This window comes from Centruroides sculpturatus, unplaced genomic scaffold (genome assembly GCF_000671375.1).
Source record: "Centruroides sculpturatus isolate CEXI.00-Female unplaced genomic scaffold, Cexi_2.0 scaffold740, whole genome shotgun sequence".
Lineage (NCBI taxonomy): Eukaryota > Metazoa > Arthropoda > Arachnida > Scorpiones > Buthidae > Centruroides > Centruroides sculpturatus.
In genome coordinates, this window is record NW_019385071.1 from 24,789 (window position 1) to 135,022 (window position 110,234).

General features: G+C 31.5%; 6 protein-coding genes and 2 long non-coding RNA genes across 15 annotated transcripts in view; 3 read left to right on the forward strand and 5 right to left on the reverse strand.

The window, feature by feature from the left end:
• Positions 1-7,007: 7,007 nt before the first annotated feature.
• On the reverse strand, positions 7,008-22,924 carry LOC111634213. Its single transcript, XM_023378933.1, has 15 exons — positions 22,794-22,924; positions 21,910-22,000; positions 21,195-21,353; positions 20,973-21,120; positions 20,667-20,896; positions 20,190-20,443; positions 14,344-14,462; positions 12,267-12,386; positions 11,954-12,176; positions 11,624-11,877; positions 9,727-9,926; positions 9,447-9,642; positions 9,205-9,382; positions 7,290-7,420; positions 7,008-7,165 (listed from the first exon to the last, which is right to left on the reverse strand). The coding sequence occupies exons 1-15, from the start codon at positions 22,922-22,924 to the stop codon at positions 7,098-7,100; spliced, it is 2,502 nt and encodes an 833-aa protein (XP_023234701.1). The 3' UTR covers positions 7,008-7,097.
• Positions 22,925-35,061: 12,137 nt separating this feature from the next.
• Positions 35,062-37,638, forward strand: LOC111634227. Of its 2 annotated transcripts, none has more exons than XM_023378952.1 (6): positions 35,062-35,161; positions 35,769-35,880; positions 35,954-36,003; positions 36,071-36,163; positions 36,816-36,896; positions 37,234-37,638. In XM_023378952.1, exons 2-6 carry the CDS (start codon positions 35,784-35,786, stop codon positions 37,270-37,272), a joined length of 360 nt encoding a protein of 119 aa, XP_023234720.1. In that variant the 5' UTR covers positions 35,062-35,161; positions 35,769-35,783; the 3' UTR covers positions 37,273-37,638. The 2 variants fall into 2 exon arrangements, with proteins under 2 accessions (XP_023234720.1, XP_023234721.1); XM_023378953.1 differs by having other exon boundaries at positions 35,999-36,003.
• An 18,137-nt stretch (positions 37,639-55,775) lies between these two features.
• On the reverse strand, positions 55,776-62,027 carry LOC111634220 (disintegrin and metalloproteinase domain-containing protein 10-like). Of its 4 annotated transcripts, XM_023378945.1 has the most exons (7): positions 61,365-62,027; positions 60,893-61,245; positions 59,763-59,848; positions 57,176-57,407; positions 56,132-56,581; positions 56,026-56,062; positions 55,776-55,955 (listed from the first exon to the last, which is right to left on the reverse strand). In XM_023378945.1, the coding sequence occupies exons 1-7, from the start codon at positions 61,994-61,996 to the stop codon at positions 55,787-55,789; spliced, it is 1,959 nt and encodes a 652-aa protein (XP_023234713.1). In that variant the 5' UTR covers positions 61,997-62,027; the 3' UTR covers positions 55,776-55,786. The 4 variants fall into 4 exon arrangements, with proteins under 4 accessions (XP_023234713.1, XP_023234711.1, XP_023234712.1 ...); XM_023378943.1 differs by having other exon boundaries at positions 56,026-56,581; XM_023378944.1 differs by lacking the exons at positions 55,776-55,955; positions 56,026-56,062; positions 56,132-56,581; positions 57,176-57,407 and adding exons at positions 58,131-58,310; positions 58,381-58,417; positions 58,487-58,936 and having other exon boundaries at positions 59,531-59,848.
• A 2,504-nt stretch (positions 62,028-64,531) lies between these two features.
• Positions 64,532-69,999, forward strand: LOC111634216 (disintegrin and metalloproteinase domain-containing protein 10-like). Its single transcript, XM_023378938.1, has 5 exons — positions 64,532-64,963; positions 66,939-67,304; positions 67,422-67,551; positions 67,660-68,012; positions 69,683-69,999. The coding sequence occupies exons 1-5, from the start codon at positions 64,948-64,950 to the stop codon at positions 69,997-69,999; spliced, it is 1,182 nt and encodes a 393-aa protein (XP_023234706.1). The 5' UTR covers positions 64,532-64,947.
• Positions 70,000-70,187: 188 nt separating this feature from the next.
• On the forward strand, positions 70,188-78,992 carry LOC111634224 (disintegrin and metalloproteinase domain-containing protein 10-like). 4 transcript variants are annotated; one of them, XM_023378950.1, is made up of 6 exons: positions 70,188-70,554; positions 70,672-70,801; positions 70,910-71,262; positions 74,251-74,559; positions 77,144-77,699; positions 77,770-78,992. In XM_023378950.1, exons 1-6 carry the CDS (start codon positions 70,287-70,289, stop codon positions 77,918-77,920), a joined length of 1,767 nt encoding a protein of 588 aa, XP_023234718.1. In that variant the 5' UTR covers positions 70,188-70,286; the 3' UTR covers positions 77,921-78,992. The 4 variants fall into 4 exon arrangements, with proteins under 4 accessions (XP_023234718.1, XP_023234717.1, XP_023234716.1 ...); XM_023378949.1 differs by lacking the exon at positions 74,251-74,559 and adding an exon at positions 72,933-73,241 and having other exon boundaries at positions 70,188-70,801; XM_023378948.1 differs by having other exon boundaries at positions 70,188-70,801.
• LOC111634226 lies at positions 73,166-74,146 on the reverse strand. The gene is made up of 5 exons (XR_002758170.1): positions 74,096-74,146; positions 73,947-74,002; positions 73,596-73,819; positions 73,306-73,357; positions 73,166-73,222 (listed from the first exon to the last, which is right to left on the reverse strand). It is a non-coding gene; the product is annotated as an uncharacterized LOC111634226 (long non-coding RNA).
• Positions 74,421-75,464, reverse strand: LOC111634225. The gene is made up of 5 exons (XR_002758169.1): positions 75,414-75,464; positions 75,265-75,320; positions 74,914-75,137; positions 74,624-74,675; positions 74,421-74,540 (listed from the first exon to the last, which is right to left on the reverse strand). It is a non-coding gene; the product is annotated as an uncharacterized LOC111634225 (long non-coding RNA).
• Positions 78,993-94,975: 15,983 nt separating the features above from the next.
• The window catches only part of LOC111634217 (glutamate receptor ionotropic, kainate 4-like), a 25,383-nt gene continuing 10,124 nt past the window's right edge, over positions 94,976-110,234 (reverse strand). Inside the window, exons 8-16 of the mRNA XM_023378939.1 lie at positions 109,439-109,485; positions 109,274-109,371; positions 108,658-108,748; positions 107,819-107,843; positions 107,685-107,743; positions 107,471-107,618; positions 104,128-104,357; positions 95,272-95,525; positions 94,976-95,199 (exon numbers count right to left, since the gene is read on the reverse strand). Coding sequence (XP_023234707.1) covers positions 95,013-95,199; positions 95,272-95,525; positions 104,128-104,357; positions 107,471-107,618; positions 107,685-107,743; positions 107,819-107,843; positions 108,658-108,748; positions 109,274-109,371; positions 109,439-109,485 — 1,139 coding nt within the window. The 3' untranslated portion in view covers positions 94,976-95,012. The remainder of the gene's footprint in view (positions 95,200-95,271; positions 95,526-104,127; positions 104,358-107,470; positions 107,619-107,684; positions 107,744-107,818; positions 107,844-108,657; positions 108,749-109,273; positions 109,372-109,438; positions 109,486-110,234) is intronic.

Sequence of the window (110,234 nt, forward strand, 5' to 3'; positions counted from 1 at the left end):
CAATGAGTGATGGATGTATTTTGTACATGGAGTAATTGTTTTACTACATTGTAGGAATACAGACGAATTTCATTTAATTCGTTCGTTAAGTTTGAAAGTCTTTTAACAATTATAAACCAAGAAATAACGAAAATTAGAAGTAGTGAAAAAATATGTCCAATAAAATACAGAGTGATTAACTAAAAAAATTAGAGCTATTTAATTCTTTTAAACATTATTTTTTACCTGAACTTTGACTTTTTCTTTGCCACAAAAACACTTTTTCATTAATATCGAAGAATTTTTATTAAGAACTTTGTGTTTTCGTATTTTTCAAGTTTTGCATGAAAAACTCGCTTTGTTATGAAGGAGTGTATAGAGAATAAACAAATACACACATATTCCCAGCCGAAAATAATATCCCTGATATATTCCAAAAAGTTCAGTCAAAAATTCAAAAAGCTATTAATGATGCAAAATATATATTTTTTCCGCTGATATTTAGACAGGAACTACAAACAATTATCATATTTTAAGTGTAACAGCCCACTGGTTGAAGAATGATTTTGGGCACAAAAATGCTGTTTTGCAAATTGTTTTCTTTGAAGGTTTCCACACCACTACACAAATCACTGAACAGATAAACACTATTCTTGAACAGTATAAGTTGACAAGTGATAATATATTCTTAGTACTGAAAGATTCTAGAGCAAGTATGATAGCTGAAATCAAAAATTGTAATTTGGAGGCATTATCATGCCTTATACATAGATTGCAGCTGATACTAAACGAATGCATATTTTCTCAACAAAACTATAATTACAGTTAATAAAAACATTGTCACACATATTAATCATTGTGTTAACTGAAACATACATTTGTTTTATTTAGCAAATAAGATGTTAAATTCATAAAACAATTCAATAGAATATACGTTATATATAATTGTATATTGTAAATCATACACGTGCTCTGTCTTACAAAAGAATGCATCTTACAGGAAATTAAACAAATCTGCTATATATATTTTATGTTATAAACAAATTTAGCTTACGACATAAACGTCATTTATTTCGAATTAATGCAGAATTGCAGGTTCTATTAATTTATTAAATATATACGCAATTAAATATAAATTCACTTTGAAAATTATCGAATTATTTGTATGAAAATTTTAAAAAATAACTTAGGTTACAAATTGAAAATATGTAAATTAACACATTAGTATTTCATAACGCGTAGATATTTTATAAACTGAATGAAGAAATTCTGTTTTTAAGTAAGAATATAACAGAATCACGTATTTAAGTTTGAAACACTTCTTGTTTCAGTGTCACAAATAATGTGTATGATATATAATTAAGTCCAAATATTGAATACAGTATGTGACGATTTAATATAGGCATTAATTCCTAAACGGATTCGTGTAAAAACATCGAGAATAATATAGCATAATATATAGAAAAAAAAACAGAAAAATACAGCCACTTAAATAACTTAATTTCTTAAGTGCTTTTAAAAAATGTGTTGTCTGTTCCACTTAATGAAAGCTCATCTTCATTGACAGTTGAATGACACGTTTTCTGTTTTTTCATTACATCAGTTACTACCACTGCTGAAGAGAAAATCGAATATATTCCACTTGTCCACTTATCATCTAAAAATACAAATATATGTAGATATATTTATTAACATTTTCACAAGGAGATAATTCGGTAAAAATATTTATTAATTAGTATGAATAAAATTATAAATATTACTTGAATAATGAAATCTGTTTTAATGTAGAAAAATCCTGCCATAGAGAAAATCCATGCTTGCTCTGAATTTCTTCATAAAACATACTAACTGAAATTATAAGTAGAATAAAACTTAGTAAACAAAATAAATACTACTAAGTTTTATTAAAATTATCATCTATTCTGTATAATTAACATACAAATACTTTAATTTTATTTCTTTTTAGTATTGAATATTGTAGTGCTATGTAAAAACTCATAATAAACAGTACAAAAACTCCGTGCATCGAATATTTTTCCATTGAATTAAGTCCTCCTTGGCGTGTGATGTTTTTGTAAAATACGAATAAAAGTAAACGAAATACTTAAAACCACATAAATCCTTCTACAAAAGTTTTGTAAAGTTTGTGTAATCTATGTAACAGAAGTTGATGTTTTGTTCATTTTTTCTGTATTACAACGAGCTCACAATTTTTAACAAGATCGATTCCAAATGGTTTGGTGACGCAAGTAATTGGATAAAAAGTTTTTTTTGTTTATGCCGGATGAAACGTGTATTTGTTAGTGATATGCCTGTATGATGGCTTTGTGTATTATTAACAATACGGCGCTTTTTTTGTACATTTTAGAAAAATTTTAAGGATATTGTAATTTGTTCTATTTTTCGGAAAGAATAAAAATGATGTACAGGGAACGCATTTGCTCAAGTACGATGTACAGGGGACTCCGACTCCGACTCCACAGCCCTATTTATAACTTAACCCAACCGATAAGAATTTACTATGTTTTTACGATAGTTCTGTATAGTTGACGGGAGTTAAAAAAACCCATTAAAATATTTGATATATGACATAAACGTCATTTATTTCGAATTAATGCAGAATTGCAGGTTCTATTAATTTATTAAATATATACGCAATTAAATATAAATTCACTTTGAAAATTATCGAATTATTGTGTAAGAAATATTAAAAAAAACATTTCGGTCTCAAATTGAAAATATGTAAATTAACAGATTATTATTTCATAACGCGTGGAAATTTTATAAACTGAATGAAGAAATTTTGTTTGTAAGTAAGAATATAAAACAGAATCACGTATTTAAGTTTGAAACACTTCTTGTTTCAGTGTCACAAATAATGTGTATGATATATAATTAAGTCCAAATATTGAATACAGTATGTGACGATTTAATATAGGCATTAATTCCTAAACGGATTCGTGTAAAAACATCGAGAATAATATAGCATAATATATAGAAAAAAAAACAGAAAAATACAGCCACTTAAATAACTTAATCTCATGCTTTTTAAAAATATGTTCTCTGTTCCATTAATTAATGAAAGCTCATCTGCATTGACAGTTGAATGACACGTTTTCTGTTTTTTCATTACATCAGTTACTACCACTGCTGAAGAGAAAATCGAATATATTCCACTTGTCCACTTATCAATATATTTTAATTTGAAATTGTGTTTTTCTTCCTTCATTATAACAAACCCTAGTACACAAAGAAGAACCAAAATAGACAAAAGCATAATACAGTGTTATAATATAGTACGGAATAAGCCGCAAAAAGACGCCGACGTAATCTTAGAATATAGTTCATTTACGTAGTTCATTGAAGTATAATATAGTAAGAAATGGTCATACCAAAATTTCCTAACTACACCATAAGTGATTTCAGATGTATCCGAAATCACTTACATACAATGAACACACGTCTGAATTTTCTCTTCTTTCTCACATCAAATATATGAATATGATTTCTTAATATTAGTTGTAATTTAATGTGACAAATTTATAGTCAGTACATTATTTTTACTTTTTCGGCTCTGTTGTATATAATACAGGAAAAGTANCTATGTAAGTAAGAACCGGAGCACGGACTCGGCAATTTCGTCCGTCCTGTGCGACTTGATCCGTAGCCATTTTACATGTTGACAGGTAGCTGTACTATAAAATTCATTGAAACAATAATATGTATAGTTAAATTTCTGATTTTTAGTTTCAATTTTTCCATTTACCCCCAATCGACCCCTTAGCCGCATCGACCCCCTAATCGACCCCCTAGCCGCATCGACCCCCCAATAATGTTATATCGACCCCTGGGGGTCGATATAGACCACTTTGGCGATCCCTGAATTAAGTTTATATTCTTGTTTAATTAACACGTTTACGCGAAGCAATACAAAGAAATGAAATCGTCACAATGCCCAACTGCAATATTTAATCATCTTTTAATTTTCGTGATTTTCTAATACACCAGCACTTCGTGTACAATTAATTGGAATTTCAGAGTCATAAAGTATTTAATATCCAATATCGATTTTAATCAATCGAGATTAACAATAGACAACTAACAGTGAGACAAAAGACAGTAGTGGAAATATTCTTGTCAATAGTGGGGATATTCTTGCCAAATTAAAATTTATTAAAGTATTTTATTACATTTAAAATAGCATGAGGTAGGACTAATATCCTTTGAAAACATTTTAAAACTTTAATTAATTAACTAACATAAAAAGAACTAAATTGCATTATTCTTCGTTGTGTATAGAAATAAACGCAAATAAAAATATATAGATTCGATTTTAATGTTTCCAAATTACGAAAATTTAGGAAAAACATTTTTAGAACCTCTTACGGAAAGTGAATGACATCATATTTTCTGAAACACTCCTGAAAATAATACAAACAATTAATAAAGTAAAAAAATATAAAAATGAATCAAAAAGTAAAATTATTTTGTGTGTATGAATAAAAGAAAAAAAATCTGGAAATTTTAGAATTAATATGATCCTGTTATTTTTTAAAGATTTCTGAGGATTCTCACTGGTAGCCGAGTGCATAAATCCACTGAACATTAATCTCTTTAGTCATGAGTAACATTATTCAAGCCCCCACCAGTGGGCGAGTGGTCTCCGTTGCCGCTCATTGCGGTGACCAGACCCTAAACACTGGGAAGTTCGGTCGTGGGTTCGCGCCACGATCGGACAGGCTGGCTGCAAGGAGTTTTCCGGGTTTTCTCCTTGCCAATAACGACTGAATAGGAGGCCAGTTCCCCATAAAAGTCCTCCCGGAAGGCNGCGCCACGATCGGACAGGCTGGCTGCAAGGAGTTTTCCGGGTTTTCTCCTTGCCAATAACGACTGAATAGGAGGCCAGTTCCCCATAAAAGTCCTCTCGGAAGCCACTCTTTCCCGTGCGCGCGTATAAGCCGTTAGATACGGCTGGCTCTTCGATCGCATAGCGATCAATAAATTCGTCTCTCGGAGAAAAAGCATTTCAGGCTATAATCTCTATATGAACCAAAGGTGTTGAATAAGAACATTATTCAAATCTAAGGCGTGCTCTACGGTTCATTAGAACTATTGATATTAACTTTTCTCTAGAATAAAGACAGAATGCAAAACTGGACAAATAAAAGGGCTCGTATCTCGAATAATTTAATGTATGAACGTTAGTTTGTTACAAGTGGGTTAAAATATTATATAAAACTGAAGTTAGTGCAACATAATAAATTCATGTTATTGATTAATAAAAAATATTACAAAATAAAATACACAATAATAGTCATTTTATGGAAATCGCGATAATTTGATTATATCTTTTCATAATCGATATTCTATCAAATACTTTTTCTGGTAGCCTAAGATTTCCTACGAAAAAAGATAAGATGTTTCCAAGATTCATACACTTGCATACTACAATTACTACAAAATCTCTCAGAATATATCAGTAGAGTACTATTGTATGTCAAAATATAATTTTCACCACATCGAATTTGTAGTATTAAGCGTTTTACATAATAATTTATGTTCATAAACAAATAACCTGTACACATATAAGTTGTATCCTTCAGCAAAACCTATCTTCTTGTATGGTTTGTTCACAGCATACATTTATAACTAACATTTGATAGCTTTCGATCAAATGAAAATCTTGAGACAACCATAGAAAGGAAAAACCGTGTCGATCTATAAAATTTTCAATTTTTAATCCGAGTAATTGCTCATACAGGAGCAGCATAATGTAATACAGACGAAATCATCATACCAAATAACCTTACATAGATATAAGCAGAAGTAATTGTAGCTCTTGAAAGAATAGGCCATATTGAATTCATTGTTATTTTAGTCTTATATATATATATATATTATAATTTCTAGCCTCTATAAATTATACAGAAAATGAAAATAATACTCCCAAGTAGATTCGAAACGACCTGTAGAAGCTGATTATCATAAACCACATTTCTCTGGGTGATGGAATACCATTACTTTTGTTTTAGAAACATCTGTAGTTAATCCATAGACACAGAAAATTTCTTCAGAATTGCAATTTTATTTTGTAACATTTGTGGTGTAACAGCAAGAATTACAGCGTCCTCAGCATACATTAATATATGTAACTCAATATGATCAGAGAGAGAGAGAACTCTCAGGTAAGACAAATTTAACATGTCGAATTATCAGATCATTAACGTACGAATTAAAAAGTAATAAACTCAAAATTTTATCCTGTAAACTCCAATATCAATAACAAATGAATCAGTCATTTCGGCTAATATCTTTAATCTTGCAGTAACTTTGGTATATATATCAATTATAGGGCCAAGAAACTGTTTATTCATGCTCATGAAATCAGACCCAAAGTCTTACAATCAGCATATTGTTTTCATCGCTTTTTCTGCAATTATTAATTGTATCAATGCGTTTAATACAAAAATAGTTAATTCTGACACGAAAACATGCTTGGTCCTGACACAAAATATCGTATTTAATAATTTAATCTTTAAATCTTTTATATAATAAAGACGTAAATACTTTAACAATTACAGGAACAGATATGAGTCGGTAATTTTTGGGGTCATACACATTGCATTTTTACTATTTTCAATGTACATTTTAAATTTTACCTTTGTAAAATTTAAGCTTCAATGTTAAGACTTTACACATGTCTGAGTGTTTAATTAATAATAAATGTCGTAGAAAAATTAGTGGAGCGAGATTTAAATGTAAAACTCAGAAAAAACATGTAAGTATAGGAAAATCTGGGAGTGCCATGTTTTGACTGAACGCCATACTCTTTCTCTTTGTTATATGTAATAGAAGAAATACTAAAAAACAAAAATTCACGATTTCATAAAATTAAATCCTCGGTTACAGTTTAGGTGTTCAAAAATACTTAAACAAATGAACTTGGTTCAGGTGTGTCTGAATTGTGGTTCAACTATCAATCAAAAAATACAGTAGTATTGAGTATATGTAAATTAGATAATATAGTCAATAATATACCATTTTTCACGGTAAAATCACAATTTTATTGCTATTGGGTTTAGTATTTATAAAACGAGAAAACTTACAGTAAAAAATTTTCAGTCGTTCAATGGCTTATACCAGTAAACGTATACATCGTTCTCTTCAGGAATCACTTTATCGGGTGCTGCAAAATATATAAAAATATAATTTCGCATATTTGTAAGAATCGAATTAAGAAGAACATTAAACAATTATGTAAATAATAAAACGAATTAGGAAGTGAGCATAAAAATGACTGAAAAACTTACATTGTTCAAAATAGATTGTCGAATTGTCGACTTTTTTATAAAGTTGCCAGTAAATTCTTTTTTCGGGATCATTGACTAGGCCGAATATCATATATATATATTTTCCCCAAGTATAATCAATATATTTAAATCTGAAACGATTTAAATGTCATCTTATATAAAGGTAATCGAATTAGTAGCATATAATATAATTTTAATAATCTTAATACAGTACATTCCTGGTATAATAAACTCTGTAAAATTACTTACTATATACATTATGGTCGCGCCAATCCGAACTAATTGAGACAAATGGTGATTCGGAATAACGGGGTTAAGGATATTGTGTGTATATTTTGATGCCATTTTTTACTATTGTAAGATACTTTTCAGTGGATAATAGAAATTAGAATTGTTATTAATTAAGTCAAAGACGGTGACAGAAAGAATGAGCGAGAGGTCTCCCTCTCGTCTCTTAATTTAACTTAGAGAATAGAGATTAGATGTTCCATATAAAAGACGAATCATTATCGCAACGTAGAATAAAATTTTTGTAGCTCTTCACCTTCACGTTTGATATGTAGTATTTTATAGTTGTTTATCAAATGTGTTATTCTTGTTCAACCTGTGTATTTATTTGGGTACCTGTCAACTTACCCATTAACCTCCCCACTCATTTTATTTTGCCCTCCTATAAAGCAATCCTCTGACAGAGCCGCCGGTAAGTGGAAACAACTAACCACCTCGGTTCTCACAATAAATTTAATCATGAAACGATAAGAAATAAACAAGAATAGAATTTCAATCATTTAAATTCTAAATTCTATAATACTATGAAAGTGTTTACAAAATTAGCAATTGTAATCATGTTTGGACAATATAAATGTAGATGAATGTATAATACATTCTCTATTATACTAAATAAATGAACCAGCGACGAGTTGCTCAACTTTCTCTTCAACATTCAAAATTTCGGTTGCCTCATCTGTTATCATATTTTATTAAAACAATTTTTAAATATTAAAAAATAAAAAAAAAGCTTAATTTTGACAGTAGAAATGAGTTTTATAAAAAATGGCAATAACAAGTAAAAAGGTCGTTAGTCTTACCCTACTGAAAATACACACGATCCCTTTTATTTTTCTACCCACTCAATATTTAACCACCAAAATTTAACAGTATTGATCTTTCTGATAAGCAAAACGGCCTGCAAAATTTTAGATACATTTCACGAAAAGCACAGGAATTATTAAACTTCAAAGAAGATGAACAAAATGCCACACACTAACATCGAAATATACAGAAATTACCATTAAATATTTTTACATTTTTTGACATATCAAGGTATCTCTTACGTTTAGAAATGTAAAAATTCTAGGGAATAATTTTTTCACCGATCGTCATAATTTTCCTCCGTTATATACATCAACCAATAATGTAAAAATAAAATGATAAGCAGTTTTATCAAAGATATTTTAATAATTCATGCGCTATATGTGTTACGTTCTGTAATACATAAAATACATAGAGTGGAAAGCAAAGCCATTAGAAATAGATATATAAAAATTTTTACTGTAATTAGTATTAATGTAGAAGATAATTTATCTCTCTCATTCCATGAATATTCATCTAACACCTTTAATAAATAAATAAAGCTATTGATTTGTTAATACTGTAAAACTTGCAATTAGCTGACACCCAGGCCGAAAAGTGACAAAATTACTTGCTTCGTCTAAAAAATTGACAAAGGAATGGTAATCATTAAAAGGAGTAATCTCATGTCCTCGTGTTCTACACACTAAGGTATTGTATTAATAAAGAAAACCGGTCTTAATTAATAACTTTAAGCAAAAGCCACGAAACTACCTTTTCAATATAAGAATTGATGTGTGCGTAAGAATTTCATGGAGAAAAGAAACAGATGATAAAAACTTACCGAAATTTATTATCTAATTCTGAAGCTAATCGCATGACATCGTAAAACGTCGAATTAACGGGAACGTTTAATAAAATATTAAAAATGATATCTTTGTCTTGTCCAAAGAAAATAAAGTAGCTAACACGGTGCTTCGGGAGTTTTTTAGAATCGATTTCTTCCTGCATTGTAACTTTGCCTGAAAAGATTTAATAATAATCAATGTGGAAACTGCAAACACCAAAAGAAATTCAGATACCAACGTGGTTCGACCATGGAGCATTTTAATTTTCCCAAATCGACAAATGTTTTTCTATTCAGTATTGGAAGTATTAAGTAAGTTGCCAAACTATCCCCGAAGGATCCGTCTTGGTTTTGTTGCGAAATGATATAATTAATGGCTTTCGTTACAATTTGTTCTTCCGCGATGCTGAAGTTTAAATCCACGGAAAATAGCGCCTATTAATATAAATCGACGTAATAAAATGAATAAATTACAATACATACAGTGTATTTACGTAGTAATGAATTATTGAAACTTACGTGCATTAAAATGGCAGTTGTGTGCAAATTTCCGAAGCTACCGTCTTCATTCTGTAACGTAGTTAATTGCTCTGTTATTGCGCTAAAGGATGGAATTTTTCTATTATACTTAAAAGTTTCATCCGTGGAAGAGTTTATTTGATATGATTTAATTCGGTTTTCCATACACCACAAAGCCATAATAGCATACGTTTGAGTATCTGTAGAAAATTTCAAAAATAAATATATCGAACTTTTAAAATTTTATAAGAAATACGATTAGAAAAATTTCAATATTATAAATTTGCCTTTTTTCAATAATTTGATATTTGCCCTTTATCTGTGCACGTGTCCGAATCGAAGAATAAATGTTATTATTAAATCCTCGGACACTTTATTCATTTTACTTATTTATGTTATATACATTATTCTTTATATACTATCGAGACACAAGGGAATAAATATTATCAGAAATTCTCTTAACTTTAAACTTCGAAAAACTTATTTGTAAAATCTGAAATTTAAATTGCTCTCTTTAATTAAATAAACGACATTAATACAATGCTTTGTAATATGTTTGAATTCAGGTAACAAAATTCTTAATTTTCACTCAAATACATAAACAACTTTTTGACAAAATGTACACCTTACAATTAACCTAATGCTGTTGATAACGTTGCATTACAATACTTATATCTATCTTATCTGTAGCTTTAGCACGCTTCTACGTAGATGCTGTATATGCTACAGACGTGTACCTTATATTGTAGCTATAGGTAAATAGTATATCAGTAGCGTATTGTGTATTTGCACGATATCTAATACCATACACGCAGAGGCAAAAATATAATTCTATTAATTAGAAAAATTAATAGAGTGGAAAGCAAAGCCATTAGAAATAGATATATAAAAATTTTTACTGTAATTAGTATTAATGTAGAAGATAATTTATCTCTCTCATTCCATGAATATTCATCTAACACCTTTAATAAATAAATAAAGCTATTGATTTGTTAATACTGTAAAACTTGCAATTAGCTGACACCCAGGCCGAAAAGTGACAAAATTACTTGCTTCGTCTGGAAAATTGACAAAGGAATGGTAATCATTAAAAGGAGTAATCTCATGTCCTCGTGTTCTACACACTAAGGTATTGTATTAATAAAGAAAACCGGTCTTAATTAATAACTTTAAGCAAAAGCCACGAAACTACCTTTTCAATATAAGAATTGATGTGTGCGTAAGAATTTCATGGAGAAAAGAAACAGATGATAAAAACTTACCGAAATTTATTATCTAATTCTGAAGCTAATCGCATGACATCGTAAAACGTCGAATTAACGGGAACGTTTAATAAAATATTAAAAATGATATCTTTGTCTTGTCCAACGAAAATAAAGTAGCTAACACGGTGCTTCGGGNTCTTCTTGCGCCACCAGAGGGTCTTTTAAACAATAGGTAGTCTGTTAGCGTTGGTCAGTAGTAGTCTTAATGCAATACGAACGTTTGTTTCTTAAAAATTTGATCACGATTTAAATACAGTATTTACCAGGGCTGTGGAGTCGGAGTCGTGGAGTTTTGGTGTTTTAGCCGGAGTCGGAGTCGGATTGGTAAGGAAAAGTCGGAGTCGGAGTCGGTAGATTTTTACGCGACTTCACAGTCCTGGTATTTACTTTTAATATTACCGATATGTCATCGAAAAGAAAACGTGTTGTATTATCATTAAAAGACAAATTAAAGTATTTGTTTCGATTATCCGGATTTTTCCTTACCGGGACTACCTTCATCCCCAATTAGTCCGGATAATCGAGGTTCTACTGTATATGAAACATACATAAGATTGATTAGATATTAGAATCTAAAACATATTTTTTCTGTTTATAAACCTTTACTAATCAAATGAGATATTTATCATTACCTGTCAAGTATGGTGAATTCTTTTTCGTTAATGTAATTTCTTCTAATTTTCTTACTTGACGTGACGAAAGAGTTTGATTTAAATTGCAAATTGCCAATGCAACCATAGCATTAATTGATTTTGTCTTTTCCATTTTCTCTTTCAGTAATTCTACTAAATCGTACCCTTGAAAGTTTCTCGGATCAGAACAAATTGCCAGTAACGAATGTACGTACGATGCTATTTCGTATGCTTCGATATTTTCTACGCCCTTTCTGAAAAACGTATAGGCCTATGTATTTTTACCTAAAAGAAGTAAACAATAGTCAAGTACAAAATATTTTGCATTACGTGAGTAAAGCTCCAGAAAGTTGAAGTTTTAATTGCTTTAACATTAATTGACTTTCATGTAGTTCGAAATTCAGACTATCGGAGAGACGAAGTGTGACAATTGCTCGACTGGTGTCCTTTCCCCAACCCCAATCCGATCTTCGTTGCCTAAGCAACCAAGAAAGCCCTTTTCCTGTACTTTCTATTACTCCAGGTATATCTTCGATTCGATAACCTTCTATTTCTAAAATAAAATAAAATAAAGTAAATAAGAAAAAAATAATTACTGTTTATAGCTATATTTGATAATTATGTAAATATAATTACAACTTACGGCAATCGCGTTCGTCAGACTTATCTGTACAGTCTCCCTCACCGTCGCATACCCATGCAATTGGAATGCACTTTTGATTATTTTCACAATAAGTTTGATCTTTTTCACAATAGGGGTAATCTTCAAATGGATCAATATTTTATTATGAGATAGTTACTTTCATAAAATATTTTTAATGTTTTTAACAACATATTCCGTATTAAGGATTATATTCATATGAGTAAAATGAATGTTCTGTCTGAAGCGTTTAGGTTTAAAAAAACACTTATGGAGTTTTATATTTGCGTGATATGTTCTAGAATTTATATACCACGGGTGGGCAGAAAAGAATTCAGTGTGAGCCGAAATGTAGGTTGTGCAAAATGCATGGAAGCCACAGTTCTGCACCGCACTTCTGTGTCGCAACTTTATTATATAATATAAATATAATATAAAACAAATATTGAATATTTCTAATAAACATATTTTTACAAAATTGTGGAAATAAAATTGTAAAAATAATAATAAAAAGCAGAAATTAACACTTTCAGCAAGATCCGCATTTGCCCATGTCTGTTATATGCCAATAACATAAAGTTTATTTTATTCTACTTAATAATTAATCGATTATCACATTGAAGTAAAGGTTATGAAATGAAGTAAAGGAAATAAAGATTGACTGCATATTCAATATTCTTTGTTGCTGTCGAAACCGTGTTGTTATTTATATATTGTATGCTGGCACAATGAAGTGACCTCTTAACCAACACTTGGCAAGTTTTCCACCTTTATTTAGTTAGTACGCCGTGCTATACATTTGCGTTTCGTGTGTTCACCCCTCCTCAGCCAACTCACTCCAAATTTCAGACACCTGACCAATACATGGCGTATCTGTAGGCAAACAACCCCGACATCATCATCCAGTTTTCCAATTTGCATATATCTGGATGATGATGTCGGGATGATAGCCTATAAAATGTGTTAACGAATGAAAATGAATTTCTATGTAATGGTTTACTTAGATTTATGTCACAGAATAGTTAGTGTTTATTAATCACTCTGCCTGTACGTTGTAAATTGAGATTTTAAAAAACCCGATTGTGTCATTGAAAAAAGTGTACGGGAATGGCATTTATGATAGTCATTACGTGACCTTTATGGTTGTCTACAGATACGCCATGTATTGGTCAGGTGTCTGAAATTTCGAGTGAGTTGGCTGAAGAGAGGTGAACACCCGAAACGCAAATGTATAGCACGGCGTACTAACTAAATAAAGATGGAAAACTTCCCAAGTGTTGGTTAAGAGGTCACTTCATTGTGCCAGCATACAATGCATATTCAATAGTTTAGTCATTAATATAGAAGCATTGTTTTAATTAATCAATAAAAGGTGGAGTCAGTGGCTTAACCGAACATTGAAAAATAATCAGAGACATTAGCTCTCTGGAAAGAATTTTTCCTGACATAGAGAACGTTCTGTAATATAATTGTATAAAACCAAGTATCAATAGGATCGATGAGGATTGAAAACATGAGAACTAATGAGTTCTGTATACGATTGTTTGAACTTGGATATCTTACGTCACTAAGCTAGTATTATACCGCATGAAAGTAGCGGATATAGTTAGTTCATCTACTAGATCATGGCATACAGTATACAATTTACCAGACCCGTGACACTCGTGCTTAATTAAAGCTGTGTGGCTATCTGAGCGCTTAATGGTATTCTGGTATACTAATTTAATATTATTAATATCTGAAATGCTAAATAAGTACGAAAAAATAACTTTAAAATGCCAGAAGATGCTCTCCACAGCATAAGTTACGTAAATTTTACAACTATCAAGCCGAAAATTTGTAATTTTATATAGTTAATAGTATATACTACATAATTATAGAGTATATTAATTTACACAATTAATTTTATATAATATACTATATATATACTGGAGTTACCATTACATATGTAATGTAATAGCATGTCTAGTATACGGTTGAATTTTTTAAAACGTACAATACAATTATTTTAAATACGTCCGGAATTTTAAAAATAATAGTTTGTAATAGTTAATAAAAATTTACTTATAATTTTACTTACATCGGTGTAGATCGACATTTGTGATATAAAAGAGAGAAATGAAAACGTACAACAAGAATCTCTTCATTTCTTGAACTTCTAATGAACTGTTAAGTATAGGAGAAAAATAAAATCTATTTCTTAAAATTTATATAAACATGTCTTAAAACATAACAGGAATTTGATGAAATATAAACCTCAAGGGTACTCTGATAAGATAATTCGTAAGAAAATGCTGTTGTTAATAAACAAATCACTTATAACGAACAAATATGTAACCTATTTTTAAATAATTTTCGTATCGTATAATCGTGTATTTATATAAATAAGGATGTTTGTTTGTTCTCTAGGCACTCCAGGGTTGTTTTGAAATTCGCAAGTTACGTTAAAATACTTGTAAATTAGAAAATGTCTTGCATACCATGCAAAATATTGATTTAATTAATTTCAACATACTTCAATATAAGAACTGTAACAATTACACGAAATTACCCGTTTCTTCGTATCTATTTAATATTTAATGGCTTTTAACTATTAACTTATAATGTAAGTTTCAAGTTTGAACATATACACACTTGAAGTAGCAAAAATTAAAAAAGAGAAAACACGAATTGTCTATACAAACACGCAATACAGTCATAAATATCAGATTTTATATATAATCGTTTAAGAGTCCAAAGATTTTTGTCGTTGGCACCCCTCAAAGTCGACGTCGTTTCGGTCACGACCATATGACAAACGGAGAAAAAAGGAGTGCAGAGTCACTTCGCGAAATTGGATAAAGGAAATTCGCGCTTTGTCCCTGAAATTTGAAATTTTTAAAGGATTTTATATCCGAATCCCATGCCTTGATTGGTCCCCATTCTCTCTCGTCGTTTCTCGATTGATCTCGTTTTCATGTGGAAATAAGATCGATCGAGTGACGAGAAAGGTCGACTCTGACCGGGAGATGTCGACGGAACTTCGAAATCTGTAATCGTATTTTAAATGGTTATGGTTCCCTTTTGNCGATCGAGTGACGAGAAAGGTCGACTCTGACCGGGAGATGTCGACGGAACTTCGAAATCTGTAATCGTATTTTAAATGGTTATGGTTCCCTTTTGGACTTTTTGGAATTTTAACTATAAGGGTGAGACTATGCTGTTGTGAGTGAGTGAAAATAGGTAGGAAAAAGAGGTGATGACGTTTCTCCCTCTCGTTAAGTATAGTACGATCCGAGCGAACGGAGTAAATATTATAAGTAATTAATGTTTGATTAGTAGAATTAATTAAATATTACAGTCGCAATAAAATTTTGTAAGCGTGTATTTTAGATTTGTATAAATTCAAAATTTGCTGTTACAATTGCAAAATAAATTCGTAAAGATAGAAATATGTAAGTTTATTTAATACTTATTACCATTCGTGTTCATAATTAAAGTTAGACTAAAGTTTAAAGATCATCTGTAAGATATAAATTGTTTAGTCTCGAAATACAGCAAATGTAATCAGTTCAAGTCGAACAGAAGTACAAGGTCAATTGTCTCAACAACGAAAATATTTACTCTAATTTTTCGAATCAAAAGGTCCAGTGTTCAGTTGAGCTATACTTTTTTAAATGAATAAAGTATTGTTAGTACTCCTAAATTAATTATTCTGAAACTTTAATCTCTGCTCTCATCTTTTGAAGTTGCGAAGCCAGAGCGATACTCGAGCTCAAGTGTTAAAAATATCATAAACGTGTCAAATCAGGGGATCGTGCTTTGATTCTAACGATCGTAAAATTGGAAGAAAAACCTAAATGAAGTCGGAAATCAATAAAATTATTAATCGAGAGAAAAGAAAATGTTTTTAAATAACCTTAAAAGGAGATGCAGCGCTGAGATTATGTAAGAATTCGAAACAATTAAATACGAGTAGGAGTTTAGGTACTGTACGATTAATATCTCTTGATCGGATTAAAACACATTGTCGAATTAAACCTTTGGTAGCTCGAAATAGTCTAGATACAGGAAACCGACCAATCAAAAGCTAGAGATCCGAGGAAGAGAATCCTTTAAAACCTGGATTTCAAAAACATTGAGATATCTGTTAAAGACTTTTGGAAACGATTGAATGTTTAAGATGCCGTAAAAATCATTGGAAAATCATGGAATAAACTTTTCAAAAACAACATTGAATGATGCCTGAAGGAAACTTTGTCCATTTTTTTTAAAAACGAGTAGGAAACAACGCGAGAGACTGATAATGTCGCTCATATGATCATCTTCAAACAGTTGTTAATCTTGTTAGATTTGGAAGTCAATATTGACGACGTGAACGAGCATGATTCACTTACCGTGTTTCTCCGAAAATAAGACAGTGCCTCTTATTAATGTTTGCTCTGAAAGTTGCGCTAGGTCTAATTTTCCATGAAGAATAATTTACATTTATTTTTGAACAAAAAAATTCCTAAGCCGAACTTAGACGAGAGTGACGTATATCTGGTCGTGTCGAAATGAACTTAAATAAAATCTAAGTCACGAACCGATGTCGATAAAGTTTATTGAACACCTCAACCGATAAAACCGATCTGGCATGCGGTACGACTACTCCTATACAGCACCCCTAATGGATGGGAGACAAGTCCCACAGCCCAAATGCCAAGCAAGTAGCGACCATTCACAAAAATAGCCATTATCGCCCGATCCAAAGACCGGGCTAGGCCATTGATTGCCTTACACTCAATGGCCTCAGCAGCGAACTTACGAAGTTCCCGTGCTGGTGTGGACTTCCCACTGGTGTTTCAACTTAAACTTTTTATAGCGTCGACATCGCGCTCGATGACCAGTTAGTGCTTACTTAACCGTAGCACTATGCAAATATGACGTGGCGTGTTCCCGTCCGACCAATTACCGATCACCAGCCGTAACGTTATGCAAATCTGTGATTCCCAAGCTATAGTCTTATGCAAATCATGCGGTGTGGCGTAATTGTCTGCTGACCAATCAGTGGTTGTACTTTCAAAAAGCCAACGGGCCACTTTCAACCATCTGTCGATGACCGTTACCGGTAAAAAAACTTTGCTAAGTCTTATTTTCAGAGGATGTCTTATTTTCGGGGAAACACGGTAGTCAGGAGCTGACAATTGATGATTTTATAGATATGCATGAGCAAAATGTCACTGAAGTATCCGACACTTCAAATCCAGTTCCACCAGATGAGCACATGACGATTGCTAGCATGACAAAAGGTCTCAGCTCAATTGAAAAGGGCTTAGAGTTTTTACAAAACTGATTCCAACGAAGAACGCTACAAAGTAAGGAATAATAAAATTATTAACTTGCTACGAAGAAATTCTGCGTGAAAAAAAAGAAGGCATTGTGTCGTCAGACGAATTTCTTAGCATTTATGAAGCCACTGACATCGAAATAACTTTTTACGTAACTCATTTAATTTTTAAATATTTTGTATTAAATTAATATATATAAAGAGCTGCAATTTTATTAAATGTTTTTCTTTTAAACTAAAGTTTTTGTTAGTCTTTAGTCTAAATTAAAGAAAATTTATGTGATTGTATGCAACGTTGTACCCTGACTTCGCGATTTTCGTCAGACAAACCTATCGCGTGAATTTGTATTACTGTATTATAATATAACANCGCGTAAATTTGTATTACTGTATTATAATATAACATAACAGAAGGGTGAGAAGTTTCTAATAATCTTAATATTTGTTGTTGTTATTTTTTGCCCGAACAAAGCCGAGCTCATCTCACCTACTGATTTTTGGTGTATAAAAAGAAAAATCACATTAAGAATGTTACAAGACATTGAAATTATTCGACAAAAAACTAGGATTCATACAAACACCAATAAACCTTATAATGTCACTAAAATAACAATAAACTAATAAGCCTGTGATTTAAACGCGTGTATTTTTAATCCATTAAATGCTGACAAATGATGTTTTCGGTAACTTCCTTCAAGATTAAAACAAATGGACACGAGAAGACCTCAAATACAGTTGACGAAGAAACCATCATTTATGTTGCTGAATAATCAATTCAAACAAATTAACAATAACGACAATTGTAACAGTAAGAAAGCAGTTATTATTTATTTTTGCGAAAAATTTTCAATAAAAAATGTACGATACTGATACTTCTTTATATTAAAACACCGTGTGAACACTGAATTTGATGTTATTACATTTTTCACTTGCCAAATCGTAATAATAGTAACGATTATAGCACATCTACGTTATCTTATACATTTTATATGCCGTTGAATAAAAGCTATATATACAACACTGCATTCTACAATGTTTATTCGAATTTATATTTTCAAAGTAATTTTTAAAACAATGTATATTATTCTGTCACTTTTCTTCAGTTTTTGTTTTATAGAGTTAGTCGATCTGGCAAGTGAGCAGCACATATTAGAAGCACAGAACATCAAAAAAATAAATTCTTGAAAGAAACTTCAAGACAGCACCAGTTTATTGTACAGGCCTTGCAAAATGCAGTCAGTTCTTCAAATAATCAACTTTTTCTTGATACTGCTGAAACATTTATCAGGGCAGAAATTCCGTTATTGAAACAAATTAAAGAATTATGTTGAAAAATATATTGGAAAGTAATTGCCAAATGAAAGTATTATTTAGAAGAATTACTTGCATTTTGTCTACCAAGAAACTTTTCAAAAAGAGTTAAGTACTGTGGATGAGAATCCAATCGGCATTATCTTGGATGAGACTACTAATGCCTTCAGCAGCTGTGTATTAAATATCTTGATAGTTTTTCTAATTAGTGAATACATGAAAGGTATGTTGCTGAAATCATATTTTTGAAAAAAAATCTAACAGCACAGTCGTCATGCAAGCTTCTAACGATGCCTGCTCGAAGCTTTGGCCACATAGAATTCCATACGACGATGTAATTCTTATTCTTTCAGATGGTTCTCGCTTTCAACAATTTGAAAAAATGTACCCAAATATGAAACAAATGACTTGTTTAGCACATGCTATCCACAGAGTGTGTGAATATATTCGCGAAGATTACTGTGTAGTAAATTCGTATATGCCAGAAACGAAAAAATCTTCGCTAAAGTGCCCAGTAAAAATTAGTAATACAAAGACATTACTTGTCTGCCTGTTCCACCTCTTCTAATAGTAATTCGCTGGTAAACTTCAATAACTGCTGCAGTGCTTCATTGTGAAAATTTTCAGATGACTTCAGATATTCTTAAACAGTTGCAACCAAAAACTGCCGCAATATATAAATTTCAACAGGTCATAAAAGAACAACAATTGGAAGAAGAACAGTACACAAATTTAAGTTTTTATTATGAGCAATAAAAAGTTCGGATGAAACCGAAAATATATGGAATGTCAAACAAACTAGACCGTTAGAGGGAATTGCATAAAAAAAGCTTGAGCAGTCAACTTGGAACAACCCAGATATTCGTGAATTTGTTCAATGCAAAGACATGCACCAGACAATTAAAACACGTTCGATCCACTTGTTTCTGTGCAAAAATCCGGTCTTAATAAAAATAAATTCTATATATATGTTTTTATACTTGTAAACAAAAACACATAACGAAGAATATAATCACAGTCAATGTATGTTTGAAGCAGGCCATATTTTGGCAAATGATAGTTCAATAAAGAAACATACGACAGAAATCATGTATCCAAGTAATAGCATTACAATCGGGGTTAGTAAATCTTCCACCATTAATGGTCGATATGATTCCGAATCGAATTTCATTTCGGACAAACCTAAATATTCATAATAGGTTATTCCTGCATCGAATAATCTGGATATTCTGAAATGGGTAAAAAAACCAACATTACGTTTAAATGATGATTTTTCTGTAAATACGATATAAAAACCGTAGACTTACATTTTATCAATAATTGGCTCATAAATTGATCCCTTCGTCAAACCATATCCCATTGTAAAAGTTTGAACAGAATCACTAGAAATGAGAACTTCTTTATCATCATATTGCTTCAATTCCTGTTTCATGGCAAATTCTTCAGTAATGAAAGCAAATCGTCCTTCTAATACTTTTTGAAATTCATCTTCTTCCGAAAACAAATTCTTTCTCTCTTGAATATGATTATTTATTATTTTAATATGTAATTCTGTCGAATGCTACAAAACAGAAATAAATAAGTTAATAAAATAATTTTTAAAAATTTCATACTCGTACTTAAACACAAAACGATCCACTGTTGATGAAAATACCTTTCATTTCAATTATTGTAGATGGAATTTTATTAAATGCTTAAAAATATATTTATTAGAAAGACGTAAGTTTCTAAATACTTTGAAAACATATTAGCTCTGTTATGAAAGTGATAACTTCTATGCATACCATCAGATACGATGTGATTGCATTGCCAGTCACAGTGCCACATGAAAAATCTCCTCTTTGAACAGTAGTTGCTAGTTCTTCGACAGTACGTGGGACAAATTCTAGTTTCGGAGTTGTCATGAAAGACAGTAAAATGCCAGTATAACTCCATACTAGCACCACCGTTGCTATCAACCATACTGCAATAATTATTCTCGAAGGAAATCTAACTACGAAATTTAGGCGTGCTCCTAGTGAGAGAAAAAATCTAATCTTAAATGAAGTTTCTGACATTACAAGATATATATTTTAATTTTTAATTTCAACCATGATTGAGAAAGGTTCCAAAAAGAAACCAATAAGCTCTCGAGACAGTCCAAACTGAAGTGTTCTCATCCTGACGTGCTTCTTCTTTCAACACTTTGTAAATCACTAATCCACATATTAATGTAGAAGTAAATATTAATATCCATACCTGTAAAATTTTAGTAAATCATGCGTTTAAAACTTTTTAACTTTTGCAAACAAATAAAATATAAATCAACTTACTTCCAGAGAAAATTGTCGAATCAGAGATGTCCAATTAAACATTTTCTTTGGTACTTTTATCATAAATGGATATCTTACGAACGCGACATTTGAAGAATAATCAATCACTTTCAATCGTTCTTCCGTCATCACAAGGGAATTGAAGGTAATATCTGCTTTCTAATATATTTTTATTAATAGGTAATATTTCAATACAGAAATTTTATATTTTTCTACCATAATAAAAAGTCAATATTTAAAACACATTTTAAATATAAAATTAGATATGAATGATAAATTAATGGAATATGGCTGTCCATAATTGTGTGGGAGGAACTCAGTACTTTGACTTAGAAGTCACATGATTCCAGGGTTTACCACAGACTGAGACAGAGACCGACCTCTCAGTACCACACTGGGAATCTATGCAGACGTTTGCATACTTTTTGACTACTTCTAGTACTTACATTAGATTTGGATTCAATATACCGGCATTCGTTGTCCAACTTGTTTCCAAATCCTTCACAGCGGTAAGCCGAATCTAGGCCTCAATGATTTCCTAGCCTACTTGCCCATTATTAGGTCAACAATGTAAATAATTATGGCCAGCCTCACCCCGGTGATGTCAATGAACACCAATAAGATATGATGAATGGTTTCTCCGGCAGAAGTACGTACCAAAGCTAAATCATGGCGAGTCTGACAACCCCGATAAATTAACACCTCATTACTTTACCTTATTTACAATTTGTCCAATCATTCCTTTCCAGCTTCCGTTTGTTGTCTTCATACCAAATAATGTTGGGATAGGTTTCACCAATTTATATCTTAAAAAAGCCAAGTTTTATATTTAGAAATTCAAATGACTTGTAATCAAAATTATGTAATATTCTAAAATCAAATTATTTTCGTGTCTAGAAGAAAAAATTTATGTTCAAAGCAAATATTGAATGAGAACATCTTTATAATAAACCAGCAACGAGTTGCTGAACTTTCCCGGCAACAATTACAATTTTAGTGGCGCCATCTGTTATCGTATTTTATTAAAAATTTGTAAATATTTTTTACAGTTTAAAAGGGCAAAAATTTTAATTTTGAGGGTAGGGACGACTTTTATAAAAACTTGAAAAAATTTAAACAATAAGCGAAATCGTCATTAAGTCTGACTTTACTAGAGATACACATGTGAAATTCTGGAGGAACAATTAAGTAATTAGATTAATTAGTTAAACGAATACGCAGTTAATGCAGAAGTGGATTTTTCCACTTGCTTTTCCCACCACCTGAAAATTTCCGTTTACCTCTGTTTCGATAGATAAAGACAATAAAATAACTATACACATCGACAATTCTTAACGATAAAGGAAATGTAAACAAATGGTTATTAATAACGAGAAACGTCAAAATCAGTTAAATTATCAAGTAACAATAGTCACAAGATCGCGAGGGTAACATCTAAAAGATTCGAATTTGTTGCCTTACATGGTAAAAGGAGTCCGACACCTCGGTAGTACGAGGAACAAATCGCGAAGTTAGAACCACAACAAAGCGAATCACCTGAGCAAAAGTCGCACACTCTAGAGAACAAAAAAAGGTTCGAACTCAAGCTTCCGGACAAACATATTTCGAGGAACAATACACAACGCTCCACCTTTCGACATTGCCAATTTCGTCTTCCTTTTATTAAACCCACCTTCGCTGAAGATCCACGATCTTTTTCCGACCATCACATAACCTGAATCCGGAGACATCGGTCTAATAGAGATATTTTATTTGTTGAATTGTGTACACTCTTTCTCTCGGTCTATTATCTTATAAATACTTAGCTGTATATTGTAATCTGGTTTGGTTTTTTGTTAAATTGTTGCTTATTTGTTAACCTCGTAACCTGTATTTATTGTAGAGAAACGGACATCTTGCCGACTTATCTGCGATTTCCCCATTTTACTTATACCCCTCCTAGCCATCCAGTGACAACGTGAGCGGGTTTTATCAACCTGACGCCGATCAAAGGGATTTAGAGCTTTACTCTCTAACACACAATATTCCCGTTGTCTCCCTATTCGTTGACATTTAACCACCGAAATTCAAACAGCATCAATCCTTTCATAACCAACGTCCTACAAAATTTCATTAATTTTTGTCAAATAGCACAGGAGTTATTAACGTTCAAACAGGATAAACGAAATCCTACCCCCCTACACACTAGCATTCATACAAACGTATTACACCGAATTATTTTATTTTATTTAATTTTTGCATTTTTTGACGTTCGTAAGTGTCTTAAGTCCAAAAATGTAAAAATCTTGTTTTTTGACTAATCGCTACACTTTGTTATATTTAACAGACAGGAAAGTAAAAACAAATTATTCAAAAGTTACTTTTNTTTTTATAATACAACCAAAATTTCAAAATGATAACAACAGGAAAAATGAAAACGATTATATGATTACTTAGAACAATAACAAATATACAAATATTTTCTATACTTGGTTTTGTTTGGTTAATGACATGTAAATTTCTTGGGTCAAACAATCCCAAGTTAAAGATCTCTTGTAGCTGGCTGCAATATAAGTGGTGTAATTTGCAATAGTTGTTACTGTGGTTTATATGTTTTAAAATTTTCTCTTAAGACACATAAACCAAAAAACAACGATGCAAATTACACCACTTATATTGCAGCCAGCTACAAGAGATCTTTAGATTTAAGATGAAATAGTACAAATCACGTTTAGAAGTACAAGAGGTAAGCAAATACATCAATGAATGAATCAAAAGTTGAAGAACGTGATATTGAGTAAATCAAATCTAAAGTATTTCCAAGATAACTTATACTATAATTCGATAATTTTCTCCAATTGAAAAACATCACTTTTTTCTCAAATAAACAATGCATTTATTTCAAAGATTGCAAACGATTTTGTTTCAATTTGTCTTCTCCGAGTGCTGTTAGTCTCATATTGACACCAATTTAAAAAAATCAAATTACTTTTCGGGGCAGTTAATATCCACTATAACCATGTTGGTCCATCTGTTAACAGTCAAACAAATGGAAGTGAAGAAAGATACCAATGTAAAACTTCAAGTAGTTTTTTTTTTACTCTTTCCGCCCTGTGGTCACTAAGAAAGCCTCTTATAGCAGGCCCATTATGGGTTCGGCCAGGCCCACAATGGGGAAACCGGGTGGTGAGAAACGGGGCCCGACATATCCGAACGGACCACCCCCCGAAAAATTCCTGGGGATTCCTTGACCTGTCGGGATTCGATCCCGGGTTCCCCAGAGCGGTAGGCTGTCATCTTGACTGCTCGGCCATCCGGCCGCAAACTTCAAGTGGATATTGAAAGTTGTTTTGGACAATTAAAATCAAGCTTTCACTGTTTGAAAAGATTCTATTATATTGTAAATAGTCGTCATATAAACAGACTTAATATGAGTTCAACGAATCGTGAAGTGTTATTTTCATAGAACGGAAATCGGACGGCACCATTTGAACTTTACCCCAGTACATAAATAGTCCATATCACACAACATGAAACCCTACTAAGATTTTAAAGAAGTCTTATATCTATAAAAGGATATTATATGTACATAATCTGCCACAGTAATTCCAGTAAAATAAAGAACCTGAGTTCTACTGCATATACATGCTCCACATTTAGAAATCAAAATTCACTTAGTAGAGCGAAGAATTAGAAATACTGGCCAGGAATGAATCGTGACATACAGGAAGTAGTAAAATCCTGTAAGCAATGCGAAATGTTTCAACGAACTTAAACAAAACAACTTCTGATACTCGATAGTAATTTATACGTATCCATAGCAGAAGGTAACAGCAGATATTTTCTATTTGCCCAACAGTCCGTATTTGTTAATTGTGGATAGATACAGTGCCTATCCAGTAGTTTACAAAATGCCATCGACTGATGCTTTCAAAATTATTTCCAAATTCAAAAAAATTGTTTCTCAATTTCGAAATCCAGAAATGTTGCTAACTTATAATAGTCCCCAATTCATGTCAACAACTTTTAATGTATTCTGAGAAGGTAACAAGCTTTCCGGATAACGACGATGTTCAGCTGAATAAACGAAGTTTCGTAAAACTGTTATGTGCAAATCCGTTAAATATGAATTACTTATTTATAGTTACTATTTATATCTCTATTTAAATTTTGATTGAAAAACTATTGACTGTTTGGCAGTTACTTTCCGGTTAGTGACATTAGCGTGGTAACGTTTTGCACTGGCATTTTTATAAAAACTTATTCTTTGTTAACACTGTGTGTAACGATAACTTATTTGATCCTTGTGGTACGTTAAAGATGTAAAAAATTACACTACATGTATTTTGTTTTTGCGGGAATTCTACAGAACCACAGGAAAAAAACTCATTCATTAATCAACTCTGAAAAAGTGTTTCTATCATCTCCTCTGATGAAAAGTAATCTTTATTGATTGACTGAAAGGAACGTTGAAAGATCGATGGACAACAGTACCGCAAATCAAGCTCCAGAGTTCAATCAGGTAAAAGCAAATCGGAATCTTTCCAAAGACGCCATCGCGCATCGTGACAACTCGAGGCAACATTTCACAAATGTTTGCCACAATTCGAGTAGAAAATTTCTGCAAATACTTCTTACAAGCCTCACGTCTTGCCTTACAAATTCGCCATTTTTTGCCTGTAAAATGACACTAGTTCATTTCAAACATAGAAGTTTACAACGGTTTACCACTTAAACTGTTTTTTTTTCTAAGCAGAGGAATTCCATAAACTTATCAACCTGACTCAATATTACCGGTGCCAATTTCTAACCCTATCGACATGTTGTGATGGCACTATTAGATATAATCTGGTACCACTTACAACGTGCTAGTGTTAATTTACAAAATTTGAAGTCTAAATAAATTAGATACGCAAATAAGTGTGATATGTCAAATTTCTGAAGTCACATTAACAAATAGTCCCGCATATATTACCGGTGCCATTTCAGAAAGCACAATTCATTATAGATTAGCCTGTCAAAATTAATTTTTTATTATAGCAATAAAAAGGAGAAGTGCTGTACATTCAAAGATATAACAGTAAAGTGAAAACACCGTAGGCTTATTAAAATAAAGCTTGTGTATTTAATGAAATAAGTAAATACGATTTAGGAATCGATTTACTATTACAAACAGTACGGTTTTACTGAAATCATATTGTTTGTAGTAGTGTATAGAATTTCACAAAAATAAACTGCAATTTTATAAATTTATGGTTTTAGTAGTAGAAGATAGCAAAAGGTTGAAAAATCGACATGGGATGCCGTGAAAATCAAAATATTTTGATGGAGTAAAATTACAGCAACTCTCTCCTATATTAGTTTTAAGTTGAAATAAATGTTAAATTTTCTGAAAAATATCCGGATACAATTTTTAAATAGCGTTTTACTATTATTTCCTCAATTATTGTATTAATTTAATACATTTATTATTTACCTGAATTTTGCTTTGTTCAAAACAGTCATGAACGTGTTGAATAATTCTCCACCAGTGATCCTGTAATTTTCGTCGTACTGCATATATATTTCATTCTATACAAAAAATACAATAAATGTCATTAGTTTCGCTTATAAAAACAAAAATACTATTTTTCGAAGAGTTTAGTTTTTTTTTATTACCTGAAGTCCTGCAACTCTTAACAATCTGCTCTTGTTGTTGAATTCTGTATAAAGTTTGTACCAAAATATTGTATAAGACCACAAATACAGCTCTTAGAATTTCATTGTATGAATAATGCGACGATCATTTATCAAAAGAATTTGTAATTAAATTTAGTTTCAATGGCACGCCACATCTTTTTCGGGTTTTTTTCACAGGTCTAGCACCAATACGGGAGTCAAATTAACGTGGAAAATTTCCGGGGGGCACTTTGTCTTTAGCAGATCGCCCTCGAGTTTTATTGTCATATTCCAACATTAAACCCTAAGAGCGTGATCTTATAATCATCCATAGAAAACCAATACAGTCAATACCAGGAAAGTGTCGAACGGGCGAACCAGGATGTAGAAAATATGTCAACAACCAACCTGGGTGCATCATAAGAACTCTCCTAAATAAAGCAACCTTAGAAAGTTATACCCCAGTGCAGAAAGTTTTCGCAAATATGCAATACATCGAAGCTGTTCGAAGTTGATAAAGAGAGAAAATATATAATGAAAACTTAATCTGTTTATTATTTAACAACAATAGGCCCACTAGTGGCCAAATGGGTCCGTTCCCCGAACACTGGAAGTTCGGTCTTGGGATTACGCCTTGCCAAGACGGGCTGGCCACGTGGAGTTTTCTGGGTTTTCCCCACGTCTGTAACGCCTGAATAAGGGCCAGTCCCTCTGAAAAAGACCCCCTAGAAGGCATTGCACAAGTGTTCCGTTGCCGTAACTTAATAAAGAAACAAACTTAACGACAAGAACATGATAAATATAGTTAAAAAACACTGTAGTAAAATTTTTTGGTTTGTTAGTATATTTATTTTTACTGACGTTAAGGGATTTATGGCCATACTGCACCAAACACTGACAAAATTTAAACAAAGCGTGAAACAACAATACAATAACTGCTGTCGTAAAGTGCCATAACTAGAAAGAATAAAGCAAACTATGACACACGTACATAAATTTTGTTCAATAAGAAAAGTTTTGTTAAATTTTACCACAAAAAGATTTACTTACCATTTTCTGAATAAGCAATCGTAAAAGTAACTAGAATAATATGAAAAAGACAACAATACGAACGCATTGTTATAAACTGCACGGTCAGCGCCGATATGAAAAAATAACTGTTGTATGGAAAATAGCATATCGCGTGTTTTCAAGTATTGATATATTTCAATGCAACTGCTACGTTGCGTATAAAAAAAAAACAAAAAATGTAAATATTATTATTATTCCCAAAAGAAATATTCAATTAATTTTGTCGTGATTACAAGATAATTAATAGTACCATTATTAAAATTTGTTATTTACATATATTATACAGTATTAACATTTAAATTTTATTTCTATGGATAAAATTTAACACCCTGTCACGTCTTAACTGGTACATTGGGTTTAATTGTTTATAGCAACGCGACAAGTGGCGACATGTCGAGGAAAATTTCCTCCTGAGATGATTTTCTAAGGAGAACTGGCCCCTATTTAGGTGTTTCTAGTTTAAAGAACACTTACGAAGTTTTTCTTATTTTATTAAAAGTGCAGAAAAAGTCAATGATTCATGGATCATGTCGAAAAAAAAACTTTTATATTTAATTTCATTTTTAAATTGGGCTGCAATTTGAATTGAAATAACATAATCAGCTCTGAATTGAAAGTTCTTATATAGTTCCATATCTGTTCTCGGATTTTATTCAACTCAGTTCTGGAGATTAAGAAAAGACAGACGAACCAAAGTTGAGATTTATAAGTCGACAATCTTTTCGAACCCCTTCATTTGAAAGCTGATGAAAAATGATGAGCCACTTATAAATTATCAATTCATTATTGATGGCATTTATTTGTTTGTTTGTATTTGTTAAGTGATAGCAACGCAACACTTGGGCGATCTGCCAAGAGGATGCCTTCCGTGAGGTCTTTCTAATGATAAGTGGCTCCTATTCAGGTGATACAGACGTGAAGAACACTCGGAAAACTCCACGTGGTCAGCTCATCCTGTCCAGGCGCTAACCCACGACCGAACTCCCAGTGTTCGGAAAACTGAACCGCTTGGCCACTTGGCCCGTTATTTAAAGTAAACACGGTAGAGTATTTTTAATTTCCTCTATACTCTAGCTTTTACGTCTCAGTCGCGATTTAAAATGCTACTTAAAATCGATTCATAATTTAATGTAAAGAAATTTTTAAAATAATTTTAATTAAATTTAACGCCAATTGAATGAACGTCACCCTTTTATTTAGTAAATGTATTTTATTCATTTGTATAATATGAAAGTTTCTAATTGATTTTCTATATAATCCATCGGTTACATTTAATATCCTTTACCAAATTAAGCGTGTACACATATAATGTTGCGTGTTACTTACGTGACACTTGCATATTGTATTTTCTTTATCTTCAAATATAAACTTCTAACACGCAACTTCATATAAAATCAATGGAACTTGAAATAATTGTAAGTATACATATGAAGTTTCTAATATATTAATACGTGTTAATAAAAACTGCTACAGTTCCATTTTAATAAAGATTTAGACAAGACATTTTTTCTTGATTAAAATTATTTATTCTATTAATGGGAGAATAATTTAATTAATTTTTTATTCAATAATCATTTAAATAATAAATGTGAACATATAACAACTGTATTATAAAATTATTATTCTTACCGTTAGAAATGGCAACAACAGATAAATGGAACAAGATTATCGAAGAAAGAATCAAAAAATTATTCATGTCTTTTAACGAAAAGATAACACAATGGGGAAGATATTACAAAGGATTTTTGTGTGTTTTAATACTAGAAAACCTCAGAGAAAATTGATCCATTGAGAACTACTGTATTTTTAATTTTAATTAATCGCATAGTAAACAATAATATATACTGTAAATTAAGAAATGAATACTTGGTTACTTTTATTTAGTATAATATAAAGAATAATATAAAAACGAATATAATTGTATTAAAAATTACAAAATAATTCGCCAGTATAATTGAATGTAATGGATATATAATTTCAGACTAAATACTTCAGTTTAATTGTGCTTCCTGCCTAGAAATCTATACAATTGGATATTTTAAAAGTTTTTAATTTATAGATCTATAATGTTTACTCTTATTCGAACTTCCGTGCAAACACGCAAAAATCTCCGTAATACCTAAACAATAGGTTATGAAAACATTTAAATGGAAATCTCTTGTAATAACGTATAATTTACTATCTTTTATAGAACTAAATGTAATAAAAATATTATTTCAGAATCCTTTTTGTTTAGACTTAAATGACTGAAATTATATCAATTTAAAAATAATGTAAAGAAAACGATAGCCATTAGTTTACTTCTGCCTGTAATTGTATTCAATTTGAGTTAGATTTTTGGCAGAGTATATCTAATATAATTTAATTTAATTAATTAAAAACTGTGCTTTTCAGTGGCCGTTTTTCGACAGCCATGAATTACAAAAATATGAATTTTTATAAATTTAAACATACAAAACACTACTATAATAAACATCTTTAAAAAGTTTATAAATTATTTATTAATTTTATTATCTAATTTTCAAATTATTTTTAAATATACGAACGTGTTATTTATTTTGTTTTAAAATTTACTTCAGTATATATTAATAACTATAATTTGTAGAAGGTGAAAGCTATTGTACAGCACCTTGTTTCGTATGCAAGAGAATAAGTTACGTTTTCGAATGTCCTTATCGATCGTTAAATTCGCATCTTTATGTTTATAAAGTTCTGAATAAGTCAGTTGATTAGAAATTTTTTTTTACGTACCGTTAAAGTGACTCTATGTTTTCGTAGAAAACCAGTTATTTATTATTTTGTAACATTTCTCAGTAATTATAAAACGATGTATTGGTAAGCACATAAGTTTTCATTATAAAAAATTCACTATAAAATATTACTCACAATTACTCTTTATTGTCAAATATATATTACTTGTATTAAAATTACTAAAGTCTGGATTAAATAAAATTGTACTGTACGTGACATTTGTTTTAACCTTCATCTTAAATCATAAAAGTTATCTTCCAAATTATTAAAGGAGAAGAGATACTGATAATGTTTATATACCATAATTGACTAGTCAGTAAACATTTAAAGAATTGACACTTCAGTGAATTCTTGTCTCATCTTAACGGGATTAGCATAGAAATACATAGAATCACGCGGGCTATTTTCAGAAGTGTCAAAATTAATTCCAATAATGTTTATTAAATAGAGGTTTATTACAATTTATGTCATACAGGTGGCTGCTTTTGAAACAGTTACTACAACAGGTCAGCGTTATGCTAACCTGGAGGAAAGGCAAACGTTATATGTTGTGACATTCACAGAGGAGAAAGCACCATCACGTGTAGCTTTACCTGTGAAGCAACTGTTACTATCTTTGTTTGAAGAGAATGGAATGATAAGCCGTCACTTACAGAATGAATAGGCATCTAGGTGTCCAGACGCGATGCCCTGCGATTTTTGGCTCTGGACTACCTGATTTTTTGTAAAGTCAATGATGTTGGGCGATCCCGAAGATCGTCCAACATCATTGACGATGGTGAAATCTATATACAATGACAGCGTTAATTATACCATCAGAAATGTTATTTCATGTTGTCTATAACGTCACTGGTCTTCAGGCTGTGCTGACAACGAAGACCGCAACATTGGCATTTGCTATGGTGCGGTTCATTATCACGATATGAATCAACGGTTTACTGGTGGTCATAATGAGAACTAATTTCGACACTTTGGAATAAACCCCGCTTGAAACTATCATTTCTAAGCAAACCGCTTACCACATGTCAAACATTCACTGAAATATTTAATGACTGAAAATTATTCAAATGGTTAATGACTTTCGAATTTCAGTATTTTCCACTAACTTATTATCATAAACCGATAAGTAACATAGTTTAATATTAGATATAAAACAAATCATATGAAATAAAATGTAACTCAGGAATTACGGCGATTTAAGGATTACGGCGAAAATTTAAATTTGCCGACTAGAATTCTTAACCGTTGAAATTTTTAAACCGTTGGAATTATTTTTATAAAACTAAGAGCAATTAAAAAACACTGTATAATTTGGTTTGTTTAATTCTTTTGTTTTTTTTACGCTCTATATTCTTGGTTTTACCTTTTATAAGATTTTTTCTTGTGCTTATGTGTATTTCTCGTTTACTCTCAAAGGGATATAGTGAATTAATTTTCTGGTTAATCAATTTAAATCATATATCTCTGCCACAGAGTGCCACATATTTTATAGTAAAAATACACGTAATAAAACAGTAAATAATGGAGACCACCCATAGAGTGGCATTTCATTACAGCTGCACTGCTTCGAATATATGACCATGTTTATAAATTTAACATAAACAAACTTATAAATAGTACAATTAAAATTGTGAAATACATTCTTAATTTATTGCAGAGTTCGTCTTCTGGAAATACGAATCTTCTGGCAGATCATATAAAAGAAAAAAAAGTTTTCTACACTCGATCAAGGATTTAAACATACTTTAAAAGGAAATTTCGCTTTAATCGGTTACGACACAACTCTTATGATGCTGGTAAATGAACACGGTTTCGAGAAATTCACAATTTCTAAGGATTCTTTTTCTTCTTTCCCTTCTGCCTATATGTCAATCGTGACGTTTCCACACAACAAAGCCGTGTCTAATATGTAAGAGGTTTGATATTTAGTCTATTGATATATATTAATAATTTCTTCAGTTGATCTGTGACAGTAGACTTTCTCTTTATCTAGAGTTTCCAGGAAGTATGAAGTATCATCGATTATCATAATACTAAACCGAATATGAAAATGGCTGAGATTTCAAAGGTTCATCCGTTGGACATTGAACATTTTTTTGGAGCTATATTTTTGATTTCCATTGGCTATATTGTCTCTACCATCTGTTTTATTTTTGAATTGTTATATTAGAAACAGTAAATATCAAACAAAATGAAAGAAATTTTGTTTTTATAATTATTTTTTATTATTATACAGGGCACGACTTTTGCGCCATGAAGACAAATAAAACAATTGAAACCGACCTAAGTTATTGTTTTAAAGTTGTAAACATGTTTATTCGTTTAAAAAGTGTAAAATACTAAAGTTTAACCCTTGCTATACGTATATATTATCCATGTTCTAATTCTGTAGCTTGCTTTCGTTATTTATAACTTGTTTGTAAGCGATTTTTACAGCTTTAAAAAAGTTTAATTATTGTTTTACTTAATAATGTTACTGCATTTGTGAAATTTATACAGTTTATATGTTTATAGAGTAAAACCTGTATAAAGTGAAAACTTGCCTAAACGGAAAGATGATTTGGATTTAAAAAATTTCCAGTTAAAATACAAGACAGAAAGATTTCCAATGCACGAACTGAGGAGGTTAATTGATGCGGAAAATTTAATTTAACTTGGATACAGCGGAAAATAAAAATTCCGCTCGTAGTCAAATAAATAAAATCGTCTTAAATCTAGAATAGTGACCTCAGTGCATGACAAACTATATTTCGAAAATGGCTTGAACTTTTTTCAGAGAAACCAAGGCACACCACTTTCCAACTGGTTCTATTCCCTGAACACTGGGAGTTCGGGTCATGAATTCGCGCCATGCCAGACAGGCTGGCCACTGAGATTTCCAAGTTTTCTCCACCGGAATACAAGCCAGACCCTTAAAAAGATTTCGAGAAAAGAATTCCCTTTACGCAGATCGCATAACTGTAGCATTGCCGTAACTGTAAATCTTACCATAAATTAAATAAAACTTCACTGATATATATTACTTCAATAAAGAATGTGTACAAGTTCACAAGCGGCTGGAGATAATATCACTGAGGGTTGGTACAGTACAGTACCTGGCCAACGGGATGGCGATGTGAAATTATCCGGGTTTCTTCACATTAGTAACATTTTAATAGGGGACAATTCCCATAAAATATTTCACGGGAAGCATCAGTCCCTCGAACGCATACACAATCTTCGGCAAATCGTCCAAGTGTCGTTATAGAAATAAAACAAATTATTAACATTGAAATGTCTACTTAGTCTATGGGACTTTTAATTGCTTAGCATTACGTTACGTGTACTTTTCATATTCCCGTAACGTAATAACGGGGTTTGACTATTATAATTTACGTATCTTACAACTCAATACTTACAACGACTTGTGTTTTCTTTGATACTGTATTAGATCTTTTAATTTTGTTTAGTTTTAATCATTCTATGAAAAAGATTTGAAAGTGACAATACAATATTTAAACAGAAAATGGCTTCTCAAACGGGAATCTAAAATGTTTTCTGAAAGATCTTAATATTTAAAAATTGGTGATTTTTACAGAAATTTATAAGTAATAAAATTAAATATTTGTCTACACCCCTACACAGTCTAGTTAAGCGCGCTGTCGTAGGCGTTGTTTTCGCTCTATTCCAGAGTTAACATTTACAAATATGACAGCTGTCGCATATTGCAAAATATATAACAGAGAAAGTAGGGCGATATGTCAAAAATTAAACCCTCAAAAATGTTTACATTTTTGGACTAGGGGACCTTTAAACGTCGAGTTAATGCGATAAAAAAAATCGGGGGTAATTTCTGTATGTATGGATCTTAGTGTGTGTTCGTATGGGGGCACTATTTTAAGAAAAGGAGGGCACAATTAACTGTTTATGAACTTCCTATGAAAATCGAAGGTTACGTTATTCAAATATTACGTATTCAAATATTTTTCCCTGTAAGGAAAAAATATTTGAATTGATATAACGTCCCTTATAGGAACGCATAACGATATAACGTCCCTTATAGAAACGCAACATTTGGGGGATGTTCCTATGAAAGATGCTTTCCGGGAGAACTTTTTAAGGTAACTGGCTCCTATTGAAACTTTACAGATGTAGAGAAAACCCGGAAAACCCTACGTGGCCAGCCTGTTTGGCGAGGCGCAAACCCACAGTGCCAGTGTTCAGGGAGCAGAGCCGATTAGTCATTGGTGGACACACATATCTTTTCAAAAAATTTTCAAAAATATGAATTTAAAATGGAAAATATTAGCCATTTTAATTTATTTACAAAAATGATTAAAAATAATGTAAAAGTAAATTTTCACGTACGTTGAACGAAGGCGCAGGTGATGTTTTCGTGTGAAATGTTATATAAAACGAGTGACACATAGCAGTACAGTACATATGTTTTAAACGGCTTTGCATAAACGACGTATAAGTAGTTTATAAAGTCCATTATATTTTAACACGTAGCCGTAGTTTGCAGTGAGGTAAGATTTTTTTCCTCTTTTCGTATGTTACAGAAAGCTTTAGAGTGATTAGAATTAAATTGATGGTTTTCAAACACGCGTGGAGCCTGCTCTACAAAACCGAATAGAACGAAACTAGGTACATGTAGTGTACAAAGCAGATCGTGTGTAAATTTATGAGAAAAAATTAATTGAAACTGTAACCATCGGGCAAATCTGGCGTTGTTCAGTCGAAAACGTGTTTGTGGCTGTTTTTTGAAAGATCGTGTATATTACATGCGGCCGGATGAATAAAATCACTACACACAGATTTTAGTGCATGTTCGAACAGCATTAGGAATAATATAGCATAGTTAATTATGTGCCAGAGTTAATTCTACACTATTTTATTTGTCACTTTTACCAATTTTTTCTAATGCTTTAAAATTATTACAACCGAGAAACATAATGTGATCAAATGCAACTACTTAATTTCATCTCATAACAAGTTATATTTTTTAAAATAAAAATGTGTGAAGATTTTTATTATGCCTAATTACTGACAAATAATAAACTTTAAATAAAGTGAATAACTGATATAAGTAATTTACTTAATATTTAATAAGCGAATATTCTTAATATATTGCAGCAACGTGAAGACATTATGATTAACGGAAAATTATTCGTTATTGTTTGTTGTGTTATCTTCATCATTGTTACCGAAGAGGATGAAAAAGAATCCTTTTGTATGGAAATTTGCGGTGAGATTTATAACTTTACGTTCAGATTTAATTTGTTAATTGTGCTTAAAAATTCGAAAATGTTTCTTTTTAGAAAATAAAATGGATTCTGTCTTTTGTCTTTTTTCCGGATTTACAGATGACGTAAGCATGTTTTGATTACTTTTAAATTATAATTGATGTAAATTAAACGAAAGTTCTTAAAATACAGATTCTTGACATCTTGTACGATTGTGCTCTACCGTTCATTCCTAATAATTCCAATTATTTTGCCATCTATTATATTTTCTTTTCGGGCGATGTGGTAAGTAGAAAATATATTCTTTATAAAGGATCATTAATAATAACTATTTTCTATATAAAGTACAATTTGTATTTACTACTAACACTAGTATTTTTGCTCGGTATTTTCTTTTCGTTTGAGAAGAAAACAGTGTTTAAGTTAGTTTTTATCAAAAAATTATTTTTACACTCAGCTTTTAAAAATTTCATTCACCATTTTCACCCTTGTTTACGCCATTTTATATTAGTGAACATTTAACTAATTTGTAAATATTTGATGCAAAATTTGAGATTTGTATAAGTTTTTATAAAATAATTTTTCTGTATTTAAATTAAATAGTAAATTATTAATACAATTTGTCTTAAAGACAATCGTTAAAATATTCATTAAATGATACGGTTTAATTAAAAAACTAAGTTTTACGTTCGAGTAGAGCTTTCCTGCAGAAATTTCTTTTATATTTTAGAATATAGCATACTACTTTAATTATGTCCATGCATTCGTAATGCATCATTATGCACTATGTAACAAATATTTTCTACATTTTCACTCAATACTTTTGTCCAATTTTAGTGCATTTTATGTTTAATGATTTATATTTTTTTGTTTTATTTTTAACATATAATTATAATGAAATACTAACCGTACTTATTTTTTCTTTATTTTTATTTAGGACATATACCCTATCTATGTAGACTGCGTGCTAAGCAACTTTACAGACGAACAGATCGATCACGTTTTAAACGTTGGACAAGTAAGTTCTTATACCTAACTTCCTAATAACACTGATCTATCGCTAGTCATCACCTTATCAAGGCGAGAAACGTAAGTACTGTAGTTCCAATGAACCGTACAGCATCGCTGTATAAAGCTTTCAGTAATGTTACTCATTACTAAGGGACTTTATGTTCAGTGGTTTTATGCACTGGACCACCGTTGAGCTTCCTAAAAATTGTTTAGAGAAGTAACAGGATCGAATTAATCCAAAAATTTTCTGATTTTTGTTTGTATTAATATACACATACTAATTTTACTTTTTGATTTATTTTCACACATTTTTTAAAGTTAATAATCGTTTGTATTATTTTCAGGACTGCTTAGTAAAATATAATGTCACTCACTTCCCGTAGAAGTTCTAAAATATTTTTTGTAATTTGGAAACATTCGAATGAAATCTTTATATTTTTATTCGCACTTATTGCTATATACAATGAAGAATAACGTAATTCACTTCTTTTCAATTAATTAATTAAAGTTTTAAAATGTTCTGACAGGTTATTAGTCCTACGTAATGTTGTTTTAAATGTATTAAAATAGTTTAATAAATTTTAATTATGCAAGAATATTCCCAATTGTTGACAATCTGTCTTTTGTCTGACTGTTGTCTGTCTATCGTTAAACTCGAAAACGTTAGATAGATTAAAATCGAGAGCAGATATGGAATATACAACGATTCTGAGATCCCAATTACTTGTATACGAACTGCCGGAGCTAATCACGAGATTTTTTTAAATTAAAAGATGAGTAAAAACTTCGGCTGGGCATTGTGACGGTGTTTATTTCTTTGTATTGCTTCACGTAAACGTATTACTTAAACACGAATATAATTTTAACAATATAATGTTTCTATTTTACATGAAAGAAAAAAAAAGTAGACATGCGTGTGAAAATGCAGTCAATACATATAGCACTTCTACAGCTACAAAAGATGTCAATAATTTCTTAAAATATTTAGAAAATTGATGAATATTTAGTTCTTCATTTTATTTTTCACAGTTCTATCTTTCAAGAACATTAAATATTCATTCTCATTTTGATGTTTATGAACTATGTCATATTTCGGGAGGGCGATTAATTAGTTAAATTAATATGTAGTTAGTTTGGAAGTGGTAAAACCCAACTTTCTTTTCTCACTACATGGCATTTATGATGTCCTCAGATCTGATAGATCAGTGTTTTTAAACCTGTGGGTCGCGGGTAAAAGAAAAACACAAGTGTTTATAGGTCCTACACTACAATCAAAAAAACTACAATTTCAGTGAGAAGGCTGTGCCTGTTTATTTTAGAGTACAATTGGTTTTTTGATCGATATTTAGGTCTCAACAGAAAGACACTTAAATACGTAGTTTTTAAAATCACTGACATCACTGACTGAATATGGCTGTGGGGAGTCGCCAGAATTTTTTAACTTGTAAAGAGGTTCGCTTATTCAAAAAGGTTGAAAAACACTGTGATAGATAACCGACGATTGAATTACTAAAAAGACAACGAAATTGAGAGGGCAGAAAACAACGGCGACATGGATAAACACCCGGGCTCAAAATATCAATTTCAAAACAAACATAGACAACAAGGATGTTCAAAGAGTAGGATTACGAAGAGTATTTACGGACGGTTGGAGGAGAGCAGAAGGAGTTTGTTGTGAGATCGCAATCTTTGACCCAAAAAAACATTAAGAATTATCAGGCTTGCTTTATAATAGCGAATTATTGCACAGTCACCCAAGTAGAGCTTTGAGGTATTTTCAAAGCCTTACAACATAGTGACAAAAAACTCCAATGATACAAGGGACGTACAATAATATACACCGACATCAGGGTAGTTATTCACCCCTGAAAACGAAAATAGAAGAACTTTACTTGCACACGAAATAATAGAATTGGCTCATAAAATTTACGGCAACAAAATACTCAAATTCCATTGGATCCCCAGTCATAAAGAGTACGATGGAAACGAGACTGCCGACATGTTGGCTAACAAAGCAGCAAAATGTAACCTTCCAATAACATATACTAGAATACAAATCAAAGCAGTTAAGCAAAAATTAAAGAAATAATAGATCAAAGATCGCAATAAGAATGGGAACACTCAAACACAGGTAGAACATTGTATCGCTTCATACTGACGATCGCCGCCAGAAAAATGTGTAGACATCTTAAACCTACTTACGAAGTAACTTAATGTTTACTAGGACACGGTAACTTTAATGAATATCTCTGTAGATTTGAAAAGAGAAATACCAATAAGTGCGATTCAGACAGTGACAGTATTGACGACGTGACATTTACACTAATTCCAGTGCAGCAAATACGAACATTCTGGTGAAAACTTTATGAGACAATGTGTTTTGGCTGGCTCAAATTGGCCACCAAAGCAGAAAATAAAATGTTATAAACTCTGTAAATTTTTAAAAGCAACGAAAAAACTGTCTGCAAAAGAAAACAGTCAGAATATCCACAAAAGTGGAAAAACTACTACAAGTGAAGAAATTGATTAAATTGATCAACAAACAACGGATCATTTTGTAGTCTACTTATTGTATATAATTGTATATATGTTACATATATTCACATTATAACTTTCGATGTAAACAAAGTAAATTGGTTTTTTTTTTTCTTGATTAATAAATTCTGTTTGAAGACCACTCTTCAGACCACTTTCCCTTCACCTCTTAATCTTTTATCTAATATATCACTATTACTCCTTCCTTCCTTTCATTTCTTTCAGGGCTAAGTCAGTCAAACACACAGACAGCCCTCTTAATCTTTACTCTAATGCAGTGGTTCCCAACCTTTTTTCATTAAGGTACTCCGTGACATGACATATCTCTAGATTGTACCCCTCATTTAAGAAATTTAGTGAGTACACGTATTGTTAATTTAACTTATTGTAACTTTAAAAAAAAAAGTAAATAAAAAAATGTATGATAAAGTTGTGATTGTTGCAAGGAACATATTTTACCTAATAATTTTTTAATACTATTAGTTTGTCATACATAATATATTATTTTTACTGCCATAATAACTAACTTTTTTCTGTACCCCTAAACAACCTATCGTGTACCCCTAGGGGTACGCGTACCACAGGTTGGGAATCGCTGCTCTAATGTAATGTTATTATTTATTGTATCATCTTCAAATACTTTCAAAATTTCAATATGTTTTCGTATTTTTCAGTTTATTTCATGATTTTCTGTCATTATGAACTTAATACATTTATATACAACTTCACAACCTTCCTTGTCTTAATAGTGTGGCAACGATAAAACTATTAAATTGTTTACGTAGCATATACGGAAACATTTTAGACTAGAATTGCTACTTATGTCATAGTGCTCTTGGTGAATTTTTGTGATTCATCCTTTGTAAAATATTTATTCTAATTTTGTTTCAGTCTTTCCCTGATACGATAAGCTCTCCAATTATTACAGCCGATTTTATTAAGCTAATAAATTTATACTGAATTTATGTTGTGAGCTAAAAGCTTTACGTAATAGTAAGAATAGTATGAGCTTTCTTCATAATTACTATTAATACCATCTTTATTAAGAAACTTCCATAATGTTTTGAAAATGTGATTCATGTCTGAATCGATGTCGTTTGAATGCACGAATATAATGACAATTTTAATCAATATCTATAAATTCTTTGACACGGTAAACAAGTAAATGCATTGCAATGTAAACTTAATAAATTAGGATGAGTTTCTATGCGTGACAAACATCACTTAAAAGACTAAAGAAGTTCAGTTTGGATAGCGAACGAATCGAATATCACGTCACTAAAACTACTGTCCTGAAATTCTATGAAATTTTGAGAAAATTTCCTGTTATATTTTGCTTTATCGGCTAGAACACTGCATCAGTCTGAACTCGAATATCGGAAAAAAAATCGCCTGAACTACTTCATGACATTCCGATGAATTACTATAGTGTAGATCCAATCGAAATTTGTTCTTGAAAACTACGAATTTGGGGTTTCAACAATCAGAGTTTTAAAAAGACGACATTCTATTTCTTCTGTAGTGCAAAAAATTACTATATTTTAATATGGCACTGATTACTAAGTTATGGAATTTTATTGATTAACGGAACAGGTATTGTTTTCTAAATTAATTTGCTATATACATGGTTGTTTTCTATGTTTCATGACATTTACAATATGTATACGTTTGAACTAGCTCTGAAAAATTCGTAATATTACAGCATACTTTTTAAAAGTATTCATCATTTTACTTTGTGTGGATCAATGTCGTTGTATCTTGAGATAGTCGTGAACAATTACTCAATATTTATTATTTCAAAATCAGAAAATTACCGTAAATATTGAAGAGTATTTAAAATATATTTTCAATAGTTTATTCGCTTTTCCATGGCAAATTCAACAAAACATGAAATTATTAACTCGTTTCGCACTCATTTTACTTTCTGTATACATAGAGTGGCTTTTTAAAAAGATATATATATGTACATTGCACGAGATTTTAGACGATAAATTTTCTCTCAGACAAATCAATATTTTCCATTAGTGTCATTAATAAAATTCTAGTAGATTTAGATTATGCATTTTTCTGATAAAAGGTATATGTTTGCTAGAAAAATATGTGGCATTTCAAAATGTCCAGTACATCGAAAATCATTTCCGGAAGCTCGTTCTGATTAAAACTAAACAGTGCTTCACTTTCTTATGCACACAACATGCACTGACCACATGCATTTACTTACACATAATTACTGTTTGGAATGTAGTTTCGATCTAGATCATTAACGTTCAAGGTCTTCGAATCGTAGATGTAACATCCACCTCTATTCGTCGATAAATTAACAGTAAATTTATTCGTTTATCTTACCTTTAACTTTAGTAAATGAAGGTCTTTCATGAAATACTTTACAAACGAAAAACTGTTTAAAAGACGTAAATTCGAGGATTTAGGTTGGATCGATTAATTGGATGACAAAAACATTTCATAATTTAAAATAGAATTTAATCACACTTCTAAAATGTGCGTAAAAATATTTATTTTAATTCGATTTTATTCGTTAAATACTTATTGCTTTTTCGCTATTGATAACGTTTCGGTATTTTGATTTTTCTTATTGTTACTGATGCTGTGATTAGTAACGATGTTGGATTTATAAAACAGAATTTTGTAATTATTTAATAATTTTAAATTTTGCAGATAGATCTTCATGTCCTCGCATGTATATCGATCGACGTGTGAATATTGTTGGTGATAAAGATGAATAATTTAAGGAAAACTCAATGTAAGTATGGAAAATACATCATGTGGTAAATTCAAAAATTGTAGTTTTATTAAATACAGCAATTATTTGATACACTGTGCATATTTATACACCAAAATTGAGATAAATTTATTTCGAATCGACAGAAATCAGTCGACTTATCACATGCAAAGTTTATACAAATTTTCATTGTTTGTTTTCGAACTTTGGGAAGAAATACAGTAAAATCTCTGGTGTCAAAGTCTTCATCACACGATAAGCTCATTTCAGCGAACTTTAAAGCTGTACTCCCTTCAGAATGTGAATTATTTAAATGTATATTGTAACACAAATATATATGGTGTTCTATATTATTGTGAGAACCGAGGGGATTAGTTGACCCCACTTACCGGCGGCTCTGTCAGAGGATGGCCTTATAGGAGGGCGAAATGAAACGTGTGGGGAGGTCAATGAGTAAGTCGACATGTTTCCAAATAAATACACATGTTGAATGAGTATAACACATTTAATAAGGAACTATAAAATTATACATATCAAAGGCAAAAGTGAATAGCTACAAAAATTCTATTCTACGTCGCTACAATGACTCGTCTTTCTTATGGAACATCTAAGTTCTATTCTCTAAGGTAAGCTAAGAGATGAGAGAGAGACCTCACAGAGAGAAAGTATACAAATAGATTTCTTAAAAATACTTCTAAGTTCTGATCCGTAATAAGGATAGTTGGTCAAAACGTTCTGGATCAGCACAGCAGTTATGGCGTCCAAGCCTTCTTTATACTATTTTTGAGGGGTGAGAACTGTCAAATAATTGATGATTTATAACGACACCTGTCAGTTGTGTCCGATCTAGATCCAGCTGGTACGGAACGTTGACGATGTATTCTTTTGTCGGATCGTTGATATTGGTCTACTAAAGGTGAAATTTTATGATATAAATTCCTACGAATTTGACAGTTCTCTCCCATTATTCTAAATATATAAAATTACTTGTCCTGACTGACTGACTGACTGAATGATTGATTCATCATCGCCCAAAGCAAACCGCTGAACCTGAAGAGGTGAAATTTGGTACACAATTAGGGTACGTCATGAAAACGCGCACTAAGAAGAAATTTTTCGAAATTCCTAGGTTGAGGGAAGAGGGAGAGAATTAACGATTAACCGGAAGAATGGCTTCTACTGTACTATTTTGGATTCGTTTTTTTTTTTGTTTTCAACTACGTTTAGTCTTCACTGAGTACTTAGGTGTATTGAATTAATAACATTTCAGACATTGTTATAAATATTTTTATCTATTCCAATTCAAAAATGTTCGAACCGTTTTATTTAAATATAAATAATACTGAATATAAATAGGGTTTGCTTGCAAAATCCTCGCGGACAAAGACGCTGGTAACAGCTAGTTATTATATATTTTGACAATATCTTCTCAGATTTGACAGTAATTTCTAGATTGTTTATATTAAGGCAATTATTATCATGTTGTTATAGTTGTCTTACAGGTGTCCCCAGACACGTGCCACGTGTAGCTAAAGGACAGGTGAGAAACGCCGCTTATTACTTTCTTTTAAACGTCTGTTCTTGCCTTGTTGATTTAATCGTCGATCTAATTTATCGGTATAGACTGTGACATTTAATCCGAGGAAAGAGTTTTGATCGTTGATTGTAGACTGTCCCTTTTTTTCTGTAGAATTATTAAGGTTAGGAAAGAAACGATAGTAATTTAAACAATACAAAAAAATGGTAAAAGCAGAATATCACATTATGATATTTTNCGGACAAAGACGCTGGTAACAGCTAGTTATTATATATTTTGACAATATCTTCTCAGATTTGACAGTAATTTCTAGATTGTTTATATTAAGGCAATTATTATCATGTTGTTATAGTTATCTTACAGGTGTCCCCAGACACGTGCCACGTGCAGCTAAAGGAGAGGTGAGAAACGCCGCTTATTAGTTTCTTTTAAACGTCTGTTCTTGCCTTGTTGATTTAATCGTCGATCTAATTTATCGGTATAGACTGTGACATTTAATCAGAGGAAAGAGTTTTGATCGTTGATTGTAGACTGTCCCTTTTTTTCTGTAGAATTATTAAGGTTAGGAAAGAAACGATAGTAATTTAAACAATACAAAAAAATGGTAAAAGCAGAATATCACATCATGATATTTTATTTAAAAACACATTTATAGATTAATAATTATATAATGAACAAAGCTAAATTATTAAATCCGTCCACACTAAAGATATGACACACGACCTCCTGTATTCCGTTACCCTTCTACTATAAATACCAAAACTTAATAGCATCGAACTTCCAAATGCAAAAACCTCCCTGCAAAACTTCAAAAATTTTCGACGTAAAGCACGTGACATATTAAGCTTCGAACATCGTGAACAAAACTAGATCCATATTAGCATGTATATACAAAAATAATCTCGAATTCTTCTTTTGTTCGTTTATGGACGTTTCATGTCCACCGAGTCAAAGAATGTAAAAATTTTAGGATTTACTTTTTGATACCCATACTTCCCTGTTTTGTTTATAAGAGTGGAGAAAGTAATAAACAAATCTAAAGTAAATTTTGTTTTAATACAGAGTGATAACATTTGTGAATATTTTAAAATTAACGCTTTAGACTTTAAACGTTTTTTTATATTCTTATATTTTCAGATTTGTCAATATCAGAATATTATCAATGTCGAAGAACAGACAGGAATTCAGTTAATATTCAAAGTAAAATTCTATCGCCAGAAGGATTTCTTACTCATTGCTTTACTAAAATGTCAGAAAAGTTTATAAATTTTCAACGTGAAGAGAACGAAAGCTGGGAGAATAAGTTGAATATGTTGGAAAATGAAATTATAAATGAAGAAATAAGAAAAATTTGGTATAATGTTAGTTATTTTTTATATACAATCGGTATCTAAAATTGACATTTCATCACCAAAAGTTTACTTTTTCATTTAAGACGTAAATGAAAAATAAAGAATTGCAGTAGACAATGTCAAACGAAAATCGAAACAATAGGAAGCACTAATTTCATACTCACAACTAAATATAATACATTGAAGAATGTAAATAATGTTTCGTTATCCACTTATTATGACACTAATATAAGAAATATAATGCCTCATTTCATTTACTATTGGAAATAAGAAATTGCGTGTATGAAACAAAAAAAAAGTTTAATTTTCAAGATTTTTGAATGTTTAATCTATGCTAAGTTCATTTTAACCTACTAATTTTTCACAATAAACAGCAGAAAAAATAATGCATCTAAACTACAAATAGCATTGTCAAATTAATCTGTTTATCAAACTAATTTAAATATTTTACTACGTATTATTCTTATTCATTATTGTATTTGATCTTTATGGATATGATACATTAAACAGTAGTAACAATTTATATAACGCTTTAATGTTCAAAAAATGAAACAATTCTATAAGCTAAGGCTGCAAACTTTTGCATATTACCTTTTTTTCTATGCAGCTAAAATAAAAATAATACAAATTTTATATAAAAATATTCATACATCAATATCATCACCAGAGAGTGGACTAGTTCATACACAATTGAAATTTATTACTTGGCTTAAACATTATCTAAATGACTTGAAACTGGATCGCAATATTTTGTAATTTACTACGTTTTAAACATAATTTGCATTTTCATAAGTATTCAAAACTAGCAAAAAATTATTCATTGTGTCGTTTTCACTTTTTATTGTGAAATTTACTCGTATAAAGCTTATAAAGAAAACAATGAAAAAATTGATTTCAAAAAGTAGAAAATTGTTCACCAAAAGAAAAGAAGTAGATTACAGTTGGACACAATCGGATCGTTGTCCCGTATATAACTTCCAAGCAATACTTTCTGTTACCAAAGTGTTTGGTATCGATCCGATAGAAGAGTGCAGTTGCGTGAAAAATATAGACAACATAAATCATCATAAAATTTACAGTAAGTTGTATAAATTTCATGTAAATTTATCTGAATTTTGCTATTGGCTCTCTGCATTAATCATTTTCTTGTTTATATTTAACAAAAATATTATTTGTTCACGAGGTTTTCGTGGATTTGGCAAATATGAATCAGAAGTTATTGTTATCGTTGTAATTCTACTCTTATACATCTCCATACAATTTTCAATTTTGAAGTGAACAAAGATTTCGGGGCACTTCATGAAAAGCACATACCAAGGCGAAGCAAAGTTAGCAGAACATGCAGAATTATTTCTCTTGAAATGTTTGGTATTTGTGTTTGTCATCGTTCTGATTGTTTCAAATGGAATAACCGTGCTGATTTATCAATCAATCAACGATGATAGCGCAAGTAAAATGGAAGCAGTTGTCTGTTCTGTAACATTTTCACTTGGATCAATACACTTGATAGGACAAATATTCTCAGTTTTTTTATGTCTGCACCTATTCTTACGCTCATTGCGAAAAGACTTATAAAATTAAGTGAAGTCTTAGAAATATTAACCGGAAAATCTCACTGTTTGAAGATGAAACTACAAGAATTCTGTGAAAAACATACAGATTTATGGGAGATTATTCAGATGATCAACGACAGAATAAATGTTTTATGTCCATTGCTATATATTCATTTCATTTACGAAACTTGTTTTCTCTGTTTTTTGCAATATTTTACGACATAAACGTTTACATTCGTCTTATAGTTAGTTGCATATCCATATTATTTTTTGTAGGATGTTTGCTGGTTTCCTGGTCTCTGTCTCGTTTCACATCAATGGAAAGTGAAAATTTATTACTACTTTGTCGATTATTGATAGTTTAGTTTAGATAAAAAACTATTTTTCAATGTAACAGTGAAACACAATTTGATGATATACAGAGTTTTGAGTATGCTTGTAATTAAAAAAACTCATAAAAAATTGACATTTTCATAAGCAATCGTTATTAGAAATCGCTGAGTAACAGAACAAGGTATACAATAGTCAAATTCAAAAATCACACGTTTAAGAACGTTTCTAACAAATAAAAATTACACAAACTTACGATGTTCACAATAGCTACAAATGGCAATGTTTAAGATATTTACAACGTAGATTTCACGCACACAAAAGAAATTAGGGTCGAAATCGTCAATTAATCCAAAACTAGCCCGTCGAAAAGACATTTTGGGACATATTCCTAAGATGTGGTTAGATGTATTATCGTTCTGGCGTTTGTTAAAGAAAATAGCAAGACGAAACAAACTTCCTTCAACAAGTTTGTTTGATCAACCTCGAGTTTCCTTAGCCGAACTTAGGCAAGTTAATTTTTCTGCCTAAACTCTATCTTTTTATATGGATTGAAGATAGTGCTAATTGACCAATCATCGCTTCGTAGTAGTATCAGAGACCCGGCCCCGTAAGAATGAGAAACGTCGGCCAATCAGAGATCCTGCTTTGAAAACTAACGGTCGTTTCTCGATTTGAGTTTCTATGGCGACAACCGTTGCTCGTTTGAAAAAGATAAAAAGCACGGGAAACGTATGTCCAGACGCTACCATCCAGACACCTCTACGGCCGAGGATCAAACTGAGCTTACTTAAGCGTGTTTAATCCCCTAACCAACACCAAGGCAATCTTACATGGCAAAAATTGTCTGATCAGACCGAACTGACCCGTCTTCCGGAACATTCGAGAAAATTACTCATCCACGCTCACAGACGCCTTTCCTTACAGATGTCTAATAACCGATTCCCTTGTTATGCTGTAACCACGACAAAGCGTTAGCGTTACTGTGTACTTTCCCCTTTCGGTATTCGATCTGAATATCGTAGATTTGTAACGCAAGAGCCCATTGGACTTCTACACCTTTAACTTATGACACGCGAAGGCTATCGGCCTTTCCTGTCCTTTCAGCTAGAATTGTGCTAAACAAACAACGATAGCATGATTCGATGCATCCGTTATTAGGACGAATGGTCTCTTCGGTTCTAGAGAAAACAGAAACGGAGCTCGTCCGAGTTTTGTCTTTACTGGCTTACTCCCGTATAATGAGCACTATTCTCTTAGCACCTTACATAGTTCGGTCTATGCTGGTGCCAGGAGATGTGGAGGGATTTCCCTGACTTTCCCCGTTTTTTTGTCCGCGATTGTGTAACTGTCGTGCTGACGTGTTTCAACCAATTTTCCAAAGCTTGCGTCAGAATCTACTACCGCTCTGACAGCACAAATTTTTCTTTTGATATTTTCTGAGTCGGTCCCCGTGGACTCATTTTGTTTTAATTTATTCGGTAGTTTCCCTCTCATTCTCATCTTTTTACTATGAAGAGTTTTTCTCACAGGTCTCCGTAATTGTAATCCAGGTATTATTTTTTGACAGGACCTTACCCCTGAAGCTAAATTCCTTGGAACTTGCGAGCGTCGTAATTCTAACCCTGTGAAGAATGCGAGCCGACGTCCTTACTAGTCTGATAATGGGAAATACTAACAGAGCTGTCACAAGTGACTACCTGTGGCAGATCTGTCAGTATTTCCCATTATCGGTCGCACATGCAGGCCAATATGAAACCTCGCGAATGCGACCCGCCGTTTTTAGACTGCAGAAATGTCCTCCCCATGAAATTTTGTGGGCTAGACTCAAAGCTTCTACACTCCGTTCTTGGGATACTATAATCTGTTGAATTATTTTGCTGACTCAACTATCCCGTTGGTGGCGTACACTGTCCTCAACCATTAGTCCATCGTTCTCATTCTCGGCGGCATTCCATGATTGAAAGAGCAACATGTCATAGACTTGTCCCATTTACCCTACTGTCGCTACTTCTGCCGCCCGCCACCTTTGAAAGAGGTTACCGGTTTATACACCTGGGAGAGGGTGCTTCCATCTACCATTAGGTTCCTTACTCCTTTACCCTGAAGTTCCTCCTTCCAGTCTAATAACGTCTGGTAATCCTTTTCCAATAATAGGGCATCCGTGGTCTGGTGTAACTCGTCCATCACAGCACACATCACCAGCGCCAACCTTTATGATCCTGCGTGGCCTTCCTCCCACATAACTATTGGGATCATTACCACGTCAATCCGGTGACCAGAGAATTCAACCTGTTGGATTTCTCCCTTTGTTTCCATCACCAATGTTTCCCCTATAACAGCAATTCTGCACGAGAATTGGCTATCGCCAAAAGTTGATTTCCACTGCCTACTACCTGAATTGTACTTGGCAACTCCTCGACCTTTGGTTTATCATACACCGTTACCCTCGTTACTAAATGCTTACAAATAGTCACGAGCCGTGCCTGTTTGGACTGACTAGATGCCTTCCCTTACGACAATCTCTCCTCCAGCGGCCCGTTTTTCCACAGGCATAACAATTAGCCTTGAGAAACTGTTCGACTGCACTCTGTGTCAACAAAATAGATTTTCCTGTCATTTCTCTCTGTGAGTCTTGTTGCTGTCTAGCTTTCCAGTTGTTGATTGCCAATTCACTACCTAACACTTCTTCAAACTTCACTGTAAACTTAGCTACTTCCGTGGGCTTGCTCCATCCCTTGTGCCCTAAGTCATCTAATTTTCTCTTGACAGCTAGACTCACTAAGCTCTGCTCCACAAAGAGCCATTTTTCTTGCTGTAATAAGCATTTTGCATCCCTTGCCTCGATTTCTGCAGAGATTAGTTCTCAGCCTTCCATTCTGGCTTTCTACCGATTCGTTTCCTGATGTCCCTGCCTCATCGTCTTTTCAATCCCTGGCTTTTTAACCCCGTGATTCCAGGTGTTAGGCATCTCTGTGCTAAATACAGCAAAATATTTCAACTGGGTCAATGATTACCGGTAATCTTCTGTTCTTTTATCTGCCTTTTGTGCAGCAGATCAGCCTTTTTGATCAGTGATATTTCCCACTCCTGTTGTGCGAAATCCAAAACCAAATATCTTGTTAATTGCGCACCAGTCAAATTCATTATCCACAGTTCACAAAACATTTATAACAATAAATAAAATTTACATAAACTTAGGATGTTGACAAAAATTACAAATGACAATGTTTAAAATATTTACAACGTAGGTTTCAGGCACATAAAATAAATTAGAGTCGAAAAAGTCAATTAATCGAAAACAGGTCTGTCGTAAAGACGACTTGCAACGAATTCATGAGATGTAGTTAGATGTATAATTCTTCTGGTGTTTGTTAAGGAAATCAGCAAGACGAAACAAACCTCCTTCAACAAGTTTGTTTGACTAACGTCGAGTTCCCTTAGTCAAACTAGTTTAGGTGAGAGAATTAACTTACTTATTTTTTTTTTTTTTGATGGATTGAAAATATCGTTGATTGAACAATCAGCGCTTTGTAGGTCCAGCCCTCGTACGATAAATGATGACCAATCAGTGATTTTGCTTTCAGAACTATCGTTCTTTTATTTGAGTTTATATTGTAGCAACCGTTGCTCGTTTCAAAAAGAATAAAAGTGCGGAAAACGTACATCCAGACGATTCCATCCTGACAACAATATTTACCTTAATAACTAACTTCGTATACTGAAGTTAATTAAATAACATTGTACTTTCTACAAATACATAATAAATAGTATTACTGAATTTTATCACACAATTAACTATTGTTGTGTTATATGTAACGTAACATTTATTTCGGCTTCGATTTTCAATGGCTCTCATCAGTTAGGTGGTCTCATGTTATATATAAGGAAAAAATACATTAACAATATTACATGATTCATACAGTCAACCATAAATCTTATAATAACATTATAATAATAATAAACCGAATAAAATGTGATTTAAGTATTTTATTAGGCATTGAATTTTAGCTTTTTATTAATTGTAAAGACTATTTAAATTAATTTTAGCTACATTCATAATTTAAACGTATAATAATCCGAAAAGGATGCTATTTACATCTATACGTAAATAATCTTACAATTTAATTACATTGTTCCGTTAATTCGTAGGATTTTCTTAGTTGTATAAGATTACATTCGAGGCACATTACAGAAATTTCGATAGTGTTTTTTTTTATATTATGATATTTATGCTCAATTCTATGGAGCTAAATTATTATTTATGTCATTTACTTCATAAAGTATTGTATAATTTGAATTTCGTAAGTTGAACATTTAAACACTATAATTATTTATTATAGTCTAACAAAATAAGGTGTTATAATGAAATTCTAATACTTTATCAAACTTTTTTTTATAAGTTGTAGATGATCAATGGCATTTAACACAGTATTATACGTTTTATACTGATGCAACATATCTCGTGAATGCAGATTTGATTTCATTAATTATAATTATTTATCAATAAGTGAAAAAAATTAACTTCTGTAACAGCATTATATTTTTGTATCACCTCACGATTATAAGCTCTGACACTTCATTATAACAGTATAATTCTGGTGTTATAATAACTAAAAATAATGTACCGCTTCAAGAAATAATGCTCACAGAATTACAGTGTTTAAAAATAGCTAATAAGCCATTTGTCTTCGGCTTTCAATTTGAATTTTTCTATTTATACCTGGGTATCTGGTGTAAGTTTTACGTAATGTTTTATGTTTCAGATCTATGACAACTTCATTTCCATTGAAAAAATTTTTTCTGAAAATTTGCCAGTTGAATATAAATATAAGGTATGATAGTATCGAAACAATGTAATACAATACGAGTTAATTATTAACAACAAACTTTGTATACACTTTCAGATGATTTGCTTTATGAAGAGATTTAAAGGATATTCAATGGGAATATCTGTGGCAGGCTTTTTCTATGTTAGAAAGGATTTCCTAAATAGAGTAAGTTATTTTATTACAAACCTATTTTAGTGTAAATGATAAAAAAATTTACTATTATCGTCTCTTCATAGATGACGAGTGCATTATATTCTATTTTCTCTTCGGCTATACAAGTTACCGGCGTGATGCATAAACAGAAATACTGTATTTCTTCCACAGGTAGTAATAATGTTACAACCAACAACGTGAGTTCTATATTCTTCAATGATACAACATATTGATGACATTATTGTCATTCAGTAATTACAGGCATTTGTCGCAAAATGTAAATTACTGCAAAATGTCTGTAGTACGTTTCGTAAAAAAGTAGTACCCAAATTCGCCGGTAGGGGAGGATTTGTCGCTACTGTAGCAAACAGTTAAGAATTTGCATAATGCCCTGGTAACACCTCAAAATCCAGCTTTACAATGACGTGGTCGACAGCAGTGCCACTTAATTTGAGCTTAAATGACAAGGACAAAAGTCCAAAGCACATTCCGGACTTCAGCAGAGTTCATTCAACATGAATCTTTCGTTACCTCAGCATGCTTTGCTTGTGAAAGTTTATTATCTTAACCAATCGAGCACTCCGGGCGCTCTTTGTGAGTTTAGAACACGTAACAACCTGCGCAAAGGTCCTCTATCAATTAATGCATTGAAAGACTTGATAAAGAAATTTGAAGAGACAGCATCCTTAGCAGTTCGGCCTGATAGGGAGCAAAAACAGGTGTCTGTAGACACAGATAGTGATGTTGTGATTGCACTTGTTGAAGGTTTTAACCCGCGGATCTAATCCCATGTGACTTTTTCCTGTGGGGTTACTTAAAGTCGAAAGTCTATCTTGGTGGTGTCCCCAACTTGATGACCTTGAAGGACAACATTTCTCGAACTGTGATAAATATACCTGCGGACATGTTACGTTTGGCCATAGAGAACACCGTGTTCAAGATGCAATGTGTTGTCCAGCAGGACGGTGGTCACATTGAAAGAGAGATAAGGTTATTTGCTAATTAATTAAACTTTCATTATTGCACTGAAACCTCTATCTGATTATTCATTCGTGTGTTCGTTAATTGCAGCTGGGTTTTATGCAAATTCTTAGCTGTTTTGCTACAGCAGCGCCAAATCCACTCCTACTGGCGAATTTGGGTACAACTTTTTTCTTTGCGGAATCTCTTTCTCATGTCGTCCTTAGTCACTCTCCCAAATTTGGCAACAGTACGGTTGTTAGATCGCTTCACAGATGTTTCTGAGTACCATCAGTTTAAAAAAGCACCCTGTAAATTAATTTACATAATTCTATTTAAGGAGTTTAAAATTTAATTAAATATATAAACAATTGTCAGGAGAATACATTATTTTAGTACATGTTTAAACTGTTTGCCCTCAGCAGTAATAAATTAAAAAGCGGGAATGATGTTGAAAATCACTTTTGACGTCAATGATAAAAAGATTTCAATCAATGTTTCTATTCACGACTTTCTTTGTAATTACATTAACAAAAATGAATACATCTTCATTGATTTTGGTATGAAAGGGACCGAGTAATTTAGACTCGTACAATATATAAATTTATTTCCCAGCTTTCAAATAGTGTTGTTATGCGTATTATTATGACAGAATTGCGTAATAATGCGTTGTATAAATAAGGAAAACATTAAATTTGAGTTAATTTAAAACTTAATATATTTCACATAAATTAATTTTAAACTAAAGTATTCAAATTATTTATAAGCCAGATCGTGGGAACACATCGTATTTTCGGAATGCAAAAAGCTTTAAATTTTATTCTATCTATCTTGTATCAAGTTAATAAAGAAGTTATTGCGTGATCGTTTTCCTCCGAAGATCTGGCCGAAGCATCTTTTATGAACAACAAGAAATTAATTGCAAAAAGTAGGGGTAAATTGTTTCTGAGGGGTCTGTAATTAATGAAAAGTGGCCTCTATTTAGGAGTTATAGACATGAGAAAACCTGGAAAACTCCACATGGCACTCCACATCTTGGCTATGCGCGAACACACGACCGAACTAGCAGTGGTTAAGGAACAGAATCGCATGGCCACTTGCAGGCATATTTTATTTTAAATCTGTACAATTAGGCATTTATCGCAAAATATTTATTTTACAAAAATATTAAAAAAAGTTTGTAAAGAGCGAAAATTTAAAGTTGTTACATATAATTATAAACTTATCTTTCATCGCTTTAAATAAAGAAATATTAAAAACTTTTCTTTATTCATGTGTTAGATATATAAAGCAATTCAATCATTAACAATGGATTTAAAATGATGTCAATAAAAACAACAGGAGTCTGTGGTTGAAGTGAAATCTGTCATAGAAAGCATACACTAATAAAAAATTTTCAACTGTGATCCGTATGTCCGAGATTTAAAAAATACATCCTTAATTTCGAGAATAGAGTTGAGTAGATGAAAGCCGAGACAAGATATGATAAAACAAGAGTCAGGAGACCCCGATTAACTATNAAATCTGTCATAGAAAGCATACACTAATAAAAAATTTTCAACTGTGATCCGTATGTCCGAGATTTAAAAAATACATCCTTAATTTCGAGAATAGAGTTGAGTAGATGAAAGCCGAGACAAGATATGATAAAACAAGAGTCAGGAGGCCCCGATTAACTATATACAAATATGCGTTATATCAATTGAAAAATTCCCTCTAGAAAGTTATATAGATGATGGCATGCCTCTGGCTAATAGGAAAAGTATCATATACAGGACCCAGACACTACTACTTTGAGCTGGCGAGTATATATTTGAAATTAAAGAATTATTTAAAATATGAAATATTATTAAAAATTGCAATTTGAAATTGCGACGATATAAAAATATATAATTGCTCGTTTATTAATTAAATTTAAAATATGAACTTACATAAATTTTAATCTTTCTTGCAGAATTTTCAACAGTTCAAAATGCATGCCACATACATGTGAAACAATGTAATACAATACGAGTTAATTATTAACAACAAACTTTGTATACACTTTCAGATGATTTGCTTTATGAAGAGATTTAAAGGATATTCAATGGGAATATCTGTGGCAGGCTTTTTCTATGTTAGAAAGGATTTCCTAAATAGAGTAAGTTATTTTATTACAAAATTANTTCAAAAAATTTTACTTTATAAATAAGATATTTCCTGAATTCCTGCAATTTTCCAGGGTAATTTATTCGTTTTATTTTCCGCTTAATGAAATGATGATAAAATACATAGAGGGAAGTATTAAAATGAAATTATTCAAATTTATAATTTGCATATAAATTTTAGTTTCTGAAGCTAACAAATCGCAGCCAGTATCGCGTATGTTCTAATAATATATAAATATTTTTTAACTATTTAAGATGATTTATACGATATATACATTATGATAAAGTTGGAATTTGTAAATAAAATGCTTCTATCTTTCGATTAGGAAGAAGAATACATATAGATTATACGTTATTTTTTTCAGTAATTCCCTGAGTACGTATGGAATACGTTTATATACAGCTTTCAGCGAAATCGTACAGACTGTCGTACAATACATATTGTTAAAAGGAAAATAGGTAATAAAAAATGTTATATCTGGTTGAATGAAGATTAACAAAAAAAAAAAACACGTAGACACTGTGAGAAAATGTTTCTCACAGTGTCACAAAATTTCTCAGTCAATAAAAGAAAAAAACACTATAAAACATTCTCATCAAACAACAGAAATGTGTAAGAATATGACATAAAACGTGTTTGTGTGGTAAAGCGTGTCTTATTGGGTAATAATTCATGAAAAACAATAAAAAAAAAAAATATTTATCTGTAGATAAATTTTATGAAAAACCGCTTTTAAAACGTGAAGTAGAAGCGTTTTTTATTGCCAATTTTTTCGTTCAGATTTAAAATTTAATAATTTCATTTTGGAATATCGATACAAAAACATGGAATGACGTAAAGTCATAAATAATGGAACCGGTAATAAATACGGCCAGAATGTATTCCACCAATTTCCAGATATATGTTTGGAATAGCACGTTCCATTACTGAAAAAGTAAAAATTAGATTTTATCGTAGGTATTATTTACGGTAATTAACGAAATAAAATTCTCTTACGGTAAGCACATTCCACTATTGTTGTTACAAGGCGTCCCTGGAAATACAGCAAATATTGTTCTATTTGGTAGGAAAATCTTCAGGTCCGATGTCGACTTGCAATTACCTTCCTTATCCACGCAGCAAATCTGACATTCTAAGCTTTTTGGACATTTACATAATTGTAATCCGTTATTTTTGCAAACATCCACGAGACAACTGCCAGATTTACAAATATTAGGACCCGAACACGATGTTCCGTCTGGTAAAATCACCTCCGGGCAGAATGGCGACAATCCATTGCAGTAGAGAATTTTTTCTCGGCAAGGAGTGTACACGAAACATTGGCGTTGTCCCTCTTTTGCAAGAAATTCGCACTTCTCGTTGCAGCAATCGCCTTCTCGCGGACTACAAAAGTTTTGTGATTGTTTGAGGAGTGTACACGGCGCGCGTGATCCTGGTGGATTACAACACGGATCCAGTTTTTCGCAGTATTCGGGACTTCCGCAGTCGCATTCTTCTCCTTGTTCTGTTATTCCGTTACCACATATAGACTTTGGCTTCTTCATGCAAAAGGCTAAAAAAATTTAAAAAATGTCATAAAATTGAAAATAGTAAATTCTCAAATCAAAAGAAATTGTATTAAAACTGAATAATTTAAGATAAAATTCCAGCGACGAGTTGCTTAACTTTTCCGGCAACATTTGTTGCACTATCTGTTGTGATATTTTATTAAAAATGTTTATATTTTTAATATTAAAAAATAGAAGAAAGCTTAATTTTGAGGGTAAGAATAGGTTTTTTACAAAAATTCTAAATGCTGATAACGAATATAATCGTCATTAATTGTCACCCTCCTGGGAGAATATATCTTTTTCATCATTTCCTTGACTTTTATTTACCAAAATTTAATAGTCTCAATCTCCCTAATAAACGAACTTTCCTGCAAAACTTCAGAATTTTTTGACAAAAACACAGGCGTTATTAAGCCTCAAACAGAGTAAATAAAGAGTCATTTTTAACCGATTGCCATACTTTTCCTCTATTATATACAACAGCAGGAAAAGTAAAAATATCAGACAGTGCATTTAGACAGTGCATTGCAAAAACATTTTTAATAGAATATAAAATTATTTTATGTATAATATTTAGAATTATTGAAATTAAGCACCTCCCTTATCCACAAAAAGATTATCGTATATTTGATTTTTGCTGCAAGGAGAAAACTTCCAGTTATTGTACAACGATCCATCGGTATAGTTAGAAATCAAAGCGCCGTACATAACATAATTTCCTAAATAATCTCTTCGGTCTCCAGGTGAACACACCGGATCATTAGGTGGATCGTGGGAACTTCCGAACGAATGTCCCATTTCATGAAGCAAACTTTTACTAATCTCCATCTTTGGAACTCTTCTTTCATNAAGATATTTCCTGAATTCCTGCAATTTTCCAGGGTAATTTATTCGTTTTATTTTCCGCTTAATGAAATGATAAAATACATAGAGGGAGGTATTAAAATGAAATTATTCAAATTTATAATTTGCATATAAATTTTAGTTTCTGAAGCTAACAAATCGCAGCCAGTATCGCGTATGTTCTAATAATATATAAATATTTTTTAACTATTTAAGATGATTTATACGATATATACATTATGATAAAGTTGGAATTTGTAAATAAAATGCTTCTATCTTTCGATTAGGAAGAAGAATACATATAGATTATACGTTATTTTTTTCAGTAATTCCCTGAGTACGTATGGAATACGTTTATATACAGCTTTCAGCGAAATCGTACAGACTGTCGTACAATACATATTGTTAAAAGGAAAATAGGTAATAAAAAATGTTATATCTGGTTGAATGAAGATTAACAAAAAAAAAAAACACGTAGACACTGTGAGAAAATGTTTCTCACAGTGTCACAAAATTTCTCAGTCAATAAAAGAAAAAAACACTATAAAACATTCTCATCAAACAACAGAAATGTGTAAGAATATGACATAAAACGTGTTTGTGTGGTAAAGCGTGTCTTATTGGGTAATAATTCATGAAAAACAATAAAAAAAAAAAATATTTATCTGTAGATAAATTTTATGAAAAACCGCTTTTAAAACGTGAAGTAGAAGCGTTTTTTATTGCCAATTTTTTCGTTCAGATTTAAAATTTAATAATTTCATTTTGGAATATCGATACAAAAACATGGAATGACGTAAAGTCATAAATAATGGAACCGGTAATAAATACGGCCAGAATGTATTCCACCAATTTCCAGATATATGTTTGGAATAGCACGTTCCATTACTGAAAAAGTAAAAATTAGATTTTATCGTAGGTATTATTTACGGTAATTAACGAAATAAAATTCTCTTACGGTAAGCACATTCCACTATTGTTGTTACAAGGCGTCCCTGGAAATACAGCAAATATTGTTCTATTTGGTAGGAAAATCTTCAGGTCCGATGTCGACTTGCAATTACCTTCCTTATCCACGCAGCAAATCTGACATTCTAAGCTTTTTGGACATTTACATAATTGTAATCCGTTATTTTTGCAAACATCCACGAGACAACTGCCAGATTTACAAATATTAGGACCCGAACACGATGTTCCGTCTGGTAAAATCACCTCCGGGCAGAATGGCGACAATCCATTGCAGTAGAGAATTTTTTCTCGGCAAGGAGTGTACACGAAACATTGGCGTTGTCCCTCTTTTGCAAGAAATTCGCACTTCTCGTTGCAGCAATCGCCTTCTCGCGGACTACAAAAGTTTTGTGATTGTTTGAGGAGTGTACACGGCGCGCGTGATCCTGGTGGATTACAACACGGATCCAGTTTTTCGCAGTATTCGGGACTTCCGCAGTCGCATTCTTCTCCTTGTTCTGTTATTCCGTTACCACATATAGACTTTGGCTTCTTCATGCAAAAGGCTAAAAAAATTTAAAAAATGTCATAAAATTGAAAATAGTAAATTCTCAAATCAAAAGAAATTGTATTAAAACTGAATAATTTAAGATAAAATTCCAGCGACGAGTTGCTTAACTTTTCCGGCAACATTTGTTGCACTATCTGTTGTGATATTTTATTAAAAATGTTTATATTTTTAATATTAAAAAATAGAAGAAAGCTTAATTTTGAGGGTAAGAATAGGTTTTTTACAAAAATTCTAAATGCTGATAACGAATATAATCGTCATTAATTGTCACCCTCCTGGGAGAATATATCTTTTTCATCATTTCCTTGACTTTTATTTACCAAAATTTAATAGTCTCAATCTCCCTAATAAACGAACTTTCCTGCAAAACTTCAGAATTTTTTGACAAAAACACAGGCGTTATTAAGCCTCAAACAGAGTAAATAAAGAGTCATTTTTAACCGATTGCCATACTTTTCCTCTATTATATACAACAGCAGGAAAAGTAAAAATATCAGACAGTGCATTTAGACAGTGCATTGCAAAAACATTTTTAATAGAATATAAAATTATTTTATGTATAATATTTAGAATTATTGAAATTAAGCACCTCCCTTATCCACAAAAAGATTATCGTATATTTGATTTTTGCTGCAAGGAGAAAACTTCCAGTTATTGTACAACGATCCATCGGTATAGTTAGAAATCAAAGCGCCGTACATAACATAATTTCCTAAATAATCTCTTCGGTCTCCAGGTGAACACACCGGATCATTAGGTGGATCGTGGGAACTTCCGAACGAATGTCCCATTTCATGAAGCAAACTTTTACTAATCTCCATCTTTGGAACTCTTCTTTCATTGGCAATGATAGATACAAATGCCACGTTTATACTTGTTCCTTTTGTGTTTCCGTGGCAAACACCATCTAGAACAACATTGTAAGTCATTAGAAGTATTCGAAATGTTCGAATGACAATTAAAATCATTAACGGTGCATATGAAATTAATATACTGCTGGCCGAGTAAATGCAACATCGTGATGGATTGTACTGTACATATTGAAACAACGGAAGCTTTTTAAATGGTTTTGCATTTTACTTCGCCAGAAGGGTATTATGAATATTATTAGATAAAATACGTAGAAAAGCATTATTTAGTTTACATATATTTTAACTTCAATTCAACTTTTAAATCTTAAAGGTTTTGACTTTGTGCTTAATGTTATTATTAACTGATCTCGATTATATTATAAGATTTGAAAATCTTGGGAAACGTAACTAGAACATAACTTTTATATATTTCAGCTAAAATTAAAGCTTTTTTAATGGAAATTTTTTTTAAGAATAATAGTACAGAACGATGAACTTCACGTAGATTAGTATTTTATTTTAAATAAATGAGTAGATAAACCTCTTCACTGAAGACCGAGCTGGAGGCAAGGCTGTTCAATTATCCACGACTTCCAAAAGTTTACTACGTTGCGAAGTTGTAGAAAGTTAAAAAGCCTTGAAATGTGAAGATCGAATGTAAATAAGACAATGTGTCAAATAAGCAGTCGTGCACAATACAGCAATATTGCGAGAAGAGTGGTGAGTGATTGAATGTAGCCAATCATGTTAACTATCAAACGTTATTAAGAGATTTATATAAAAGCGGTGGAATGTTTCTACAAAAATTCCTAATTTTACATTCAAGCAATTGAGAAATACGAAGTTATTTCTACTGCTTGCCTGTATTATTTATAATTACCGACAAACAACAGATTTATATATCAAATGTAAGTTTCTATTTAATGATGTGATTCGTTAGAGTAATTATGAAGCAAAACGATAGATTTATATGTTTACAACATTCATTCATAAGGAAATTTTTGCCATTAACTTTGTTATCAGCAATAATAAATAAAAATAGTCTGTTAGTCAATTATTGTGTTATATAAACTAATATTGCACAATATTTTTAGACTTACTTGTAAAAGCCTGACCAACTTTTCCCTGAAAATCTCTGTGGCAAAAGGCTATAAACATGCACCAAGTTTGTTTCGAGTTTGCAGCCAAAAGTTCCGAGTATGCAGTAGCTTTGTCAACGTAACTATTTAAATAATACGTGGGATTGTTCGGATTTTCTATAACAGTAATTTTCTCCACGTTAATTCTTATTCCTTTAGGTGCATCTTCCTTATTGAAGTCTAAATTTCTGAAAACTTTGTCTGCAACTTTCACATGATATAACATTTCTGCGATAACTGTTCCACGATCTCTATTAAAATGATCTACAAAAGTGTGGTCTGCCATTACCTCTATATTGCACATTAACGTGTTTCTACGAATAATTAGAAAACATAAATGAGTTCAAGCAATTTAGTCTCGTTACAATTATAATTGTTGAAATAACATATAATTCCACAATTAATTCAGAAACGCAAAACGAATTAAACTCACTGTTCATCAACTGTAGACTTTCGTAATAAATGAGACCTCCCGTTTTCCTTATCATTCATTAAATTAGTATTTAATGACTGATGTATTATTCTGTTGTTCAAACAGGACCGATATCGTTCGAAGCTTTTGCATCCGACAGGTTTTACGTCTACGTCTTTATAAATTATCAATTTATCTTTAAAGGTTTCGTCTTTGAAGTACGCAAATGCGTTTTCTGTGAAATAAGTTTCGTATTTTAATTGGATTTTGCCAATAAATCCATTTCTGTGAAGGTATCCATTTACAAATGATTGTTTGTCTCCCGAAACGGTGCCTTTGTATATTGAAGAGCCTTCGATGTTCTTCGGATATAATTTGATAATTTCGTCTGCAACCATATAGACTTTGGCACTTGGAGATATTATTGAATTGTCTTCCTGCAGTACCAGTTCAAACTTCTTTTTGAATGCTCGAAATTTTACCGTAATTGCTGTCTTTATTTTTATGTTTTCTAGTGTTTCACCTTCAGTGAAATTTGCTTTGAAATCTATTATCTCGTAATACTCGATCTGATCCAATTTTTTATAATTTAGTAAAGACACCGATAAAGAAAAAGAAACAAAAATATTTAGCAAAATTACCAGAGAATTCATTTTGATAAAATTTCCGATGATTACAATTTATTTGTTTCGAAACAATTGTCGAATATACAATTCATTACATTATTATAAAAAATATATTGTCGACATAAAATTAAATTGTATAATTTTTAAAAGGAGCGTAAATAATATTGCACAAAAATACTATGATCTACGTCATAAAATATTTAGAAGATTCTTATGATAAGGGACTATGCAATGAATTATTTGTATATTGTTATAACTTCGCAAAGAAAGTCATGATGTAATATGCATGCAAAAATATGTATCAATTTTTCTTTCAGTGGTTTTATTGTTATTATTTAACTTAATACATATTATTCAGTTATTTATTTTTTTAATACATATTATTCGGTATAATTTGTTAGAGTAGGTTAGGTTAGGTTAGAACGTGCGTCCCCACTGTTTCTTTTTTTGTGATGTTTAGGGACTACGGCTGTTTGAAAGGTTTTCTTCCATAAAATTAATCGATTCTAGACTAATTCGACTTAACATTTCCAAAATACGTATAATTTTTTTTGGAAATAATCCGTATAAACTATGCTATAAACAAAAAATTGTAGGATTACTTGCCAAGTGTGCACCGTTCGACGTCGGCATTGCTTAAGCTTGTTTTCGTCGCGGAGCAGCGCACGAAACGGCTGCCGCGATTTCTGATGTTTTTCTGCGAAAACTTCGTTCAACTTTGGAGACATCATTAATATAAATAATTTTAATCGCCGTTGAATAAGAAATGTTTTTCCACAAGAAATGTATAAAATTACAGTGCCGTATTAGACTTACGGTACCCAATTTACATAATGTACAGACGATAGTAAACTCAATTTACCCGCCTAAACTCTCCGTAGCGTGGCACTGGACCGCGGAAAGTAGTTCGGCTGCTCGTCCGCGATGCCGATTGGCGATGACGTTTTACCGCGTTTTACGTGTCCCTTTTAGCGGTTTTATACGAAAATTGTCGTAGTTTTTTCGCCCCGTTATAGGAATCTCCGTTATAAAAACCCGCGTTATAGGAAGCTACTGCATCTCAATTTAATAGACTAAAATTCAGTTTCGTCACTGAATAAGTAATAAAAAATTCCATGCTCATTTCAATCGGTCCGAATCGTAGGTGCGGCAAAAATATGAAATGTAATGGTTCAAATTTTTAAAAGATATTAATTATTCTGAAATTTTGCCGCCCCATAAAAGTGCCGCCCCCACTACGCTATGCCACTGCCTTCCACGACGAAGCATACACGCGGAATGAGACCCATGAGAAGAAATGAATAAAAAATGGTGCTGCGATCTAATGTAACGTCGTATGGTGACTTTTTGTTCGTATCGTGGAGCAAAAATATGTTCGAATTCCGTATGCTGGAGCGTTCGTATCCTGAGGTACCACTGTAATATCAATTGTAAATGTGATAAAGTTTTCAGAATAAAAATTAAAAATTGTGTAATCGTAGAAGCAGTAATAAAAATTAAAAGTTAGTTAAGTATTTGGAAAGATTTTGCTTTATTTACCATACTGATTTTTTCTGATTTGTAATTTATCTTTTGTTTTGCAACTGCAAATTGCATATAGAACAAATCTATTACTTATATTTATAAAATCGTATTAAGTTCGACCATACCGAAGATACAAACGACCTCCTTTATCTTCCTTCGACCTTTAATCAGAATTTAATAGCATCAATCTAAATAAACAAACCCTCTATGCGAAATTTATGAAATTTACGATACAAAGTACAGGAACTATCAAGCTTCAAATAAAGTGAACGAAATCGTGCCAAACACTCACTAACATTTATATGTACAGAAAACATTCAAGAATTTTTATAGATATCTCGACGTTTCAATGTGTCTTCAGTCTAAAAATTAAAAATCTTCAGGGGTAAGTTTCTGGCCGATTGCCATACTATTTCTCTGTTATATATATATATATGAGCGAACAAAGTAAAAATATAAATAAAAAAAATACACATTTTACTCCATATTATTACTTCTCATTATTTTTCTATACAGCAAATAATTAACATTCGCTTCGCTGAAAAATTTTCAATTAATTATCTGAAGCAGAAGAGTCAACGGTTTTTATATAGTGTTCGAAGTGAAGTAACATATAACATAAAAATCTCTTCGTACCGAAGAAAATTTTCTGTTATAGACAGGTTTTTCCTGTTTTTCATAACAGTTTAAAAACGTTTTTATTAGACGACATATATTTGAAATTTGAAATTTATTTCTCATGTCATTTGTCGACTGATTACACTGGCATTTGGCGAGCTTTTTCTACAGCAATCAGCTCGTCCAATCATGTTGAGCCACTCAAATTTCAAAATATTTAAATACTATTCTAGTTCGAAACGGACTGCAGTTGTTCTTTTCTGCTCGTTTTCATCGAACTAGTAAGACTTTAGAATTTAATTTCAATTCTATTCTTTGCATTTATTAGATGATTTTACTTTAACTTTGAATATTTAACTGATTTTTTCATTTTACTGAAATCATTCAACAATATCTAATTATAAATTGTGAGTATTAGGTCTTAACTGGTATAATTTGTTCTCTGTCGAGTAGGTAACTCCTGTTCACAATTTAAAAAATAAATAAGATTTTATATATATTAAGAAATGTAATATACAATGATATTAAAAATAATTACCCTATTCGTTACACAGAAGGACGGTTAACCGATGTATTAATGATTTATTTTAATTTTTATCTAATTTAAGTAATTTTTATAATTTCCTTCTAGTACTGTAGCATAATTATTTCAATTGATACATTCAAGTAGATATATGTGGGTGTGTATGTAAATATATATATATATTTATTTAATTATTTATATGTGTACATGTGTGTTTTCTAATTGTCTGCATATGAATCTTTATTTTCTAGGAAAATTTCAAAGTACTGTTTTATTACGTAAAGTGTTTGAATGAGCTTTTATTAATATTTCAATGGATTTTTTGACAACTGTGTTAAGCATTTCCCTGCTCTCTTCTTTATCCATATCACAGATAAGCTATGTAGAACTAGAGCAGTTTAAATACTATGAAATATTATCATTGAAAATGAAATTGTACGAAAACTTTAAAGCGGAATCTTATCGTGGGAAAACGACAATTACTGTAAAATTTCGGGCATTCAACAAGAATTTCGAGCTGAACCTGCGAGAAGACAATTCAATAACATCTCCGAGCAGCAAAGTCTTCATTGTTGGGCAAGAAATTATCAAATTATATCTAAAGAATGTGGCGGGGTCTTCCATTTACGAAGGAAACGTTTCGGGAGCTGAGCAATCTGTCGTAAACGGATATCTGCACCAAAACGGATTTATTGGTAAAATTAAATTAAATAATGAAATATATTACACAGAAACTGCCTCTACGTATTTGAAGGATGCAATTTATAAAGACAAATTGATAATTTATAAAGAAGTTGACATATTACCTATAGAATACAGAAGCTTGGATGGGAGTGCATTTTGTAGTACTCCTCTACTAAATGATTCAGTATCAACGAACTTATTCGATTATAACAAGATCTGGAGGTCAGACTTTTTCCAAAAATCTGCAATTAATAAAGAGTAAGTCTCGTTAATAATTCTTAGAATTATTATTAGTTACTATAAAGCTATTTGGATATTTTGTATAGTTACAATATTGTTTCAATTTGTATATTTAATGTCATACAGGAAAAAATTAATTTGCAATCTGGAAATCATGGCAGATCATACTTTTGTAAACCATTTTAATGGTGATCGGGCAACCATTCTTGCTGAAATGTTTTATTACGTGAAAGTGGCAGACAAAATTTTTCGAAATTTACATTTGGATAAGAGTGATTTATATAAAATAATCGGCTTCAATGTAGAGAAAATCACAGTTATAGAAGATGCGTCGAATCCTTACTATCATCTGAATTTTAATAACACTGATGATACAGAGTTTTTGTTTTTTTTGGGAATGACTGCGAAACAAACTTCGTGTTTATTTGTGAACTTCTCTCACAGAGATTTTGGTGTAGTACTTGGAAATACGTACGTAGGTATGTTTACTTTAATATCACTTCTAATAATGTATGAAAGTATGTGTTAATTTTTAGTGATTTATAAATCGAACAGTAATCTTTTAATAGGATTATAATGATAAGGAATAAGATAACGAAACGCATGGGGGATCTGCCAAAAAATATGCTCCACGGAGGACATTCATTAAGAATCATGCTCATCTTTACGTATTAGGAACGTACAGAAAACTTTTGAAGCTTCACATAGCCAACCTGTTGATGAGGAACGAGCTCGCGACTAACTGCCAGTGTCAACTATTGGCCGTGTAGATAAAACCATTGAAAATTGGTCACGCCTCTCCAACGGACGGGCTACGTGATGTATTCGAGGTTTTCATCGTGGTTATAACATATAAATATCGGGTCGTTTCCCCTAGAAGTCCTTTCAGCAGGCATCAGCTCGGCAGATTATTCATATGTTGCATTGCATTAACCTGAGAAGCCAAATCAAGTTTATGGCCAGTAATATGTAATTATGTACCACTAAACTGTAATTATGTTAATAATTCTTAACTTGTTGCCACATACAAAATCGCCTTACGGCACATCTTCATAAATTCAATATTTTTATACTTTTTTTTTAATTCCCTAATTTTTTCAATAACTTTCCTGGAAGTTTGTTAATGTTATACTTTTCATAATGACCATAGAAGATTCCGCTCAATGGCACAAAAAATAAATAACTAGGTTTCAGAATGGTAATATTTGAATTTCTTGTATGGCCCACTCGAGTGGGTTACTGGAATTGATATTCTTAATCTTGGTACACATTTTAGTCGAGTTCAGGATAGAGCACAACTGCTTTTAAGTTTTCTATTTGCTGTAAACAGTAGTCTATTTGAATAAATCTCAGTGCTGAAGTTGAAGAGAATGTAAATGNCTGTGTTAAGCATTTCCCTGCTCTCTTCTTTATCCATATCACAGATAAGCTATGTAGAACTAGAGCAGTTTAAATACTATGAAATATTATCATTGAAAATGAAATTGTACGAAAACTTTAAAGCGGAATCTTATCGTGGGAAAACGACAATTACTGTAAAATTTCGGGCATTCAACAAAAATTTCGAGCTGAACCTGCGAGAAGACAATTCAATAACATCTCCGAGCAGCAAAGTCTTCATTGTTGGGCAAGAAATTATCAAATTATATCTAAAGAATGTCGCGGGGTCTTCCATTTACGAAGGAAACGTTTCGGGAGCTGAGCAATCTGTCGTAAACGGATATCTGCACCAAAACGGATTTATTGGTAAAATTAAATTAAATAATGAAATATATTACACCGAAACTGCCTCTACGTATTTGAAGGATGCAATTTATAAAGACAAATTGATAATTTATAAAGAAGTTGACATATTACCTATAGAATACGGAAGCTTGAATGGGAGTGCATTTTGTAGTACTCCTCTACTAAATAATTCAGTATCAACGAACTTATTCGATTATAACAAGATCTGGAGGTCAGACTTTTTCCAAAAATCTGCAATTAATAAAGAGTAAGTCTCGTTAATATTTCTTAGAATTATTATTAGTTACTATAAAGCTATTTGGAAATTTTGTATAGTTACAATATTGTTTCAATTTGTATATTTAATGTCATACAGGAAAAAATTAATTTGCAATCTGGAAATCATGGCAGATCATACTTTTGTAAATCATTTTAGTGGCGATCGGGCATCCATTATTGCCGAAATGTTGTATTACGTGAAAGTGGCAGACAAAATTTTTCGAAATTTACATTTGGATAAGAGCAATTTATATAAAATAATCGGCTTCAATGTAGAGAAAATCACAGTTATAGAAGATGCGTCGAATCCTTACTATCATCTGAATTTTAATAACACTGATGAGACAGAATTTTTGTTCATTTTGGGAATGACTGCGAAACAAACTTCGTGTTTATTTGTGAACTTTTCTCACAGAGATTTTAATGTAGTACTTGGAAATACGTACTTAGGTATGTTTACTTTAATATCACTTTTAATAATGTATGAAAGTATGTTATTTTTTAGTGATTTATAAATCGAACAGTAATATTCTAATAGGATTATAATGATAAGGAATAAGACAATGCAACACGTGGGCGATCAGCCAAAAAATATGCTCCACGGAGGATATTCACTGGGAATCATGCTCATCTTTACGTATTAGGAACGTACAGAAAACTCGTGAAGCTTCACATAGCCAACCCCTTGATGAGGAACGAGCTCGCGACTAACTGCCAGTGTCAACTATTGGCCGAGTAGATAAAACCATTGAAAATTGGTCAGGCCTCTCCAACGGACTGGCTACGTGATGTATTCGGGGTTTTGATCGTGGTTGTAATATATAAATATCGGGTCGTTTTCCCTAGAAGTCCTTTCAGCAGGCATCAACTCGACAGATCATTCAAATGTTGCATTGCATTAACCTAAGAAACCAAAACGAGTTTATGGCCAGTGATATTACTCACTAAACTGTAATTATGTTAATAATTCGTAACTTGTTGCCACATACAAAATCGCGTTACGGCACATCTTCAAAAATTCAATCTTTTCATACTCTTTTTTTTAATCCTTTAAAATTTTTAAAATAACTTTCCTGGAAGTTTGCTAACCTTATACGTTTCATAACGACCATAGACGATTCCGCTCAATGGCACAAAAAATAAATAACTAGGTTTCAGGATGGTAATATTTGAATTTCATGTATGGCTCACTCGAGAGGGTTACTGGAATTGATATTCTTAATCTTGGTACACATTTTAGTCGAGTTCGGGATAGAGCAAAACTGCTCTTAAGTTCTTTATTTGCGGTAAACAGTAATCTATTTGAATAAATCTTAGTGCTGAAGTTGAAGAGAATGTAAATGCGTTTTAATTTTAAGGTTGCCAAATGACTGGTTGTTAGGTCGCACTATTGCTCTTTACGTGACGCAACTATTCTCTTACGTTTTCTGAATTCAATGCATGGAATGTAAATAGGACAAGACATTCTGCATTGTAATGTAGTATAGTATACTATACTATGCAAGAACAATGAATGTAAACATTCATCGCTGTTGCAATTTTTCTTAGAGTTCAAGTAAATGTATTCAAACACGCAGTATGGCTTCTTTTTAACTGAAGTTCGCAGATAGTATAATACCTTGAAAGTGAGTGGTGATAATTTTTTATAAAAAATTATATGCCGGATTGATTAATAATATATAATAGTGTTTAGTATTTAAATGTTATGTTATCCATAGTCTCAAAACTTTTTTTATAACGTTTTACATTAGAATCTCGCTAAACCGGCAAATCCTAGCGTAAGCAGGTGGACAGGTTGACAAGAATGCCGTATTATTGATAGTGCACAGCCCTACAGACAATGAATGATTCAGAAAACAATACCTAACGGTGACCTGTCACTCTTTAGTATTCTTTTTGGAGGGAGGCCGTTGGGGAAATTAACATGCAATATTGTGCACAGAAAGGAAACCACTGACGTGTATCCTAACTAACATTTTCATGGAAACGGGCAATGCATAGTAGGCGATCAGTCTGGAAGGTAGCCGGATAATAAAGAAGCCGGATTAGCGAGAGTCTTCTAAAATCGCATTTGTTAGTATTTCACTATATTAATATTTTTTATTGAATGTATATAATAGGAGAAGTTTGTTCTGGAAGCACGGAATATTTTAGTCGAAACGTAATCTCTGTAACTAATTTTCTACGAAATATTACACTATCAAAAGATATTGTCAGTTTAACATTGGTTCATGAAATAGGCCATACATTCGGAAGTGATCACGATCCACCAAATGACACTGTGTGTACACCCGGCAAATTTAATCATACTATAGGAAATTACATTATGTACGAAGCTCTGGAAACGCCTGAAATATTGTACAATCACTTGAAGTTCTCACCTTGTAGCGAAAGAAGTATGTACGATAATCTATTTGTAAATAACAAAGGTAATTAATTTTCATTTTTATAAAATTTTATGTATGAGAATATTTAATTTACACTATTACTTACGTCAATATAAAATACTGTTGAATGTACTGTAAGAAAATCAAGCAAACAGTTGCTGCAAAAGAAGTTTAAATTGCGCATGGGTCCATCTCTTATAATTTATTATTTTAAAATTTATATTATATCCANTTGACAACTGTGTTAAGCATTTCCCTGCTCTCTTCTTTATCCATATCACAGATAAGCTATGTAGAACTAGAGCAGTTTAAATACTATGAAATATTATCATTGAAAATGAAATTGTACGAAAACTTTAAAGCGGAATCTTATCGTGGGAAAACGACAATTACTGTAAAATTTCGGGCATTCAACAAAAATTTCGAGCTGAACCTGCGAGAAGACAATTCAATAACATCTCCGAGCAGCAAAGTCTTCATTGTTGGGCAAGAAATTATCAAATTATATCTAAAGAATGTCGCGGGGTCTTCCATTTACGAAGGAAACGTTTCGGGAGCTGAGCAATCTGTCGTAAACGGATATCTGCACCAAAACGGATTTATTGGTAAAATTAAATTAAATAATGAAATATATTACACCGAAACTGCCTCTACGTATTTGAAGGATGCAATTTATAAAGACAAATTGATAATTTATAAAGAAGTTGACATATTACCTATAGAATACGGAAGCTTGAATGGGAGTGCATTTTGTAGTACTCCTCTACTAAATAATTCAGTATCAACGAACTTATTCGATTATAACAAGATCTGGAGGTCAGACTTTTTCCAAAAATCTGCAATTAATAAAGAGTAAGTCTCGTTAATAATTCTTAGAATTATTATTAGTTACTATAAAGCTATTTGGATATTTTGTATAGTTACAATATTGTTTCAATTTGTATATTTAATGTCATACAGGAAAAAATTAATTTGCAATCTGGAAATCATGGCAGATCATACTTTTGTAAACCATTTTAATGGTGATCGGGCAACCATTCTTGCTGAAATGTTTTATTACGTGAAAGTGGCAGACAAAATTTTTCGAAATTTACATTTGGATAAGAGTGATTTATATAAAATAATCGGCTTCAATGTAGAGAAAATCACAATTATAGAAGATGCGTCGAATCCTTACTATCATCTGAATTTTAATAACACTGATGATACAGAGTTTTTGTTTTTTTTGGGAATGACTGCGAAACAAACTTCGTGTTTATTTGTGAACTTCTCTCACAGAGATTTTGGTGTAGTACTTGGAAATACGTACGTAGGTATGTTTACTTTAATATCACTTCTAATAATGTATGAAAGTATGTGTTAATTTTGTAGTGATTTATAAATCGAACAGTAATCTTTTAATAGGATTATAATGATAAGGAATAAGATAACGAAACGCATGGGGGATCTGCCAAAAAATATGCTCCACGGAGGACATTCATTAAGAATCATGCTCATCTTTACGTATTAGGAACGTACAGAAAACTTTTGAAGCTTCACATAGCCAACCTGTTGATGAGGAACGAGCTCGCGACTAACTGCCAGTGTCAACTATTGGCCGTGTAGATAAAACCATTGAAAATTGGTCACGCCTCTCCAACGGACTGGCTACGTGATGTATTCGAGGTTTTCATCGTGGTTATAACATATAAATATCGGGTCGATTCCCCTAGAAGTCCTTTCAGCAGGCATCAGCTCGGCAGATTATTCACATGTTGCATTGCATTAACCTGAGAAGCCAAACCAAAGTTTATGGCCAGTAATATTACTCACTAAACTGTAATTATGTTAATAATTCGTAACTTGTTGCCACACAAAATCGCGTTACGGCACATCTTCAAAAATTCAATCTTTTCATACTCTTTTTTTTAATCCTTTAAAATTTTTAAAATAACTTTCCTGGTAGTTTGCTAATGTTATACGTTTCATAACGACCATAGAAGATTCCGCTCAATGGCACAAAAAATAAATAACTAGGTTTCAGAATGGTAATATTTGAATTTCATGTATGGCTCACTCGAGTGGGTTACTGGAATTGATATTCTTAATCTTGGTACACATTTTAGTCGAGTACAGGATAGAGCACAACTGCTCTTAAGTTCTCTATTTGCGGTAAACAGTAGTCTATTTGAATAAATCTTAGTGCTGAAGTTGAAGAGAATGTAAATGCGTTTTAATTTTAAGGTTGTCAAATGACTGGTTGTTAGGTCGCACTATTGCTCTTACGTGAAGCAACTATTCTCTTACGTTTTCTGAATTCAATGCATGGAATGTAAATAGGACAAGACATTCTGCATTGTAATGTAGTATAGTATACTATACTATGCAAGAACAATGAATTTAAACATTCAACGCTGTTGCAATTTTTGTCGGAGTTCAAGTAAAGATATTCAAACACGCAGTATGGCTTCTTTTTAACTGAAGTTCGCAGATAGTATAATACCTTGAAAGTGAGTGGTGATAATTTTTTATAAAAAATTATATGCCGGATTAGTTAATAATATATAATAGTGTTTAGTATTTAAATGGTATGTTATCCATAGTCTCAAAACTTTTTTATAACGTTTTACATTAGAATCTCGCTAATCCGGACAATCCTAGCGTAAGCAGGTGGACAGGTTGACAAGAATGTCGGATTATTGATAGTGTACAGCCCTACATACAATGAATGATTCAGAAAACAATACCTAACGGTGACCTGTCACTCTTTAGTATTCTTTTTTGAGGGAGGCAGTTGGGGAAATTAGATGGAAAGATAACATGCAATAGAAATTAAACCTTTGACTTGTATCCTAACTATCATTTTCATAGTAATGGGCAATGCATAGGCGATCATTCTGGAAGGTAGCTGGATAATAAAGAAGCCGGATTAGAGAGAGTCTTCTGAAATCGCATTTGTTAGTATTTCACTATATTAATATTTTTTATTGAATGTATATAATAGGAGGAGTTTGTTCTGGAAGCACGGAAGATTTTAGTCTCAACGTAATCTCTATAACTAATTTTCAACGTAATATTACACTATCAAAACATATTGTCAGTTTAACATTGGTTCATGAAATAGGCCATACATTCGGAAGTGATCACGATCCACCAAATGACACTGTGTGTACACCCGGCAAATTTAATCATACTATAGGAAATTACATTATGTACGAAGCTCTGGAAACGCCTAAAATATTGTACAATCACTTGAAGTTCTCACCTTGTAGCGAAAGAAGTATGTACGATAATCTATTTGTAAATAACAAAGGTAATTAATTTTCATTTTTATAAAATTTTATGTATGAGAATATTTAATTTACACTATTACTTACGTCAATATAAAATACTGTTGAATGTACTGTAAGAAAATCAAGCAAACAGTTGCTACAAAAGAAGTTTAAATTGCGCATGGGTCCATCTCTTATAATTTATTATTTTAAATTTATATTATTAATTATCATAAAATCTTAATTTTATGGTTAGAGCTAAGTCTTATTTTTAAGATGATAATATAAATGCTAACAACATGTAAAATCTTCATTAAATTTGATCCTATTAAAAATACCATCTGTATCACTCCACCTTTCGACCTTTAAACACTAATATTTAATAGCATTAATACCTGTAGTAAATAAACTCCCCTGTTAAATTCCATAAATTTACCACAAAAGGCACAGAAGTTATAAAGTTTCGATATGGGTAGATAAAGTGGTGATATCCATGCATATAGAAAAAACCATATCATTTTGCGTTGATCGACGATTCAATGTTCGCTGAATCCGAAAATGTAGAAATCATGGAGAGATCATATTTGTCTTATTCATACAATTTCTCTGTTATGTAGAACTGCCAGGAAAGTAAAAGTAACGTTTCAGTCATACATTTTTCTCACGAAATACTTTTAAACATAAACTTAATAATTAAACTCTTATTTATCATTTCTATTAATTTTGTTTCTAAAGATGGGATTTACCACCCATGAGAAATTTGCCCGCGATAATTCAATTCCGGATCTCACAGAGCAGTAGGCTAAAGAAAATAATGTTTACATGAATAGCTTCAATAATATGTATTGAGTAAAATAATAACAATAAAACCATTGAAACAAAAAGTGATAATTACTTTTGAATGCATATTACATGATGACTTTCCTTGCGAAGAAACAAATATATTTTTTATAATAATGTAATGAATTGTATAATCGACAATTGTTTTGAANAAATCGCATTTGTTAGTATTTCACTATATTAATATTTTTTATTGAATGTATATAATAGGAGGAGTTTGTTCTGGAAGCACGGAAGTTTTTAGTTCCAACGTAATCTCTATAACTAATTTTCAACGTAATATTACACTATCAAAATATATTGTCAGTTTAACATTGGTTCATGAAATAGGCCATACATTCGGAAGTGATCACGATCCACCAAATGACACTGTGTGTACACCCGGCAAATTTAATCATACTATAGGAAATTACATTATGTACGAAGCTCTGGAAACGCCTGAAATATTGTACAATCACTTGAAGTTCTCACCTTGTAGCGAAAGAAGTATGTACGATAATCTATTTGTAAATAACAAAGGTAATTAATTTTCATTTTTATAAAATTTTATGTATGAGAATATTTAATTTACACTATTACTTACGTCAATATAAAATACTGTTGAATGTACTGTAAGAAAATCAAGCAAACAGTTGCTGCAAAAGAAGTTTAAATTGCGCATGGGTCCATCTCTTATAATTTATTATTTTAAATTTATATTATTAATTATCATAAAATCTTAATTTTATGGTTAGAGCTAAGTCTTATTTTTAAGATGATAATATAAATGCTAACAACATGTAAAATCTTCATTAAATTTGATCCTATTAAAAATACCATCTGTATCACTCCACCTTTCGACCTTTAAACACTAATATTTAATAGCATTAATACCTGTAGTAAATAAACTCCCCTGTTAAATTCCATAAATTTACCACAAAAGGCACAGAAGTTATAAAGTTTCGATATGGGTAGATAAAGTGGTGATATCCATGCATATAGAAAAAACCATATCATTTTGCGTTGATCGACGATTAAATGTTCGCTGAATCCGAAAATGTAGAAATCATGGAGAGATCATATTTGTCTTATTCATACAATTTCTCTGTTATGTAGAACTGCCAGGAAAGTAAAAGTAACGTTTCAGTCATACATTTTTCTCACGAAATACTTTTAAACATAAACTTAATAATTAAACTCTTATTTATCATTTCTATTAATTTTGTTTCTAAAGATGGGATTTACCACCCATGAGAAATTTGCCCGCGATAATTCAATTCCGGATCTCACAGAGCAGTAGGCTAAAGAAAATAATGTTTACATGAATAGCTTCAATAATATGTATTGAGTAAAATAATAACAATAAAACCATTGAAACAAAAAGTGATAATTACTTTTGAATGCATATTACATGATGACTTTCCTTGCGAAGAAACAAATATATTTTTTATAATAATGTAATGAATTGTATAATCGACAATTGTTTTGAAACAAATAAATTGTAATAATCGGAAATTTTATCAAAATGAATTCTCTGGTAATTTTGCTAAATATTTTTGTTTCTCTTTCTTTATCAATATCTTTACTAAATTATCAAAAATTGCATCAGATCGAGTATTACGAGATAATAGATTTTAAAACAAATTTAACTGAAGGTGAAACACTAGAACAAATAAGGATAAAGACAACAATTACGATGAAATTTCGAGCATTCGAATATAAATAATTTAAAACTGATACTGCGAGAAGACAATTCAATAATATCTCCAAGTGCCAAAGTCTATATAGTTGCAGACGAAATTATCAAATTATATCCGAAAAACATCGAAGGCTCTTTCTTATACAAAGGAACCGTTTCGTGAGACAAACAATCAATTGTAAATGAATACTTGCACAGAAATGGATTTATTGGCAAAATCCAATTAAAATACGATGCGTTTTTCACAGAAAACGCATTTGCGTACTCAAAAGACGAAACCTTTAAAGATATGCGAAATTATACTCCGACTTACGCGAATTCAACTTTCGCGGTTATAGCTATCGCGTAAGTTCGAGGAATTATTGTACTTATTACTTACAATGTTAGGTATTATTGTACAATAACTTACAATGTTGTTGCAGATGGTGTTTGCCGTGGAAACACAAAAGGAGCAAGTATAAACGTGGTATTTGTATTTAACATTGCTAATAAAAGAAGAGTTCCAAAGATGGAGATTAGTAAAAGTTTGCTATACGAAATAGGATCTTCGTTCGGGAGTACCCACGATCCACCTAATGATTCGGTGTGTTCACCTGGAGACCGAAGAGATTATTTAGGAAATTATGTTATGTACGGCGCTCTGATTTCTAACTATACTGATGGATCGTTGTACAACTGGCAGTTTTCTCCATGCAGAAAAATCAAATATACGATAATCTCTTCGTGAATAAGGGAGGTGCGTAATTTCAATTATTATTAAATATTATACACAGGATGATTTTAGATTCGATTAAAAAAATTCTTGCAATGCACTGTCTATATGATTTATTTACTTTTGCTGCTGTTATATATATCAGAGGAAAAGTATGGCGATCGGTCGAAAATGACTCCAAGATTTTTACAGTTTTTGGCTCAAGGCACTTTGAAACTTTGAAAAATGCAAAAACATTCGGAGGCAATTTCTCCATGTTTGAATGTTAGTGTATATATTGGGCAATATTTTATTTACACTATTTGAGGCTTAAAAATGTCTGTTTTTCGTCGAAAAATTCTGAAGTTTTGCAGGGAAGTTCGTTTATTAGGGAGATTGAGACTATTAAATTTTGGTGAATAAAAGTCAAGGAAATGATGAAAAAGATATATTCTCCCAGGAGGGTGACAACTAATGACGATTATATTCGTTATCAGCATTTAGAATTTTTGTAAAAAACCTACTCTTACCCTTAAAATTAAGCATTTTGCTATTTTGTAATATTAAAAGCATAAAAATTATTAATAGAATATCACAACAGATGGTGCCACAAATGTTGCCAGAAAAGTGAAGCAACTCGTCGCTGAAATTTTTAACTTAAATTCTACAGTTTTAACACAATTCCTTTTGATTTCAAAATTTTCATTTTTATAACCTGTTTTTAATTCCTGTAGCCATTTGCATGACGAAGCCAAAGTCAATATGTGGTAACGGAATAACAGAACAAGGAGAAGAATGCGACTGCGGAAGTATTGAATCCTGCGAAAAATTGGATCCGTGTTGTAATCCACCAGGATCACGCGCACCGTGTACACTCCTCAAACAATCGCGAAACTTTTGTAGTCCGCGGGAAGGCGATTGCTGCAACGAGAAGTGCGAATTTTTTGCGAAAGTGGAACAACGCCAATGTTTCGTGTACACTCCTTGCCGTGAAAAAATTCTCTACTGCAATGGATTGTCGCCATTCTGCCCGGAGGTGATTTTACCAGACGGAACATTGTGTTCGGGTCCTAATATCTGTAAATCTGGCAGTTGTCTCGTGGATGTTTGCAAAGATAACGGATTACAATTATGTAAATGTCCAAAAAGCTTAGAATGTCAGATTTGCTGCGCGGATAAGGAAGGTAATTGCAAATCGACATCAGACCGGAAGATTTTTCTACCAAATAGAACAATATTCGCCGTATTTCCAGGGACGCCTTGTAACAACAATAGTGGAAAGTGCTTAGTGTAAGAGAATTTTATTTTGTTAATTACCGTAAATAATATCTACTATACAATCTAATTTTTACTTTTGCAGGGATGGAACGTGCTATTCCAAATATATTCCTGAAAATTGGTGGAATACCTTCTGGCCATATTTATTACCGGTTCCGTCATTCATGACTTTCTATCTTTGCATGTTTTTGTATCGATATTCCAAAATGAAATTATTGAATTTTAAATTTTAAGAAAAGAATTGTTAATAAAAAAACGCTTTTACTTCACGTTTTAAAAGCAGTTTTTCATGAAATTAGTCTATAGGGAAATACTGTTGTTTTAATGAAATATTACTTAATAAGACACGCTTTACCACACTAATATGTGTTACGTCATACTTTTACATACCTCTGTTGTTTGATGATAATGTTTTATGGTGTTTCACGTCAGTCTGACGTGGACTGACGTAGCTCTGTTACTAATCACAAATATTTTTGCTGTTTTTTTTATGTGAGATCCACGAGTTTTGGGGGTTGTTTTAACCCATTTAACTAAAAAAAAATCTATGTAAACATCCGCCGATAGAAAAACTATCGAATAGTTACGGATCGGATGTCATTCCTATTGTCAGCAATCAGATGGAAAAGTCGACACACAGGTGTCAGAAAATGCACTGTCATCGGCAACATGAGCGATCACGTGACATTTTCCCGTCACAAGTGATTAAAAGCTCGTGCCCCAAAAGTTCAGGGCGATCGAACTAGAAGTTATACTTGGTAACTGTGCGCAGTCCGTCTCCCGGATCTCCATACAACGGACCCAAACCCACGAGAAGACAAGACACCGGAAAAAGACAGATTACGGTTTCGGACTTCCATACAGTTTGCCATATGAACGAGGACTGCGATTCCTGCGAAATTACCGACGCGTACTGTTCGTTTCCTCATAGAGGTATTTTTTGTTAACGATTTGTGTACTCTCTTTCCCTGCCACGGGAATAGGCTCAGCTAAGAGCTGCCGTTTTGTATATATTTAGTATTTAATCGCATCTAACCTCCTGTATGTTAACCTTAGATCTTAAAAGCTTTGTTTAATTGCTAACTTGTCTCCTGTCTATCCAAGGACACTTGTCGACTTGTTCACCCTCTCGCCAATCGCTAAAAAACCACCCAAAAGACAAAGTGGGCGAGTTTTACCAACTCGACGTGTAAGAGACAATTAGGAATTGACCCTGAGCCTTCGTATTCTCACATATAAATAATGTTTTATAGTGTTTTTATTCTTTTATTGACTGAGTACTGTGAAACAGTTACATTTCCTCACAGTGTTTCTACGTGTTTTTTTTTTGTTTTTGTTTATCTTTATTCAGCCAAAAATAAGATTTTTTAATTATCTATTTTTTTAAACAATGTTTATTGTACGACAGCCTGTACGATTTCTCTGAAAGGGAAATATTGAAAAAAATGACGTTTAATCTATATGTATTTTTCTTCCTAATCGAAAGACAGAGTCATATTTACAAATTCCAACTTTATCAAAGTGTACAAATGTTCTGAATCATCTTGAATAGTTCGAAAATATTTATATATTATTAAAACCCTGCTCGATTCTTACTGTGATTTATTAACTTCGCTACAATTTTTATATTAAAGCATATAAATTTTTTATAATCAGTAGCCAGTTTGAATACAATGACTAGTTATTTGCTGTGTCAATTCTTAAATTTCATATTATTGTTCTTATTGTGTGTGTGCTGCCCGTGTTTCAATATTTACACATCTCAACCTTTATTTTCAATTTATTCATCCAGATTAGAATTAAGTAGTGAAAATGTGAAAACAAGTGTGGTAAAGCCTATTTAATAGAACGATCTACAAAAGTGAATCAAATATTTTAAAAAATAAATTTATAATTATATTTATTTATTTATTATTATTTTCATATTAAATTTATTATAAAATTTAATTTAATACAATATATTAACCGGGCAGTTTTAGATACATAGACTACAGTGACTGTAAAAGAATATGTCCAGTTCCTTTTGCGCATATGCATCGACATACGCAATAAATGGTTTGAATGAAACATAATACTTAGGTAACAAAAGTAAAGTCATTGAGCATGCCAGTGGGAATCTCACAGACGGACAAAAGTCCTAACATAAGCACTTCTTCACTACCGTGAAACGTGCTAAAAAACCAAAAATGTTTTGTAAAATCCCTTTACCTGGTTGTCATTCGGTATAATAAGTTCTTCCTTTAAAATAATAACTATTTTCATATAGTGGATCAAATTATTAGCTTCCCAGAACGTAAAAATATGTACTTTGTCTTCTCCCACAAACTACGTCGTGGTCCATTCTGCGCTTGAATTCTGCGCATTCTGTAATTTGCCAATTTTCTCTCACAAGAAGTTTTCATCTATAAGTCTTTTTAATCTGCCAGAAATAAATTTTAAAAATTAAAGAAGATAAACTTACACGACGCATTTTTTATCGTTCAACTTTATCTTTTTCAATTCTCAGTGTAGTGTCTTCTATTTAGTAAATTGAAAAATATCGTAAGTAAATACTGACTCAAACAATAATAGTTTTGAAAATCCTATGCACTTACACATATATAAAGCACATAAACAGCAATATTATTCTGATTGAAAACTGAAATGAAAAGAGTTTTTCCACGAAATCATTCGAGACACTTCTCATAACCATTGGACCAATTGTCAGTTCCTCGTAAGATTTTTTAATTAAAAATTAAACTAATAAATATAACGTAGGGGAAGATCGCATTTACAATGTAGACAACGACTTAAAACGCAGATTTACGCATTTAGTTTATATTAATTGACACACTTCATTCCTCTAACTGAGATATTTATGCCAGCAATACTTTATCAATATTTCTCTTCTATAAAATTCAGCCGTAAGTAAAATTTCCACTGAAAATTGAATTCTCGACAACATTACCTTCCATCTTCTGCAAGAGAACTGAGCTTTCACTAAATTTTGAAAGATATTCCTCCCATTGTATCCGACAAATTCGTTTTATCTCAATGTTCCTCTCTGTTGAAACCATTTCAAAAAGGATTATAAAGCCTTTCCGCCCGATATGCCTTACATCAGTTATGCTTAAAAATTTTTAAATCATTAATTACAATTGTTAATTGATTATTACCTTCCGATATCCTCAAAGGCAATTCTTTGGCTAAATGTCATCACTTTAATGTAATTTATATATACCATATATTCCGGCGTATAAGACGACCCTCGACTTTTGAGAAGATTTTCTTGGGTTAAAAAGTCGTCTTATACGCCGGAATATATGGTAAGTAAAATCTCAGATCTTCGTAATAATAATATTGAAATAAGTAAAATGAAGTGTTCTATTGAAATATTATTTGTATATTTCTCATTAAAGGGAGAAATGCTGTCAATCTCATCTCTGCTACCTATAAAGTTCTGATCCCGAGTCGACTAACTACAGTTTTGAGAAGTTTAGAATTTCCAAACATGTATGGTTGCCTCAGTATGTGTTAGATATGTTCCACTTGTGAAGCTCACCAGTAGTAGACTGGGTAAATCTAGTGAACACTGATGGTTAGTCGAGGGATCGCACTTCAACAAGGAATTGACCAGATGGAGTTTTGCTGCAACAAGTGAATAGGTGTTACAGTGTGAAAAGCAAAAGAGCAAATTTCCCGTTGACAGTTCTCCTGGAGGAATCCTGCATTGGCAGATTTCCGAAATATTGCGTTGTCTTATCCTACAAACCAGTTTAATTTTTAAGAATTTACTTTAACTTAATTAACTTTCTAATTCAGTTTTACAAAAGTTCAAATTTTGTCTGCGATATATGATTAGAAAATCAGTTCACGCAACAAAATTAAAATTATAAAATCAATTAGCTAGATTATTAAAAACTAGCAGACCCCGCCACGCCTTGTTGTGGCTCAAAATGTATCTATTATAAATGTATAACACTTCCCCCGTGGGGGAAAATTTTTCGAAAAATTTTTTCTTAGTGTACATTCTCTTGACGTACCCTATTAAAACGCAATCAAAAGCGCAAAAACCCGCATCTAAAATAGTATAATAGAAGCCAAGTTTTTCACAGTAAGCCTTAATCCTGTCCCTCTCCCCCGCGGGGGGAATATCGAAAAATCCCTTCTTAGTGTACATTCTGTTGACGTACCCTATTAAAATGCAATCAAAAATGCAAAAAACCGCATTTAAAATAGTATAAATAGAAGCAGAGTTCTTTATGGTAAGCCTTGTCCGTAAGGCTTACCGTAAAGAACTGTCCATCCCCCATGTTTAACGGAATAATATACAGCCTATGTCCACCCTGAAGTTCCATTCGAAATATTGGTGAAAAAATTTTTGAAATCGGATGAGTAGTTTTGGAGATTACCTGCTGCATCCAAACTTACATACATACAAACATAGAAACATTACCTCTTTATTATATTAGTATAGATGAATATAATTAACAGTCGTCACGAACACATGTTGGTTCCTCTTAACTTTTCGATATACGTTTATGTAAAAATTGCGCAGTTTATTTGTTTCCAAATGCCTGTAAATAAAGCTTCTATACTAAAATGCATATATTCAAATTGTTTCTAATATATTCAGGCTTTATTACATTTCACGCAGCAAATGATAATTAGCAAATTTAATATGCACTTAATGCCCATATATATGAATGAAGTTCTTAAAAATGAATTCGCTTAATGAAAATGCTTATGAACTCGCTTGCACATCAGAGTAAGTATTTTTATTTTAAATTTAACGAGTAAAATATGAGAAATTGGATAAACATGGTACAGTACAGTCTCGAAAACTCGGCACTCGATAACCTGGCAGTCCGGAAAACTCGTCCACACCCTGGCAGGGCAAAAAAATCCTTAGTTAATTAATTTTCATTACAGACAGCTTTATGCCTCATAAAGTATTTTTCTGGGGTCTGTCTTATCAGGTAAATTACAATACAAAGTGTATTCATTAATTTTCATTTTCATATAGTAAAGGCTCTATGCCTTCATAAAGGACGTACTTTTCTTTTGTTTAAGGGTATTTGGGCAGTTTATTCTCTGTTGTATTCTCAAGTAAACAATACATATAAGTACAGTACAGTATTTTCTGAAGAAACACTCATACTGATTTTTAACCTCCATTCTCGATAACCCAGCATTTTCACAAACTCGGCCACCCTTCGGTCTACATTAGGCCGAGTTATCGAGACTCTACTGTATAAAGAACTTTTAAACAGCGTACAAATTAACTACATAAATAATTCAATTAGTGCAAAAATCAGGATCACAGATACTTTTGTCTTGACGACTTGAAATAGAGTGTTGCATTTTTGTATATGTTAAAACATTTTCTAAGTAAATAAACGTAAAGGTTATAAAGCAATGCAACACATAAGCGAACTGTCTCCTAATAAGATTTCGTATCAGAAACTGGCCATATATATAGGTGTAGGATACGTGAAAACACCTGGAAAACTCCATATGGACTGACGTATGTGGATTTATGTTATTGAATTAGTTTCAAAATTTCGCGTGATCAACGGTTTATTTTCGGAGAGTTATTATGGGTTACGTTACGTGTCTAACTCTTAGTTTCTTATAGTATTTTATCAATGTGGAGATGTCTCCTTCTCAGTAGGCATCTCCCCCATGAAAGATTGCCAATAAGTTATATTATTTTATTCAATTGATTGAATCCAATCGAATTCAAGCTAATTTTTAAAAAATATCAGAAACTAAAATTTATATGCAAATTATAAATTTGAATAATTATGTTTCAATACTTCCCTCTATGTATTTTCATCATTTCATTAAGCGAAAAATACAACAAATAAATTATTCTGAAAAATTGCAGGAATTCAGGTAATATCTAATTTATAAAGTAAAATTTTTTGAATGAAATAAATAAAAACGTTTAAATATTTTATAGCTTGAACAATTTATAAAATTTGATTATAGTCAAGAACATATTATTTCTGGTCTGCATTTTGAATTGTTGAAAATTTTGCAAGAAAGATTAAAATTCACGTAAGTTCATATTTTAAATTCAATTCATAAATGAACAATTATATATTGTTATATCGTCGCAATTCCAGGTTGCAATTTTTAATGATACTTCATATTTTAAATAATTCTTTGATTTTAAATATATACTCGCCACTTCAAAGTAGTAGTGTCTGGCCCCTGTGCCCCTGTACATCATACTTTTCCTGTTAGCCAGAGGCATGCTGTCACCTATATAACTTTTTAAGGGGGAGTTTTTGAATTCATATAACGTATGTTTGTATATAGTTAATCGAAACCTCCTACACTTGTTATATCTTGTCTCGGCTTTCATCTACCTAACCCCATTCTCGAGATTAAGGATGTATTTTGTTAATCTCGGACAGACGGACGACAGTTGAAAATTTTCATTAGTGTATTCTTTCTATGAGAGATTTCACTTCGACTTCAGACTCCTGTTGTTTTTCATGGCATCATTTTAAATCCATTGTTGTCAACCGAATTGGTTCATATATTGAACACCTGATTAGGGGAAAGTTTTTAATACTTCTTTATTTAAAGCGATGAAAGATAAGTTTAAAATTATGTGTAACACCTTTAAATTTTCGTTCTTTACAAATACTTTTCGTGGCCATGCGGTTTTTTCGTTCCTTGACCACTACTAGTTTGGTCGTGTGTTCGCGCCTAGCCAAAATGACCATGTAAAGTTTTCCAGGTTTTCTCAAGTTTCTAACTTTTAAATAGGGGCCACTTTTCTTTAAATAAAGACCACCCAAAAGCCATTTCTCCCTGCTTTTTGAAACTGATTTCGTGTTGTTCAGCAAAAATGTTTCGGCCAGATCTTCAGAGGAAAACGAACACTTCTTTATTAAAAACAAAATTTTACACTCTATCATTTCAATTTTTTTTAATTTACAACATAATTCCATATACAATAAATTCAAGTGAAATGATTTTGATTTATAGTTTTCAGAGCTTACAGTTAGATAATGTGAAAGTTCTGGCTAATCACATTAAACAACGAAGTAACTATTTCAATGCCGAAGAAGGATCCCAATGTGTTTTAGAAGGTTATTTTGCATTGATTGGTTACCATGACACTTTTAAAATATTAATGAAAACGCATGGACCTGAGAATTTTCTACTATCAAAAAATGCTTTTGTAACATTTACAACAGCATATGTATCATGTAAAGCAGCGGTCGGCAACCGGTGATCTCTGGACCATTGATGGTCCGTGGTGAAATTTGGACATTAATAATCAACTAAAGGTTACGCTAAGTATTACGAAATAAATAAAAAACTTTTAATTTGTTTTTTTTACTCATTGAAACTCTTTTCGTATCTGAAACCAAATATGAAGTGAATGTTATCAATAAATAATGACCAATACACGATATTGTCAGTCCGATTGTCGTCTTTCGTGGAGAAAAGATAAGAATCCATAAACTTATTTCAAACAAGCAGCAATTAACTTTAGGCTCGCATTAAATTGTTATAATTAAACACGAGAGGTTCACATTAATATAAAAAAATTAAACTTTTATTACCATTATTCTACAAATTTTATATCGTTTAAGTGAAAAAAAAATTCATAATAGTAGTCTGCAGAATTCAAAATTGTGAGTTTAGTTCTCCGTGAGGTCAGAAGGGTCGCTGGTCTAAAGAATTTCCATATAAAGATGTGGTGTCAAAAATGTAAACTAGTTTATATCGATGTAAAAATTTACAATATTACATATTGTGTGTGATATGATATAAAAAACATTTTCAATGTATCGAGACTGTGCGAAGCTGGCATCATCGATTTTCATAGAAAGGAATCTAATGAAATTACAGAATTTTTCTTTAACCTACGAAAATATTTCTGGTCCACTATTTCTTATTTTATGTGGCTATATATTATCAACAGTCTATTTCAGTTTTCATATTTTCTGTAAAAATTTTTAATGTATATTTTTTCCGAACCAGTAAATTCTGTATAATAGGTAAAATCTCTTAAAGATTAATTGTCGCGAAATTTACTTTTTCGTTTATAGAATTAAAGTAAAATGTGCAAATCAAATGACTGAATATTTTTTCTTGTGTAAAACTCATATATATTTTCAATGTTTCAAGAATTTCATTAGAGTTTATTTTATTTTTCTGCTTATGAGTTACAGTTTACGTAAATAATTTTTTATCAATTCTTCTAAAATATATTTTGAGTTTTGTGTCCATACTTTTCAGATTCATTCAAATTAAACAGTTTGTCTCCAGACATTTAGATGACTACACAATGGTCATACTTAAAGTATCCTTAGTTAACACTGTATAGAGAAATGTGTAGCAATTTAAAAACAAATTTGCGCATGAAGTCTTTTCCGCGCTAGAATATTAGTCCAACACTCGCCACTCTAAAAATTGTGATACTGCAAGCAACAAAAATAAACATATCATAAGCGTGTGCTATGAACAATTTTATGGCACTAATGTGCTTTTGAGATTAGAATGCCGTTGATATCACGGCAAATAAGCCACTTTGGTTATGACCTTACAGAAATGGTTGTCTACTACAAAGCAGTTTACGAAAATATTAAAAATTGTTTCTACCGTATTTCAGAAGAGCTATACAGATACTTATGCAGATTTCAGGAATGTACACGCGTATGCCATTGCATTGTATATAGTCAGAAACGTGTTGGATTTTCCCATACAACATCGGTATTCCCTGTATTGTGCACTTATCGTAAATTACAGCGACAAAAATAACAAATAAAAAGACGATGTTTGGAGTTCACTTGATGGTGTCACTCTTTGGTAGTGTCAGACTGAACTTCGCGTTTGTATGCTCCAATAGAGTGCAACTTAATCAAAATTTTACAATTTTGCATGTTACGTAAATCTTGGAATAGAAAACTTCCTTGTGTTTTACAAACTCGATGTGATACAGTAAACCCATAGCGGCAGGCAGGCACCTTATGCCTAAGGTAACTGGCCGTCCAGTACGAATTGAATTAATATAGCCTGGATGATGATTGTAATAGTTATCACATCAAGTGTACTATCCTATACTACACTATCATATGCCATTTTATTGACCATGTGTAATCTTTCATCCTGCCGAATGTTCTTCAGAAAGAAATGTTTATCGGTTGTTTTCATAACTTGATGGGAATACAATTCAAATAATATTTTCATTTCTCTTGAAAAATTTGAACAGCAGTTGTATTTTATAAATTAACAAATTTCTATTGTAAATCTATTCAGCTGATATCAGTGATTATACATTTTACGAAGAGTGAACAAAACTCTATCGACCTGTCGCGATCGCAGAGAAGCCATTATCTAAAATTCCGAATTTCTCGTCCCTCATTAGCAGGGTGAATAAAACCATTGAACACGATCGTACATTGGCGCCTCACAACTGCATTGCGACGTGGAGATTTCCGTTTTTTTTTTTTTTACGAATGTAACATTGAAATAGAGACCACAATCTCATAAGAAATCTTGTAAATCATCCCACCTGTTTTCAGACACATCCATTGACGTTGAAAAGAGTAAGGATTGGAGGAAAGAAGTTCAGGTTGAATATTTTACATTGAAATCATGTCACATTTGTACTTCCGAGTGCTTTGAAAATTTCCTTCTTTTATTTCTTTCTAATCTCATTCAACAAAACAGGAAATATTTCCGCAGATATATATATATGTATGTTTGAGTATTGACGTCTATATCTTTAATATCTCAGAATGACTTAATGACGAAGATGCAAAATTCGGCATTGTAATTTGTGCATAAGGAACATACTGCTATTAAATTTTGGTGTTTATAGGTAAAAAAAAATGGAGAAATCTAGAAAAATCAAGTGTCATATCAGAATACGGAGTGGGACTTTTACTTGTTATCTGCATTTACCACTTTTATAACATTCATCTTCCTTGTCAAAATTAACCTATTGCCATTTTATAATAAATAAAAATTAAACGCTTTCTGTAATAAAATATCGTAACAGATGGTGCGACACGCAATTTGTTGGTGATAATTAATTAATAATATACAAAATATTTTTTCATAAAATCTTATAACAGCCGAGAAAGTTACACGACTCGATGCTAAATTATGTGTTGAGTGCGATTTCATTAGTTTCATTCTATTTGTGTATTTACAATTTCTGTTAGACAAAATACTTCACCAACAAATTGGAATTATTAACTAAAGGCGTTACATCAAACGCACTAGAGACATTTTGCAGTAATTTATATTTTGCAACAAATGTCTGTAATCACTGAATGACAATAATGTCATCAATATGTTGTATCATTGAAGAATATAAAACTCACGTTGTTAGTTGTAACATTATTACTATCTGTGGAAGAAATACAATATTTCTGTTTATGCATCACACCGGTAACTTGCATAGACGAAGAGAAACTGGAATATAATGCACTCACCACCTATAAAGAGACCACCTATAAAGAGACATAAATGATACATTTTTAATTATTTCTACCGAAGTAATTTTGTAATAACATAACTTACTCTATTTAGGAAATCCTTTCTAACATAGAAAAAGCCTGCCACAGATATTCCCAATGAATATCCTTTAAATCTCTTCATGAAGCAAATCATCTGAAAGCGTATACAAAGTTCGTTGTTAATAATTAACTCGTATTGTGTTATATTGTTTTAACATTATCATACCTTATATTTATATTCAACTGGCAAATATTCAGAAGAAAATTTTTCAATCGAAATGAAGTTGTCATAGATCTGAAACATAAAACATTAAGTAAAACTTACAGCAGATACATAGGTATAAATAGAAGAATTCAGATTGAATGCCGAAGACAAATGGTTCTTATGTTATTTTTTATAATTCGTAATTTTTTGAGCATTATTTCTTGATGCGGTGAATTATACTGTGATAATGAAATGTCAGAGCTTATAATAACAAAAAAATAAACTGCTGTTACACAAATTAATCTTTTTTCTTTTTAACAAATAATTAGAATTTATGAAATCAAATCGGCTTTTACAACATATGTTACATCAGTATAAAGCGTATAATATTATTTTAAATGCTGTTGATCATATAAAACTTCGGAAAAAAGTTTTATAAAATATAAGAATTTCACTACAACACCTTATTTTTTTAGACCCGAATAGGTAATTACAGCATTTATGAAAAAACACTACCGAAAGTTCTGTAATATTCCTCGAATCTAACGTTTTACAACTAAGAAAATCTCAGGAATTAACGGTACAATGTAATTAAACTGTAAGAATAATCACGTATAGTTATAATTAGCATCCTTTTCGGATTATTATACGTTTAAATTATAAATGCATTTTAAATTAATTTAAATAATCTTTAAAAAGTTTATAAAATGCTAAAACTCAACGCCCAATAAAACATTTAATTTACACTTTATTGGGTTTAATATTATTATAATCACATTAAAAGAATTATGGTTTACTGTATGAGTCTTTTAACGTTTCTATTGTATGTTCTTTTTCTTATATATAACGTGTGATCAGTTAACTGATGAGACCCATTTAAAATCGAAGCCAAAATGACTTTTAGGTTTCATATAACACAATAATAGTTTATTGTGTGATAGTTAATAGTATTACTGAATGTTTATGTATGTGTAGAACGTACAATGTTATTTAACATCAGTACATGCAGTTAGTTATTAAATGCAAATATTGTATACTTTCCTTTGTTACGCAGCGATTTCTAATAACGATTGCTAATGAAAATGTCAATTTTTGTAGAGTTTTTGATTACAGTTATACACAAAACTCGATAAATAGTCAAATTCTGTTTCATCTATTTCATTGAAAAATAGTTTTTTACCTAAACTATCGATAAAGTATTAATAATTTTTGCTTACCATTGATGTGAAACGGGACAAAGACCAGGAAACCAGCAAATATCCCACAAAAAATAATATTGCTATGCAACTAACTATAAGACGAATGTAATGGTTTATGTCGTAAAATATTGCAAAGAAACAGAGGAAACAAGTNGGTTTTACAGTTTAAATATTAAATTTTTATTTGTTTTATATTTGTTTTGTATTTAAACTTTAAACTTATGAAACAAATAAAAATTTAATTTTTCTTCTTAACCTATTCAATACTTTTTCTTATGTAAAGTTTAAACTTTATATTATACGTTATGTTATACTTATAATATGTATTGATGAAAGGAATAATTTGATTAGTAAAATTTTTTTAATATTCAGATTGTCATGTAATAAATAATAAATATATAACAGAAATTTATTAGTTTTTATTACTAGCATTGTAGGTAACATTCTAACAAAAATACCAAAATGTAAAATTGGCAGATTATCGAAACCGATTAATCGGTGGAAATGGCCGATACCGATTAATCGGCTAAGTGGCCGATACGGCCGATTACCGATTACTTACCGATTAATCGGTGCATCCTTAGTATAGATTCAACATTAAAAAGTATTGAAAATTCTACTTCTGTTTGTTTCATGCAGAGGCAATTTCGTATTATCAAAAGTAAATGAAATGAGGCATTATATTTTTTATATTAGTATCATAAGTGCATAATGAAACATATTTACATACGTCAATGTATTATAGGTAGTTGTGCGTATGAAATTATTGTTTCCTATTGTTTCGATTTTCCTGTGCTATTGTTTTGAAAGAAATTCTACCGCAATTCTTTATTTTTCATTTTCGTCTTAAATAGTAAACTTCTGATGATGAAATATTAATTTTTGAATATAAAAAATAATTAATATTATACCGAATTTTTCTTATTTCTTCATTTATAAACGCATTTCCTAAAATACTCAATTTACTTCTTCAACTTTCGTTCTTTTCACGTGGAAAATTTATAAAGTTTTTTGACATTTTACTAAGGCAGTGAGTAATAAATTTTTCCGGCGATCGAATTTTACATTGAATACTAAATGAATTCCTAAATGTTCTTCGTCATTAATAATATTCTGTTATTGACAAATCTAAAAATATAAGAAAATAGAAAAATATTTATGATGTAAACCATTAATTTTAAAATATTCACAAATGTTATCACGTTGTATTAAAATAAAATTTACTTTAGATTTATTTATTACTTTCTCGACTCTTATAAACGAAAGACATAAGTATGGTTATCGGTCAAAAAAGAATTCCTAAGATTTTTACATTTTTAGACTCGGTGGACCATGAAACGTCCAGAAACGAACAAAAGAAAAATTTGAGATTATTTCTGTGTATAGATGTTTGTATGTGTCTGGTTTTCTTCGCACTGTAAGCTTAATATGTCACGTGCTTTTCGTTGAAAATGTTTGAAATTTTGCAGAGGTTTGTGCATTAGGAAGATTGATGCTATTAAGTTTTGGTGTTTAATAGTAGAAGAATAAGAAAAAAGAATACCGAGATCGTGCGTCACATCTCTATTGTGGTTTAATGATGATTTTACCCGTTATTATCCAAAATTTACTCTCAAAATGAAGCTTTTTGTAAATATTAAACTAGTTTTTAAATGAAATATCGTAATATATGAAACAGTACAGAATTGTGTTATAATATACATTTAAATAATTGACGTTTTGAAAGTGGTCCAGCTCTCCAGTTTACTAACAAGAGCTTATCTTATGTTGAAGAATTTGATACCAGAGATTTTGCTGTATTTCCTCCCAAAAATTTAAAAACAAACAATGAAAATTTGTATAAAATTTGCATGTGATATGTCGATTGATTTCTGTCGATTCGAAATAAATTTATCTCAGTTTAGCTATATAAATATGTACAATATATCAAATAATTGACATATTCAATGAAATTTCAATTTCTGAATTTATTACATAATGTATTTTCTATACTTACATTGAGTTGTCCTGAATTATTTGTCTTTATTACCAGTGACATTCACACATCATCGATATATATACGAGGACACGAAGAACTACCTGCAGAGTTTAAAAATATTACAAAATTCGGTTTTATTAATCCAGAATTATTATATAATCACAATATCAGTAACAATAAGAAAAATAAAGGTACGAAACGTTATCAATAGTGAAAATCAATAAGTATTTAACGAATCAAATCAAATTAAAATAAATATTTATACGCACATTTTAGAATTGTGATTGAATTATATTTTAAATTCTGAAATGTTTTTGTTATCCAATTAATCGATCTATCTTAAATCTTCAAATTTACGTCTTTTTATACAGTTTTTCGTTTGTAAAGTATTTCGTGAAAGTCCTTCATTTACTAAAGTTAAAGGTAAGATAAAGGAATAATGCTGCTGTTAATTTATAGACGAATAGAGGTAGATCTTACATCTACTAATCGAAAACCTTGAACGTTAATGATCGAGATAGAAACTACATTCCAAACAGTAATTATGCATAAGTAAATGCATGTGGTCAGTGCATGTTGTGTGCATAAGAAAGTGAAGCAATGTTTACTTTTAATCAGAAGCAGCTTTCGGTAATGATTATAGATGTACAGTACATTTAGAAATGCACCATGTTTTTCTAGCAAACATATCGCTGATATCAGAAAAATGCATAATATAAATCTACTAGAATTTTATCAATTACACTAATGGAAAATATTGATTTGTCTAAGAGAAAATTTATTTTTTAAAATCTCGTGGAATGTACATATATATCTGTTTTTAAAAAGTCACTCTATATATAGAGAAAGCAAGATGAGTGCGAAACGAGTTAATAATTTCATGCTTTGTTGAATTTGCCACGTCACATCAAAAAGTACATTTGCGAATAAATTATAGAAAACATATCATAAATACTTTTTAATATTTACTGTAATTTTTCGATTCAAAATAGATATATGTGATCAAAATGAAATAATATATTTTGAGGAATGGAACAATTTTATCAGCGTTTTCCTGTTACTCAAGGCATCTATAAATTTATGTTTAATTATGATTCAAATAATGAATATCTCAATGATAAATTTACAATCAAGGAAGTAGATGAAATTGTAAATAAAACTCGCAAAGACACAACACCAGGAAGTGACCTTATACCAACCAAATTCATAAAAGCACTACCAACTCAAGCAAGAGTAAAGTTGTTACATCTTTTCAATTCTATGTACGAAACAACCACTTATTCTGACTCCTGGAAATCAGTAATACTCGCAACGATATACAAGAAAGGTGATAAGCTTTCTCCAAATAATTATAGGCTGAATGCATTAATGTCAACTTTAAGAAAATGTTTTACATCACTACTAGCTACAAAATTTCAGTAGTGGAGCAAGATGATGGATACCGAAGCGAAGTTTCAATATGCCTTTTTCAAAAATAAAGGAACAGAATCTGCTATTTTCCTGTTATCACCCATAATACAATTTCAACTGAGTAAAAAACATAGAAAGATTTATGTAGTTTTTATAGATATTCAAAAAGCCTTTGATTCTGTTTATGTTCCGCTATTAGTGCATAAGTTAAAAGCTAAAAAATCAGGAAACCAATTTGCTATTACAATATTTAAGCTATTTTCAACTTATAACGAAACTATTAAACAGGGAAAATCTGTTTCTTTATCATTAACATTAACACGAGGAATACTTCAGGGTGACCCCTGTCACATTACTTATTCAACTTCTATTTACTTGAAATCGATCAAACCTTTCAAGATCGTTCAGATGGGATAGAGATTGGTGACAGAGTTTTTCACTATGTGTTATTTGCGGATGATCTTGCTGTCTTTGCTCCGACAAAAGTTTCAATACAAAGAAAAATTAATCACTTAAATTCTTATCTTAAATCAATTCACTAAACTATAAACTCTGTTAAAAGTAAAGTTCTTATATTCCGTGGCAATAGGCTATAAACATGCACCAAGTTTGTTTCGAGTTTGCAGCCAAAAGTTCCGAGTATGCAGTAGCTTTGTCAACGTAACCATTTAAATAATACGTGGGTTATACGAATTTTCTATAACAGTAATTTTCTCCACGTTAATTCTTATTCCTTTAGGTGAACAAAAATATTATGATTATATGTCATAAAATATTTAGAAGATTTTTATGATGAAAGACTATGCAATGAATTACAGTAGAGCATCGATTATCCGACTCAATTAGGGACTTGGGTTGGTCGGATAACTGAAAAAATCGGATAACAGAAAGGAATGAAAAAAATACATTATTAGTATAAGATAATAGCATATCCCATGTAATTAGTATATTAGTATTTCGCTATTAAGCTACTTCGCTTTGAATTTTCATCCATGTTAAACCTAACAAATTTTTTTAAAAATAATAATCGTGGTTATTGTATCGTTAAAAATTATTTTATTGCTCACAAAACAAACAACCACTCATACTTAGAAAATTAAGTCTCGTTTAAATACTGGCTTACCTTTCATGGCGAACCAGTGTTGCCAGCTAAAACACGCAAATATTAACAAAAATAATATTAAAGTAGCCAAGACATAGCCAAATATTGTAGCGCCACATCACTAGCGGACATTTGAAATTTGCCGACTAGAACGGTCAGTTAACTGATGTGACGGTTAATCTGGGGTCGGATAATCGACGCTTTACTGCATTTGTATATTGTTATAACTTTGCAAAGAAAGTCATGTAGTAATATGCATGCAAAAATAAGTATCAATTTTTCTTTCAGTGATTTTATTGTTATTATTTTACTCAATACATATTATTGAAGCTATTCATATAAACATTATTTTCTTCAGCCTACTGCTCCGTGAGATTAGGAATTGAATTTTCGTGGGCAAATTTCTTCGAATTTCTCATGGGTGGTAAATCCCATCTTTACAAATAAGATTAATACAAATGATAAATAACAGTTTCATGATTAAGATTATGTTTAAAAGCATTTGATATGAAATATGTGTAACAGAAATTATTATTATTTTATTAAGTTATTTTTACTTTTCCGGCTGTTCAATATAACAGGGGGATTGTGTGGATCAGATAAATACGACTGCAAAAGACTTTTACAGTTTTTGGACTCAGAGAACCTGGAAACGTCGTCGAATGCATAATTATATGGGTTTATTTTCTGTTTGCATGGATGTCAGTTGTATGTGGCACCACTTTATTCACCCATATTAAATCTTTATAACTTCTGTGCCTTTTGTCGTAAATTTATGAAATTTAACACGGAGGTTCCTGTATTAATGCTATTAAATATTAGTAATTAAAGGTCGAAAGGTGTGGTGCTACAGATGGTATTTTCAGTAGGATCAGATTTAATGAAGATTTTACTTATTATTTTTTAACACAGATTATCTATTATACAGAATTTACTTTTACTAAAAAAAGTATACATTAAACATTTTTTGAGAAAAGCTCAAAAACGAAAGAGAGTGTGGATAACATATAGCCACATAAAATAAGGAATATTGGACCAAGAAAATCTTCGTAGGTCAAAGGACGTACTGCGGAGGATTCTGCAATTTCGTTCGATTCCTTTGTATGAAAATCGATGATGCCAGCTTCAAACAATCTCGAAACACTAAAAATATTTTTTATATTATATCACACAATATGTAATATTGTAAATATTTACATTTATAAACTATTTTACATTTTTGATACCGCATTATTATATGGAAATTCTTTAGATGATATATATGCTGTTGTAAATGTTGCAAAGGCATCTCTTGATAAAAGAAATTTCTCAGATCCATGTTTTTTCATGAATACTTTAAAAGTGTCGTCGTAACCAATCAATGCAAAATGACCTTCTAAAACACGTTGGAATCCGTCTTTAACATTGAAATAGTTATTTCGTTGTCTAATGTGATTAGCCAGAACTTTCACATCATCTAATTCTGAGCTCTGAAAAATATTTATTAAAATAATCTCATTTTAATTCATGTTAATTTGTAACTTGTAAATTAAAGAAAAATTTAAATAATATACTTAGGGGAGATCGGGGCAACTTCGGCATGCGGGGCAAGTTTGTCAAGCGCTTTTTTTTAAAAACAAATTAAAAGGAGACTTTGGTTATAGGTTAGGCAGTTGAGTTTTATTGGTGGCTTGTTGAGTGTAGTGTTTTTATTGTTCTCCAACAAGCGTAGTTGAATTATCANTTTAGTATCAAAAACGTAAAATATTTGAGTAGCCCAAGACATAGCCAAAGATTGCAGCGCCACAGCACTGGCGAAAATTTAAATTCGCCGACTGGAATTCTTTCGGATAATTGACTTTCGGATAATCGACGCTCGACTGTATAACCATCCACAATAGAGGCATTCTGTGTCATTTGTCTTTTGTTTCCTATTAGGCCTACCCTTGCTGAAGGGGCCTGTTTGTCGTCTCTGTAGCAATAAAGTCTGCCTCCGAAAATACTTTTGGATTCATAGGTCATATTCATGGTCAACCTGGGGCTAGACGGGTACCCCATCTTGCCCCCAACGTACACTTTTCATACGGACTCCAAACACAGGTAAACTTCATTTCAAAACTAAACAGTCTTAAAGGTTACTTCGAATACCATAATATCTTCATCTAAAAGGTAATGTAAAAGTTCACAATGATACTTACTTTGTAGAAACTTTTTAGCAGGCGTAAAATTAGATGAAGTATTGCTGAAACTTTGAAAAACGTGTCTTACTTCCAAACAAAGAGAGCGATTTGGACGTTCTCTCGCTCCATGATCCTTTCCAGGTAGACATTTAGTTCCCCAAATAACAGCTAGATAAAAGCACATTAACCACAAATAAACAGACGTCCCCGTCTTACCCCATGACCCCATCTTGCACCACCTTTCCCTATATATGAATGTAGGTCGGCCGGATGACCAAGACAGTTAAAGGTATAAAGCCTATTGCTGTGGTAGACCCGAGATCAAATCCGGGAGATCAAAAACTACAGAAAATTTTCGAAGAATCTGTCCCAGATATGTCGGAATTGAATTGATGATATAAATGAAACATAACACATGGGCAATCTACCAAGGGGAATATCTTTCGGGAAGACTTTCTACGGGGAAACTGGCCCCTAATTAGTTGTTAGACACGTGAAGAAATCCGGAAAACTCTATGCAGCCAGCCCGTTAGTGAGACGCAAATACTCGATCGAAGAAGCATCAGTGTTCAGTGATTATCTACTCGGCTGCTAATGGGCCGAATATGTGGGCCCCGTCCCTTTTATACACCTGATCAAATTGATAATAGATATTATTGATAAAGGCGCTCTTACTGCTCATCGGCGAAAAGAGTAAAAAAATGAAATATATGTATACTGTACTGCTACATAAAAGAACTTAGTCAGTTCTTATCTGTTTCAACGAACTGTCCCTGTTTTAATACTTCATATCCTTTTAAAATTCTTTTAACTGTTCTTTTTAAAAAATTTTTAGTTTCAAGAAATGTATATTTGTTCGGTAATATGTTCACATTAAATTATATGACGAAACATAATATTTTGTGTTGGTAAAGAGAATAATCAGAAATTAAAAATTTGGCCTGTTTCTAATAGTAAATGTGTTGTAATTAAATTTATAATTTACTATAACATATTAAGCTATATAAATTTGTTAAAAATATTCGAGCGGACATAATTAAATCGCTGTTATAATTAGACCAATTTGTTTAAGTCATAAATAACGCAGATCCACCTCTGTCATACATATTTAAAAGTTCAACTGATACGGTATACTGTAATAATAAATTTCGATTTTAACATAACGATTTCCAACAAAATATCTAAAATCACCTTATAAATATTAACAAAGTTATAAATTTAAAATGATATATAGATTATATATATCATTATAAAGTATTTTTTGTAGCATATTATCGATCGATACTTAATACCTTTCATAAATTTTCGAGATCGATGAGATCAAAAAAGCACGGATAAGACAGAAACAATCTGGTGTATTGTTACGTTATTCTATATTATTATACACCGGTTGCCATAACTTTCCATGAATTTCTCGATATAATCAAATACATCAATTTATATAAATCAGATTCTAAATAAATACTCATATGTTAATTTCAAATTAAAATAATTTAATGGTACAGTAATCCAATTTTTATAACAAATTAAATAACTATTGTTAAAGAGCTCATTAAGAAAATTAAATAATAAATTTTCTATTTCTATTGGGAACGAAACAGTTAGATCATTATTATTTATATCACGAATTTCACTGGTTTCAGACTAGTATTTTAATTATACAAATGAAATGTAGTCATATATTATTATTAAAACTTTAGAATGTCATGATGAATAACATGACAACGTAATCATAACAAATTTTTTTTTTTTTTTTGCTAGAAAGGAATAGATTCATTTTAACAATAACCTTTTTTTTATTTTTGGGTCACTTTGTCTTATGAACACTGAAAGAACCTTTTTAATTATCCATTGTGGGTTCCGTTAGGCCTTCAATGAAAGCTGCTGAGTGTTGGAGAGGAGTCCTACATATGCGGGAAGACCGTCCACGAAACACCTGGGGAACACCTGGAGTGTTGTGACCACTGGAATTCGATCCCAGATATCCCAGAATGGTAAGCTGATGCATCTCGATGAATGAATCTCGAACACTGTGTAGTAGAGATAACAGAGACTTATCATACTGTTACTGAGGACAAAATGCAACTTTATTACTGGTATGCATTTCGGTCCAAAAGCCCCATCAGACATACATGAATATAGGCCTATAGTTATATGTTTTAGATCTACACCAAAAGGCAATGCTTATCAATTACAATTATTTCTACTACACAGTGTTTGAGATTCATTCATCAACAATCATTGAGACAAGAAGCTATATATTAATGATGCATTTCGGTTACTCGGCTTCAACCAAAAATCTCAATTAAAATTGAAATTTTATTATTTAAAAATGATAATTATTTAAAGTAACCAGTTTTACTAAAAATTCTCATCACGGATTGAATTCGTTTTAATTTTAAACGCATAATTGCAACAACGATCTCCACTAAATCAGTAATATAGACTCCAGTTTTACGTCTGGCATAAATTTTCTTTAATGACTGTATAAAGTGACGTATTTAAAAGCTATATTTTTTATTGATCATTTCTGTGTAGTGCTTCGTAATTAAAACGAAACAGAATCTCAATTTAGTACACTGAGCTTATAATAACTATGACGGCCCGGCTTAACGACAATTCGCTTTGTGGAAACTGATTAAATCGTAAAAACGAGGTTCTACTTTACTTAAATTGCTTTCTCTATTTGTCTAAAATGTGTGGCGTTTTATGAGACTACTGGATGACCAGATGACCGCCTACCACTCTGGAGAACCGGGATCGAACCGGACAGTGGAGAAACGAATTTTTTGGCAGGTAATCTGTCCTGGATATTTCGAGCCCCCATCCCTCACCACCCAGACGCTTCCATTGTGGGCCTGGCCGAATCCATGATAAGCCTGAAAAAAGGCTCTCTCAATGCCCATAGAACGGAAAAAGTCAAAAATAAAAAAGATTATACAGTCGATCCCCCTATAACGCGGTAGATACGTTCCACTTTATAAGAATTTCGCGTTGTAGGAATTCGTAAATACATGAGCCAATCACAGCCCGGCACGTGTGCAGTTTACGGACTACGGCTGTTTGAAAGGTTTTCTTCCATAAAATTAATCGATTCTAGACTAATTTGACTCAACATTTCCAAAGCACGTATAATTTTTTGGGAATAATCCATATAAACTATGCTATAAACAAATAATTGTAGGATTACTTACCGAGTGTGCACCGTTCGACGACGCCATTGCTTAAGCTTGTTTTCGTCGCGGAGCAGCGCACCAAACGGCGGGCGCGCTTTCTGAGAAGTTATTTTTCTGCGAAAAATTCGTTGAACTTTGGAGACATCATTAATAGAAATAATTTTTATGGCCGTTGAATAAGAAATATTTTTTCACAAGAAAAGTATAAAATTACAGTACTGTATTAGACTTACAGTACTTAATTTATACACTGTACAGACGATAGTAAACTCAACTTACCCGCCTAAACTCTCTGCAGCGTGTAAGTAGTTCGGCTGCTCGTCCACTATTGGTTCAGTCGCGACACGAGTCGGCGATGACGTTTTACCGCATTTTACGAGCCTCTGTTAATATCTTTATACGAATACGGTCGCAATTTTTTGCTGCGATATACGAATCCGCATTATATGAACCCGCGTTATAGGTGGTCTACTGTATAATAAGTTTACTGTATGAATCATTGTTCATAATTGTTAATTCTTTTCAATTCCGACAATATTATGTAAACATATTCACACATTATTTTATATATTAAAAATATAGGAAAAATGTTCTATTAATATTTTTATGTAAACTCTCTTATCATTTCTAGACGATAGACAAAAGTTATCATCTCGCAATCAATACAATATGTTATATTATAATGATATGAAACTTGAATTCTAATCGATATTTAATACCCTACATACGATTATCTTCTGTTACTAAAATAAATTAAGTCGAAAAGCCAACGATCTATCAAATATTCTCCCAGACGCGTTAAGCCAATAATCTATTAATGAGTTTTTTTATTTTAATCGCGTAATATGACGATTTAAAAAGTAAAATACAAAAAGTAAAGTTACAAACCTGAGTAATTTGACCGTTAATCTTCCCTCCGGTTTAATCTCCACTGATTTGCCCCATTTTAATTTGGGCTGCATGGTTCCAAAAAATTCGAAATGTTCGGAATCTGCATGGAAAGCGCTGATGGGTGGATGATGACTCACCTGTTCACACATTATCCTAAAACCTAGGTCATCCCTATAAATTTAAATAAGGTTTTTCAAGAGGATAAAGTTTGAATGGAAATGTGGTAGGGGGAAGTTCTCTTACCTTACCAACTCATAGGTTTCCCCGAGAAGTGGATTAAAGGGCTTACTCAGTCTCTGCCAATTGGAAGCCAAAGCAGAAACGGCGAAGGCAGCAACATACTAAAGATAAACAATTTTCTTTGTGAATAAATTGCAAGTTAGTAATTTAATTGTAGATTCATTTTCTTAAATGGCAAATAAAGAAGAATATATTTTTACTGTACCTCTATCCTCTCCACGGCGTCGTCAGCCTGATTGGCTTTCTTTAATAGATAACTGTATTCCATATATTCCGTTATTCTTTGCAGGAAACTGAGTGGCTCGTTAAACACAACGGGCATAGCTACCTTGGACAAATCCTAGAAAAAATAAATAATTTTAGACAAAAATCGAACAAAATTTGTATTATAACTGCTTTGCTTACTTTTCCGATGCAATTTTTTAAGATGCTCCAGACGCTTACGTCATCATCGGATGTTTTTGGCACGGGTAACTTGGTTCTAGAAATATGCCAAAATTATTGCTTATTGATTTTAATAATGTTTTTCCATTGACCATTAAAGCTGAAAAAATCAATGGTTTATTTTTACATAATTAACGATCAAACGACACAGCAGGATTCTTATCGGGATAATTACTTATTAAGATACTAAGTAATTTTGACGAAAGAATTCGCCTGTATCGTTTTATTAACATATATCGAGCTTGGTAGCGTTGCCAATTTAGCTATTTTTTTGGTTAGCTAAATTATCAAAATTATAATGACGCTATCTAGCTATAAAAAATGAATTATAACAGTATTATTGGAAACAGTATTATTTGGCTATTTTTACTGAAATGTCTAGCCATAAATTTGAGTTGGAGACATTAGATTGGTTTTATAGTTAAGTAATTAACGATCAATAACAAAATCAAATTAACCGATATTAATCGATAATGAAAATCGATGGAAATTTTTAAAATACACTCGAAATTTTAAGATATATTGAATAAAAACACTTCTTAAAATATAATTGATTTTTTACGTGCACAAAAAAGAAGTACGGGTAAAATATACCCGTACTTTAAATTTGACACAATATACAGCATCATCAGGCTGAAATTATTTTTATACAGATTTCGTATAAAATGATTTATTATTATAATCACGAAGGTTTATACAAGGAATGTGAAAATTACATATTTATCTTCTGTTATTAAATTTACATCACATAAAGACATACCCCTATATTTATCGCAAACGAAATTGAATTTCTATAAAATTTAATTACAAAGTTAATTAAGTTTCATAGAAATTTTATAGAAGTAAATTTTCAAAAATTAAATTTATCGAAGAACTAAGACAACCCAACATTTGGGCACTCTGCCAACATAGGATGTCTCCAGCAGAACTTTTCACAAGAAACTTGATCTTTCCCATCTCTCATATGTCGAGATGTGTGGAGCAAAAGTCTAGAACTCCGAATGGTTAACACATTAATGAAGCGCGAGCCCTCGAACAACTATCACTGTTCACTAGATTTATCTACTTTTCCACTGGTGAGCTTTACACGTGGAACATATCTAACACACACTGAGTTTATTATACACATTTCAGAATTTTAAACTTATTTGAATTGTTGTTAGTCCACTCAATTTAAATAAGGTTTATAGAATAAAAGGTTTATAGAAAGCAGAAAACACAAAAACAGCATTTCTCACTTTAATGAGAAATATGGTAATGAAATTATTATAGAAATATTTTAGTGTGTAGTTTTGTATCATGTTTGCATATTTCTAAACATGGAAGATGGAATAAGTCTGACAGTTATTGTGAAAGAAAGTATCATACTAACTAGCTAAAGATGTCGCTTTCACCTATTCAATGCAGATGGAATGATAGTTGCAACAAAGAACATAAGATAAGCAAAAAGAAGATGCTGTCGTTTATGAAAAACATCAGCCCATGAACACAGATGTCTCAGCAGACTCGTTAAAAAGGCTTCATTTTACGCATCTGAATATATGCATACAAGTATTTGTAGTTGTTTTAAGTATTTTATTTATATCAAAAATACAGTATTGATTACGATGACATTTAGTCAAAGGATTGCCTTTCTAGATGTCAAAGACAGAGGATCCAATCGGAAGACTATAGTCAATTGACAAGTGTAATTACAAATTTAAAAGATTTAAACATAACTCACAAAGGCTTACTGTGCAATAGGTTTTCTGATCGTTTTTGTAGATGTTTGCAAGATAGAGAAACGTATATGTTGGATACAATTGGAGGAATATATTTTAAAATTTAGGTAAAGCAGTACAGTGAGTTATATTCTAAAAAATAAAACGTATATTTTCGAGGGTCTGATTCTAAGAGGAGATATTATCAATACTTATGGCTATCTGATTTTTACAGAGAGAAAATATTCGTTATGTATTTCTGGAATAAATACCTCATTTAGATGAGTAATATCTGAGTGGTTGGTCCCAAATAGTATAAAATAAATGCGTATGCTTGTGTTTTAAGTCATTGTCTACATTGTAAATATGATCTTTGGAGACATTGTATTTAGGAGTTTCAGTTTTTTAATTAGAAAATCTTGGTAGGAACTAATGATTGGTCCAAGGGTTATGAGCATGGCCTTGAGTGATATCGTGCAAAAAAATTTTTACATTTAAGTGTACACTTAAAATAATATTGCTGTTAAATTGCTCTATATACCTATAAATACATAGAATTTCTACAAGTTTATTTTTATTTCAGATAGTAATATTTACTTACAGTATCTTTCAACTTTTTAAATATAAGGCGCTAACATTTATTTATTGTTACAGTTCATCATCTTTAATTTTTTAAATGTTTCTGTGGTAGATTGAGAACATTTGTAGAATTTCAATTTTTCTGATAGAGATTTGGCAGATTGTGGAGTGATCGAAGCCAAGCTGAGAATTAAAAACAAGGTATGTCGTTGGATAAGGTAAAGTACCAATTTTTACGTGACCATTGCCACCAAAAGTAGTGATCGATCGGTACCATCAATTGTTAAGCAAAACTTCGAGGGTACCGATTCATCGTTACCCCAGTAAAAATTAATTTTTATAAAATTTATNATGAGGCAAACATTTCATCTTCAGAGAGTAGTTAGAGTAAGAGTTAGGACTCCGGCAATCATCTCCATGACCTCTCTCTCGATGGTCATGAATACGTTATTTTAATAGACATTTTTCAATGTATAAAGTATCAATTATTAATAAATGTACAGTGTTTTCCCGCCTATAATTTACGATAGTGTATGCTTCCACAAAAAGTTGCGATAACGACTCGCATAAATAATTTAATCCTTACTTCGCTTCCATGAAAGCGTACATTGTTAAATAGGCACCAGTATATAATTGCAATTAAAAACGGCACATAACCTATTTTAAATTGTTTTTTTAACATAGAAAATTCGAAATAATCATAGGAAAATACTTCACATAAATATATTTAGAATTTATAAAAGCAAATAAAATTAAAAACTACAGCAAAATTCATACGTAATTCTAATATTTAATCTTTTTAAGTTTATTTGTATTAATACATTTTCTAAAGACACGAGTGAAGAATTTAGATTTTAAAAGATCATATTGAAAAATCTTTACCATGATGAATTTCTGAATCGGTCCACCTGGTAATACGCCACACACGTATTCTCCATTTTTAACTGTTAAGGCTAATTCCTGTACAGTTCTGGGTACCAAATCAATAATTGGAGATGTCATGAATGATGTTAATTTGCTATTATAACAGGAAAGTATGACCACAACAGAAAGCAGCCATATTCCAATCATTATTCTTGCAGCAAGTCGTTTTACATTGTTTAAATTACCTCCTAAATTATATTAAAAAGAAAAAATTCTCACCTGTTCCACAACAAACATCTAAGACTGTAGAATTCTCACTAAAATCGCCCAATTCAATTATAGTGTTAAATAAAACTTTAGCTGCTGCCGTGTTTACTTGGAAGAATGATTCTGGAGATATTCTGAATTTCAGATTATCAACATTTTCTACAATGTAAGGTTCTCCATATATAAGTTCAAATGGAGCTTGTTCATGAGTACACCTTGTATGAGGACTGTAAAATAAATTTTAATATATAAAAATATAATATATGATATTTCAATAATATAAAATCTCAGCATTAGTAGTATAATAAATTTCTAAATAAAATAAATTTATGGTAATTACTATTAATTGATAACTGATTAATTATATAAGATCTTCCAAAAAGAATGTTACCATTTAAAATTTTTGAAATCGTGTTAATTATTATCTGAGAATGTAATATACATTAAAACATTGGAAATCTGACTAAGTTTCCCATTTGGTCATTATAATTTCTCAATATGTTCACCATGTGTCACACAGCACATATCCAACTGANACGTAACCATCTGTAAGTAGTTTTGTTGCGCTTATATGTGATACCTCTGTTGTTCGACCTGAAGGCGTTTCTACAGGTGTTATCTAATACAGGTAGGCCTCCTACAACGCAGTAGATACGTTCCTTGGAAATACCGCGTTGTGGGAAATCGCGTTATAGGAGACACCAACTTAATACAAAAACTGGGATTCGGTTCTAAAAAGAGAGAAACGTGGCGTTTGCATGGCGTTTTTAAAATTTTTCAAACCAGCCATTGCTAGCCACGAATTTAACACCGGTTTCATCAGCTGACGACTGTCCCATTTGTTTTAAATAATCAAATATTTTTAAGGCTTTGTGTTTACGTGCAGTTTTATTTAAAGGCAACCGTTTCTTGTTCATATATTCTACCCATTATATTAGCTCTTGTTCCATTTTTTCCATTATAGGTTCTCTCGGACGAGCAACATTTTTCGCAATAATAGATGATCCGGATGATCATCTATTCTTGCAAATTTCTGATCTTTTCTCCCGACCGAATCGTCGACTTATTTAAATTAAAATTCCTACCGATATCAGTTATACGCTCTTGATTTTTAATTCGATCCAAAATTTCTATCTTTGTTTGAAGATTTATAAATTTCTTTTTTAACGACGGTCCTTTGTTTTCATTCGGCATTGGTATGGCTAAAATTTTTTCAATCAGTTTTGTGTACAGTAAAAATCGCAAAAAATAACTTCCTTTCACTATGTTGTTAAAAATATATACCCAATAGTAGTTTATTCTGTATTTTGGACCATTTTGCAGTCCCCACTTATTGAAAGAGTATAAATGATCGAAAATTTAGTGATATATTTGAGTGTTTACGGTAATTGATGCACATCTGTCTAGAAACCGGTTTTCCCTTGAAACTTTCAAGGGAATAAACGCCAACGTTTACAAACAGCTGCTTTCAAAGACTTTTAGCTCTGTATGCCAAACTGCGGCTTGTATCACGTGATCCGTTGCGATTTTTCTGTTATGTGAAGATAATTTGTTTCTAAATACCGTAAACCGCGTTGTAAAAGTACCTTGTTGTAAGAAAATTTCCGCATTTTTCCAACTGCGTTAGAGCGAAAACGCGTTGTAAAGGTACCGCGTTGTAGGAGGCCTACCTGTAATTTATTATATGTAACAGGAAATATTACAAACAGAATGTGTTTGGGTTTCCTGCAATATCTAAGTGCTGTATGTGGTAATTAACAATTAACCATGGTATGGCTGTACCCGTGCGCAGCAGCGATGCTTTTGATTCTGTTCAATTTTTTAGTGCTGCCCCTTATGTCTGTGATGTGGGTATATACTCTTTTCATTAGGGTCTTAAATGCTGCTATTTTATATTTGGGCGAATCATTTGAACAGCTAGGTATGTAGTATATTGCGTGATTGGTATGTTTAAGATAAAAAATTGTATGGATTTCGACATTCAGTAGGGTGATGCTTAAATCGAGGAAATGTGTTCTCACATTACTCAATTGGCCTAAGGTTATTATCAATTCATACGAATTATTATTGAAGGTGTTCACAAACTGCTGTACGTTTGGTTTTTGTTCAATATGATTAATATATCATCGACGAAACGTTTTTATAGTCAAATGTTATTTGGATTTTTGGAATTAGGGTACTCTCCATACTTAGCACAAGCTCGCAAAGTAATCCTGCCCTAAGACTACCCATTATGACACCTTTTTGCATGTATACTTCGCCCTAAAATTGAAAGAAAAATGTGCAGCATATTAATTGTACTATCTCTTTCAAAGTTTGGACATGGATGGCCTGAATGCTCTGCCCTTGTACGCTTCTACTTAATTGCTTATGTAAACTATCATGACAAGGTTGTAGTTTAATTGAAGGGTATAAGTTCTGATATATGTATTCATCATCTGTTAAGACTACTGCCTTAGTTTCTTTGCCAAATGGACTAGGTTAGTAACGCTGAAAGCTGTGTATAACCGTCGGTCCTTTATTAGATTGTATATGTATTTTTCTAATATATGTCAGCAAAGCACATTTCTCTACTACCGGTCGTAACTGGTGTCCTGTTTTGTGGGCTTTAGCAAAACCAAGAAACCTATATATACCCGGTGACCTAATTTTTACCCATTCAATTAACGGCAGCAGATTTACCAGCTTAGAAGATTTTCTTGATTACTTTTGTATGTGTAAAGGTCAGTATATTTCTGCTTACTAATGTGCACTTTTATTTTTCATTTTATTTTTAAGCATACTTATTTATTTATTTTATTCTGTATACCTTCGGAAGTGTTGTACACATTTACTGCTATTTTCAATTAACCAATTCTATGTATTTAAATAATTCCTGTTTAGAAGGTAATATATAAACGTTAAAAAATTCTATTCAAAATGTTGGATCTGGACAATTGTTACACAGATAGTTGAAAGCGTTAGATAAAATTAAAAAATTGCTGCTGAAATAGGTTTTTTCTCTTTAAGTTCTTAGAATAATTCAGTTAAAGCTCAATACACAAAAAATGTATTTAAATTTACAATATTTTATGCAACATTTCTAAATTTTTACCTTGATTTGCAGAAGACCCGAATAAGAACCAAAACGTCTTTCCTCTCGACCATGTTTCATGAGCCTGACTCTCAGAAAAATTTGTGTTTATTACTCGATGCAAAATCAATCCGAATACGATTATGGATGCAATTAATATCATCCAAATCTACTTGAAGAAACGCAGTCTAAAATTTTTATTTTGTGTCATATAAAGAAAGAAAACGTATCATACCTCATATGAAAATGAATTAATAATGGATTTCCAGTTGGGATTTTGTGCAGGAGTCTTGACTATAAACAAGAAATTGTTGAAGGTAACATGAGAAGAATAATGCAAAATTCTAAAAAATTCATAAATAACGATACTTGGAACGTAGGCAAATTCCGCTTCCTATAAAATAAAAGATTTATAATATTGAGTTCATTACAAAACTTACATTTAAACCATGTACCATAGTCTAGTACTGACTTTTCATATGGATATAACAAATTAGCAATGGCCATTTGCTTGCTGAATGGTAAGGAAACTATTGCATCCTTTATCTTGTGGGAACTTAAAAAAGCTGTTTTATAAAGCCAAGATTTGATCGAACCAAACTGTGAATGCCAAGTAATGAGGATGGACATATGACACATACATTAAGACTTCCGGGTTTTGTTTATATCTCGGTTTCGAATTCGGTTTTCCCAAATCGGTAGATTAAAGCGATAACCGCTTTACCTATACGATTAACTATAAACAGGACAGAAGTTTAAGCTATATTAAATAGCTAACGCCTAGATTTTATAATCCACCTTATATTTCTAATTCACTTTAAAAACGCTATTATCATAATATCGCATGTTCAAAAAATCATATTTTTTAAAAAATTTTCATGTACTGTATAGCACATATTTGACACAACGCGAAAGTTTTCGTAATGTTCAAGGTACACGTAATTTTTAAATAAGCAATTATACTTCATTAACCGAAATAAGTTAAAATTTTGCATGAATTGTCATGCTGAAAAGCTGCAGAATTTTTAACATTTGTTGTTTTTAAAGCTGTATGCATTTTTATTTAATGTATTTTGATAAGTACTGTACTTAGTAAGTAAATACTGTATTAACAACTCCAGTTCTATCAGTTAATTAATATGTAGAATAGGACAATTCGTGAGATTTAATTATAAAAAAGAATAAAGTAACTATAATTAACAACATACATTATTTATGAGTTGTCCGTACATTCCTATTGCAGAACCATTTTTGTCTCTTCCGCCGAAAGTCTTTGGAATTGGTTTTACTATTTTATACCTGATAAAACAAACAAAAGAAAAATTTAGAAATCGTTTCATTTGTAAATATTCCTAAAAATGAAAAAAATAAATGGAGAGTGAATCAAATATCCCTTGAGCCTTTTACATTTGAAAAGTACTGAAGATATATTATTTTACATGATACTAATTAAAGGAGTGTCAGGATTTAATTAAATGTAAAAATAACTGTCAAAAGAACACATTATTTAAGTACATGTATAAAGTATGTGCCATCAGCAGTAATACATTGAAGGGCATAAAGAATTATGAAAATCATTTATAATGTCAATGGAAAAACATCCTTTGTAATTGCAATAACAAAAATTAATATATTTTCAGTGATTTTGGAATGAAAAGTAAACAGGACTTTTAACTCATCCAGTGGTTTGAAACCGTTTGGCTACTAGTTGGCCTAAATTTTATTTTGAAACGATTAATATTGGTCTCTTGGAATATAGTTGTTTGGAAATATTTTTTGAAAACATATTGATCTTTTATGAATTGAAATAAAATATGAACTTACGTGAATTTTAATCTTTCTTGCAGAATTTTAAACAGTTCAAAATGAAAACCAGAAACAATATGTTCTTGACTATCGTCAAGTTTTATTACGTATTCGAGCTGTAAGATATTTAAACTTTATTATTTATTTCATTTATAAAGTTTTATTTTATAAATTAGATACTACCTGAATTCCTGCAATTTTCCAGGGTAATTTATCTGTTTCATTTTCGGCTAAATGAAATAATAATAGTAATAAAATACATATACATAAGTTTTAAAATAAAATTATTCAAATATATAATTCGCAAATACACTTGTTTCTGATGTTTATCCAAAATAAACTTGAATTAGACCGAATCGATTGAATAAGGCAATGCAAATTATTGGCGATCTTTCATGGGGAAAAATGCCTACTTGGCATCTCCCCATGGATAAGAAACATGGGAAACTAATTTTCATTTGTCACGAGATGAAAACCCGGATCAACCCGTAAGAAAATAACCCGTAAACCAGATGAAATCTTCAGACTAATTCAAAAAGAAAAAAACTGCAAAACACTTTTGGTCATGGATTTGTGTCTCACCAATGGTCTGTCCATGTGGAGTTTTTCAGGTATTTTTCACGTATTTTAATATACATATTTCCAGCATCTGATACAAGATTCTATTATGAGACAGTTCGTTTATGCGTTACATTGCTGACAACATTTTTTCGATTAATCATGCAGAAAATATTTTAAGATATACAAAAAGACAACAATTTATTTCGTATGGGAAAGACAAACGATTTATATTTTGTTTTTTGACAAATTGAATTATTAGTGTAATTAATTTGTACAGCGTTTAGAGGTTCTTTATGCCACGCTCATCCAATTTTTAATAATGTACTCATTAAATTTAAAATAAAAATACGTATGTGTAAGCAAATTAGTAAAAATTTTTAAAAACTACATTTAAATATATGCATGAGAAGAATAATGC

Excerpts from the sequence above, each read along its gene's own strand:
- LOC111634213 (XM_023378933.1), bottom strand. The coding sequence starts at position 22,924 with ATGTCTCCGGATTCAGGTTATGTGATGGTCGGAAAAAGATCGTGGATC. Across the intron at positions 12,387-14,343 it reads AAATGTCGATCTACACCGAT|ATTACCCCTATTGTGAAAAA; the intron begins GTAAGTAAAATT and ends ATCCATTTGAAG. Across the intron at positions 7,166-7,289 it reads GACAATCTATTTTGAACAAT|CACCCGATAAAGTGATTCCT; the intron begins GTAAGTTTTTCA and ends TATATTTTGCAG.
- LOC111634227 (XM_023378952.1), top strand. The coding sequence starts at position 35,784 with ATGATTAACGGAAAATTATTCGTTATTGTTTGTTGTGTTATCTTCATC. Across the intron at positions 35,881-35,953 it reads CTTTTGTATGGAAATTTGCG|AAAATAAAATGGATTCTGTC; the intron begins GTGAGATTTATA and ends GTTTCTTTTTAG. Across the intron at positions 36,897-37,233 it reads ACGTTTTAAACGTTGGACAA|GACTGCTTAGTAAAATATAA; the intron begins GTAAGTTCTTAT and ends TATTATTTTCAG.
- LOC111634220 (XM_023378943.1), bottom strand. The coding sequence starts at position 61,996 with ATGAATTCTCTGGTAATTTTGCTAAATATTTTTGTTTCTTTTTCTTTA. Across the intron at positions 56,582-57,175 it reads TCTTTTTGTGGATAAGGGAG|CCTTTTGCATGAAGAAGCCA; the intron begins GTGCTTAATTTC and ends AAATTTTTTTAG. Across the intron at positions 55,956-56,025 it reads AATAGTGGAATGTGCTTACC|TAATGGAACGTGCTATTCCA; the intron begins GTAAGAGAATTT and ends TTACTTTTTCAG.
- LOC111634216 (XM_023378938.1), top strand. Across the intron at positions 67,305-67,421 it reads GCACCAAAACGGATTTATTG|AATACGGAAGCTTGAATGGG; the intron begins GTAAAATTAAAT and ends TATTACCTATAG. Across the intron at positions 67,552-67,659 it reads AAATCTGCAATTAATAAAGA|GAAAAAATTAATTTGCAATC; the intron begins GTAAGTCTCGTT and ends AATGTCATACAG.
- LOC111634224 (XM_023378949.1), top strand. The coding sequence starts at position 70,287 with ATGAAATTGTACGAAAACTTTAAAGCGGAATCTTATCGTGGGAAAACG. Across the intron at positions 70,802-70,909 it reads AAATCTGCAATTAATAAAGA|GAAAAAATTAATTTGCAATC; the intron begins GTAAGTCTCGTT and ends AATGTCATACAG. Across the intron at positions 73,242-77,143 it reads TCTATTTGTAAATAACAAAG|CCATTTGCATGACGAAGCCA; the intron begins GTAATTAATTTT and ends TAATTCCTGTAG.